This window comes from Tiliqua scincoides, chromosome 15 (genome assembly GCF_035046505.1).
Source record: "Tiliqua scincoides isolate rTilSci1 chromosome 15, rTilSci1.hap2, whole genome shotgun sequence".
Taxonomy (NCBI): Eukaryota; Metazoa; Chordata; class Lepidosauria; order Squamata; family Scincidae; genus Tiliqua; species Tiliqua scincoides.
This window is the reverse complement of record NC_089835.1, coordinates 4,976,413-5,098,272: the sequence shown is the minus strand read 5'-3', so window position 1 is coordinate 5,098,272 and position 121,860 is coordinate 4,976,413. Positions and strand designations below refer to the sequence as shown.

At 52.9% G+C, this 121,860-nt stretch overlaps 12 protein-coding genes across 13 annotated transcripts in view; 6 read left to right on the top strand and 6 right to left on the bottom strand.

Annotated features, from left to right (window-relative positions):
- Positions 1-1,315: 1,315 nt before the first annotated feature.
- DEDD (death effector domain containing) lies at positions 1,316-9,494 on the bottom strand. Its single transcript, XM_066610219.1, has 5 exons — positions 9,398-9,494; positions 6,231-6,620; positions 5,806-5,913; positions 4,634-4,780; positions 1,316-3,898 (listed from the first exon to the last, which is right to left on the bottom strand). The coding sequence occupies exons 2-5, from the start codon at positions 6,553-6,555 to the stop codon at positions 3,522-3,524; spliced, it is 957 nt and encodes a 318-aa protein (XP_066466316.1). The 5' UTR covers positions 6,556-6,620; positions 9,398-9,494; the 3' UTR covers positions 1,316-3,521.
- A 1,921-nt stretch (positions 9,495-11,415) lies between these two features.
- LOC136635091 (U4/U6.U5 tri-snRNP-associated protein 1-like) lies at positions 11,416-23,472 on the top strand. The gene is made up of 20 exons (XM_066610192.1): positions 11,416-11,674; positions 12,967-13,021; positions 13,258-13,313; positions 14,009-14,135; positions 15,137-15,242; positions 15,744-15,821; positions 16,158-16,257; positions 16,366-16,511; positions 16,770-16,976; positions 17,179-17,300; positions 17,763-17,908; positions 18,749-18,879; positions 19,307-19,480; positions 19,956-20,066; positions 20,309-20,396; positions 20,544-20,634; positions 21,340-21,475; positions 21,990-22,079; positions 22,406-22,527; positions 23,193-23,472. The coding sequence occupies exons 1-20, from the start codon at positions 11,428-11,430 to the stop codon at positions 23,209-23,211; spliced, it is 2,352 nt and encodes a 783-aa protein (XP_066466289.1). The 5' UTR covers positions 11,416-11,427; the 3' UTR covers positions 23,212-23,472.
- A 1,564-nt stretch (positions 23,473-25,036) lies between these two features.
- EIF1AD (eukaryotic translation initiation factor 1A domain containing) lies at positions 25,037-30,002 on the bottom strand. 2 transcript variants are annotated; one of them, XM_066610328.1, is made up of 7 exons: positions 29,937-30,002; positions 28,249-28,340; positions 27,477-27,651; positions 26,788-26,896; positions 26,555-26,663; positions 26,201-26,254; positions 25,037-25,758 (listed from the first exon to the last, which is right to left on the bottom strand). In XM_066610328.1, exons 3-7 carry the CDS (start codon positions 27,561-27,563, stop codon positions 25,608-25,610), a joined length of 510 nt encoding a protein of 169 aa, XP_066466425.1. In that variant the 5' UTR covers positions 27,564-27,651; positions 28,249-28,340; positions 29,937-30,002; the 3' UTR covers positions 25,037-25,607. The 2 variants fall into 2 exon arrangements, with proteins under 2 accessions (XP_066466425.1, XP_066466427.1); XM_066610330.1 differs by having other exon boundaries at positions 25,037-25,755.
- A 2,299-nt stretch (positions 30,003-32,301) lies between these two features.
- CTSF (cathepsin F) lies at positions 32,302-46,866 on the bottom strand. The gene is made up of 15 exons (XM_066610417.1): positions 46,703-46,866; positions 45,970-46,288; positions 43,696-43,815; positions 42,361-42,436; positions 41,622-41,731; positions 40,336-40,411; positions 39,135-39,248; positions 38,199-38,344; positions 37,737-37,833; positions 37,335-37,415; positions 37,068-37,187; positions 36,481-36,545; positions 36,170-36,260; positions 35,568-35,626; positions 32,302-35,153 (listed from the first exon to the last, which is right to left on the bottom strand). Exons 1-15 carry the CDS (start codon positions 46,864-46,866, stop codon positions 35,079-35,081), a joined length of 1,713 nt encoding a protein of 570 aa, XP_066466514.1. The 3' UTR covers positions 32,302-35,078.
- A 300-nt stretch (positions 46,867-47,166) lies between these two features.
- Positions 47,167-51,204, bottom strand: BANF1 (BAF nuclear assembly factor 1). The gene is made up of 3 exons (XM_066610281.1): positions 51,125-51,204; positions 48,801-48,940; positions 47,167-47,809 (listed from the first exon to the last, which is right to left on the bottom strand). Exons 2-3 carry the CDS (start codon positions 48,921-48,923, stop codon positions 47,663-47,665), a joined length of 270 nt encoding a protein of 89 aa, XP_066466378.1. The 5' UTR covers positions 48,924-48,940; positions 51,125-51,204; the 3' UTR covers positions 47,167-47,662.
- Positions 51,205-53,180: 1,976 nt separating this feature from the next.
- On the top strand, positions 53,181-61,066 carry TAF6L (TATA-box binding protein associated factor 6 like). Its single transcript, XM_066610261.1, has 11 exons — positions 53,181-53,261; positions 53,908-54,090; positions 54,547-54,633; positions 54,958-55,108; positions 55,771-55,821; positions 56,051-56,145; positions 57,189-57,263; positions 57,536-57,756; positions 58,214-58,346; positions 58,441-58,569; positions 58,976-61,066. Exons 2-11 carry the CDS (start codon positions 53,944-53,946, stop codon positions 59,765-59,767), a joined length of 1,881 nt encoding a protein of 626 aa, XP_066466358.1. The 5' UTR covers positions 53,181-53,261; positions 53,908-53,943; the 3' UTR covers positions 59,768-61,066.
- Positions 61,067-62,447: 1,381 nt separating this feature from the next.
- Positions 62,448-67,054, top strand: TMEM179B (transmembrane protein 179B). The gene is made up of 5 exons (XM_066610353.1): positions 62,448-62,546; positions 65,192-65,376; positions 65,573-65,707; positions 65,919-65,997; positions 66,601-67,054. Exons 1-5 carry the CDS (start codon positions 62,448-62,450, stop codon positions 66,757-66,759), a joined length of 657 nt encoding a protein of 218 aa, XP_066466450.1. The 3' UTR covers positions 66,760-67,054.
- A 1,372-nt stretch (positions 67,055-68,426) lies between these two features.
- LIX1L (limb and CNS expressed 1 like) lies at positions 68,427-82,728 on the bottom strand. The gene is made up of 6 exons (XM_066610368.1): positions 82,398-82,728; positions 76,506-76,669; positions 74,619-74,759; positions 73,969-74,064; positions 72,737-72,814; positions 68,427-72,232 (listed from the first exon to the last, which is right to left on the bottom strand). The coding sequence occupies exons 1-6, from the start codon at positions 82,687-82,689 to the stop codon at positions 71,990-71,992; spliced, it is 1,014 nt and encodes a 337-aa protein (XP_066466465.1). The 5' UTR covers positions 82,690-82,728; the 3' UTR covers positions 68,427-71,989.
- A 179-nt stretch (positions 82,729-82,907) lies between these two features.
- Positions 82,908-87,902, top strand: PEX11B (peroxisomal biogenesis factor 11 beta). The gene is made up of 4 exons (XM_066610243.1): positions 82,908-83,000; positions 83,553-83,668; positions 84,848-85,049; positions 85,171-87,902. Exons 1-4 carry the CDS (start codon positions 82,945-82,947, stop codon positions 85,541-85,543), a joined length of 747 nt encoding a protein of 248 aa, XP_066466340.1. The 5' UTR covers positions 82,908-82,944; the 3' UTR covers positions 85,544-87,902.
- Positions 87,903-97,801: 9,899 nt separating this feature from the next.
- On the bottom strand, positions 97,802-99,901 carry LOC136635296 (ras-related and estrogen-regulated growth inhibitor-like protein). Its single transcript, XM_066610462.1, has 4 exons — positions 99,787-99,901; positions 99,069-99,122; positions 98,536-98,612; positions 97,802-98,218 (listed from the first exon to the last, which is right to left on the bottom strand). Exons 1-4 carry the CDS (start codon positions 99,899-99,901, stop codon positions 97,802-97,804), a joined length of 663 nt encoding a protein of 220 aa, XP_066466559.1.
- Positions 99,902-104,564: 4,663 nt separating this feature from the next.
- LOC136635142 (toll-like receptor 2) lies at positions 104,565-112,317 on the top strand. Its single transcript, XM_066610264.1, has 2 exons — positions 104,565-104,736; positions 109,023-112,317. Exon 2 carries the CDS (start codon positions 109,055-109,057, stop codon positions 111,596-111,598), a length of 2,544 nt encoding a protein of 847 aa, XP_066466361.1. The 5' UTR covers positions 104,565-104,736; positions 109,023-109,054; the 3' UTR covers positions 111,599-112,317.
- A 3,592-nt stretch (positions 112,318-115,909) lies between these two features.
- The window catches only part of ITGA10 (integrin subunit alpha 10), a 35,894-nt gene continuing 29,943 nt past the window's right edge, over positions 115,910-121,860 (top strand). Inside the window, 2 exon segments of the mRNA XM_066610212.1 lie at positions 115,910-116,064; positions 121,272-121,383. Coding sequence (XP_066466309.1) covers positions 115,956-116,064; positions 121,272-121,383 — 221 coding nt within the window. The 5' untranslated portion in view covers positions 115,910-115,955.

The following is a 121,860-nucleotide window of genomic DNA, read 5'->3' as shown; positions in this document are numbered from 1 at the left end:
GGTGGCCCCAGAGCCCAAGTAGACTCAACAGGGATCTGTCAAAAAAAGGTCTGCCGTAACAGAACAGCAGCACTCAGACCCCAAAACAGCAGGCAGCGAGAGCAAAAAAAAGGCAGATTTTTTTTTATTATTTCAAGGAAAACAAAAGCTACACTGGGGTTATGTCCAGTTACACTGAAAGTTCCTTTTGTTTAGAAAATACAGGAGTCACACATCTTACGCAAATCTGTGCCAAAACTTCCTTGAAATGACAGGGAGAGCAGGTGTGTAGGTGATGTGCACATTGGGTGAGGGAGAGGGGCGATTTTGCACACTTGCCAAAACATGCTTGTGGCACACACAGGCAGACACTTGCACACCAAAGTGGAACATTTTGACGGGGGGGGGGCTGCTAGGAGGTGGCCAACTTTTGCAAACCAGCAAAGTGGTATAGCTTTTCTCGGACTGTACCAATTTCAGGCTAGGGTGGGGTTTTATGTTTGAACGCTTGCCACACCAAAAGAGCAGCTTAACAGGGTGGAGGCTAGACGAGAACGTAGAACCTGCTCCCCTCCCTGTGTCGTATCTCCAGCTTTGCAGAAGCGAGTATAGCGGGCCCTCCTTTCCGCAGGCTCAGGCCCCATGAATTTGACTCAATGCAGGTCCCAACCCACGTCTGGAGGACCTCACTGTGCCTCCCGGATACAACCAGAAGGTGCTTGTGGTTTCGGTTTCATCTGAACATTAGACGCTTCTGGTTGTATCTGGGAGGGTCCTGGATGCCCTACCTGCGGATTCCATTATCCACGGATATTGGTATCCACAGCGGAGTCCAGGAACAGATCCCCCGTGGACACCGAGGGCCGACTAAGAAAAAAGAAAGAGGCAGACCCAGAAACACCAATATATGCAGACCATGTATTAGGAACAGCTAACATCAGTGCCTTCATTTGTTACCTGCAGGGGCTTTTGGAGAGGGGGCAAACGTCCCTCTCATCCCCCTCCCTCGAGATGTTATAGTCCAGGAGAAGGGAACCCCACCAGATTCTATAGACCAGTGTGAATGTTCTGTTGACATGGCCGGTCGGTAGAGTCCTCTTGCCAAAAAGGACAGCTTGGGGTGCAGGAGAGTGAAATTCAACAACAACAACAAAAGCGAGAACCACAAACTGGGAGACCCCCATATGCTCCAACAGAATCAGGACATTTTTCGTGAGCATTTATGATTTTAAGAGACCCTTTCAGCACCCAGGAAGCTACAGGACTCCCTCCACGGCCAAGGGGGTCCCCCCTAGTCTCCCACCCCCTCCTCCCGCAGAACCAGGGGCCAGGCGAATTGAAGTCACACTTTTTTCCTTTAATGAAACAAAAAACAGAAAGCAACATAATACGAGGAAAGCTTTTGACAGGAGAAAAAAATTATCCAGCAGCAAATCCAATTCCTTTTTAAAAACAAAATCCCTTTTTGAAGCGAGGGGGGACTTGAATAGGGACTTTCCTTCCCAAAATGCGTTTATGTCCCACAAGCAAGGCCGTTCCAACCTGGCCCCCCCCTCAGAGTCAACCTTTACTGATCCAAAGCTGGAAGGATATTAGCTTGGGGGGGGCGGGAGAAGAGGGACAACATCACTGCACCACACGTTACCAAAATGTAACAGCATGTTTCAGCCCCCTCCCTCCATGCCACAATAGTTTCCAGGCACCCACCCCCCATTCTCCAGCTTCTCTGCTTTCGTCCCCGTTTCATTTTGACGCATGCTGGAAATCTTAGTTCTGTAGTTCCACAAAACTCTTTCTGCACAGCAGCTTTTTAAATAACAGATCCGCCCTTATGATCCCTGGGGGATCCGTTCCAGGCCCCCCCCCCACCCATGGAGATGCTAATGAGCGGATCTGCAAATTCAGGACACTTCCAGTTTGGTGAGCAAAACCAGAAGAGGCTTTCTGGGGCCTCCAGCAGACCTTCTGCCCAATGAGGCCTTTATGGGCCTTGGAAGGCCTGCCGGAGGCCTCAGAAAGCCTCTTCCAATTGGCTTGTCAACCAGAAGCGGCTTTCCCCCAGCACACCCATGGTGAGTTAAATCCACGCGTGGTGGGGGGGGGGGAACCTGTACAAAGATGAACAGAAGGCAGCAGCTGTGGCACTGGACTCACGGAAATGGAAGCTGGGGAGCTGAGATCTGAACCCCCCCCCCCCACGCAAAAGCCGGCTTTCCGAAAAGAAGGGGTTTCACTCGACAGCCTCTGGGGCAGCAGGCTGAATCTGGGCCTAGGAACCAAAGTACAAACACCTGGAAGATAAATTTCTAGACTGGGGATTCTGTCCTGGATATTACACGACCGTTCACAGATAATGCAAATGTAAGTGCGAACCCAGGCACAAGTGCACACAGTCACCCTTGTCCTTTTGCTCCGGTTACATGGACCCTTCTGTAACGTTCCCATCAGGGTAGGAGAGGAGAAAAGCGACCTCGATGCGTATTCCCTTCCCTGTCTTTGGAGGCAGAGGTTCCCTCTAGCAGCGGCCGAGGGAAAGGCACACACAGTGGATTTTTGAGAAGGGGCTGACAGCTCTCTGCCCAGGAGGGGGTTCCGGGGCAAAGGAGAAGTGCTCAGGCGGGAGAGCTGGATTCAGTTTAGCTTCGCGAATCACGAAGAGGACACCGAGCCAGAGATGAGGGCCGGACTCTCACGCACGTGAATTATCCTTCCCAGAAGCTGATTCAGCAGGAGGAGCAGAGGTCAAAGTCGGGCGTTATTTCAAGGTTTGGACCCTCTGCCTTCAAGGAGGGCCCCCACCCCATCCATCGCCCCAATTGCATAAGATCAGGTCCAAAATCCAACTGAAGAGGATTCGAGCGGCCGCCTTTGAGAACACGGCTCCGTCACGGCAGGTGGTCAGACAGATTTGGTTTCGAGACTTCCCTGCTTCCCGTAGTCCGTTGCACGACCCCAAAGCCCTTCTTCCCGCCCCCAAACTCACAGCTTGAACAAGAAACACCGGCACCAGACGCTCTCCCTGGTAAGAACAGCACCTTCTAGCTCTGGTTTTTTTCCTGTCTTTTTTGTTTTGTTTTAAATCAAGAGACATATCCAAGTCTCGTGGGATGGGCCACCCACTCTGGGCACCAGCTGGGTGCAAAACGTGGGTCGATCTAAGTTGGGAAACAGACAGTACAAAAAGGTAAAGCAGGAGAAAAAGACGGCACAAGAGAAGGACAAACAACCTGGAGGGCGCCTGCTGACATTGCACACCTGACCTACGGAAAGGGGGGCCCCGGGCCGGGAGGGCCCAGCCGAACACCCCCTGCCCCCCCTTTCAATTCCCAACTGGGGGGAAAAAGAAAAGCCAACCGTACCACTTAGGCTCACATGGAAACGTATTCATGAAACGTATTTCATACTCCGTATATGGCAGGAGTTCAGGGCTTCGTTCCTCAAAGAGGTTTTCTTCCTAAGGAAGAACTTCTGCAAAAAAATTCCATCCCAAAGAAGAGCCGGAGGAGAGGGGGGAACAGAAAAGCGCACGCGCACCCCGCGGTTCAAGGCGCCGTCTGCAGCATCAAGTTCCTCAGGAGTTTCTGGCGGCCCACCTCGTAATCCTCCTCGTCCACGTTCACCAGCAGCTTGATGGCCTCGTGGCCCACGGCTTGCTTGAGCGAGTCCGTGATGAAGACGCCCTTGAGGGCCTCCAGCAGCGAGCCGTTGATGTAGTCGCGCCAGAAGGCGTCCAGGTACGTCAGCTCCGAGAACTTGATGTCGCAGATGATGGAGCCCAGGTCCCGCGACTTCAAGATGGTGTTGGCCTGGCTGAAGCGCTCAAACTGGCGCTCCAGCGGGTCCTGCTTGTTGGAGAAGACGTTGCCCTCCAGGGCTGTCTCGTGCTGGCAGTACTCCGCGCGGACTCGGAGGCGGATGTCTGGAGGCAAAGGAAGGCAAAGCGGCATCTGTTTAAAAAACACTCACAGCCTTTCAATATGCCCCAAGATCTCAGAACCGGCTTCTCTGCGACAGGGATGTCGAACATAAGGCCTGTGGGCTGCATGTGGCCCCTGGAAGGGCCTTATCTGGCCTCCGTTATAACTGGACTCTCCCAGAGCCACCCTTTTAGCAGCGTCACTTCTGCTGAAACTCTGGGAGGGAGAGACTGAAGGAGGCCTCAGAAGGCTAATTGAAGCCCCAGAGGAGCCTGGGAGGTAGTCTGAGGCCTGGGGAGCTTCAGGACTCCTTGGAGCACAGCCCGCCAGAGCTTCAGGACTCCTTGGCACCTTGGCACATGCACTCAAAGGGGCAGGCTGGCACCACTTCAAGGCGTAGTACTCAGCGTAATGTACCCCCTGCCTCCCTAGCTATGCCACTGAGGGAAGCCTCAACGAAGCTCTCTACAGACTATCATGGCCTGAGCTGCAGCTTATCCATGGCCCACCTTTGGGCAAATTCAATGGCAACAGGCAATGGAGGAGGGAGAACCAGAGCCAGGAACCACCAGCTGCCAACCTCAAATGAGTGTTGAACAAGGGCCAGGAGGTGAGATAAGCCCCTCCCCCTACTGTGAAGAAGACAAATCCTGGGGGGGGGATTTGGGGGGAGGTATGCTGAGGACGCCAGAAGATGGAGGAGGCGCCGTAAACGCGCCCAGAATTCAGAACTTTACCGCAGGTCTGCTTGTCTTTTGGGTCTGGCGTCACCGACTTCCTTCTTTTCCGCTGGCTCCCGAGGAGGGCTCTGCCCCGGCCAGCTCTCTTGGTGCAGATCTGGGGGCCCGAAGAGGAGCAGCAGACCAGCGGATGGTGTGGAGGCACTGGAAGACACAGAGAACGGCACTCAGACGGAAGGCCCAGAAGCCACCGTTTGTCTGGCCACATATATTCCAGCAGAGAGCCCTGCTCGACCAGGCCAAAGGCCCACCTAGTCCAGCTTCCTGTATCTTCCCAGAATGCCTCTGGGAGCACAGATGTCCCCTTTTACATATAAGTAATAGCTGTGAAAGGCTGGACAACCAATGGGTAAGTATATCTGCGGATACAGGCGGACACCTGTCTAGCGGTACTGAACACGGCCAATCAGTGGTCCAGCCTGATCAACGGCATCTTGGCCTGGCAGCTGGGGTCACACAACCAGGCCTCAAAATCATCAGCCGCAAATGAGGGCAGATTCCAGGGTCACAGGGCAGAGGATTCCCAAGGAGCTCCGTTTCTTTTAGGTAGACAACATAAGAACAGCCCCGCTGGAGCAGGCCACAGGCCCATCTAGTCCAGCTTCCTGTACCTCACAGCGGCCCACCAAATACCCCAGGGAGCATACCAGATAACAAGAGACCTGCAAGGCTTCCTGGGAATTGTAGTTAAGAACATAAGAACAGCCCCACTGGATCAGGCCAAAGGCCCATCTAGTCCAGCTTCCAGTATCTCACAGAGGCCCACCAAATGCCCCAGGGAGCACACCAGATAACAAGAGACCTGCAAGGCTTTCTGGGAATTGTAGTTAAGAACATAAGAACAGCCCCACTGGAGCAGGCCAAAGGCCCATCTAGTCCAGCTTCCTGTATCTTACAGCGGCCCACCAAATGCCCCAGGGAGCACACCAGATAACAAGAGACCTGCAAGGCTTCCTGGGAATTGTAGTTAAGAACATCAGAACAGCCCCACTGGATCAGGCCATAGGCCCATCTAGTCCAGCTTCCTGTATCTCACAGCGGCCCACCAAATGCCCCAAATGCTACAACGAAGGTGTGGGAACAGAGCAGGGCGCCCCACAGTGGAGGGCACGCTGGCCCTTGAGAAGGGGTGCACCCCAGGACTCCCGGCATTCCCGCCAAAGTCTCACCTGCTTTGTGGTGGTGGGTGGGAACATGCTCCATGCGACTGTGCGCCCGTGGAATCACGTAGCGGATGGATGTCTCCTCGAGGTACTTATCAACAAGATCAGGACACACTGCAAAAGAAAAAAGGGTCGGGTGACTGGAAAGTAGAGGACGCTGCCCCTGGAACATCCTGGCTTGTCGCTTGTGAGAGTGGTCTTTTTTCTCCCTCAATCTGTCCACTCCCCTTTCAAGACATCCAGGCTTTCAGGTGCCGTCACCGCATCCCGTGGTAAGGAGTTCCACAGATTAACGGCAAGTTCCACGTATTTTAAGTGACACTTGTTCGCCTTTGGTCCGACAGGGGCACCCTCAGTTCAGGAGAGAGGCCGCTCACAGCTTTGTTTAGGAAACCAGATGGGCTCAGACTGGAGGGGGGGAGGACACCTACCGGGCCTCCTCCTCTTCAACGTGACATACGGTAGCAGGTCATGACGGGTGATTATCCTCAGCAGCTGCAGCACCTGCCGGAAGTTGGTCTCGTCGCAGCGGCCCTGCCGCTCCAGCGCTAGCAGAAAGTCCCGCCCGCTCCGGATCATGCCCCGCTCGTAGTCGTCGATGACGTCCACGAAGAGGAAGGAGAGGACCCGGACATCCCGGTGGGTCAGGTGGGTGCCCACAATGTCGAACATGCGATGCAGGCTGTAGAGGCCGTGATCCCGGTCCCCCTCCTCCTCCGGCCAGGCCTGCTGGCGGCTCCGCTTCAAGGGGGCCATCTGGGCAGGGCTGCCGGGCCCTGTGTGGGCCACCCGGTTTCCTCACTAATCCTGAATCAGGATTGCTGGAAAGAAAAAGGCCTGTTCAGAGCTCTGCAGCCTGCAGTGGGGTGGGGGGACCTGAGACAGGCCACCCCACTTTAGGGGTGGAATCCTAGAGTGGGAAGGGATCCACAAGGTCACCTTGCCCAAGCCCCGTCTATTACAGCAGATCCTCCTAGACCAGGGGTGTCACACACAAGGCCCACAGACTGACTGCGACCCCCCAAGAGCTCTTTATCACCCTTGGACTCCCCGAGGACCTCCGTCAGCTGAGCTGTCCCTGCTAAAAGGGGGGTCCGTGTGACACTTGGGCCCTCCCCTGAAAATATCATCAAGGTTTGCATATCTTCTCTTCTACCATTTGCAGGGAAGTGAGAAAAAAGTGCTTAGTTCTGGTTGTGAGCTGCGCAGCCTCTTCTTGCTGCCTTGCCCCGCAACTCCTAAGGCACAGGCAGCAACTTCACAGGGTTTTGTGAAGACACAAGAAGTAGGGGGAAATGGGGCAGGCAGATCAGATCTCAGGAGGGGAGGCAGAATCAGCTCTGGGGCCTCATACTTTTTAGGGGGCTTGTGGCAAGAAAAAGGTTGAAGACCATCACGCTACACCATCCAGCTGGGCAGAAGGGTGAAGCAAGCAGTCTGACACAAGGGATCTGGTGCGTGAGCCCCGGGATCTACAGCCGCCTCCCCCTCTGCCCTCCCGCCCTCCACCCTCTGCCCCGTTTCTGAATTCTGCCCTACTTTGCTTCTCGAGTCTGACCCTGATCCCAGATTATCCCCGTTTGCCGCCACCAGCTCTCCGCCCGTGACCCAGCAAGGCGACTGACCTAGTCTGCGACCCAGTTCGCTGCTTCTCCTCCACCCACGGGACTCAGGCAGCCAGGCAGCTTCTCCATCAAAACCCCAATATGAATGCCACTCAAGCAGTCAGACACACACACACGTTTTTGGGGAAGCAGACTCGTACTACACAATCGCAGAAGGGCAAACCAACACGTAGCACTCTCGTTCCTGTGGGTTTGAGCTCCACTTTTTTAAAACGCTGTCCTGAAATTCTCACTCCCATAATATCAATGATAAAAGCGTGTTTCTCTGCTATGAATAATGCTAGCTCAAGTTTTTTGTGATGGCAAGAGAGAGAGAGCATTTCTATCTGAAGCAGACAACGGTAGAGCTGCTGAAGGTTAGAACATCCACCTCATCCAGGGGAGACCCACTAAAATTGAGGGTCGGGAGTTAGAACAGACAAAAGAAAGTATCTCTTGACCCAGTGAGTAACTGGTACGTGGCACTCCTTGCCACAGGATGTGGGGATGGCATCTGGTCTAGATGCCTTGAAAACGGGCTTGGACAGAAACACTGGGGATTGGACAGATTGGACAGGGGGGAAAGCCCATCACAGGTTACAAACCATGATGGATGTACGCGAACTCCTGGTTCTAGAAGGAGGCCGTCCTTGAATGCCTGGTGCAAGAGAGTGGCACCAGGATGCAGGTCTCTTATGGCCTCGTGTGGCTGCTGGAGGCACCTGGGGGGCCGCTGTGAGATACAGGAACCCGGACTAGGTGGGCCCTGGGCCTGATCCAGCAGGGCTCTTCTGATGTTCTTATGAAAAGAGAACCCCAAGCCACAGAAAGCACTTGCTTGCTGGTTTTGAACAAGCCTTTAGAGTCCTACACACACACAACCCCATTTGCTGCCAAATACACACCTGACAGGGAGCCACTGCTGATCCCTGACGAGCCTGTCCCAAGTCTGCAAACACACATTCACAAGCTGCAGCTTAACACCTGGACACAACACAACTCCCCCAAACACAGCCTGGCTGTGCGGTTCAGAATCTCTGCTTGGGTTTAAAGGTTGGGGCTGCAGTTACTCCATCCCATAAAGCTTCCGGAACTCTCCCTTATTGCTCATGATTCCAAACGGAAAACCCCCAGCTTAACAGATGGGGACGGGAAACCGCAGGACCAAAAGGGGTTGTCAAAAAGCCACCAGCGAGTCCATAGCTGGGCCGCAAACGCACCAGAATAATTTCCCACTGACCCGTCTGGATTCTGCGCAGAAGACCCAGAAACAACCCATCCAGTCTTCCCACCCTGAAACTAAGGGCGCAATCCTAACCCCTTCTTGTCAGTGCTTTCCAGCCAATGGAACATGTGCTGCATCCTGCAGTTGGGTGTCACTCACAGAGGCCTCCTCAAAGGAAGGGAATGTTTGTTCCCTTACCTCGGAGCTGCATTGCCCTTATGTCAGTGCTGGAAAGCACTGACATAAGGGGTTAGGATTGCGCCCTCAGAAGGGTGGGTCGCGCCCTGCCGCTTTTTCTGATGCAATCAAAGACACTTCCTACAATCGGGCAACAGGCAGCTCTGCTCCCTTTGCCATTACCAAGTTTTCCCACCCTGATCAGAGCCAACAGTGAAGTGGTGCCAAGAACCAGCTCCAGAAAGGAAGTGCCCTCCCAGCCACTTGCCCCAGAAACCTGGTTGTGCCCTACACAGCAAGGCAGGTCCAGCCACAATCTTGCTCTATTTATGCTCATAAGCAATGGAAAGGAATGAGTCACCCTGACCTGCTACTTTCAGATTCAGCGGCAACAACACTCAGGGCCCAATTTTCCAGTGCTGGTACAACTGTGCCAATGGGGCATGCACTGCATCTTGCAGTGGGGCAGCAGTCACAGAGGCCTCCTTAAGGTAGGGGAACATTTGTTCCCTTATCACGGGGCTGCATTGTAGTTGCACTGGGGCTGGAAAATTGGAAAGGATTGGGCCCTCAACCATCAGGGTGCACTCACCCGAGGTCAGTCGTCTTGTCCAGCGCTTCTTTCCCCACGTTCAGACCCTTGTGCGGCCAGGTGGCCAAAGGCGAAGTAGCCTCTAGTCCGCTTTGCTTTTACTTTTCAAATTAAACAAAAAGAAAAGAGCAAAAAAAAGTCTTAGCAAAATATAGTTCAGGTGTTGAGATATCCATTTAATTTACTATGTAAACCACTTTGTGACCTACTCTTGTTGAAAAGCAACACATAAATATTATTTTTATCAACACCTTCCCATCTAAACAAACAACTCCAGCACCGAGAGCAGTCCATGCCCCAAGCAGCTGCCCTTGCAGCTGGGCGAATGGGGAGATACCAGGAACTACCTAGGAAAGGTCCAGGACACTGACAGCCCCATCTTAGGCGTGTCTACTCGTAAGTAAGTCCCACTGGTGTCAATGGGGCTTACTTCCAGGAAAGTGTGGCTAGGATTGGGTTGTGACTTAACTGTCCTCTTTATGTTTGTTCCGTACCTCGGAGCTGCACTGCCCTTATGTCGGTGCTGGAAAATAGGTTAGGATTGTGCCTTTAGGCACAGGCCTAAGCAGGTCTACTCAGAAGTAAGTCCAGCTGTGTTCAGTGGGATGTACTCCCAGGGAAGGGAGGTGAGGATTGCAGCCTGAGGCTCAGAAACTTGGATACTGAAACACAAAGGGGCTGAGATCTGGTCATGGATCAAGCTGGGCTTGGGTGGGGGAGGAAAAGGAGGGAGAACACCTGGCACTGAAGGTGCAATCCTGACCCCTTCCCAGCACTGACTTAAGGGCAATGCAGCTCTGAGGGGAAGGAACAAACACTCCCGGACTTTGAGGAGGCCTCCACGAGTGCCCCCCAACTGCACACGTCCATTGGCACCGCTGTGCCAGCGCTGGAAAGCAGGACGGAAGGGTGAGGATGGCGCCCGGAGGCTGCAGTCCTGTCCATGCTTTCCTGGGCATCACTGCTGAGCTGGCAAAAGGCCAAGCAGAGCTGAGCAGCCTCAAGAAGTGTCCAGACTCCAGGAGGGACCCAGGGCTCCTCCAGGGCTGGCCTGCCACCCCCCCCATGCAGCCAGGCTGAGAGCAGGGGGGTCTCCCCACCCCCTTCCCAGAGAGCTACACTGGCCACACGCAGGGGGCCTGTGAAGCAAGAGGGCCTGGGGCCGCACTGGGGCCCGCCTGCCCCAATGTCTACAGCAAGGGGGCCTCTCCGCTCCGAGCCCCTTCCCAGAAGACTGGCAGAGAAACTGGCTGGCAGGCCAGCTGTCACCTGCCAGGCCCACCGCGGGGGGGGGGGGCTGCAGTCCTCCACGCCAGCTCTGCCTGCCCCACATTCTCAGCCCCGGCCCCTTCCAGGGGGACTGGCAGGTGAACTCACTGGGCAAGGCTGGGGGGGTCTCCCCCCCACCAAAGACTGTCAGGCGGGGAAGGGGAGGGCCTGGGGGGTCTCTCCCCCTCCCCCCCAGACTGACAGGTGAGTGACAGGCAGGGAAGGGGAGGGTCTGTCCCCCTCCCACTGACAGGTGAGTGACAGGCGGGGGAAGGGGAGGCTGGGGGGGTCTCTCCCCCTCCCCCCCAGACTGACAGGCGAGTGACAGGCGGGGAAGGGGAGGGCCTAGGATTCCCTCCCCCTCCCCCCAAATGACAGGCGAGTGACAGGCGGGGAAGGGGAGGGCTTGGGGGTCTCTCCCCCTCCCCCCCAGACCGACAGGCGCCTGCCGGGCGGACACGTGTGGCGGCCCCGTGCCCGCGGCCAGGGCCTCCCCGAGACGCGTGTCAGGCGGGCGCGCTCCCACGAGCAGGAGGACACGTGTCGGCAGAAGGGCGGGCGCACCTGCGGGCGACGCGTGTCGGCGGCGCGCGGGGCCTTCCGGAAGGGCGGCGCTCCCTCCGCCGGTGCCGTCCGCGCGCGCCGCCAGAGCAGCATCCGGGCACCGGCGCCCGCCCCGCCCCTCCCCGCAGGCCGCGTCCGGCGCGTCACTTCCGGGCGGAAGGGCGGGCAGGCAGGCGGGCGCAGGCGCAGGCGCAGCCATGGGCGCGTCGAAGCGGCACCGCGAGCGCGGCGCGGAGCCCCCCGAGGACCCTCCGCCCGCGTCGCGCCACCGCGAGCACAAGAAGCACAAGCACCGCGCGGGCGAGCGCAGCCGCGGGAGGGCCGAGCGCGGCGCCAGGGACGGCAGGGGCGGCCCCGCCGCGGGCGCGGAGGCCTCCGGCTCGGGCTCGGCCGCAGCAGGGCGCAGGGGCAGGCGCGACAGGCGCGACGACGCCGACGCCGCAGGTGGGCCGCGCCGAGCCAAGCCCAGCCCCCCTCGGGGACCGGGCCCCGCCCCCTCTGAGGAGGCCCCGCCCCTTGGCGCCAGGCCCCGCCCCCCTCTGCGGAGGCCCCGCCCATTTGCACCAGGCCCCCCCTCTGAGGAGGCCCCCACCCCTTGGGACCAGGCCCCGCCTTCTCACTACTGGCCCCTGGCTGCTTGGGGGCCAAACTGCCCCCTCTTCTTCTGAGGGACCAGGCCCTGCCCCCTCTGCGGAGCCCCACCCATTGGCACCAGGCCCCGCCTTCTCACTACTGGCCCTGGCTGCTTAGGGGCCAAACTGCCCCCTCTTCTTCTGAGGGGCCAGGCCCTGCCCCCTCTGCAGAGGCCCTGCCCATTGGCACCAGGCCCCGCCTTCTCACTAGTGGCCCCTGGCTGCTTGGGGGCCAAACTGCCCCCTCTTCTTCTGAGGGACCAGGCCCCGCCCCTCTGCGGAGGCCCCGCCCATTTGCACCAGGCCCCGCCTTCTCACTAGTGGCTCCTGGCTGCTTGGGGGCCAAACTGCCCCCTTTTCTTCTGAGGGACCAGGCCCTGCCTCCTCTGTGGAGGCCCATTGGGACCAGACCCCGCCTTCTCACTAGTGGCCCCCTCTCTTCTTCTGAGGCCCAAGCTCCGCCCCTCACTCCTTGGGGAGGGGTCTAGTGGGGGTGGCGTGTCAGCAGTTCCCCCAGGGTCCAGGGCTGTTGGGGTCCCTCCCTGCGCCCTGAATGCCTCCACTCCCCACTCCACACCCCCCCCACCCCAGGCTCCAGGGCAGGGTGCCTCGTCGGCCCCTCCCCCAGTTTCCCCCACACTCCCCCAGAAGGCACTGGGCCCCAGGCAGTGCTGTGTGGAGGGGCACCCAGAACCCTTCCCTGCACCCTGCTGGAAACACTGCGCAAAGGGCAGGCTGCACAACACACACACACACAACACACAGGTGTGCACAAACATAAAGGAATCACCACCTGAGGCTCTATGATGCAGTCTCACGTGGTCAGTGGCAGCCTTTCGGAAGGAGGGTCCTGACGGGGTGGGGGGAGACGAAACTTCCACCCGAATCTCCTCTGACTCCAGGGCTCCTGACACAGGGGCGGAAGCCACTCAGGTGCAGGGAGAGGCCTTCTGCTCCATCTCCGCAGCCCTGTGAACGAGGAGCTCTCGCCAAGTTGGGGCACAAACACACACACGCACAAGGAGGGCTTCCGTTCACCAGAGCGCCCCACTTCAGCACTCTCTCCCTGCCTCCACTAACGGGTGTCTCCTTCTCCCCAAGCAGCTGCCAGCACAAAGTCCAGCTCAGGAGATGCGTCGCTCAGCATTGAGGAGACAAAGTGAGTGTGACTCGGGCTTGGAGGCAGTTGCCGCTCTGCATCCCTGCAGCTTTGAAGACTCCCGTCCTGCCCTGCAGGCAGGCTAGCTTGAGACGGAAGCAACCGGCCCAAGAACTCCTTGGCTGAAGAGGGGTTTGAGCCTTGGTCTCCCCAGTTAGTCAGAGGCTGGGAGCAGCCGGGGGGTTTGGTTTCCCTGCCCCAGGTAACAACATGCCTCTTCCTTCTGTCGTCCTCAGCAAGCTTCGGGCGAAACTCGGGCTGAAGCCTCTGGAATTAAATTCCATCAAGAAGGGTAAGTGTATCGATGGTGGAACGTCTGTGCTCATTGTGAAAACTCAGGCCTGGAACACCTGGGTGGGGTGGTTTGCCCAGTAGATTGTGTTGGACGGGGGGGGGGGTGCTCTCTTCCATCCTCATTTATTTTATTTAGCGTATGGCATATAATACACGGACTTATATATCAGTTAGACTAGATCAGATCTTAATGTCCAGTTCATGCAGCCATTCAAGGACAGAGTTACCTTCATAGAAAAAGTCAGGCCAAGGGCTAGTGTATGCCCTCCGTTTGCAGACAGACACAATGTGGTACGTGGTTTGGTGGGAGAACCCGCAGTCACACTGAGGGGTAGATACTAGCCCCCATTTGAATATTCTGACAAACACCACGTGGGGTATGGATCCTGTTCAAAGTTTTCCAGTGCTGAGTCTTCCACGCTCATTCAGTTTTTTAAAGCAAAAATGCATAGTGCCTGAGCTCTGGGTTTTCAGAGGGCCTTGCTTGCTTGCTTTCTTAATGCCGGGGAGTTCCGCCTTCTTCCTAGAAGCCAAGCCCCCCTATCTGTGACTGCCGGACCGCACCACCTGCTGCGATGACCCACGGGATGGGACTTTGGCACTCCTGCTTTCTGCCCTTGCCTCGTTAGCCCTCTGTCTCCCTCCCCTTCTAGAGGTGCTTTCGTAACCTCAAATCTTCTTCCCCCTCTTCAGAATCCGGGAGCAAAGAGGACCCCGTGGCGGCTGACGTCATCAACCCGATATTGCTGAAGCAACGCGAGGAGATCCGGGAGAAGCTAGCAGCTGCCAAGGAGAAGAGGCTACTTAACCAGAAACTTGGGTATTTTTTTCCAGCTGCTTCATCTGTCCCAACCCCTGGTGCTCTCACAAACTCACCCGCTTCAGGGAGGGATCTTGCTTTGGTAAAGGGCAGAGGTTTCGCTACGTTAGCCGAAGCTCCTCTCCGATCCTTGGCAGTTCAGGGTTCCACCTCAGCTGGTTTCTTACACTAGCAGGGAACCGTCTAAGTCAGTGTTTCTCAAACTGTGGGTTGGGACCCACTAGGTGGGTCGTGAGCCAATTTCAGGTGGGTCCCCATTCATTTCAATATTTTGTTAATATATTAGGCTTGATTCTACCATGGTATGTGACTGCGTTTGGGGAAATGTGGCAGACTTGTACTTTTAACAAGCTACTGTGTGTATTTTTTTAACAATGCTAGTCAATGGGACTTACTCCTGGGTAAGTGTGGGTAGAATTGCAACCTGGGATTGTTAACAATTTTGCTGCTTGATGATGTCACTTCTGGTCACGACATCACTTCAGGTGGGTCCCGGCAGATTCTCATTCTAAAAAGTGGGTCCCAGTGCTAAATGTGTGAGAACCACTGATCTAAGTGCCTTCTCTTGAGTACCTTCTACAGGCCCCCCATATCTGTGGATCCCATATCTATGGTTTCAAATATTCACGGTTCAAAAAATTTCCCCCCTCGTTGCTCAAATGAGTCATTTGCCGGTGATTGTAGCCTTCTTGTCTCTGTCTCCTGTATCTCTCTGGCTCTTTGCTGTCTATAAATGCTAACAGGAAGTGAGTAGGAGAGCTGAAAATAACACAAAGCTGTACTCTATGATAAGCATTGTGTTATTTTTCTGCTCTCCAACTCACTTCCTGTTAGCTGTTCTTGCTTTCTGTTAGCATTTACAGACAGCTAAGAGGGTTATCCCTCTGTGAGCTGATTCTCCAGCCGCCATCTCCGTGCCTTGACCTCGCTTCCTGTTCCTGGGGTGAGCGTCTCAGAAGCCAAAGCACTTGCTGTAACCCCCTCTGGCTTTCTGCCTGCAGGAAAATCAAGTCACTTGGTGAAGATGACCCCTGGCTGGATGACACGGCCGCCTGGATTGAGAAGACTCGGAAGCTCCAGATGGAGAAGGAGCTGGCCGAGAAGAGGGTCGGTACTGGGGAAGGGGCAGTCTGACTTGGGGCAGGGGACTCCACAAGCCAACCATCCTCTTGATGGAATTGGCTGGTGCTGTCTGTTTTAGTTGTCCTTGATGTTCTGCTCTGTACTCTGGGCAGGGAAAGGGCAAGAGTTCCCCCCACCTGTGAAGCTCCCTCCCTCTACCCCAGCCTTTTTCAACCATTGTCCCATGGCACACTGGTGTGCCGCGAGTAGTCCACAGGTGTGCCACAGGAATTTGAGGGAAAGTCGTTTATTAGTAGGGCCAATAGGGATGTGAGGCCCCCACTGGCAGCATGGTGTGCCTTGTCAATTGTCAAAAACCGTACGGCGTACCTTGATAATTTTAGTGCCTTGTCAGTGTGCCATGAGATGAAAAAGGTTGAAAATTGCTGCTGCACCCTGTATTTTCCCCATCCAAACACACGTTCCCTTTCTCATCTTATTTAGCTGCAATTCATGTTTTGTTTGCTTGTTTCCCTTCCCCATCAGGCCAAGCTCTTGGAGGAGATGGACCAGGAATTTGGGGTCAGCACCCTTGTGGAGGAGGAATTTGGGCAAAAGAAAAAGGTGAGGCTCTCTGAGGGCACAGCTGTGATAACCTCAGCAGTCACTGTTTCTGTTGCGCGCCAACGTTGGCCTTTGTTGCAAATAAACTTAAATAGAACAGTTCCATCGTAAGTATGAAGGATCAGTTGAACTTTAAGGATTGGGAGCAGAGATCTTCCACTCTGCTAGCTGTGAATTAACAGCTGGGGGAGACAGGCAGCGTAAGCACCTGCTTATGCATGCAGAAGGTCCCAGTTTCAACCCCTGGCAGCCTCACAAGGCGCAGAGAAAGACCCCTTCCTGGAGAGTTCTCAGTTTGGGCTATCCTGACATCTGTTCTGAATGTTTTTCTGGCAGGTCGGCTACAGCTCTCGAGACCTGAAGGGTCTGACGGTGGAACACACCATAGATTCCTTCCAGGAGGGGGAGACGGTCGTTCTGACGCTCAAAGACAAAGGTAGGGGCTTGGCTGGGCTTGTCCTGTTGTCGACCCGTTTGTTGTTGGGCAGCGTAAGAGTTTTGTGGGTTTGCTGGCCTCCTACCGACCGCGGTTCTGCTGCCCTAGGTGTCCTGGAGGAGGAGGGCGGCGACGTCCTCGTGAACGTCAACATGGTGGACAGAGAGAAGGCCAAGAAGAACGTGGAGCTGCGGAAGAAGAAGCCGGAATACAAGCCCTACGAGGAAGAGGAGAGCGTGGACGACATGGTGGTTGTAAGGAAGCGCCCTTGTTTTGACTCTTCGGAGGCAGCCTGTGCAGAGTGTCCTGGTGTCATTGTCATCCCCCTGTCCCTTCCAGACAGTCCCTTGGCACTTGGCTGCTGCTCCACAGCCATTTTCTACCACCCTCCCAGTTGGCCTCATCAGCCCCTTAGAATTCCAGCCCCCCTCCTCCCTTATTTGCTTCCCCGTCCTGCGCTGCGCCCCGACTCCGCTGACCAAGCTTCCTTTCCTGTCTCTCTTGGGCCCCAGAGCAAGCACAAGAACATCCTGTCGAAGTATGACGAGGAGATCGAGGGGGAGAAGAAGAAGTCCTTCAAGCTGGACGCGGTGGGGATGGCCGACGGGTCCTGGGAGCGGGAGCTGCAGCAGATCCGCGACAACCTCCGTGAGCAGGCCCAGACCCTGGACACGCCGGGCCTCCGCCTGGCCTCGGAGTACTTCACCCCGGAAGAGATGGTAGGCGAGGGAGCCGAAACCTCCTCGTATCGGGAGTGTGGTGGGGAAGGGGCCGGAAGGTCTCCTGTGAACGTGTGCCTCCTTGAGGGCTCAGGTCTAGCGCTGTGGGACACCAAGAGGCCGTGACCTTGGTCAGGGTGGGAGCCGCTGGTCTTAGGCAGCTTCTGGTGCAGACCCCTGACGCTTCCCCTTCTGACCGCAGAACGCAACTTTCAAGAAGACAAAACGACGGGTGAAGAAGATCCGCAAGAAGGAGAAGCCAGTGAAGGCCGACCATCTCCTTCCGCTGCCTGGCGAGGGCAGCCACCGGGACTTCGGCTCCAGGTAACAGGGCTGCAGTTTGTGCAGCTCTCCTGAGCATGTCAAGAGCATTGGGTGCATCTGCCTCGTGGGGTCCTCGCAAGACTCCTTGGCAGCTCCAAGGAGTGTGGCGCTTCTTGCCTCCAATCCCTGCCTCCAGGGAGGGCTAGAAAAGGCTCCTGCCTGGAGAGTCGTTGAGCTAGACAGCCCGTGGCTCTGTGGCTCTCCCTGTGTTGCAGCCGAGGCTGGGCGTCTTGCCTGCGGAGCTCACGTCAGAGGGAGGATCCTGGTTTTCAACTCATTTTCCCAGCTGAGCTCTGAGGAGGGAAAGCGTGGAAGGGTCTGTCGATGCCCATCTGAGTGCAGGGAGTGCCCAGCCTGCTGCCTGGCTCCTCTCGCCCTCTCGGGGGCAGAAGGGGGAGAAGCACTGTTCCTGCCTGCCTTCTTCACTGCTCCTGTTTCCCGTTTCTCTGTGTGGCTTCCCAGGTCCCGTGGCCGGGGGAGGAGGGTTCCTGTAGAGGAGGACGAGGATGAAGATGGGTACGCCGAACATGGCTCCAACGGAGCCTCAGAGCCAGTGCCGCAGTCGGACGACCTCCGGGTGGAGAGGATGGAGATCAGCAGTGAGGATGGTGAGTTCGTAGGATGTGTGAGCTGGAAGGCACCTCCTGAGGGCATCTGGTCCAACTTCCCTGCTCTCCAACCAGGGAGCCCACGACTGCGCAAGGTAGACTGGTCCACTGTCCTTGTACGGAGGAAATTCTTCTTTGTGTCTAGTCTGAATTGACTTCCCTGTACAGCAAGTCTTTACTTGGTTGGCAACCTTCTGTCTCGAAAGACTATGGTATAAGCCTACAGCACCCGGTATTCCCAGGCGGTCTCCCATCCAAGCACTAACCAGGCCTGACCCTGCTTAGCTTCCGAGATCATGGTATAAGCCTACAGCGCCCGGTATTCCCAGGCGGTCTCCCATCCAAGTACTAACCAGGCCTGACCCTGCTTAGCTTCCGAGATCATGGTAGAAGCCTACAGCACCCGGTATTCCCAGGCGGTCTCCCATCCAAGTACTAACCAGGCCTGACCCTGCTTAGCTTCCGAGATCATGGTATAAGCCTACAGCACCCGGTATTCCCAGGCGGTCTCCCATCCAAGTACTAACCAGGCCTGACCCTGCTTAGCTTCCGAGATCATGGTAGAAGCCTACAGCACCCGGTATTCCCAGGCGGTCTCCCATCCAAGTACTAACCAGGCCTGACTCTGCTTAGCTTCCGAGATCAGACAAGATCAGCCATGTGCAGGGTAACAGTTGTTTAAGTAAAGTCCTTTAACTTTAAGTTAATGAGAAAAAAAATTGCTTCCCAGCTGGGGCCACAGTCCGTGTGGAGTCTGCGCACTCTCCCCAGGTCTGCCTGGTTTCTCAGAGTAGTTCTGCATGCCAGTGGTGGACCAACCTATTTCTCTTCTCTCGACAGAGGATGCTGTACAGGGCCTGGACTCACCCCCTGCCCTGGAGGAGGACGAGGCTGAGTTGGAGCTGCAGAAACAGCTGGAGAAAGGCCGGAAGCTGAGGCAGATCCAGCAGCTGAAGGACAGTGGGGAGAAGGTGGGTTCCCTGGGGAGAGAATCTCACAGAAGGGCCGGAGGCCTGTTCCACAGTCACTGTGTAGGGAGGGGGACAGATGGAGGGTGGCTGAGGTGCTTCTCTGGGAAGGGAGTCAGCAGGGAATTGAGTAGGAAAAAGTGTGGTGGGGAGAGAGCTTTGGTCTGCCACTCTCCTCCATAGTTCCTTTGCAAGCCCAGAAAGTGGGGGGAGCAGCAGCAGTGGGGCTGCCTCGAGCATGCTGGGCAAGATAGGATGATTTGGGGTGCGTTCTTCGGTTTGCAGGTCATGGGGGGAGCAATCAGATCAGCCTCTGCAGGGACTCTTTGGGCAGTCTCTGGGCTGGGGTGGGGGCTCCACCCTCCACGCTTTGCTCTGTGTCGTTGACCACGACCTCCCCTGTTCCACCCCCCACCCCCCCACTTCTCAGGTCATAGAAATAGCGAAGAAGCTGGAGACCAGCCGAAAAAGCCAGGAGGACGACGAGGAGCTGGAGAGGAAGGGGGCCATTGTCTTCAACGCCACCTCGGAGTTCTGTCGCACGCTGGGCGAGATCCCCACCTACGGGCTGGCTGGCAACCGCGAGGACCAGGAAGAGCTGATGGTAGGACCCTCCTCCTTGGCCGGAGCTTGACAGGGCCGTGCCGGTTCCTGAGAGGCGACGGCAGCACCCCGACACCCTTCCTCCCAGGGGCTGGGGGTGGTGTGCGTCGTCCCTCCCCTCCTGTCGTCCCCACAACCCAAACTGCACGCGGGCCAGCCGCATCTGCCCAAAAATCCAGGCGCAAAGCCCAGAGGCAGCAGGCCGGCACGCGGTTTGGGGGAGCTCAACAGCACGGTAAGGAGGTTCCCCAGCAGAGCAGATGTTCCACTCACCCAGGGTGCGGATTCGGCCACACGCTGGATCTGGCCCTCGGAACACAGTATGGAGAGCCCCGGAGAAGTGCAGGGAGGTCAGCCTGGCGTGAGAAGGAAAACTCTGGGAGTTGTTGGGCTCGGCCGTCAGGCCCGTGGGAGGACGCGGCAGCACCTCAAGTGTAACGTGTCTCTTTGTCCTCCCCCCCCCCCAAATAAACCAGGACTTTGAGCGAGACGACGAGAGATCTGCGAACGGAGGCTCCGACTCGGACGGCGAGGAGAACCTCGGCTGGAGCACCGTCAACCTGGATGAGGAGAAGCAGCAGCAAGACGTGAGTCTGCTGGGGATTCCGCCAGGAAGGGGCTGTGCAGGGCTGCCACCTCTCTGTGCTGCCGCAGCAGCCACCCCAAAGCAGGAGTGGGGGGGGGAGTGGCTGCTGGGCACCCTAAAGTCCCAGGGAAAGCCCCTGGAAAGGTCCCAGGGAAAGCCCCAGGGAAAGACCTCGCCCTTTTCGGCTTGAACAGGGCAGTGTGTGCTGACCTCACGCTCTCGCTGCCCCCTTCTGGTCCCTAGTTCTCAGCGTCCTCCACCACCATCTTGGACGAGGAGCCCATCGTCAACAGGGGACTGGCGGCCGCCCTGATGCTGTGCCAGAACAAAGGTACGTAGGAGGAGCCTGTGGGGTGGAGGCGGGTCCCCTGGGTCTTGCCGCAAGGGTCTTGCCTGGGTCTTGTTCTCGTTTCTGCACAAGCCTGCCTTTCCCTGGCCTGCTGGTCCCACCTCTGCTGCTTCCCTCTCTCTCTGACAGGCTTGCTGGAGACGACGGTGCAGAAGGTGGCGAGAGTGAAGGCGCCCAACAAGTCACTGCCGTCTGCGGTCTACTGCATCGAGGACAAGATGTGAGTGGGGTAGGGAAGGGGGCGCAGGCTGCTTCGGTGCCACAAGGGCAGTTCTGTGCATCTCAGTTTGGAGAGCTTTAGGCAGAGTCAAAACCAGCATGGACTCCCCTGCCTGACAGAATTGGGGACCTTCTGCACCTGCTCTGCCTTCCTGCTGGGTCCAGGCCATTAACGTGGAAGGCCCAGTCTTCCCTTCCTAGGCCTGCGGCCCTGGCTTCCTTCTCCAGCGAAGACAGGATGTGCTCTGCCGTGGCTGGATGGATTCATCTTGTCCCTGTAGAGATGTAGTAGTCTTGTGCCATCAGTGCACGTAGAGCAGCGATTTTCAATGCTTTTCTGCTCATGGCACACTGACCTCTGTGGTCTTCCCGAGGGTCTTTGCCTCTTGTGATGTCACTTCCGGCTTCCAGGAGGCTCTTCTTGGGTTCTGCGGCTCTGTTTGTAGGGCAACTGGCTGCGGTCACAAATTTTCTTGCCTGGTAGAGAAAGAGGAACAAACCATTTGTCACGACAGAGAGTTGCCCTAGAAACAGAGCTGTAGAACCCAGAAGTTTTTCAGCTGTTTTCAACCACTGTGCTCCAAAGTCCTGTGGCACACCTGGGGACCTTTTGCGGCACACCAGTTGAAAATTGCATTTGTAGAGTGTGATGAGTAATGAAAAGAATAAGAGCAAAAAAAAACAACGGATGTTCTCTCTTCTCCAGGGCTATCGACGACAAGTACAGTAGACGGGAAGAGTACCGGGGCTTCACACAGGACTTCAAGGAGAAAGATGGCTACAAGCCAGATGTCAAGATAGAATACGTGGATGAGACGGGCCGCAAACTGACACCCAAGGAGGTACTATGGAACTGCCTGCCACAGTATGTGATGATGGCACCTGGGTGCCTTGAAAAGGGGGTTGGACAGAGTTATGGAGGAAGAGTCCACCACGGGCTACAAGTCACAGTGGGTGAATGCAACCTGGTTTTATAAGTGGGCTGTCTCTGAGTGCCAGTGGCAACAGGATATATGGACTCTTGTGTGCTTGTCGAGGCATCTGGTGGGCCACTGTGAGACGTAGGAAGCTGGACTAGGCGGGCTCTTGACCTTATCCACCAGGGCTGATGTTCTCATGTACTGGCAATGCTCACCAATCACGTTCCCAGAGTTTAGTAGTACACATTCCCACTCTGGTGAGATAATGCGCTCTCCAGTAGATCAGCTGCCTGCTGGAAAGGAATTTTAGTCAAATTGTGTCTATATACATGAGAGGGAAAAATAGTTCTAAAGGCATTTGGGGCTTGGTGGGTGGCCTGGAAGAAGCCATCCACCTCCTTTGCTTTCTTTTTCCCCTCCTGTGCTCTTACTCCAGGCATTCCGGCAGCTCTCCCACCGCTTCCATGGCAAGGGGTCTGGCAAGATGAAGACAGAACGGCGCATGAAGAAGCTGGATGAAGAGGCGGTGAGTGAGGGGGTGCATTGGCCAGTCCCAGTGTCCTTTTTCCCTTTTCCACAAGCCTGTGGATGTCAGAGGCAGGGCTCAAGAGCACTTGAGAGCAGCTGAAGGGCTAGTTGGGGCTGGTTCCCACCATTGATCCCTCGCCCCAAAAGTTGCCACGCTGCCCTCCTGTTCAGTGCCAGTTCTGTTTCACGAAGCTCTCGGAAAGAGTGTGTCTTTTTGGGGGGTGCCTCTCGTTTTGGGCAGTCTTGAACTGCACATCTTGCTGGTTAAGGAGGAAAAATACTGACTCATTTTGCCTTCTGTTCCTCCCCCCCCCCCCCCCACAGCTCCTGAAGAAGATGAGCTCCAGCGACACCCCCTTGGGCACTGTAGCCTTGCTGCAGGAGAAGCAGAAGGCTCAGAAAACACCCTACATTGTCCTCAGTGGTAGCGGAAAGAGCATGAATGCGTAAGGATTGGGGGGTGCCTCTGGGTTGGTGGGGGTAGATGGATATGGCTGCCCCACAAGTAGCGGGATCTCACCACAAGAACAAATTACTCCTAGGATGGAGAGAGCGGATAGAGGGATGTTCTTTTCCCTCACCTAGCACCAAAACCAGGAGATGGCCACTTAAATTGAGTGGCGGGAGAGTGAAGACCAAGTATTTCTTGATCCAGTGTGTAATTAATCTGTGAACACCCTGCCACAGGATATGGTGAGGGCACCTTAAGGCTTAGGTACCTTTGATGGAGAAGTCCATCGCAGGTTATAGGCTGTGATGGCTACGCGCAACCTCCTGGTTCTGGCGTGGGCTATCTCAGAATGCCAGGTGCGAGGGAGCTGGAACAGGTTGCAAAGGTCTCGTGTGCTCCTGGAGGCATCTGGTGGGCCACTGTGACATGCAGGAAGCTTTGCCTGATCCACCTAAGCTCTTCTCATGTAAATACAGGAGTGTGGGCAAGTAGTCGCTGAACAGCTGAGGTTTGATGCAGTCATCTTCCTGGCCTTTGTAGTTCGTTCTCTTCCCTTTTCCACTCACTCTTGGCAGTGATTGGACAAGGGAGCAGTTGTTCTGGGCGGGTGGTCTGTCCTGAAATTGGGTCCTCTCATTAACCTCTCCCCTTCCCCCACAGAAACACCATCACCAAATGAAGCTGTCACCTGCCTTGGACAGAAGTGTTTACTCCCAGGAGCCTCGCGTCCTGCTCGGTCGTGATGGGGGTCACATCTTACAGAGCGCCTGTATCCTCTGCTCCCGACGGACCTCTGCCATTGAGCTGTTTCACCCCACACTTCGACAGAGGGGAGCATCTTGTATGTGTATATAGTTGTGAAATGGAGTTTGTAAGAACTTTTTTTTTTTGTATCTATACTTGCAACTAAATAGCTGGAATAAAAGTGGCCGCCTTGTCACTTGTGTTCAGGCATCTTTCTTCTGTTCCCCACAAACAGTAAGACTTCAAAGTGTGCTTTCTGGCAGGTATTCAAGGAGGAAACTTAGTAAGGCTGCCCTTGGAGCCGGGGGGGAAGAGCTGCAACTCTTCTCCTTGAAGTCAGTTATTCATAAAGTTACTCCTCCATAAAGAAAATCCTGCCCTCTTTTGGAGAAAGGGCTGGGACAGTGGTGGTCTTCATGACCCCAATGGGGTCACAAAGCCTTAGTTGTGGGGTCGCGGCAACACAGGAACAAAAAAGGTTGAAGGCACTGGACAAGAGCACCACCAGGTAAAAGGGGAGGCATCTGGTGTGGCCCTTCAGGAGGTACCAGGAGCTTGTGCTCCAGCCCGGCTCAGGTTCTTTGCAATTGTGCCAGCTTTCACTAGTGCCAGGCTTCCTAGCATGCTAGCACTTTTCCTGCTCTCTCTAATAATTACAGTGATTTAATTTCAGCTCCCACAGAGCCTCCAGTGAAAACATGGGGGATGGAAAGCTCAGTCAAAAATCTGACAGCTGCTAACTGTCCTGCAAAGAGCTGAGCTCCTGCAGTTGGCAAGCTTGTGTACAAATAGGGAGATCAATGTTTCAGCGTCTCCTTTCTCATATGGTTTTTTTCCCCAGTCCATCAACTGACAGGTAGGGGGGGCAGGTGAAGGTTGGGTCACATCACTAAGCCCCTCATGTTGTTGGCAACATTCAGTCTCAGAAGACTATGGTATTGCGCTCTGAAAGGTGGTTCTGGAACAGCGTCTAGTGTGGCTGCAAAGGCCGATTCGGGAGTGACAATCCCTTCCACACCGGGAGCAAGTGCAGTCTGTCCCTGGTCTGTCTCCCTGGCTGTGGGCCTTCCTTCTTTGCCTCTTTGCCTCAGACTGTTGGCAAAGTGTCTCTTCAAACTGGGAAAGGCCATGCTGCACAGCCTGCCTCCCAGCGGGCCGCTCAGAGGCCAGGGTTTCCCACCGGTTGAGGTCCACTCCTAAGGCCTTCAGATCCCTCTTGCAGATGTCCTTGTATCGCAGCTGTGGTCTACCTGTAGGGCGCTTTCCTTGCACAAGTTCTCCATAGAGGAGATCCTTTGGGATCTGGTCATCATCCATTCTCACGACATGACCGAGCCAACGCAGGCGTCTCTGTTTCAGCAGTGCATACATGCTGGGGATTCCAGCTTGTTCCAGGACTGTGTTGTTTGGAACTTTGTCCTGCCAGGTGATGCCGAGGGTGCGTCGGAGGCAGCGCATGTGGAATGTGTTCAGTTTCCTCTCCTGTTGTGAGCGAAGAGTCCATGACTTGCTGCGGTACAGAAGTGTACTCGGCTGCCTCCTTACGTGAAATGGATCAAGCTTTTGCAAATAAGTAAATAAAATAATTGTAAACAAAATATTTTAGATCGCTTTTTTTTTTTTAAAGTCTCATAAAGCTAGGCAGCTCTTGATAGGTTCATTTTAAAAAGTGGATCCTAGTGCTAAAAAGCTTTCGAACCGCCCGGGTTAGGAAATCCCCTGAATTACAGCTTCCTCCCACCACTTTCTAGCACTTGAAGTTGATTGAAACGTTTTTTTTTTATTGGAATACAAAACAAAATCTACAACAGTAGACAGGAACCAGCCATGCCAGCACAAGAGGGGGGGCTGCAAGCACATCAGAAACGCAGGCGGGGGGAGAGAAAGCAAGAGACAAAGACCTCTAAGAATTCAGAGCAGCTTCACACGTTACATGTTAGCCTTTCAGGTTTTGCTGTGCAGCCGCATATCAGTCAAACTCCCCCAAGAACTGCTTGAGAGAGGTCTCAAAATCATCCCTGCTTGTTCTCTCTCAAATGGGCAACTGCTGCTAGTCTCTTAAGCCCACCCGCCAAGGCAGCCGGTTTGCAGTCTGGTTTATTAAATAAGGCAAAAAGAGGTTTGGGTGTTACGTCAAGCTTGAGGTCCGCGCACTGTCGGAAAAGCAGCCCTGGCCGACTGCAAGTGTCTCTGAACGTGGCCTCCCTGCAAAAATTGCCATGGGGGACAGCAACTGGTCCACGCTAACAAAAAGAGGCTGGATAGCGTAGCAGACACTCCCTTCCCTGCTGCTGGACAAACGCTCCAGGCTGGCTCAGGCTCTGTTCCCTGTTACTTGTCCTCTTCCTCCTCTTCTTCCGACTCGCTGCTGTCCTCGCTCTCCGTGTAGCCGTAATTTGCCCGGTTTGTGTTCACAAACAGGTCGGCATCGTCGTCTTCGGAGTCTTCCTCCCCTGCAGAACGGGGCGGGCTTTGCACCCTTCTGGAACAAAAACACAGGCATGAAGTATTTGGGCAGCTTCTAGTTGGCTTCCTGGCTTCGTCTAAGACTGAGAGGTCCATCTGTTAGCTTCTTGAAGCATCAGTACTATCCAACAGGTTTACAACACTAGGCAGATCTCCCGGAAGCAAGGCCCACTGTGTTCAATGGTGCCTACTATGTAGACCACACTCTGAGCTCCTTGGAGGAGTATGAAAATGTGAAATAAACATCCCAGCTGCGGCAAGGCCTGAACACTTGTTATTCCAGCTTCCAACATCCCCTCAGCCAAAGGGGCTGGAGGTCACCACTCACTCCCCAGTTATTGGAAGTTGCCCATGTAAAACCATACGCTCCTGCACCTTCTTGGAGGTACTAAGACCATACCCTGAGAGCTGCCTTCTCTCCTCCCCGCCCACTCCAGGAGTCTGACGCCAACAGTTACCTGTCCTTAGCACAGCTCTGAGTTTCTGCAGCATTGCTCAAGAAGGCCTCTGGCCTGTGGAAGGAAAACAACATGGGTGAGATCTATCCCAGCTAGAAACCGGAATGGAAAGAAGATATTTTTATCTATTAAAAAAAAACAAACTTATATCCCATCTTTCTAAAATGAAAGCCAGGATGGTGTGGTGGTTTGGGAGTTGGACTTGGAAGATCTAGGTTCAAATCCCAGCTTAGCCAGGTAGCTTCCTGGGCTAGAGATTTCCACAGATAGTCAAATCTGTGGGGAGGGCCTCACAGGACGGGGAGGGGGGAGAACTCCATAGCTCCAGAGCCAGCCTTGCACAGTGACATTTACCAGTATCCTTCCTTCTTCAAGTAACGAACATGGTCCTTGTATAGGACAAAACTGATCTCTGCTTTGACTTTCTCCCCTTCTTCTATGGGATCCACCAGCAGAAAATCACCTGGAAAGGAAAAGGGAGACTGACTGAAGCAGAAGATTGGGGGGGGGGGGGAGAGAGAATTGGATGAGAGGTGGAGAAATGTGTGCACTTGCAGTAGAGAAGGCAGCCCCCCCCTCCCACTAACCTCTCTTGATCCAAATATTCTTGCGGAATTTGGTCGGCATGCTGACGAGGAATCGTGCCCCCTCTGGCGTCTCCACCTCATGGAGGTTGTTGCCGGGTGTTCCCAAAACCTGGAGGGGAAAGGAGAGATTGCCCCCTATAAATATCCACAGAGGGTTCCAAGCATTTGGCAAAAGCCAGTCATTACATTTGGGGGACAGTTAGTGAGCCCTCCCCACGTGCTCAAGACGGAAAGCAAATCTCTTTGTAACTCTGGCTGCGGCCAAATTGGGGGTCACTCTAGAACCACAAGGGGATCAAATGGGCCCTTCTTATCCACAGGATTGGTATCCACGGATTTCAGTAGGGGATCTGTTCCAAGACCCCTTGTGGATACCAATTTCTGTGGTTAATAGAGTCTGTGGGGAGGGCCTCACAGGACCTCCAGGACATGACTAGAACACACTTCTGGTCCAGCCATGCGATGGATCCTGGAACAGATCCCAAGTGGATATCAAGGACCTATACAGAGCAAGAAACCCCAAACCCAGAAGCCACAGCTGGTCCAGGCACAAGATACGCACAGGGTAGGCCTCTTAGGAAAACGTCAGAGCCCATGAAATTTCCAGCTTTGGCTCCTAGGCCCTCTTTTCTACCCCAGACCCAGATACAATTTACTCCTGTGCCCTGCAGGCCCTGCTCTTATCTTACCCGGACAATTTGCTGTCGCTCCGAAGGCACCACGTACTCTTCTAGAACTTCCTTTACCACGTGCTTGCGCTTTGTGGCCTGCGACATGCTGGTTCGTTAACCCTGGGGAACCGTCTCTCTGCTGGGGGGAGTGAGGTGAGAATCTGCTTGCAGGGTGTGCCCAGTCTCTGGCAGGCTGCAAGAAGAAAGGGCAGAAATGAGGGGCATGGCAGGGCAGCCTGAGACAAGCCCAGCTAGCAACAGAAGCGGGCGCGATGCTGTACGGGGGTCAAATGACAGCAGGGGCCAGGCCTGTTCCTTGTGTTCTTCAAAGACTTCACCCAGGGACCGGCTGGCAGAAAATACAAAGGTCTAGCCCAGGGGTGTCAAACCCATTTCATATAGTGGGCTGAATAGCATTGATTTCACCTCCAGACAGCAGGAAGTGATGTCATTACACAGAAAAAACCTTTTATTCTCATGTAGGAACATCAGAAGAGCCCCGCTGGATTAGGCCAAAGGCCCATCCAGCTTTCTCTGTCTCATAATGGCCCACCAGATGCCTCAGGAGCACACAAGACAACAAGAGACTTGTGCCCTGTTGTCGCTCCCTGGCAAGCCATCTCCTAAAACCAGGTTGCATTCAGGGATGAGATGGAGCACTCAGAACACCCCCCCCCCCCACATGCAGATTTGTGGATAATGAATTCAGCCATCCTGATCTGCCCCCCCCCCCCCCCCGCTCAAGAAACAGGCAGAATCCCCACCCCCTGCACCCCAGTCAGGCACAGACCTGCTTCCGGAACCAGCCGACGTCGTCCAAGTTCAGGGGCTGAGGATCCAGAGCTGATTTCACTCCCTGGGACATTCACAGTTCTGAAAGAGCTGGAAAGGGGGTGGGTGTGGGGCGACATTAGTCTGTCATCACACACAGCATCTAAACAGAGTTCAACCATCACAACCTTATCGTTGCCAAAGTTATTTGTGCCGGGCTTGTCTGCTTCTCAGATCAGAGCAAAGGCTCATTCCGTTTGGCATCCTAGCAGCTCAGGAAAGACCACAGCCCTGATAGGGAAGCAAGCCCGCCCCCACATACTACAACTACACCTTGACTTTCATCCACTTGACCTTCATCGCTCTGCTGTTTCAACTGGTTTAAATTATAACCACATTTCAAATTTCACCCACTTGCTTTGCTCTGCTCATGTGACCTCCCGTGACGCTTGTCAACGTTCTTCTGTTTGTTTTTCTTGCACTTCTGTTTATTTGGGTTTTATTTTTCTTTCCTTTCTGTTTATTTGGGTTTTGCAGCATTCACATGTGTCATGTTTTTGCTGGACAAATGAACCTGCAAGCTAAGCCAGGCTCTGCTTGGACAGTCACCCATTTTTGACTTTCATCATGCTCCTGAATCGACAAAAGTGCAAGGGTTGGTGTGTTTGTCTCCCAGCACCTGGTACTTACAGCTCAACTGGGGGTGGGGGGGTGATGTTAATCTGTCACCACACACAGACACAGAGTTCAACCATCACAACTTTTGTTGCCAAAGTTATTTGTGCCAGGTTTGTCTGCTTCTCTGTAAGGTCTTGTTGCATCAGAACAAAGACCGATTTGGTTTGGCATCCTAACAGCAGCAAGTCAGAGGATCAGGAAAGCCCACAGGAAGCCACCCCCCCAACACACACACACACTCAATTTGTCTCTCAGCACCTGGTGCTGAGAACTCAACCTGCTATATTCAGAGGTAGGCTGCCTCTGAAGCTGGGGGCTCCATTCCAGCTTGTAGGGCGGAGACCCCACTGCCAGACCTCTCCCCCCTGAATCTGGCTCTGAAAGGCATCCAGATGAGGCCACACCCTGGGGCAGGGAGAACCACCAGCCACTGGTTGGTTCTCAGAAGCAGAGACCCTGCGGCTGAGACTTCTCCTGAGGGGGCCTGGCTTTGAATCTGAGCATGCCTTGTGGCAGGGAGTTCCGCAGGCCACTGGCTCTCAAAGGCGGAGGCCCCGCTGCACTCCTGTGTGGGCCAGTCTCCGAATCGGACCCCCATCTTGTGGCAGGGAGTTCCATGAGCTCTCAAAAGGTGGAGAACCCACTGCCCAGACTAACCTCTCCTGTGTGGGCCTGGCTACAAATCTGACACCCCCCATCTTGTGGCAGGGCGTTCCACGAGCCACTGGTCCGCAGAGGCCCCACTGCTCTCCTGCATGGGCCAGGCTCCGAAACAGACCCCCATCTTGTGGCAGGGAGGTCCACAAGCTGGTGGCCCTCAGAGGCAGAGGCCCTGCGCCCAGTCCTCTCCCGCATGAACCAGGCACCGAAAGGAGCTGAGAAGACCAGGCCTCGTGGCGGGGAGTCCCGCAGGCCAGGTCGCACAACAGCCCTGCGAGGCAGGCCTGCCACCAACCTCCCCCGTCTCCCAGAGTAGAAGGAGAGCCGCAGTTCAACCCCCCGGGGCTCTTCCTCCCGCTCCCCCCGCACCTGCTCGGGAACAGGCGCCTTCCCTCCGCTCCGGAGCAGGAGAAATGGTGCACTTCCGGTTTCCGGAGCGTCCGACTTCCGGCGCAGCTGCTGGGCGCGTCGGCCAAAGGGGTCCCCCCGGGCGCCACCGCTGCGCACCAACGTTCCCCCTCTGAGCCGTTCCGCCCTCTGGGGAAAGGGGGCTGCAAACCCCCAACCGGCTGATGATGAAGATGATGATCTTCTTCTTCCTCATCTTCTTCATGATGATGATGATGATGATGATATCCGCTTCCCACCCAAAGCAGCTGTCCTGTGAAACTGGTATAACCAGAATTTTTCAAGACTGCCCTGTTAATTTCTGGGGAGTGAGACAGACACAGCCCAGGTTTCAACCTGCTTATAGGACACACACCTTGGAACACCTCCCTTGTGGGGGAGGGAGCAGCCCACTGGAAAAAGGCATGCCTTTGGTGGATCCTCTGGGCTCTTGTGTTCCCTGCATTACTGATCCACAGAGGAAAAAGGGTTTGAAACCCTTTTTGTTTCTTTCCACTTTTCCCTCCCTTCTCGGGATGCAGTTCTGGTGTTGTTTTTTTTAAAACTGATGGCGTTCTTTCCTCTTGATATGTGCAGAACTTGGGCTCAGTTGACTGCTGCAAATTGGCCTGAGGGCATCGTAGCCTGCGCCTTTCATGAGCCAATAGACAGTCAGGCTGAGTTTGTCTGAGCCAAACATTATAAAGTTTTGTTTGAGCCAATGGGCCCACTGTTGAGGAAGGTGAACTGAGTACCTTGCAACAAGCCCTTGAGAGTTGGAGGACCAAATGGAAAACTGCTGCAGGAGAGAAGGCTGCAGTACCACTGGAGGAATGGTAGAGGCTGCTGCGTGCAGAGCCACTGAGGCTATAAAAGGGGCTGCACCAGCACAAAGCTCAGAGACCATCAGGAAAGAGCTGGCCAGAGGAGCTTCAAGCTGCAGGATGAGAGACCACCAGGGAAGAGCTGCAGAGAGCTGGACCCTGAGCTCTGCAGGAAAGCTGAGAGAGCCTCTTGCTGGAGCTGAGAACCAGAAGGGAACTTCCATCAAGCCTCCAGCCCTTGGCCTGCCTCAAGTCCTGCTGCCTCCTGCCTGCCTGAGGTCTTCTCTCAATTGGGAGAATCTGAAATAAGATCTTTCCATTTGTTTGGTTCAGGTTCCATTCCTCCTAATAAAAAGCCTTAAACTTAGCTTGGTGTCAGTGGTCTCTTTCCATCCCGCATAACACTCTTTACCTTTTATTCAGTTGTCTTGATGCTTGCATTTATTTATTTAGGTCATCATTGCAATTTTATTGTGAGCCATTATTTGCAAGTCATGCTTAGGCAAGATATAAATAATCAGAGTCCCACAGTATAATTCAGGCAAGATCACACCATTTTATTAGTAGTGTACAAATACTTAAAACGTCGGTGTTAGTGTAACAGCCATGAACCCCAGCAAACTGAGCAGGGAACCTTTCAAAGGGGGAGCTCTCTGCTCTAACAACCCCAGGCCCTTCAGCTCAAACAAGGTACTGACTTTAAGTTTTCTTGGGCATCAGTGGAGGACGCTGTCCCAGTAGATGCCCAACCCTAGCAAAGAAACATATTTCCTCCACCTGTTGCAACACTTAACTTGGTATCTATTTTTCAAGTGCTGTTCCTACATTATGTTTAACATTTGTTCAAGCACTCAAAAGCACTTCCCATCTCATGATGTACAGATTATAACCCTACGCGACCATAATCCCAATTCTGCAGATGGGATGGTGAGGAGGGAGGCTTGCCTCTTCCGCAGATGCAAGACTTACTTCTTTGGCCTCTTAAGAGCAGAAAATTCTCTCACCACCGAAAGACTCCCTCTGCAAACCTTCCACCCCTTCTTTCCCACAACAAAATGTTAGTAGGCAACACAATACTTTTTTTGTGGGTTACAGGAGAAGGCGCTCAGGGCAGTAACACAAACACAGGGTTAAGACTGAAATTATTCCACTCCTGAGCATGACAACTGGGAAGGGGCACCTCTACATAGGATGTACAGGCAGTTCTCAGTATCTGCTGGGATTAGGTTCCTGGAAAACCCAGTGGATACTGAATCCCAGGGTAGGGAACCATTGATCCTAGGGAATTAGCAGGGTTAGTGGGAGGGATAGCTAACCTGGTCAGGAATTCCTGACTGTATTTTTATTGCTGTGCTAGGAGCCTCTGTGACTCCCAGAACTTCTTCCTCTTCAAGTCATCCAGGAGCAGACCAAGGTTTGACCTAACGGAATTGGGAGCCCCTAATAGCAGCTTGGGGGGGGGGCCCTGTTTCAGTGCTAAAATCTAAACGGGAGGGGGGAACAGGGCAGTGCAAAAAGGAGAGGAAGAGATGGGATCCCTTGCTGTTCTGGGAGAGTCACATTCCTTGCAGAGTAATAAAAGGCTTTTAGAACCTACCTCCTCCTTCCTCACCCCCGTAAAGAAAAGAAAATTTACATATGGGCACACACAGGCCTATCCAGTTAATAAGCCACTAACAGAGGGGGTCAGAGCAGCGTCTCTACCCATCCCACTTAAATACTAGCTGTTTTGTCCCAGCTGCGCATGAAGCTTATGCATCCTATAGGAGGGGCTGAAGGGTCTGACAGCAGGCCCTCTGGGGGTGTGTGCAGGGAGTACATTGTAAAACAGAGCCCAGGAGCCAAAGGAGGGGGTTGGAAAACTGCCTGAGATCTTACAGTTTCCAGTCTCACCAGGGTCCATGAAATGCAGGTGCACCGTACCCGAGTCTAGGCTCAAAAAGGAGCCGAAGGCGATGTGACAGAGTTAAGTTTGGCTAAGTTAGTAAAAGCCTCTGCTGAAGCCATGTTGATCCCTGTCTGATCTCTGGGCAGGAAGTCTGGCTCAGTGCTAGAGCTGCAGCCTCGTATGCCTGAAGATCTGGGGATGCCAGTTCGAAACAGCCAGAAGAATCCAAGAACTGTCAACACCAATCTTTTGTTCAGTTTGTTCTGAATCACAGTTCTGATTTTTAGAAATGGGCCATGTCAGATGCAAGGGAGGGCACCAGGATGCAGGTCTCTCGTTACCTGGTGTGCTCCCTGAACATTTGGTGGGCCGCTGTGAGATACAGGAAGCTGGACTAGATGGGCCTATGGCCTGATCCACCGGGGCTGTTCTTATGTTCTTAACACGCTGATATGAAGAGCTGACCCTCAGAAACAGATGGAAGTATCAGAGAACTGTCGACCTTCTGATATGCTGATGAGCTGAGCCTCGGTGGGGGGTTGCTGGCATGGATCCAGTAGCCCCATAGGGGTTTGGGGGGGCTGAAGGGCATCTTCTGTTCTGCAATGTACAGCATACAGGGGCTCTCCACTCACCACTGCAACCAATGAGCAAGTGCATGACAATATGGTGGTTATAGGAGCTACCACCACAGTTCACTTGGAGATGAGCACGCAGGGACTGCTTCTCAATGTGAAAGATCAACTGCACAACCAGAGGAAACCTAAAGTGTAGCGTGTTGGAACGCAACGTGGAAGATTAGAACTATCCTATGGCAAAAATCCCTACAGGGGTTTAGGAAGCCTGCCTATGGAAGCCGCCTTGGAGCAGAGTCTGAGGAGAAATCCGATGACCAAGAAAGGTGGTATACAAATACCTGTATTATTCCCACCTCCCCTGGTTACATGCAGGAGAGCTGCTACTGTCACAGCAGGAATTCAGCTACTCGCACCTGAACGGAGCCCCAGTGGGACTGGCTGCCAAGGGCAGGAGAGGACATGAGGGATGTTGGGGCCAATTTCAACTTACGAGTGACAGTTGAGGGAGAGCTTCTCAGTACGAAAAGCCGACTGCAGCGTCCCCTCCGTGCAAAAATGCAGACAGAAGCTTCAAGAATGGAAATAGGCAGGATCTCCTTGCCTGAGCAAGATTCGAAGTGGCAGCAAGATTGCAAGGTGAACCAATCAGGCAAAAGAAAGATGAAAGAGGAACATGGATGCCGAGGACAGAACAGAACGCAGCGCACTGCGAACTGGGGGCGCCAGTTCGAAACAACCCAAAGTACCCAAGAACTGTCGACATGCTGCTATACTGACGAGCTGACCCTCGGTGGGGGTTGCTGGCAGACCCAGGAACCCTAAGGGATGCTGTGTAGGATTGCCTCGCCCGTGCAAGATCCCAGTAGAAGCAAGGCTGCAGTGAGAGATGGAAGAAAATACCAAACCATCTCTGGACAAGAAACTACTCTCTGCCAAGGACAGGCTCCAGCAGGGCGCCAGTTCAACCGGAAGTACCCGAGAACCGTCGACATGCGAGCAGCGCATGGTGTTGCTAATTGATTTAGTAAAGGTTGTTCCGGAGCATACGATTTCCTGATGTTGTAAGTAATCCGTGCGCCCAAGTGCCTGGAAAGTAGACAGAGGTTCGCCTGGGAGCGCTTATGGTTAACGGGTCTTTGACCCGACTAACTTCAGGGAGACTTTTACAGGTGGGGAGTCAGAAATTTCCTGGGATCAAAACGGGCATCGCAGAGAGCAAGAAGATGGATGACAGACCAGGTCTACCCGGCAGATCTGGGCTCCACTTCAAAAAGCATGGCAGACCTGGGCTCCAAAGATTTTTGTGGCTGTTGCCACCCTTTCTCTTGTCCCATTTTGCCTGCCCCTGCTCCCTCCTGCCGTGATTCACCCCTCCCCATTGGGAAGGGGTTCAAAACAAACTTTGGACCCCCTGATAATTCCTCTCAGAGGCCCTTTCTGGAACGGTGTCAGGGGTCTGGCACTGGCTGAGAGTCACACCTGTGGTCCAGGCCAATCCCTGAACTCTGTGGACTGTGGGTAGTGACAGCACTCAAATCACCGCTTGGGGGGTAGGCAAAACAAGCCAGAGGGGGCCTGGAGCAGGGCTCTGCCCGAGGGCCCCTAGTACTAACACTAACTACATTTCTGCCTAGGTGACGGTGCACACAACCCCCTGTGGCATTGCAAGGAAGCACGAGCCTGATCTCTCCCAACAAGCACCGGGTCAGACTAGGGCCATTTGGGAAGACGGCGAGAACTACATGGTCTGGGGAGCTGAGTCAGGATTGCGTGCAGGGAGGGACGCCCAGGAGCCTCGCTGAGTGCCGAAGGGACGGCCCTTGTGGGAATGCCTCTAATCCACCACGGCAGAGCTGCACATGGTGTTCATCCCACAGGCGTGGCTGCCCCGGTGCAGGTAGTAGTAGCCCTGGAAGAGACAGACAAGACAACAGTCAGCAAGTGGCAAAGGCTCTTTGCCTCTGGCCAGTGATTTTCAGCCGGTGCGCCGCAGCACACTGGAGCGTCGAAACAGGTGCGCAGGTGTGCCACAGGAGAACAACGGTTAAAAAAATCTGACCCCAAAAGCCTGTTTTCTCCTCAACCCCTTTTTCTTTTAATTGCTACAAGCAAAAATGTTTGAGAAGAAAAACATCAAAAACAGCCTGTTCTACACCCAGGCCTCAGACTGGACCTGCTCCGCCCAGCCAATCAAGGAGACCTATGTGGGTTCCAGCTCTCTCTCTCCTCCTCCTCCTCACCCCATCTCTACTTACAAAGGGAACTGGGGCTGACAGAGGGGCACAGCAAACTTTGGAGGCAAAAGTGGGGTGCTCAGACTCACCTTCTCTCCCCAGTCTTCACCCCAACTGTTCTTAATAGCCCAGAACGGAACATTGTCACCTGGGAGACACAAACAGGAACCAGAGGTGGGCCAGCAGTTCAGAGATACTCGCTGGGTAAGCGCTAGGAGGGGTCTCGCACCCACCCTCTCCAACCCCCCTGGCCGAAAGGCAAGAGCACCCTAGAACACCCGTCAGCCACCTTCCCTGCCTGCCAGACATCTCCTGTTTGTCGCCCACCCACCCACCCCCCGGGAACTGTCTGTGTTCCCCACTGGGCTGTTCCTAAGAGGTTGGGCCCAAAACAATGACCTCAGCAAGCTGCACCTGCCCGGTTAGAAGAATAAGGTGGTGGAGACGCAGTCCTGCAGGTTTACCCCCCAAAAAACTTTGGACTGGACTTGCTTCTTCCACAGAACCCAAAAGAACCTCTAGCCCACAGCCAGCGCTGGGACCCACCACACACCCCTCAATCAGCCTCTGCAGATGTGTCACAGAATGCAGTGAGACACAAGCAGGTGGCCCGGGAGAGACAGAGCAAACTGCTGGTGGTGATCTCCAATTGAGTGCACCGACACGGGGCTTTCAAGGAGTCTGTACTTACGTGTGCCGTAGCCCACCAGAAGGACGGCGTGGTCAATCATCCACGGATTGCAAAGCAGGAAGAAGGGGTGGGAGATTCCCCTCTTGTAGAACTGGAAAGGCGGAGGAAGCAAGACTGAGCAAGCTGCAGGCTTCAAGCAGATTCGCACTCGTGTTAGCAGCAATTAACAATACAGTAATAAGAAGAACTCCACAGCAGGAGTTATCCTACAGCCCAGTCTGAGGGCTGCTCAGCGAGGTGGAGCTGTTCCATGATGGGCACGTCAAGAGGAGGACCTCCACTCCTTGGGTGCACCCCCAGGGCTCCCTCACCTGCATGGCGAAGGCATTCAGCGCAATGGAGACGGGGCCGTTCTTCGCCAGCCAGGCAGCAATCTCTGCAAGAGACAGGCAGGCAGGTATGCACAAGGCTGTCGCGGTCCTTGGGCTGTGGGAGGCACCCTTCTCCCTCCCCCCAAGATGGCGCTGCAACCCACGTTCCCATCCATTCCATGCAATGCCCCTAAGAAGCTGGTTGTCTCTCCCAGTCACAGCGTTTCACGGGCGGGGACGAGTCAGCATTTGTTTCAGAGACCGAGGCAGAGTTTTTTCGGAGAAAAGATTCCGGCAGGACATCAGGAATAGTCTTGAAGGCCAGGGCAGCTTTGCAGTGAATGGACTGCAGAGGGAAAGGGGGGGTTCTCCCTCACTGGATATCTTCAGGCAGAGGTTTGACAGATACCTGCTGGAGATGCTAGGGGGGGATTTCCTGCCGCACACAGGGGATTGGGCAAAATGACCTTGTGGATCCCTTCCAACTCTATGATTCTGTCCAGTACTGACATGACTGAGTCTCACGCACAGGGGTCACCCCCTGCCCTGTGACAGGCTTGTGTGCTAACCGAGACCCTAAGACTCACCCCTCTCGTCCGTGGAGATGGCCACAGAGCTGTTGATGTACACGGTCGCTTTATCCCTGGAGAAGCCACACTTCTGCTTGAACCCCTCGTAGCTGTAGTCCCGCTCCGTCTCGAGGCCGCCTTCAGGGAGAAAAGAAACGGCAAAACCGTGAGGTTGATTTCGCGCTCCAGAAGGACACGGGAGAGGCTTGGCGCACCTCTAGTCACGGAGACAAGGGACTGAGGAGTGACAAACATGCTGCAAATGGGGGCCATGGCCAGACTCACCCAGCTGCTCGATGGCTTCGTACGCGCTGGAGGGCAGCCCCCCGCGGCAGGCTTTGTCGACAGAGTCGCAGTCCAGCAGCTCTGTGGTGGGGGAAGAAGAAGACAGAGAAGCACTCAGCCGTGCTCGCCTTGGTCAGAGCCCACCTGGCTCCAAGCTGTGTGTGGTACAGAGGAAACAGTGTTCTTAGCCATTCCCTTTAAAAGAAAGAGCTCTTCGGGTGGAGACTGAGAGAAGGACTTGCTGAGACTGGCCTGCAGGAGCAGCGAGCCCCACGCACAGTCCCAAGGAACCCCTAGAAACTGGAAGGGTAGAGGGGCCACCATCCAAGCTCTCGAGCTGCATGAAGCTTCTAAGCCCCTGCAACGACCCAACCCCATTCTGAGAGCCTGGTGCTTCCCTACCTTGCTCAGAGAGAGAGACCAGGGAGCCCTTGTGGAGAAACCACTGTCCTTCCACGTTGCCGGTCACGGAGAAGGCCCAGCAGGAACCACAGGCACCCTGCAGTTGTCAGAAAAAGAGGGGCCCTGATATTTCTTTACCCAGGATGTGATTGACCTGCGGAACTCCTTGCAAGAAGGTGTGGTGACGGCACCAAAAGGCCTGTTGGGCAGCCTGATCACTCACTTGTGGGATGCCCTGAGATCCGTTCCGTCTATTTACCATCTACATGAAATCGTTCATGTCCCGGGGACATTTCCCAGCCTTGCTCCTCAACCAGGGGACATCCACTAAAATTAACTGGCAGGAGAGCCAGAAAAAGAAAAAGCGCAAACGCCCATCTAGTCCAACTTCTCTGCTTGGGGACTCAAAAGTGTCATCCCCCCCCCCCCAGCATCTCAAACCACAGATTGAGAGACGCAGACCTGGTTCTTGACCCCCGTGACAGCTCCGTGGTCCCGCCAATCCCATTCGTCGGGGGCGCGGCTGCTGGGGACGGTGGCTAGTTTCATGGGGCGGCCAGGCAGCTTGGCCAGCAACGGGTTCAAGTAGGTGGCGCGGAACTCCTCCTCTGCAAGGAGACGAAACAGAACATGCATCAGGTTAGGACTTCGCCCCATTTAAAGATGTCCCTGGCAGGACAAAGTTCCAAACAACACAGTCCTGGAACGTGCTGGAATCCCTAGCATGTATGCACTGCAGAAACAGAGACGCCTGCGTTGGCTCGGTCATGTCGTGAGAATGGATGATGGCCGGATCCCAAAGGATCTCCTCTATGGAGAACTCGTGCAAGGAAAGCGCCCTACAGGTAGACCACAGCTGCGATACCAGGACATCTGCAAGAGGGATCTGAAGGCCTTAGGAGTGGACCTCAACAGGTGGGAAACCCTGGCCTTTGAGTGGCCCGCTTGGAGGCAGGCTGTGCAGCATGGCCTTTCCCAGTTTGAAGAGACACTTGGCCAACAGTCTGAGGCTAAGAGGCAAAGAAGGAAGGCCCATAGCCAGGGAGACAGACCAGGGACATACTGCACTTGCTCCCAGTGTGGAAGGGATTGTCACTCCCGGATTGGCCTTTCAGCCACACTAGACGCTGTTCCAGAACCACCTTTCAGAGCGCGATACCAGAGTCTTTCGAGACTGAAGGTTGCCAACAGGTTGCCAACAGTGTGGACCACTGGTGCCCACATCTAGAAACCCAGGAACCTGGGGAAAGGAGGCAGTTCACTCAGCAGAGACCTGCTAAAGAACCAAGTCTGCTGGCTAAACTCAGACGCTCCCTGAATCTGGAAAAACAGGAGGGAAGCATTTGGGGTCAAGTGGAAAACCAGGAAATAGGGGTCTTCCCTCCCCCCCTTGCCTACCTGTCAGATCACTAAATTTGGTGACCCCATATTCGGCTGTGCCCTGATCCAGCTCCTGAACCATCCGGGCTTTCTCCAGGTTCTCAGCAAAGATCCGGAAACGCTTCTCTGTTTCTGTGCAGAAAGGACAACCGTCACCAGTTAGCATTATCGACCACTGATAGTAAAAGTGACTATTCCTGCAGCGGGGGTTCAGCATGATTAGAGTCCTGGGGTCCCTCAGACTTGGTTACCCCATACTCATAAGAAGAGCTTTGCAAGATCAGGTCCATCCTGCATTTCACAGTGGCTCACAAGATGCCTCAGGAAGAATACAAGGTAAGATCTCCGCAACCTGTAGCCACTCTCTTGCATATAGCATGACAGAGATGGCCTATTTCTAAAAAAAAGCAGGTTGCACACAGTCATCATGACGCATAAACAGTGATGGAGTTTTCCTCCAGAAATCTGTCCAATCCCCTATGGAAGACATCTAGGCCAGGTGCCATCATCACATTCTTTCACAAGGAGTTCCCCTAATTAATTACATGCTGGGTAAAGAAACCCTTAGGAGCATAAGAGCCCTGCTGGATCAGGACAGAGGCCTATCTAGTCCAGTTCATGCATATCATCCCCTTGCACCTGGCATTCATAGACAGCCCACTTCTAGAATCAGGAGGTTGTGTATACCTATCATGGCTTGTAATCTATAATGGACATCCCTCACATGCCTGATCTCGCCTAATCTTGTAAACTAAGCAGGGTCAGGCCTGGTTAGTACTTGGATGGGAGACCGCCTGGGAATACCGGGTGCTGTAGGCTTATACCATGATCTGGGAAGCTAAGCAGGGTCAGGCCTGGTTAGTACTTGGATGGGAGACCGCCTGGGAATACCGGGTGCTGTAGGCTTGTACTATGATCTCAGAAGCTAAGCAGGGTCAGGCCTGGTTAGTACTGGGATGGGAGACCGCCTGGGAATACCAGGTGCTGTAGGCTTATACCATGATCTGGGAAGCTAAGCAGGGTCAGGCCTGGTTAGTACTTGGATGGGAGACCGCCTGGGAATACCGGGTGTTGTAGGCTTATACCATAGTCTTTCGAGACTGAAGGTTGCCAACCATGTCCATCCCTCCATCAATCTGTCCAATCCCCTTTTCAAGGCATCCAGGCCTTTAGGTGCCATCAATTACACACTGTGAAAAGAAATGCTTCCTTCACTCACCTCCCTTATCTGCGTAGCTCTTCTTATAAGTGGACACAAAGTCTTTGAAGAGGAATACCAGGTGACTGGAGGCATTCTAGGGGAAGAAAAGCACCAGAACAGAGGGACTGAAGACAAGGGTGAGCAATTTCAGGGGTTGGCAAGAATTCAACAGCTCTGATGTAGGGAGACCTCCAACTGCAGCAGGCAACTTCCCAAAGAAGCTGTAGGAAAATCAAGGCTCTAAGGGCTGAAAAACTGTCCCCTTCCCCTTTCCTGAGAAAGAAACTGTTACTTAACCTCCATATTTAAGGGCTGTGGTGACCTGACCTGCAGTAACAAGGTAAGCGAAGCACTAAAGCAAATGACTCACTGCTCAAGAGCACAAATCACTCATCATCCCACCAAAGTGCCTACAGCAATCTGACCCATCACAAGAAACTTTTTTTTTTTTAAGTTGAGGAGCCAGGCAAGTTCTTTGGCTCACAGGCCAGACACAGGAATCTTTCCATAAAAGCTTGGCTGGCAAAATAAAGGTGAAACCAGAAGTGAGTGGCTGATCGAAGCACCTAGAAACCTGCAATGGTCTGATCTGAATATGACCTGAATATGCTGAGAGCCAGGATGGTATCCGGGACTTGGACTAAGATCTGGAAGCTCCAGGCTCAAAGTTTGGGTGACCTCGCTCCCTCTCAGCCTGGAGACAGCAATTTTGAAAAACCCATCCCGGTTCTGAGGCTCTGTTTCTAGGGCACGTATCTGCACCCTCTTATATTTAGCAACAGCCCCTCTTCAACCCAGCAAGGCGTCTTTTCCAGTGGCTGTTGCTGGGGTTTCTTTTAAGATTTTAAGCACTTTGGGGCAAGGAAACATTTATTGATTTATTTTACTATTGTAAACCACTTTGCGATATGCTGTAGAAAAGCGGTGTATAAATATTCATCACCCTGGCGAATTGCCTTGCTACAATTCGAGAGCCAGTGAAGGGAAAACAATTCATTACTGCAGAACTGCCCTAGAAACAGAATTGCCCTAGAAGAGGGCCACAGAACCCGGAAGAGCCTCCTGGAAGTGAAGCCACAAGAGGTGAAGACCGCAGAGGTCAGTGTGCCACGAGAAGGAAGTCGTTGAAAATCGCTGTGCCGACTGATGGAGCATTCACAGACTTTTGGGGTAAAGGAGGCCAGCAAGAGAGGGGAGAGAGAGCTGAGTATATCACCTCAAACATCTGAGCCTCCTTTACCCTACTACGAAAGGAGCTGCGCCCCAGTGCCAGAAGGAAAGCTCTACAGAGCTGCATCACTCACCTGCAGAGGCCTGTCCTCCCATGATGACTCTTCGACTCCCACACTGGGTCCCTTGGAGTGAAGCACCTCCCACGGCCCGAGCTGCAATGCCTGGGCGATCTCCGACGGCTCTGCGGGGACAGAAGAGAGAGTGGGCAGCGCTGAGTAATTTCTCCAGCAGCCACACAAGTTCCAGCAAGTCAGGGCTGAAGCTTCCGGCGCTCCCACTTCCCACCACTAGATGCAAGAAGGAGATTCCAGCTGGACATCCGGAAGAAAGTCTGGACAATCAGGGCAGTTAAGGAGGAGACTGTTGAGGGAGGGGCCAAGTACAGTGCGCCCTCCTTATCCATGGGCAGCTGAGGGCCTCTTGTGACCAGAAGCCATGTCCAGTTCACACCTGTGGCTTCCCGTCAGAACCTGGAGATGTTCTGAGGAGTCGAGGAAGCCAGCACAACCTCTGGAGGACTGGGTGCAGCCTCCAGGGGCAAAACTGTGGCACTGCACCCCGTACCCCACCTATTCCAATATCCCTGGATTTCTGTGTTCACAGCAGATCCCTGGCAGGTGTCAAGGGCTCACTGCACGAGGCCTCTTCCCTCTTTGTCGTCTGGCACCTGTCCATTTGCAAGGTCAACCTCCTCAAGTTTTGGCCCACAACATCTCCACAGATGTTGGCAGCCCGTCAAGGGGCGGGACTGGGGCCTTGTCTTCCTAACTGTGTTTATGCTTCGGATAGACATACCCAGACCTGACCTACCGGCAGGGCGGCAATCCTGCTTCACCAGTTTTTTCCGGTTTGCCCAGGGCTGGCTCCAGACTTCAAAGTAGCAGGACTAGAGCGAGAGGACGGAGACGAGTCACACAACCATGCATAAGGCGTATAGGAAACAAGCAGTTAACAGCGTGGCAGGAGGAGGCAAGGCTGCTAGCCGGAAACTGTGGCCGATCATTTTGGTAGGTGAGGCAGAGAGTATCTGGCTCAAGGTCACCCAGAAAGCTTTGTGACCAAGCACAGACTTGAACACGGATCTTCCAGGTCTCAGTCTGACTTCCAAACTACTATACCATCCTGGCTGATACAAAGCTCTTCCCTGCAAGCTCCGGCAGGGATTATTTGTCAGCTGACAGCCTGGTCAGCTGCTGCTAAGCTGTCCTGGTTGGAGGGGGAAGTGAGCACAAATTGATTCAGTGGCAGCCAGGTCACAAGATAACACATGAGGACTGACGGGCTCCGACTCCCAGTCAGACTGGCGATATTCAGTGGGAAACGCTGGCCTTGTGCATTAAGAGCTGAAGTCAGCGAAATTGTTGTTTACCGTTGAATGAGACAGTGGCAGATTTGCCGTGGTTGGCATAAAACGGCCTGTCGATTTCAGATTCTCCAGCTACACACTGCTAGAGTAAGTCTGAGGAGACTCACTGTGGGTCAGGAGGCTTACAGAGGTGTAAGGGAATTTAACTCCCCTTCCACCTCTGAAGATTCCTAATCCGTTTCCTCCACCCCTACTGCTGGATACAGAGCACCTGTTTTTTGTCACAACTGCACTACCGGGAGGGAGGGGAGGATAGGACTGGGCTCTAAAATGAAGAACGTACTTCAAAAATATCCAGAACATCAGCACCTTCAAACTGCTAACAGGCAAATCATATTACAGTGGAAGAATCTCAATTCCCAACTGACCAACTAGAGTGGTATCCCTGCGGGATCCGGTCCGGGACCCGCCCACCCCCGCAGATACTGAATTCCACAGATAATGACGTCCGTGGCTGAAGGGTCTCAAAAAACCTCCTGGATGCGACTTCCAGTCGTGCCTGGGGAGTGTTCTGAGGCCCTCCAGCCAGGGGCTCGGCATTCAACGGATACTGAAATCCGTGGAATGCCAAGTCCACGATTAAGGAGGGCCCACTGTCAATCTGGTGCCTGGGATTCTTCCAACCTCAGTGTTTTCTGGGCTCTTTTCTGGTTAAAGCCCCAGGAACCATGTTAAATTCAGAATACTCTGAGACACAGTCAGTGGCCACACGGCCCCCTCTGAAACCAGCCACAAGCTCAAGCCAAAATAAAATGGACAAGCGTAATGCAGATTCTTACAGTGTGCTCCGGCTTTCCTGGAGTAGTGCAGGCAGAAGCCTCTTGGCCCAGAGCCGGGGTCCCCTTGCAAGGATTCCTCAGCACTGTCACATCTAGGTAGTATTTGATCCCGTTCACCACCTGAAGGAGGAAAGGGCTGTCAGAACGGGGCAGTCTACGGGACAGCACTGTCAGAGTACTGACGGCCCTGTCAGAGCCAAGGAGCTCTTCAAAATCTGGAAGAGGCGAAGGCCGGCCTTGAAGGAGATGGTTATTGTGGTGGAAAGAAGGGAAGGAGATGGTTATTGTGGTGGAAAGAAAAACCCAACTGTGGTTAGAAAAGAGGAAGCTTAAAATTCTGGATCTAAAGCTGAGGTGCACGTCCTGTAATGCAAGCTAAAGCAGAACCACAGCCAGCTGGCACGCTGCCAATAGGAGGCAATATTTCTTGACTCAGCATGCTATTCATCTGTGGAATTCCTTGCCACAAGATGTGGGGATGGCACCTGGAGGTCTAGATGCCTTGAAAAGAAGACTGATTGACGGAGGAAAGTCTATCACGGGCTATAAACCATGATGGGCATTCACAACCTCCTGGTTTTAGAAGTAGGCTGTCACTTGACAGGTGCAAAGGAGCAGCAACAGGACTCAGGTCTCTTGTGTGCTCCCTGGGGCATTTGGTGGGCCACTGTGAGAGGCAAGAAACTGGACTAGATGGGCCCTGGGCCTGATTCAGCTGGGCACTTCTGATGTGCTTGAGCCATTTCTGCCCAACACTGCATATACGCAACAGGGGCCAAATGGGTACTCCTGTGGGTAGCGCAAAAACGGGTTAACTAGGAGCAGAAAGGAAGAGAAGGAGGCTGAACTGGGTACAATCCCTGAAGGGAAAGAAGGGACCTCATCAATCCTGGCTCCTGTTACTCCATAAAGCGTCTGAGAATCCCAAGGGTTGAGATTTTGCCAGCATGGGCTTGTGAACACCAAGGCGTGGAATAAACCACGGGCAAACCACACGTGCCACAGAGCTAACCTTGCACGATCGTCAGGGTTGTGGGGCAACGCCCTGGGCAGGGCACAGACAGGCACTGCCAAACCAGCCGTAAAACGAAAGATTAGGCACCACACATTGTCTCTGCGAACTGGCAGGGCATTCCGGATCTCCAGGGCATTCCAGATCTCCACCGTGCCGCTCTTAATAGGTGCAACAACTGAATCCAGGCCAGTGTGCAATCTCAGGGAGGTGCGCCAAGGGCCAATCTCTTCTCCGTTGCTGTTGTTGGGGTGGAGGATGAAGGCCTGCCAACGGCTTTCCCCTCCGAGGCACTGACCCAGTTCTCTGGCACACCAGGAGTTTGAGCAGAATTAGCGCCACAATTGTCCTCCAGGCTTGTGGCTGGCAAGTCTGCCTCAGATATCCAGAAACTGGCTCTTGAGAACCGGGGTGCCGGCTCAGTCAGACCCGTGGGACAGAAGCAGGGAGCCTCCAGAGAGGACCGTGTGCCCCCCCCACCCCACATACCTTGAAGTCTTCGTTTCTGGTGAGATAGCTTTACAGCCCACATCTTATTGAACACAATGGGCTTGCTTCCGAGTCAAGTCAGCACCGTTTTCCAAACACCTCTATGCACACCTTTGGAAGCAGCCTGCCTTGGAGGGAAAGGTGCCTGGAGCTATACTGGACTGAAGAAGACTGGAAACCTAAGACACTGGGAGACCCTCTGGGCAGGGGCAATGCACGCTGAACAGCAAGTGGGGGGGGGAGGAAGATGATCCCCCTGGCAGGGTGGAAGGGGGCTACTGCATCCCTTCTGGGTGCACAAGTTGCACTGCACCAGAGCACTGCACACTGGTCATGCTTTTCCTCTCCCCCCAAATTGCACCCCGCTTGCACCACTAGGCAAGACCCCCAGACCTGGTCCCTCCTGTGCATACCGGGGCAATGCACACAGCAAGTGGGGGGGGGGGAAGATGGTCCCCCTGGGAGGATGGAAGGGGGGCTACTGCATCCCTCCTGGGTGCACAAGAGGCAGCGCAGCAGAGCACTGCACACCAGTCAGACTTCCCTCTCCCCCCAAACTGCAGCCCCCTCCCTGCACCACTAGGCAAGACCCCCAGCCCTGGCCCCACCTGGGCACACAGGGGGAGGGGCAGTGCTGACAGCAAGTGGTGGGGGAGGGGCTCCTGCCCCCCTGCCGGTGCACAAGTGGGCACCAGAGGCGTGGCAGTGCATTGCACCAGAGCACGGCCTTGCACACCAGTCACCCCCCATGCAAGACCCCCAGGCGTGCCCACCTGGGTCTTCGCCTCCCGCAGGGCCCACGCCAGGCCCCCCGCAGCCCCGGAGCCGGCCTCGGCCAGGGCGAAGCGCGCCGCCTCCCGCGCCCAGGCGCCCCGCACGTCCGCCTCCGCCACGGCCCCCGGCGCGGGCAGCGGGGCGGCCGGGCTCAGCCACAGCAGCAGCAGCAGCGGCAGCAGCACAGGCGTGACCGTCGCCGCCCGCATCCCGACGCCGTCTGAGGAGCCGCTGCGCGGGGGGGCGTGGCCTGCAGGGAAGCCCCGCCCACGGCTGAACCGCCCCCAACGCCTTCTCTCCAAGCCCCGCCCACGATACCTTGGAAGAGGGGCGGGGCCAGGTCAGTCCGGCAGCGGTGGCGTCACGCGCCAGAGCAGAGCTTTGGACACGTGTGCGTGTGAACGCAGGGCTGATGCGTGCAGAGTGCCTGTGCATGCAAATCCTTCCCCCCAGGGCCTCTCTGAGGCTGCCCTCCTGCACACACTTTCCTGGGAGTAAGCCCCAATGGACACAATGGGCCTTACTTCTGAGTAGGCCTATGGAGGACTGTCGGCCGGGGCAGGGAAACCTCTGCCAGTGGCGCCAGCCTGAAAGCCTTTCGGGGGAAGGGGCAGGGCTCTTATGCTCCCCCCATGCTCTGGGGAAGCCAGACCGTCCTTTAAGTGCAAAGCCCAGCTGGAGGGGGCTGGACCCCCCAGAAGTGCTGGGTGCAAACAATCCCCCTTCACCTACCGTGACCCGTTCTGTGCCTGGGAGGTCAGGCCAGAGCAGACACCGCCTGCTGGCTCTTCGCTCACAGCAACACACTTGTACCCAGACAGACACTTGACCGCTGCATGAACACGGGGCCCTTGCTTCGCCCCCTGCACGCAGCACTGTGTCAAGGGTGAAGCCATGCACCGGTGCCCACACAGGCACTTGAGCTGCAGTGCTCAGTCTGCCTTCACGTCAGACCCACCAGCAGCACAGCTGGGAATTTGCCTCCAAAATGCAGACTTCAGGAATTCCAGAGCAACCGCAGTTTCTTCAGGAAGTGCTGCATCCCTATTGCATGTGCTTCATCCCCAGGTCAGGATTCTCCCATTCCACCCCCCACCCCCACCCCACACACACTTCAAACCTCACCCGAGCTCCTACTCGGTGGGTCTCCTACCCCCAGGACACCTCCCCACTCAGGTCCAAGAAACACGGAAATATTTATTAACACAGCCGATTTTATTGTTTAAAAACTTTGCACTGATTTTTAAAATTCTCCCTGCCATGAAACCAAGCGGCAGAAGAGGGTGAAAAAACACTTTTAATACATATTTTGTTTTTGAAAACCAAGAATTAAACTTCAAGCCAACTGGAGCCCAACCAAGGAAGGGGAAATCACCTTCCTTGTGTCAAGCAAGGATGTGACGGAATCGGGCCCAGCAGAGAAGGGGGACCTATCAAAACTTCCTCTGCAGAGCTAAATCAGAGCATTCCTCTCTCTCCCCTTCTCCTCCCTGGGGGAAAAGAGGGTCAGTTACATTTAAAAGGTAGTTGCAATGAACTTTTTTTTCCTGGTGTAGCTGCGCTGATCTGAAGACCCTCTGTGGTTGCCAGCAGGGTTCACTGGGAGTAACACTTAGCTAGAAGGAGCAGGATGAATCTGTACCTAACTACAAAATGCCCCAGTAGCACCCACAGCGATCAAATCAACAGTGTTTACAAGAAGGCGTCACACCACTCCCGCAGGCAGCCATAGCAGTCCCTGGACTGCTTTGCGTTGGCCCCGCAGGTGTCCTTCAGCCACTCGCGGAAGAGATCCTCATCTTTCTTCAGCACCAAGAACTGCCCCAGCACCACGTACGCCTGGGGGGAGGAAGGGGGAGAGAGAGGCACTGGGTTAGCAACCAGCAACATCCGGTGGAGCAGGACATTTGGTCATCTCACGAGAAGGGAGGACTCTTTAGAAAAGACCCTGATGCTGGGAAAAACTGAAGGCAAAAGGAGAAGGGGATGAGACGGTTAGATAGTGTCACAGAGGCAGTGAACATGAATTTGGAAACGCTCCGGAAGTTAGTGGTAGACGGGGGGCCTGGAGTGCTGTGGTCCATGGGGTCATGAAGAGTTGGATACAGCTTAATGACTGAACAACAACAATAAAAGCTGGAGACTGTGTATACCCAATTTGAGCCAGCAAACTGGGCTACTGGGCAGGAGGTCTGGTCTAGAGGGTAGAGCCTCCATTTGCCTGAAGATAACATCCGCAGGTCGCCAGTGCAAGGCCACCGGCACCGTGAATGGCGAGACCTTGAAGCAGCTGACAAGCCCAGCCGAATTATTCCACCTGCTCTTTGGTGGAACGAAGAAGCGTCTTGGCTGCCCTCCATGTGAGAGATGAAGGAGCTGCTTGTCAGCTTGCGTGGGAGGAAACTGGAGGCCAGAATGTAATACCAGATCAGAAAGATCCATCTGAAATGTTGTGGCTCTTGAAAGATAGAACCTTCCTTCGATTGTGAAAATCCCTACGGGGATTTAGAACAGCCTGCCTTTGTAAACCGCCTTGAATAAAGTCTGAAGAGAAATCTGACAACCAAGAAAGGCGGTAGATAAATACCTGTATTATTATTATTATTACTGTGCTGTTAGAGCTTAAGCTGGGAAGACTGAAGTAGTTTTGTCCCTTGCTCCTAAAGTTGGGCCACCTTAAATCATAGTGAGGCTAACCTAGGCACTGCCATTGTGACACTGATAGAAAGAGCAAACATTTTCTGCGAAGCCTGAAAAAAGCACCCCAGAAGGTTCACCCCCCCACTCCACCAGCAGACCCCCCACTCAGACCCAGCTGCCCAGAAGAGACCTTGTCAAAGCCTTTTTCTTCCAGCTTCCTGCCAAGTACATCACCGATACCAGCCAGAGTGCTTACGGTCTTCTCGCCCATGGGCTCTGCCACAAAATCCCGGTGCTTCTGGCTGGTGGTCATTGTGGCTGCGGCTTGACCTGCAAAGAAAGCCAGAGATAAGGCAGATGGTGTGACTAAGTGTGAACAAAAAGACTGTTCAGCAACCAGCAAGCGCAACAGGGCACTCACGGCACACACCTCCCGCAGCCTAATCATTTTGTTTTGAAATATTGCCACCTTGCTTTTTATGCCCATTGCTTACAGAACAAACCAAACCACCAGTAAAACAATGGAAGGTTTATGAAGTGCTTTCCCAAAGCTCAAAACTCAGGGGTCCCCAATGTCAGCAGGGGGATACATTTATGTTTCCCCTTCCCCATGGATACTGGAAACAGCAGATAAGGGGGAACCTTATAACCATGGTTCCCAACACCCATTACTTACACAATTACCTATAAGCAGAAAGCGTATAGCAAGAGACAAACAGTCAGGCAGCCTGAAGTCAGAAGGCAGAGTGAGAGCAATCCTGGGGAGGAAGTTAAATGTTCGCTTTTAATCTAGCCTGCAGGCTGCCTACCTGCTTGTCCCTTGCTATAGGCTTTCTGCTTATAGTGTGTGGTTAAAAGAAGATACGTTCGCACAAAGCACTGATATGATGAAGATAAACAAAGGTAATGGGTATGGGGATTGCACGAGGAACCGAACCTGTGGATACCAGGGGATGCCTGTATAACAGGGGTGTCCAAAGTTTTTGGCAGGAGAGCCACATCATCTCTCTGACACTGTGTCAGAGGCCAGGGAAAAAAATTGATTTACATTTAAAATTTGAATAAATTTACATAAGTTTACATAAACGAATATATTAAAGATGAACTTATATGAATGAATAAAGGTCTTGCAATAGCTCAAGGCCCATAAAAGGCCTTGCACAAAGCAAGGCCGGCCTTTCCTTTGCTGCCACTGCTGCATCACAGACGTGAAACAACAAGCCGTGGAGGGAGCCCTCGTCCCACAGCTCACGCGAGAGGTCAAACAGTTGCCCTCATGCTGAGAGCAGTTGTGTCGGGCCAGTGTGGGCTCCAACAAATCTCCGGAGGGCCAGAGGCTCATTGGAGACTGGGAGCTCCCTGAGGGCTGCACTGGGAGGCCTTGAGGGCTGCAAGTGGCCCCAGGGCCGGGGTTTGGGCACCCCTGCTGTATAATCAAAAGCTGACTGAAGTGACAAAAACACTGCACAACAATCCTTTTGTTGTCACGTATCCTGACTGTCCAGAAGCTGGACAGAGGTCTTGATACATGATGCAAAGGAGCACAGGGCAGGGGGCAATCAGAACAGGCAAGGGGTACACGCCCGTGGACAGCCCTGCCAGGAGAGCGCACTGCACGTCTGGGATTGACGATAGTGCCCTGGGCCCGTCATGCACAGCAACATTTTCAGTCTCCAGATAAGGGAATGGGCGGCAGGGAGGCAGCTGCTGGCAGGACTCCCAGCACAGCGAAATAAGGCCACCAGGACAGCTCAACACGGCAACAGCACCCTCTGTTAATTCACCAGGAGCCACAGAAGAGGTTCAAGGCGCCCACTCAACACGCCAGGAACTTTCTCGTTCTTGTCTTGCCCATTTAATCCCTGGCAGCCTCTGCACTTCGCATGATGACACCCGCCCGGCTGAGGCGGAACCTCAAGCCAGCCCCAGGCACCCCATGCGCACACTTCACACGCAGACCCTGGACGAGTCTGGGCACGAGCTCTTTATGCCGGGGGGGGCTGCGGTTCTGCTGCTGCACACGCTTTCCGGGGAGTCAGTTCCACCGCACTCTGCGGGGCCTGCACACGCCCAGGACTGGGCTGTGGGACGGCGCTAAGCGGCTGCAGTTTGCAAAGCAAGAACTGTTTATTGAAAAGCAACTGGGGGTCTCAGAAGAGCCTCAGAAGCAGGCAGGGCCACGTCATGTGGCAGGGGGTTCCACAGAAGAGAAGCTCTGCTGTGGCTGCCTCCTCGGAGGGCTGGCAGGGAGAAGAGATGACCACGTCTTGTGGCAGGCAGTCCCGCAGGCGCACAGGAGAAGAGAAGGTCTGCTGTAGCTGCCTCCCTGGGGGGGAGGGGGAGTGGAAGCAGTCAGGGCCACGTCTTGTGGCAGGGAGTTCCGCAGGCCTGCAGGAGACGAGGCTCTGCCGCAGCTGCCTCCAAGGAAGGCGGGGGGCGGGGCAGGCACCTTCCCCCCACCTGAGCCCCCTCCTGGACTCCCCCCCCACCCCCGGCCGGCGGCCCCCCACTCACCGCCTCTCTCCAACCGTCGCTCCCGCCCGATGACCAGCCTCCCCACTGCGCCTGCGCCAAGGCCGCCCAGCACTTCCGGGTCGCTTACAGCCTTAAGCCCGGGCGCGCCCCTGACGCCTCTAGTCGCCCAGAAGCATAGAGATGGGAGACGCTCTAGGCACCCGGGAGGCTCTCTATGGTCCCCTGAACAGCTCTGCTTGGACTATATAGTATACAGTAGTTATAGTTATAGTATATAGTAGTATAGTATAATTATTCATTATTGGCATTAATTATATAATCACCATCGTGTTGTTATTATGTCAATAGTTATATGATTGTTGTAATTAATTCATTACATAATTACTACTATGTTGCTATTATCAACATATCAATAGCAACAGTATAATAGTGATTATATAATGAATTGAAATCAATAATTAATAATTCTGCTATCCAGTTATGCAGTCCCGACACACCTAATTGTGCCCACCCATCACAGCTCTCGTGTCTCAGGCTCTTCAGCCCCGGAGTCTGCCTTCAGGGGCTGCTTGGGGATCCTGGTTCTGATGCTGCCCAATCATCCATTAGCCCCACCCCTGCTTCCTCTCTCTCTCTGCAATAGTCCAATAGCCCCATCCCTGCTTCCACAATCTTCCTTTCTGCCCCTCCACTTCTGCGTCACCCCCCCCAGGGGCCGGGGATAAGAACAGGCCCTCAGTTTGGCTGTACGTGCCGTAAGAGGCGACTAAACAGCCACCATGTAGATGGGACTGGTCAGCCTGGGAAGGCAGCTCATCTGAGAGAAGGAAAACTCTGATCCCAAACCTCCACTGCCTTGTGGCTACATCTAGTTATGGAAAAGGCTTCAGGAGTCAACCTCGAGGCAAAACCCGGAGCCGGAGTCCCTGAGGCAGTTCGTGGCTGAACACAGTCACGTTCTGGCAACTCCTGCGACGCCGCTGGAACCAACCGTATTGGCCTCTGCCGTTCCATTGGACCATTCCAGCGACATGGAGAGGGGGGATTTGCTGCATGGGTAACAGCATATCCTGCATACCTTCTTTACCCAGGCTTCGCGCACTGGAGAGGACACTCCAACTTCGCCATACGGCGTCGGCACAACACGGGAAGCAGCAGTTTACCGGTTATAAGTCTTTGCTCGATTGGCGTAGAGCGTGACGCCGGGGGCTGCTTCCGATGGTGGGAGAGATCATTGCATCTCATTGGGCAGCTACCGCCCGCCTTAAGCTTGGCAGTCCCCAGCCAGTAAGGTGTTGCCTCGCCACGGTCCGTTAACCTCATGGGGTGCATGGGGTTTAGGGTGAAAACCGACAAGCGGGTCGACAACTCTGCACCATGCAACAGAAAACAGAAAACTCCTGCCCTAAAACTGGGCACCTGGAACGTACAGGTAGACCACAGCTGCGATACAAGGACATCTGCAAGAGGGATCTGAAGGACTTAGGGGTGGACCTCAACAGGTGGGAAACCTTGGCCTCTGAGCGGCCCGCTTGGAGGCAGGCTGTGGAGCATGGCCTTTCCCAGTTTGAAGAGGCACTTGGGCAAAGAGGCAAAGAAGGAAGGCCCACAGCCAGGGAGACAGGCCAGGGACAGACTGCACTTGCTCCCGGTGTGGAAGGGATTGTCACTTTTCAGCCACACTAGACGCTGTTCCAGAACCACCATTCAGAGCGCGATACCAGAGTCTTTCCAGACTGAAGGTTGCCAACATGACATGCTGCCCAAGGGCTGTTCTGAGCGTGGAGCAGCGGCGCCACCCAGTGGCCAAAGCCGCCCATTGCAGCCCTTCACCTGCCAGCCCCCCACTGCTCTCTGGCCTCCCACGGCTTTTAATTGCTCAGCATGCAGCCTGAAGGGAGGCTGGAAGCATTCGAATTCCATCTGATGACTCAGCAGGACCAGCCCAGGAGGGGCAAAGAAGTCTTGCTGTGCAAGAGCCTGTCCCTTTAAGAAGCAGCCCTCTGGGGCACGTGACCAGGTGCTGGCAGAGGGGTGGCTTCAGCCCTTACATGGGTACCTCTGACGCCATCCCAGTGGACCAATCAGAGCCTAGAACGGGAAAGGGATCATCCTGCTGGTGATGCTGATTTGTTGAGTCATGAAAGAAGGCGGGTGACTCTGGAGGATTTGCTGGGTGAGTTTCCCCTTTCACTTCTCCCCCCCCCCCCATGCTATGAATTTGGGGTCCCTGCAAGGATCCCCTGGTGTTGACCCCATGCACTCGCCATGCAATGGGTGCAGGGGTCCCATCACCCCCTGCACCAGTTCTTTCCATTGTGCAATTAGCTGAGACCTCATTGTGCTCCCCAACATGCTGGGGTGGGTGCAGAGGCTCCTGGGGGAGGGTGAGCATAGAGGTGGGGGGGTTGCAAAGAGGAGGTTGCAAATGCGGCAGCGGGCACCGGCCACAGAGCATGCACAGAGGGCTTTTGCAAAACCCGCACGGACCACGCTTGCAGGAAGAGAGGCAGGACGGCGCAATGGTTCAGATGTACTTATATGAAAGCAGACCCTGCACCAGCCATTTTCAACCACTGTGCCGTGGCACACTGGTGTGCCACCAGTGGTCCACAGGTGTGCCACAGGAATTTGGGGGAAGGTCATTTATTAACAGTGCCAACGGGAGATGTGAGCCCTCACTGGCAGCATGGTGTGCCTTGTCAATTGTCAAAAGACTGGTGGTTGCCTTGGCAATTTTAGTGCCTTGTCAGTGTGCCACGAGATGTAAAAGGTTGAAAATCACTGCCCTACACTGACTTATGCTCTTGCGTGTGTGGCAGCTGCAAAGCCTCCCCTCGTATCCCACGGCTGACACCATGTCGGAGCGGGAGGAACGGCGCTTCGTGGAGATCCCGCGAGAGTCGGTGCGGCTGATGGCGGAGAGCGCTGGGGTGGAGCTGACAGACGAGGTGGCCGCCCTGCTGGCTGAAGATGTCTGCTACCGCCTCAGAGAAGCGACTCAGGTGAGGGAGACCTTGGGGGGCACAGCCACAGGACAACAGGAATTAGAGAAGTGGTTTTCAGCCAGCGCTCAGTGGCACATTGGTGTGCCGTGCATGGTCTGCAGGTGTGCCGCGGGAGTTTGGGGGAGAGTCGTTTATTCGTAGGGCCATTGGGGGATGTGAGCCCCCACCGGCTCACATAGCCAGCTCACCGGCTCACCCCACCAGCTCACACAAGGCAAGGTGTGCCCTGTCTATTGTCAAAAACTGCTGGTGTGCCTTGACAATTTTAGCGCCTTGTTAGTGCTCTAGGAGGTGAGAAAGGTTGAACATGGCTAAATTAAAGGAACCGGCTTCATGCCCACATCCCACTGGCTGTGGCAAGGTGGCAAAACCGAATTGCCAACGGAAGGGTTTGGGCTGCGAGGCCTGCCATACTCTCTGTGTGTTGTGACTTCTCTCTCCGCTCACCTTCAGAACAGTTCCCAGTTCATGAAGCACACCAAACGCCGGAAACTGACCGTGGAAGACTTCAACCGGGCTCTGCGCTGGAGCAATGTGGAGGTGAGACCAAAGCCGCAGGTTAGTCCTCCCTGTTCTCCTTGGATGCAACTGGATGAAGAGTCTTCAGATTGCATCTGCAAGATATAGGAAGGCCCTCCTGACCCACATTGAGTCAAATACATGGGTCCTGAACTGGTGGATAAGGGGGGGCTGATCTGTATCTTTGTTGGCTGTCTTTACGCTAAAGCAGGGTAAAAAAGTCTGAAGAAATCAGACGCCCCTCCAGTTGCTGAGTTCAGCAGGCAACTGCATGCGGAGGCGAGTGGCCTGCTTTCTCAGGGACGGCGGCTGCTTCAAGGGGCTGAGGGCACCTTGTTTTTGCAGGCGGTGTGCGGCTACGGGTCACAGGATGCCCTCCCGTTCCGTGCCATCAAAGAAGGGGAACTCTACTTCCAGGAAGACCGTGAGGTCAACTTGGTGGAGCTGGCACTGGCCACCAACATCCCCAAGGGCTGCGCGGAGACAGCGGTGAGAGGTGGGCATTGTGAAGGGGGTTGGGCAAACAGGGCAGCTGAGGGCACACCCGATCCTATTTGGATGCCATGCCAATGGTGCACTAGTGCTGGTGCACTTCTGGAGCCCCCATAAATGGGAAGGAGAAATGCCAGAGGCTAAGAAAAGTCACCCTGGCGTAGGCCCTCCCAGGAATAGCCCTGGCATTCATGGCAACGCCAGCGTAGCCCACCATCCACAGAGTGGCATCCGGATGCCCAAGGGGCTGACCTCTGCATCTGCTCAGCCCCAACACTGGCAACCAGAAGAGCACTGCCAGGGTAAACCAGGCTGGAGCTGGGGGCGGGCACAAGGGCAATGAGTGGGAGTGTTGCCCCCGATAGTCCTCAGGAATGAGCAAGAGTCTCCCCCAGTAACCACAGGGAGATACCACAAGGCAGGGCGCTTAGAAGACTTTTATCAGGGGGTGCAAAGTTTCTTTCATGCCTCTTCCCGAAGGGGCAGGGGATAAAACAGGGTGGGGGAGAACAGCAACAGGGGCCATTCTTAATATCAATAATAGTAATAATTTCATGCTACAGGCAGGGGGTTGGACTAGATGACCTCTTTGGTAACTCTGTGATTCTGCAAGCGGACAGCTGAGTTGTGCAGCTAACTGCTGACTCTCCCCCTTCCTGTTTGTAGTTCACGTCTCCTACCTGGACGGGAAAGGAAACCTGGAGCCACAGGGATCTGGTAAGAACCACGCAAGCCCTTGCTGCAGCTTCCTCCTGTGTCGTTTTGTGCTTCTTGGACATACGTGTGCCCTGCCTTCCCAACACGTGACACCGTGACCCAGGAATTGCTGCCCCCTCCTCGAGATGTGATGCTTGTCAGTCTCCTGTCCCTCTAAGACCCCCCCCTCCAATTTCCCTGTCCTCCCGATCACCCACAAATCTCTCTTCCTTCTGCTGCCTCTCCCCAGTGCCCAGCGTTGTCTCATCACTGACTGACGACCTGCTGAAATATTACCAACACGTGACTCGAGCGGTGCTGGGGGATGACCCTCAGTTGATGAAGGTTGGTTTGGGGGAGGGTGGTGAAGGGAGGGGGGATTCTTCAGTGAGTGCACAGGGGTTGGGGTGTTTTGGGAGCTGCATGCAATGGCCCCTGGAAGGGATCAAGGTCTCCTCCAAATTTGGCACTGATTTTCAACATTTTTCATCTCATGGCATGCTGACTTATATGGTCTTCTCTTGTGATGTCACGTCTGGCTGCTGGGAGACTCTTCTGGGTCTTCGTTGTTGGCAACCTTCAGTCTCGAAAGACTCTGATATCGCGCTCTGAATGGTGGTTCTGGCACAGCGTCTAGTATGGCTGAAAAGGCCAATCCGGGAGTGACAATCCCTTCCACACTGGGAGCAAGTGCAGTCTGTCCCTGGTCTGTCTCCCTGGCTATGGGCCTTCCTTCTTTGCCTCAGTCTGCTGGCCAAGTGTCTCATTAAACTGGGAAAGGCCATGCTGCACAGCCTGCCTCCAAGCGGGCCGCTCAGAGGCCAGGGTTTCCCACTTGTTGAGGTCCACTCCTAAGGCCTTCAGATCCCTCTTGCAGATGTCCTTGTATCGCAGCTGTGGTCTACCTGTAGGGCGCTTTCCCTGCACAAGTTCTCCATAGAGGAGATCCTTTGGGATCCGGCCATCATCCATTCTCACGACATGACCGAGCCAACACAGGCGTCTCTGTTTCAGCAGTGCATACATGCTAGGGATTCCAGCACGTTCCAGGACTGTGTTGTTTGGAACGTTGTCCTGTGTCTTGCAGCTCTGTTTTCAGAGCAACTATCCGTATTCAACAATCGTGTGTCCTTCTTCCTCCACTGGCTCTGCCGTGACTACAGTTTCCCTAGAAACAGAGCCACAGAACCCAGAAGACGTTTCAGCAATTTTCAACCGCTGTGCTCCAAGCTCCCACGGCACCCCTGTGGACCTCTCACGGCACCCCAGAGTGCCACGGCACAGAGGTTGAATATTGCTGGTGTAGAGTCGCAACAAAGGCTGCGGCTGAGGTTTTCTCCATGGGGTGGCAGCCACCCTGCCTGACCCTCCGCTTCCGACCCGCACAGGTGGCCCTGCAGGACCTGCAGACCAACTCCAGGATTGCAGCTCTCCTTCCCTACTTTGTCTACGTCGTGAGTGGGGTGAGTTGAGCGGCCTCGGAACCCTCCACGTGCCCCTTTCGATCCTGCCCTGCTGTTCCTGCAAGACGCTCAGGGCAGCGTGCAATAAAAAGCCAGTTGGCCAGAGAGTGACACGCCCCAAATCCTCAACACCAAGATCTCTCTTGTCCCAGTCGAGCAGAGGCCTGCCCCATGGGGAGGGAAGGGAAGGGGAGCCCAAACAGCAGGCTTGGCTTCCTTCTGGCCCCTTCCTCCCCCCTATGCTTTACTTCATGCACCCCCCCCCCCCACAGGTCAAATCAGTGAGCCACGACCTGGGGCAGCTGAATCGCCTCCTGCACGTTGCCAAGGCCCTCATGCAGAACCCCTACGTCTGCCTGGGCTCCTACGTCAAGAGCCTCATCGCCAGCGTCATGTACTGCGTGCTGGAGCCCCTGGCCGCCTCCATCAACCCACTCAACGACCACTGGACCCTGCGCGACTACGCAGCCATGCTCCTAGGTCACATCTTCTGGTATGCGCCCCCCATTGCCCCTAGCTTTGGCAGGGAGATTTCCTCCCACTGGAACCTCTTGGGGCCGTGGGGGGCCGTGGGGAGCCCTGAGCCACAGTGAAGGGCTAAGAGGGGCACGAAGATCTCTCTCTCTCTCCCCCTCCCTAAGGGGGACAGATTATTATTATTATTATTATTATTATTATTATTATTATTATTATTATTATTAATAAACTTTATTTATATGCCGCCCTTCTCCCCACTGGGGAGAAATCCCAGGATTTCTCACTGGGATTGGATTATCCAGCAGAATGAAAAGCTGTAGCCTCAGGACAGACCTGTTCATATAACTGGGGCTGGAAGGGACTAGTCACTTGTAGCCTGGACACTTCCTATGGGGCCTTGTAAACGGTTCATGTAGGGTGATTGGGGGCTGGGTGGGAGCTTGCTCCTGATGCAAATGCGTCCCTTTCTGCAGGACCCACGGTGACCTGGTGAGCGGCCTCTATCACCAGATCCTGCTGTCCCTCCAGAAGGTGCTGGCCGACCCCGTCCGCCCCCTCTGCTCTCACTACGGGGCGGTGGTGGGGCTGCATGCCTTGGGGTGGAAGGTAAGTGTCGCTTCCCCCTCTGCTGGGCTGCCTTTCTCCCCCCACTGGACCTAAATGGGTGGCTCATCCTTGGCCCTCCCTTCCTCTCCCCCAGGCTGTGGAGCGGGTGCTGTACCCCCACCTCGCCACCTACTGGTCGAACCTGCAGGCCGTGCTGGACGACTACTCTGTGTCCAATGCCCAGGTGAAGGCAGACGGGCACAAGGTCTACGGTGCCATCCTGGTGAGTCTTTCCTCAGGGAGGGGGGAAGGCCCCTTCGTTGCTTGGGGGCTCTGACCCTCAAGGCTGGAGAGTTCCACCTTTCTGTCTGTGAGGTCAACAGATTCAAACGTTTTAATCAGGCTCGTTTCTCAGTCAATCAGTTTTCAGTGATTAATCAATGGGGCAGCCCCCTTTTTATTTTACTCATTACTATTTTCGGCCCTTCCCCCAAGGAGCTCAGGTCGTGTACGTGGTTCCTCCCCTCCTTTTTGTCCTCACAACCGCCGCTTTCTTTCCAGATGAGGAGACTTCTCTACCTGCTCACCTGGCAGCAGTTCTTGCTCGCCACAGGCGATCAGGCAGTTTAGCTAGCCCAGGTTTGCAATCTGGCAACGATACCCTCTTCAATCTGCTTTCCTTCACTTAGGTGGCAGTGGAGCGACTCCTGAAAATGAAGGCACAGTCTGTTTTGGCGCCGGTCCAGGCGGAGGGCTGCGGCGGGGAAGGCCGCGCAAGGGAGGGCTGCCCTTGGCTCAGCCCCCTGCAGGACCCCCAGGTGGAGTTTGGTTTTGGCATTGCCAGCCACCTGCTGCAGCTGGGCAGCGGTGGCCCCCAGGCAGGAGTGGGCATTTCAGCCAACCCCCCCGCCGTCCCCTTGAACAAAATCTACCAGGAGCTGTATTATTTCTTCGGGGACAGCCTCGCCACCCGCTTCGGCACAGGCTCTGGGCTGTCCCCGACCGAACCGATGCTGGCCAGCGCTCCCCGGGTGGCGGACGCCAAAAAGGAGCAGCCGGCCTTCGGGGCCGGGGACGCGGTACGCAAGATGCCCCAGCTGACCGCCAACGCCACCGTGAGCCCCCGGGAGGAGGAGAGTCCGCGCGGGGAGTTCTCGGCCAGCCGCGCCCCTCTGCACCGCTCGGCCAGCCTGCCTCGTTCCCGCAGTGCCTCCCGCCAGCAGGGGCACCGCCCCGGCATCCGAGACGTCTTCCAGAAGTGCCGCTTCTCCCCGCAGGGGGCTCCCCGCTTCAGCTTTGTGATTGCCGGGCGGCAGGTGGAGCGGCGGTGCCAGGGCCGCCTCTTCCAGACCTGTTTCCTGCAGCACCACGGCCCCAGCCCTGTCTCCCGCTATGCCCAGAAATTGCCCATGATCGGAAGGACCAGCAAGCCTGTCAACAAATGGGCCCACTCTGAATATTCTCTCTACCTGCCTCTTTGAGGCGCCTGCGTCCTGGAGGAGCGCTCAGTGGGGTCTGATTGCCATCGCGGTGCTTCTCTGATTCCCCACAACCTCTGAGGATTTGGGTCTCATGCTGCGATGTCCAGGCCAAGCATCTGAAATGACATTGTGACCTCTTTGCGGAAAGTCTGGGTGCCCCTCCTCCTTTTGCGGGACCTGGGCTCGTTCAAGGAATCTGTGCCCTCCTGCCCAGAACAAAACCATAACTCCCCTCCTCAGAACAGAACAAATAAAAACACTTGGGTCCTGTTTTTTTTTGGGGGGGGAGCAATTCAAAACCGATTACACTGCCCAACATATATTTTGCTGTCTTAAAAGTTAAACCTTTCCTTGGATATATTGAAGGTGCCGATTCAAAAAATGGCATCAGTTTTGCCCCATCAGCTCTAGTTTTGGAGCTACAGTCCAGCCACATAGTGATGTGCAAAAATATAGTGTCATATTGTTATTTTAGGAGTATTATTAACTAGAGCTGACGGCCAAACCCGATGCCACTTTTGGAAGCAGCAGATATACTCCAGAATAGGTCTAACTTCTGAAGCACCAGAACAATTTTTGTTGTTGTTGAGCAGTGTTGCCACCCCTTCCCCAACTGTCAGCAACCGTTGCCCAGAATTCGGTTTTTCCTCACACCGGTTGCACAATCTGGCTGGTGTCCAATGTCTCTTTGAGTTAAGTCACTCTGCACCCCTCTTGCAGCTTGTCAACGGCATTTGGTGTGTGTGTGTGGGGGGGGAAGCTGTTCAGCCTTTGTTGTTTCGGAGCCTGGGGTAGAGATGCCAGTTTCGCCTCTGAGACCTGGACAGCCCCGCAGAGAGAAATTCAACAGGCAGCGCTTCCCTTAGCATAGAGAGGAGGAAGGGTGGGGTGTATGTGCAAACAGCTTTCACTATGTGTTGGTATGCTCAGATGCTGTCGAAAAGCAGGGTAGCAGAGCTGGGACAAAAATATGGCAACCCTGGAGCCAACAGCGGAAAGGCCCTGTGTTTCCTGTTGGGGGCTGGATGGGCAGAATATCCACAGATGCCCTGGCTGGAGGCTATCGGAAAGCTTCCCACATGTTCCTGAAAGGCTCTTCCTGTTTACTGGTGCCCCCTTTTGTTTGTAGAGTTTGGTACAGACACCTGAGGGCTGGCTGTACTGAATATTAAGCACTGTTTACCCAGACATGTCCTTGGAGTAGCAAGCCAACCACAGCCAGTTTTGCAAATGAGATTAAGGCTTTGTTTGGGGGAAATGTTGGGATTCTTTGGAAGGCTACCAAGAGTGGAGCCTGGGGGTGGGATCCTAAGAGCATCTGTGGGCTTGGGTGGGGGTGGGGGGTCACACCTGCAAGGACCACAAAGAAGGGGCTTGTACTAAATTTTTTGCTGACAAAAGTGTGTCCCCAGTTCTTTTTGGGGGGGAGGGGCAAGGAAATATTATGTGTTTGTAAGGAAAGTATTAAGTATTTTATACTTCTTTTAGTCTATGTATTTTTTTTCCTCATTTTGTGTTTTGATTTTGTTTTCATTTACTAATAAAGGAGGAAAAAAGTACCAGTGCTATTTTTATTTATTTATCACTTTTTAAATACATATATATGTAGCACTGCCCTTCCCCCAAGGAGCTCAGGGCAGTATCTATGCTTCCTCCCCTTCCAGCAACCCTGCAAAGTAGGCAAGGCTGAGAGAGAGAGAGAGACTGGCCCAGGAAGCTTCGTGGCTGAGCTGGGATTTGAACCTGGAGCTTCCAAACCATAAACAGGCACGTTGTTAAGGCAGAGCTGTTAGACTTCATGCTGGCAGGAACCCCAAGAAACTGCCATCAAGGGCAGCCCCATGCAGAGTAGTAGCTGGAGCTGGAACCAGTTGCCTCCTGCACTCCGTGAGCCACTGAATTGCATCAACAAAGGGCACCCAGCAACCCATCCTTGGGGTAGACTGCCCCTGCAGTGGGAGGCTCCAGTGAGCCCAGAGCCATGGCTCCCACTCTTTGTGGGCACCCAGCACCCATCCTTGGGGTAGACTGCCCCTGCAGAGGGAGGCTCCAATGATCCCAGAGCCGTGGCCCCCACTCTTCCTCCGTGGGCACCCAGCACCCATCCTTGGGGTAGACTGCCCCTGCAGAGGGAGGCTCCACTGAGCCCAGAGCCGTGGCTCTCACTCTTCCTCCGTGGGCACCCAGCACCCATCCTTGGGTAGACTGCCCCTGCAGAGGGAGGCTCCAGTGAGCCCAGAGCCGTGGCTCCCACTCTTCGTGGGCACCCAGCACCCATCCTTGGGGTAGACTCCCTGCAGAGGGAGGCTCCACTGAGCCCAGAGCCGTGGCTCCCACTCTTCCTCCGTGGGCACCCAGCACCCATCCTTGGGTAGACTGCCCCTACAGAGGGAGGCTCCAGTGAGCCCAGAGCCGTGGCTCCCACTCTTCTTCCGTGGGCACCCAGCACCCATCCTTGGGGTAGACTGTCCCTGCAGAGGGAGGCTCCACTGAGCCCAGAGCCATGGCTCCCACTCAGTCCTCCACGGGCGTCCAGCAACCAGCTTCCCTGCAGGGGTAGACTGCCCCTGCAGAGCGAGGCTCCACCGTGCTGCAGCCTTGCCGCGCCCCAGGAGCAGCCGGCCGGGCGCCCCCCCTCCGGGGCGGGGACGGGCGGGCTGCAGCCCTGCCCAGCTGGAAGATGGCGCGTCCGTCGGCGCTGCTGCTGCTGGAGCTGGCCGTGCAGGCTGCAGCCTTCCTGTGCGGGGTCATCTCCGCCTCCGCCCTCACCGTCACCCAGGTAAGGCCCCCTGGCCAGCCCCCTCCCCAGAAACGCAGCCCGGCGAGAGTGCCCCTGAGCATACGCCGAGTGTCTTCAGGAGAGTGCGCCCAGTGCGCTTCCCCTGAAGCCCGTGCGCGCCAGGGGACGGCTGGAGTCGCTGGAGAGGGCTCCTGAGCACGTGCAGAGGGCAGCTGTGCCCCACTATAGGCGCGGGCCTCTCACTCACTCCCACTCACTCACTTTGGGGGCGCCCGTCTTTGCAAAACGGGGTGCTTTTCTTCATGAACTCTCAACATGGAGAGAAGGACTTCCAGCACGGAGGGTGTGGCTCGCCCCTGCTGGCTCCTCCAGGGTAAACATTCACACGCGACTCCTCACTGCTGGCCCCAGCAGCTCCCCTTCCAACCCTCCTCACTCAGGGGCTGGTGCCCAGCAGTTTTGTGCTGGCCCACCAAGGCTCTAGTCCTCATGACTGCATTGCAGAATGGAAGCAAGGAACCAGGCACAGCTATCATTCCAGCACCTGGAACAGACAGTGGCCCGCCACAACTTTGGAACCAGCTGTGCCGCAGGGGCTGCAGCCTTTTTGAGAGCACCTCCCCCAGTCTAAACTAGGGGGTCCAGAATCCCCCCCCCCCTTAGGCTGACATATCCAGCCTTTCATTGCCTGGGAAGCTGGAAAGTTCCAGCTGAGCATGGCCACCAATGGGCAGAGCTTGGCACCTCTCACAGTCCAAACCCCCTAGCAGGTCTACTGAGAAGTGAGACCCTCGAGGCTTCCTCCCAGGTAAGAGCGGCTCGGATTGCAGCCTTCAAGCAGGGCAACAGCAGAACTTGTGATGAGTTTGTTGCGGCCGTTTGTTGCGGTTTCCCTTCCAAGATGGCTTGCTGTGCTACGCGCAGAAATAAAACGAGCCCTTTGGGCTGCAGGGCATTTTAGTAGTCTTAAAAACCATGTCAGAAAAGCAGGCATGCAAGACACTCCCTGCCGCCGCTTGGCCGCTCCAGGCTTCTTCTGAGCGCATGGCTGTGTCATGTGAGCATCAGGGCTGCGCATGATGTTCGTCAGCAGCCGTTGACATTTCCTTCACTGCAGAACCACACAGAGACTTCCTTCCCCTTTGTGTGGGAGCACTTTCTCCCCGGACTGTGTGTCTAACTGTGCGTGAAGAGTCCCGAGGGGACACCCCCTTCTTTTCCTCCTGTGGGAAGTCCATCAGGGCCGACCTTAGGAGCTGCGAGGCCCTATTGGAAACATTTTTTGTAGGGCGCACCATGTTCACAGCCAAGGTCTATGAAACCTTAGAGAAATAGTCTCGAACAAATTCCAGCACAATCCTAGACACATCTACTTAGAAGTAAATCCCATTGTGTTCAATCAGGCTTACTCCCAGGAAAAAGTGCATAGGATCACAGTCTGTCTGTGGAAAGCAATCAAAACATACACTTAAAAGTTAATAGTTAACTTTTGAGTTAACTAATAGTGAGTTAATGGACTGCATGGATCTAAGCACATTTTAATATAGAATTGTATACAAGACAATTGTAGATGACCAGGGCACAGGTATGGAACTCAGTTGGAAGCAACTGGTCTACAGACAGCCCTGCAGCCCATTGCAGTAGAATCAGGTCTTCCTGAGTGCAACCTCCAGATTTTAGTGTTGGGGCTGGGAAGAGCATAGGTAATTTGCAGCCCTGGTCTACTGGGATCTCTTTGGGGTTAAATTGGAGAGGTGTCGCTCCCCTCCCCCCCCATTAAGAAACAGCACTTTCTCATTGCTGGCCCAGGCAAGGAGATGAAACTGCCATATTTTGATCTTGTGCCAGAGATATTTTTTCTCCTGACACCAAAATTATCACCAGGAACGATCTCCCATTTTTTTTTTTTTTTAAAAAAGGCCAACTGACTTTTCTAACACTAGGCTGGGTGTGTTTGTGTGTTTCCAACAATGCCCTTGCAAACTCTGAATTGATTAAATCAGAAAGGGCAGGGCAGAGAATTAAAGGGAAAAACGGGGATGGGCTTCTGACTGAGAGGAAAAAAAAAGATTTGACCAATTGACTATGTTGATGAGACAATTGTCCTTTTTTTAGTGTTTGTTTTTCTAGAATGACAACAAAAAGATACTTTCAACATCCAATATTTCATTTTTTCCCCACTTTTTATACTGTGATGGAGGGGAAGTAATGGGCACAAGGACATCTTGGCACTGGGAGATTTTCTACACCCTCCTAGGGGCCCTTGGAGCGCCTTGCCCTTCTACTCTATCCCAGAGGCCCTTCTACCCCATATGAACTCCGAGTGCCCCTGGCAGACCCCTGCCTTTCTTTCTTCCAAAATGGCTTGCTGTGCCATCAACAAAATAGAACCAACCAGTTGATGAGCTTGAAGCCGTAGGGCGTTTTAGAAGCCTAGAAGACACCATAACATCCTAGAGGTGTATATGAAATCGCTACACACCAACCTTGAAAGGTGGGCTTACTTGGAACAGCACAAACATCACGACAGTATCTGTGGATATCCTTCAGAAGGCCCTGATATTCAACAGACCAAATCCAACCACTGACATCTGGTGGGCTGCATATATATAAATGTATTATATATACATAATATGGTTGGTCTTGGCAGACGTGCAGCCTCACTCACCCTCTCTCTTTCCCAGGGGAAGTTTGGGGGGCACTGCATCCTATACGGGGCAGTGCTTTACAACGGGACGCTGAGTTTCAGCAGCACCAGCCACGTCTCCACCTGCTACTTCGTTTCAGCCATCTCTATGCTGGCCGCCGTCCTCTCTTTCTCAGCCCTGCTCTACGGAATCTACAGTTGTTGTGTTGGCGAAGGACAGTCGTGAGTTGGGACGCTGGAGGCCAGACTGGAGGGAGGGTATCAGTGGGGGGTGGGTGGCATTAGTTGCAGGGCCCAGTTGGAAACATGCTTGGTGGGATCCCAAGTTCACACTTTTACCTTAGGCAAGGGGCTCAGTTGGCTTTAAGCCGGCCCTGCTGGATGGCTTCTTCTTGATGGCTTCTGCCTCCCCCTACAGGGAACGCATGTGGCTCAAAGGATCCTTGGCTCTCTCTGGCAGCGTCCTCTTCTTCTTGCTCATCTCGGCTTGCATCCTTCGGGTTGGGATGGATGCGCTCTGTTCCTCCATCCTGAAAGCCGTAGCCGCCATCAGGTAGGTGGTTGCCATAAGGAGATGGGTTGGGTTGGCCAGATCGAGCCCTGGCTGAATGCCCACCTGACAAGGTTGACTGCTGTGCTCTCACTACCAGTGCAGCAGTAATGTCCAGTGTGGCAGGGGGGGGAGGCAGGCGTCATGGTGTTTGCACTGAGTAGCAAACAGGGAGGTTTAGCCGATTAACTCGTCTCACTTGCCTCTTGTGCAGCTGTCAAGAAGCTCAGCACCGATCCTGGGTCCGTCCGTATGACGCCAAGAAATTCTACGACAACCTGTACACTGCAGAGGTGAGTAACGGTTACATTTGGGTTGAGTGAGTCCATTCTGCTTGCACCCAGTTCTTTGGCATCCCTGAACTGGGCCAGCCATGAAAAGGCTGCAGGGCCTCCCCCAGCCCTGTTGAAAAGCGATGATGTATGGAGGGATAGAGTGGATAGAGGGATGCTCTTTTCCCTCTCACACAACACCAGAACCGGGGGACAGCCGCCAAAATTATGCGGCAGGAGAGCTCAGAGAAAAGAATTTTTTGACCCAGCGTGTCATTAATCTGTGGAACTCCAGGCCACAGGACATGTTGATGGCATCTGAAGGCCTAAATGCCTTGAAAAGAGGATTCCAGGCAGGTCAGAAAGGGGATGGAGAAGAATCCATCACAGATGATAAGCCACATGGGCAAATGCAACTCCTGGTTTTGGAAGTAGGTCATCTCTGAATGGCAGGTGCAATGGAGTGGCACCAGGGTGCTGAGATCTTGTGGTCCTGTGTGCTCCCTGAGGCATCTGGTCGGGCCACTGTGAGATACAGGAAGCTGGAATAGATGACCCCTGGGCCTGATCCAGCAGGGCTCTTCTGATGTTCTTACGTTAACTCTTCTTGCTTTCCTCTTCCAGGCAGCTGCTTGGGTGAATTTTTTCTTCTGGTGCTTGATTTTGCTCCTCCTGGTCAGAGAGTGTGTTGGTGGAGTCCCCTCCCAACCTCTCTGGGGTAGCGGTTCTGCACGGACTAATGAGACAACGCCTATTTTGGGGGATGGAAGACCAGAGCCTTGATGAGGTGGAGAAAAACACCCCAGCCCAGTGCACTCTGCTTCCATACGAGGGGCAGTTCTGGAGCCTTCCAGTCCCAGCAGCAACACGAGGAAAGGGGCTCCTTCTCCATGAGGACCAAATCTTCCAAGAGCCATTTGCCTTGGACAAACACTTTTGCAAAGGAGGATCCTGTAGTTGTTGGAATGATCTCCCATGGTGCCTTGGGAGGTAGCCGCCCCTCCAACCCCATTTGTAGTCAGCGATGCGAAGTCTGGGAAACATTCCCAAATTTGGGGGATTTTCTCAATAGTTTTGGGGGAAAAAAAGTGAGAACTTGGGATTTTTTTTTCATACAAAATCGGAATTTTTCTATGAAGCCTCAGTGCAGCAATTCTCAGCTGATGTACCGTGGCACACTGGTGTGCCATGAGAGGTCCACAGGTGTGTCGCGGGAATTTGGAGCGCAGTAGTTGAAAATAGCTGAAAAACTACTCTGGGTTCTGTGGCTCTGTTTCTAGGGCACCTCTTCGTAGAGGCGAATTGTCTGTCCCTGTTCCTCTTCCAGCAGAGTCAGAGGAAGAAGAGGTACAGACAACTCATTGCTACAGACAGTGCCCTAAAAACAGAGCCGCAGAACTGGGATGTGACAGCGCAAGAGGAGAAAACCATAGAAGTCAGTGTGCCTTGAGAAGAAAAACACTGAAAATGGCTGCCTTGGAGCCCAATCCTGTGCCTGTCTACTCAGAAGTAAGTCCCATTATGGTCAATGAAACTTACTCCCAGGAAAGTGTGGATAGGATTGCAGCCTCAGTGTATCATTTTTTACACTAAATGATTAGATGACCAGCACGTAACTGGTGCTGATAATCTGCAGTTTTGTCAGCCCTTGCCTGGGAAATAGATACTATCTGAAGCAAATTGCAGGTTCTTATGAGATTTTTCCTCTGATGTTCTGACCGCATTATTTTGTTCATTGGATATTGTTTGTGTTTGTGAACTGCTCCACCTGTGTCTTTTTTGCTTACCGTTTGTTCATGTTCTAAAGATCAAACCAAACAATGTATTTTGACGTGGAATAAATTTTGAAAGATATTGAAAGATGTATTTAGAAGTCTTGCGTGTCTAAATATGCATGCAAGTTATATATTAATACACACAATTTCATGCCCTCCCCCCCAAATTTCTAGTGCCTTTGGCAGAAGTTCGCAAACTGTGTGTGTTGTGGCACACTCACGGAGGTGCTGGCACCACAATCTTGACTGGGCCGAGATCTCACGAGATTTTGTGCAATCTCAGGGGAATGCTGACGGCTGTCTTGTTCTGCTGTGACGGATGTCAGCTGACCCCCAAGAATCACTTTCACCCTGCTTCAGCCCCAAGTGTTACTCATAGAAATAATTTCAACCAATTTAATTCTGACAGAGTGCTTTTGATTCAGGGGGGAAAAAAAAAAACCCAAACCTGCTGCTAGTGCAGTGGGAGGAGCACTTGGTGAACATACCCTGAAAGCAGTCCAGAGACCCCACTGTAGGCAGGCAACCAACTCCCTTTTATCCACCCTTCTCTTGCACTTCTGTTTATCAAGCTTTAAACGTGGCACAGGGAAGACAGCCCATGGGCCTAACACACTGACCTTGGGCGCTCCACTCCTGTTACAGGACCTCTCCACTGGAAACAAAGGAGACAGCTGTCAAAAAAGCTATTTTATTATATAAAATTATACATTACAAAATAAGTACTGGACTTTATAGCACTCAGTGGAAGAGAAGGCTGCCAAATGTATGAAACTCATTTAGGTAACCTCTGGGCTGGGAAACCAGCCTTGCAAACCTGGAGAGGACAGCTCCCAGAGGAGGAAGTCAACCAGGACAGGATGCTCCGAAAACCAGCACGGGGAGACGGGGGTCATCCCATCCAGGCCCACAGATGGGTCTTTTCAGGGCTAGCTCGAACCGAAGGAGCTTCCACCCTGTTTTCCCTTTTCTAGAAAGCAGCTGTTAAGTCTAGCGAGCAAGAACGGAACTTGAGACACTGGCATACAAAAACTTCATTAATACTATTGCGTAAACAAGGATGTGTGTGTGTGTGTATCTTATATATAATTTTTAAGACCAGACCAACTTCGTATTTCAGGTATCCAAAGGGCAAGGCACCAAGACTGAAGGATCACTGCCTTTGCTTGAGCTTTGAGACAAAAGACAAAGCTAGTTTCCACCTGTCTTCTGCTACCCTGTTTCCCAAGGGGGAGGGAGAATGGGGCTCCCATGACAGGAGGCCTCCGTAAATGGGACAGGGTCTCTCATTCTGGTCTTTCAAAGCAGAATTCGAGGACCGACAAGATGACTGAGAACCAGTCGACTTGGGTCACTGGAGAGTCAGTTCTCAACTTCAGAACTGACATCCCAGACTGATGTAAAATCCTGGACGCAAGGAGCATATTAGCTGTCATGGACTAAGAACAGTGGGTGCCCAGTATTGATGGGAGATCTGTTTCACGACACCACATGGATACTGAAATCGCAGGGAGGGGCAATCAGCAAACCCGAAATGCCTTTCAGACGTGTCCAGAGGTCTTCTGAGGCACAGAGAGGTCACACACAGCCTCCTTGTCCCTCAGAAGACCTCCCAGACACGACAGGACAGCACACCCTGTTATACCCAGAGGTCCTCTGCAGATATTCAAAGCCGTGGATGCTGATCCCATGGTCCACTGTACCAAGAAGATTTAGAGTCCACCCCTAGGGACGGAGGGGCCACCTTAGCTCAAGAGCTGAAGAACTAGCCTTGAGCTCCTCTCAGTTCTGCCAGTAAAGTCCTACTGCCACAGCCACCAGCCCATGACTATGAGGAAAAATAATCTCTCTGTTGCTGCTGTTGGGTCAGGAGAGCACTCCTGCTTTGCACCCACATCCAAATTGGGGGGGGGGGCAACATCTGAAAGCAGTGTGCGTGTCAGCCTACACAAAAAAGTGGAGCTCCTCCATGCAGCCGCACATGTTGCCATATACACTGAGTTGAGCGCCCATCTGACCAGGTGGACCCCTCAAAACTCAGCACCAGTGGCACCCAGAGGGGCAGGTGGGAGTCCAGTGCAGGGTTTTGTCCCAGGGCCTTCAACAACCTGGCACTGACACAACCATCCTCCCAGCGCAGCACCCCTTAGCTCTCAGGCTGCCGGACACAAATCTTCTCTTTCAGGCTTTATTTGCTCATCCTCCCTTGATCACTTGCAACTTCCTGTATATATATATTTATACACACACACATACACACAGTCAATATTGCTACTTAAGAGTCCTGCTCCTGTTTTCAGCCTCTTTTTATAAAAAGTGCATATGAAAGTATGGACCCTAAGAATCACTGTGTTCCTACAACCCACCCACCCCCAAAGCTGCTTTTCCCCTCCAGCTGCACAATTATAAACACTCCCTTTAGTGTTGCTGTCCTGTACTGACATTATTTGTGACAGGAAAGTGTGTTTTGCTACAGGGGCTCTGCCAAGGCCGTTCCCAAGACACAGTTGGTCAGCAAGGCTGAAGGTAATGCTAGATGTGTGTTCAGAACCGTGGTCTGTGGTGGGTTTATGGACACGGTGGCTAATGCAAACCACGCGAGCAGAAGCTGGGATCCGGGTGTGAGCCCTTCAACATCACCAGTTCTACAGTGTGCTCCATCCCAGCGCTCTTAGGAAAAATCAAACACAATTCTAACAATAAAATACTCTGCAGTAGTCTCGCGTCCCTCTTTAGTGCTTAAGGCACCTTCAAACTAAAAAAACGTTCAAGACTAGTTTCCAAACCTTTTAGCATTGGAACCTACCTAAAATTAGGTCTCGCTTTACCAGCTGCTCAAGCCTCTGTGGCTATAACGGTGATTGGGCAGCAATTGTCTCCCCAAGTAGCAGCTTATTTAACCCTTGATGCACAGAGCCTAACCTGCCCTGTCAGTTTCGCAACCTGTGGGCCAGGGACCCACAATTTGGGAACCACTGTTCTAGACTCATCGGGAAGACAGGGCTGGCACAGGGAAGAGGAAAACACAATGCAGAGGTTTGTCGGCCACCGAACACCTTTGAAATGTGTCAGTTCCTAGCTACCCATTCATCCTGTGTTTACAAGAGGTGAGGCAGGCCAGAATGCAAGAGGCAAGGAGCCTGCCATTAAACTCAACTGCAAAAAAGAATTGCATCCTCTCTAGAGCCAGATCTCCCTTAAACACCCTTGCCTGGAAGTTTGGGCCCAGAGATGCCCTCTAAACACAAGTCACCAGTGAGCGAACAGGGTAGGCTGTAGGAGAGAAGCAGCAAAGCGGTGGCATCATGTAACGGAACACCTCCGCTTCTGTAGCTTGAAGGTATCAGGTATCCTCAAGCTTAGTTCTCACACTGAGGGGAATTTTGTAGACACACCTGGTGGAACAAAATGACACGAACACCACAGCCGTAACAGACTAAATCAGAGTGCTAGGAAAATGCAGAGGATGATAGAAAGGAGTGTTCTAAGTGCTGTGCTTTTCAGGTGAACTAAGGAAGAGGAACAATACCAAACCATGTGCATTACAAAAATACATCTCTCCAACATTATGCTATGCACGGTATATATGGCAAAAACTGGCATTCTAAAAAGACTACATGTCCACTTAATACTGTCCGCTGTACAGGACCTGGATAGAAATGAGGTCTAACCCAGAGTCTATTAAACACTGAAAAAGCTACGTTAAAATGTGCTCTGTAACAAGTCATCTCTAGCCAAGAGAGAAAGAGAGAGAGAGATAAGAGATCAAGTATAAAATCTCTACAGAAGCTTTTACATGAAGATGCTTTTAAAATGTGCAAAAACGGGCCACGATCCCTAAAAAGACCACGACAGCTGCGCACTCTTAACGTAACGCTTTTGGATTAGAGCCGGAACGAAATTCGGAACTCGCAGGGAATCTGGCAAAACTTCAAAATCCCGATTTTGAAATGCTTGCTTTGCTGCCTGGCTGGAAAAGCAACCAATTTATTATTACTATTATTATTTTTAATCCGAGACAACGAAAGTTGTTTCGCTTGCCAGACCGAATCGCTACCTACGACTGAACAAATGAAATTCAACTGCAAGTGGGAACAGAATGCCAGAAACGGCTGAAATTTGGGAAGAGAACTGGGAGAATTTGGCTCTTACGCCCCCTTAAAATCTGTACGCTCTAAATTTGATCTTTTGAGTAGGATAGCTGTGGGGGGAGGGAGAAGGCAGGCAGAAGAGCCCCCTTAGCAGTTGGAAGAGTGCATGTTCCCCAGTTGGCCGGCAGCTAACATCAAGATGTCTTTCTTCTCCTTGTGGAATCGCAGCTCCTTTCCCGCCAGCCGGGCTTCATCCAGCTCCCGGTCAGTGGAGGCCAGTTCCCTGGAGAGGGCACCTGGAATGTTCTGCTCCCGGCTAACCCAGTCCATGGCCATCTGGTTCCGGATGTCGTCGTCCAGGGCACGGTGAGAGTAGTGAGCCAACACCTCCTGGCAGAGGACGGAGAGAGACCTGCAGGTGAGCCTTTGGGCAACAAGGTCAGTGCCTTGCAAATGCCAAGGCAGCGGAGCAGAGCGAACCAGCTGATGAAAAACGCCTCGTGGCAAATGGGAAAACCAGGGCATGTCTTAAGAAACCAAGCAAGGTCGGGAGGGACATATATGGACATACCTAGACAACAGCAAGTTGGGAATGCAGCTATACAGGTGCGCCCCCCCCGTGGATTCAGGAGAACCCCCCCCAGACACGATTCTGTTTACAGACACATAGGTTTATATAGGATAGCACCTATATAAATTACAATCCCCTGCGCCCAGTACCTCTGTTTTTCTTTACTAGCAGAGGAAGAGCAGATTTTCTTTCTTAACCGTGCTGACAAGCGAGAGATGCTCCTGTGCATTTCCCTGCCAGGTCTCAGCTCCATGTCAGTCTGGCAGGACCCATTGTGGGCTACTCCCTACGCACACAGGAAAGGCCTGAAGGTCACATCTTACCTGTCGCGAGCACTGCCTCTCACGCATGGCCTTGAGGCTGCCGTTCCAGTGCAGCAGCTGGAAGACGGTCATCAGCTCCTGCCAAAGAAAAGCATGCGTTTATTATTTCATTTTCCACATTTTTATATCGTCCTTTCTCCAAGGAGCTCAGAGCGGGGCATGCGGTTCCTCTCCTCCTTTTGTCCTAACACACCCTGCAGGGTAGGCAAGTCTGAGAAAGCGTGACTGGCCAGTCTTGGGAAATGCGCAGGCACCTGTGAATGGGCTGGAAAGGCAATCGGACTGCTTTGCTTTCTGTTGCTGTGTGTGCCTCAGTGCTACACCCGAGCCTCGAGTTGCTCAAGCACCCGAAGGTTAAGCATCAGCAAAGCCACACAGCGCAGTGTGGTTTGTGCCAAGAACAGCCGGTAAAAACCCATAAAACAAAAGTGCAGGCCGTGGAGCCACTCTGTATAAACAGGGCTGCTTAATGTAAATGCTGCCCTGCCAAGCTACTGGACTGCGATCACTGGTGGGAGACAAACCAAAGGAGCACCAGGGAAGCCTCTTGGCAGCAGACAAAGAGACTGCCGGTGAAAAGCAACCTGGCTCTGTTCCAGGCCCTGACAGTGGAACGGGGCCCTGTTCCCTCATCCAAATTCTTCTCTAGTCAATGGGTTGCCAGCGCAGCATCACCAGCGAAGACCTCCCACTCGCAACCATCTGAGAAGCAACCTTCCCATCCTGTGTGCAGGGGTTTTAACTGCTCTACAGGTCTGAAAGATCTGAGAGGCACAGGAGATGGCAGGAACCACCCCTGCAGCATTTCAGCAAAGCTCTAAACAAGAGTCTCTGCTGAGCCAGAGGAAATAAATACCAAGCATAAACCCTTGAATTTGTCACGCACAGAGTTTGCAGCCGGCCAGAACCCCTCCAAGATCTCTCTTCAGGCCGCTGCTAGTTGAATCCAACATGTTTCAAGTTTTAACTCTTCACATGCCTATTTTATAAGGGCTGCATCATAGAGACAGAGATGTGGAGTTTAACTCAGCCTAACCCTCTGCTGATGTGGAAAAACAATGCTGCGGTTTTAAACAGCTTGCTTGTCTTCCCCCTCGACCCTGCAATTTGTCCCAATAAAGAACTTTTCGCTCCGCAAAACAAAGCAGCCCGATTATGCTGGGATGTCTCAACAAAAGTGGCAGACTACACCAGGACAAGGCTAAAACACTTCATCAAATTAGGAAAAGTACCTGGAATTCCAACATCGACTTCCCTTTGTTGGACTCCAGCATGAAGCGGAAAGCACCAATTCCCGTGCTTGGATTGTCAGCTTCTTCTCTGTTGCCCTACAGGAAAGACAAGTGTCGATGATGGGCACACGCAGCCTCTGGTTCTAGAGTAGGCTGTCTCTCAATGCCAGGTGCAAGGGAGTGGTACCAGGGTATAGGGATCATGTGGTCTTGAGTGCTCCCTGAGGCAACTGTTGGGCCACTGTACAATACAGGAAGCTGGATGGGCCTTTGGCCTGGTCCAGTGGACCTATTCCAACGCTCTTATGGGCATTCTGCCTTCTCCTAAGAGTGCCTCTGCTTCTGAAGTGCTGCAGTCCCAAAACACACACTGCTGTGGGCTTGCAACTCTACAGGCCTTCCACGCAGATTGCCGAAAGTACAAACGGCAGACTAACCAAAACGTAAAGAGGAAAAGATGTGGGCTCTGCAGGACTGGGTTGTGGAGAAGGGAGCACAGCAAGGGAGTCTAACTATTTTCATTCCAAGAGTTGCTAGAAAACCTTCTATAAGGGCTTCCAGATGCAGAGGATGCCCTTTCCAAAGGCCCAGAGGGCCTTCCAACCACTTGGCCGTACCAACTCCAGCCACAGGACTTCAGAGGCACTTACATTGAAAGACGCCAACGCCTCCGAGACACTTTTCTCAATAAACTCATCGGTGATTCTCCGGGACGGGTGCTCATTAAAGACTGAATTCATCAGTGCAATTTTGGCCGCGCTCCTTCTGGCTTCGGCTTTGGTGGGGCAAAACTGGGGAGGGGAAAAGAGGCCAGGCGTTAGCACAGAAATCCGAGGGCCGAGATCAGTTGAATCCCAGATATTCTCCGGTTACCCCTCACCCAATAACTGTGACGCTAAGTGAGCACCGCTTAATTGCCCCTCTGACATCCGGAAGTCATTAGGAATGGGTTTTTAAACACTAGTGACTTCAACCATCCAGAATGCAAGACTTTCACAGGCAGCTAAAGTCAGCACATGTGCCTGAGAGGAGGAAATGCCACAGCTGGAACTGTCAACAAAATTCATGAGGCTAAAACCAAGATCTCACCATTCTATCCTAAACACCCAACGCTGCAGGGGATGGACAGAGTGGATAGGGAGATGCTCTTTACACTCTCACATAATACCAGAACCAGGGGACAGCCACTAAAATTGAGTGTTGGGAGAGTTAGAACAGACAACAGAAAATATTTCTTTACTCAGCGTGTGGTCGGTCTGTGGAACTCCTTGCCACAGGATGTGGTGACGGCAACTGGCCTGGACGCCTTTAAAAGGGGATTGGACAAGTTTCTAGAGGAAAAATCCATTAAGGGGTAAAAGCCATGAGGTGTATGCGCAACCTCCTGATTTTAGAAATGGGCTATGTCAGAAGGCCAGATGCAAGGGAGGGCAGCAGGATGAGATCTCTTGTTATCTGGTGTTCCCTGGGGCATTTGGTGGGCCGCTGTGAGATACAGGAAGCTGGACTAGATGGGCCTATGGCCTGATCCAGTGGGGTGTTCTTATGTTCTTAACTACAATTCCCAGGAAGCCTTGCAGGTCTCTTGTTATCTGGTGTGCTCCCTGGGGCATTTGGTGGGCCGCTGTGAGATGCAGGAAGCTGGACTAGATGGGCCTATGGCCTGATCCAGTGGGGCTGTTCTTATGTTCTTCCGATGGGAAGTGGTTCAGAAACTAGGGCTGCTTCTCTGGAACAGCGTTAAGCCAGCACCCTGCAGGACTTACAAAGGTCTTTATCCTTTTGATGTGCAGAATGAAGGCTCTTAAGTCAGACTTCCAAGCAAAACTACCAGTGCGGCTGAGCCTCGTGACAAGACACCACTAAACTTGGGCACCTCGCCCCTGGCACCTACAACATTTCCCTTAAGCCAGAACCATCTTGAGAAATAAAATTATATTTATCCTGGGTGAAAGCTGAGGTGCGTTTGTACTATCTGCCTCCAATTTATAGCCTCAACAGGCTCTAGAAGCAGCTTCCAAAGATTCCTGTTGCAAAGTCAGAACAGAAATAACCATGTCCACAAAGTTCCTTGCTTCTACACCCCTGAGCTTCTTTGGTGCTCCCTCCCACCTTTGGCAAGATGTGCTAGGCAAAATCTCCCACTGAGGACCTCCAAGAGTGGGGCTGAGCAGCTAAAATTAACTCAGTCTGATTATCCACATCTTTGCTCGTACAGCCATTACAAAAAATTACCAAAATTATTCCATGTTATTAATTTGGGTGGGATGAAAGGAAGTAACTGTGATTTGGGATAGTGAGCCAATAGGGTTGTCTCCCATGTCTGGTTACATTTACAAGGTTATCTAGGTACCAGCTGTCGAATAGGGGCTACGTCTGCGGTCACAGGACAAAGGAAAGCATGCTATTGTCATGGCTGCTTCACAGAAGACACCTGAATACAACTTAAGCGTCTTTTCATCCACTCTACCAGATGACAGAGCTATAAAGGGATTAAGGCAAAAGGTAATCCCAATGTCTAGCCAAGAATTTCTGACCTGAAAACTGCCAAAGCAGCTCCCCCCAGGCAGGGTGACGTAGCAGATGTAAGGGGGGCTGTTGGACGGGACCATCTCATACACCACTAGAGCACCGTTCTTCAAGTCCGCGCCGCGCGACTGCTTCATCTGCCAGAACTCCTGAAGAGCTTCCACAACATTGACTGAAAACAGAGAAGGAGAGGCAGTTGCATGTCAGAATACTGAGAAGGAGCCAAGTTTTTATTTTCAGACCAGAAGCAGCAATGATCCGCTTGTAATTTCTTCCCCCTAGATACAAGTGGAACTGTACAGGTTCAATCAGTTGCCAGCAGGTTCCCCTCCACACAGCCAGCAAGCCCAAATCTAGGGTCCCAGGAGCTCAGCACCCTCAGGACACAAGCCCAGAGTTGGAAGAAAACAAAGCCTAGCTGGACAAATGTTGAATATTGAGCATTTCAAGCTGACACATAGTCTCTGAAAAAACTAACCTTGAGGCACAAAGAAATTCAGGCTATGCCAACAGCACCCATTCCCCCCTAAAATGAGTCACCAACATCAGCAAAACACAAGGATTTTTTAATTTTGAGCACCATTCTGAAGCATGGCTGCTGAACGTGGGTGGGCGAAGATAATGGTAGCCTATATGACCTGCCCTGGAATTCCAGCAAGGAGCAACGTTACACAAGCCTCAGTAAACAATCCGAGATGAAAAACCTGAACTAAAATGTACACAAACATACATTAGAGACAGCAGAAGACTTATTCAAGGATGTCTCAGAAACTTCACAGAAGATTTATCTGGGCTAGCAAGTGAAAAGATAATTTTTAGAAGCTTTTTACAAATTAGGACCATGTATGTATTGGGGGATTTGGACAAACTCTGGAAGTTAGTTGCGGGGGGGGACTGGCGTCATGAGGACTCGGACACGACTTGAACAACAATATATGGGAGAAGTTTCATACACAAACTTCGAGACTCTGGGACAGATGTCATAAACAAGATGGAAACGTCTTTCTATAATGTCAGATAGTTAAACATCTAAAACGAGGCTCAGGGTGGCCACAGAACAAGATGCTGACTTTTGAGGGGTAACCATTTTAGTCTGCAGTAGGAGCCACAGGGCCCCTTCAAGATCAACACATTTATTGATGCTTCTGTTTATGTGACAATAAATGGCTTCTGTGCCTTAATAGTACCACGAGACTCGGTTCCGATAAGACAGGGCAGTTATACGACTTACTAAAATTCTTTCAGAGATTTCCAAGGCAAGCTGTTATCAGAGAGTTGCTAGCTGGGCTGTTTTCCATCTTTGTGGCTTCCTTCTCCTGCTTCACCCAGCGACCGCCCCGGCTGCAATTCAAGATTCACAGGGAACCACAGAAAATCTATGTGGTTCTTCAATCAGGCTGTATGGTACACCCATAAATGCATGGAATGTGAATACGGGCAAGCAAAATTCCCTCGTGTTAATGCAAAACATGCATGGTGTGCTGAAAGGGGTGTAGACCCAGAGCCTACGGTCGCTAATCACAAAGCATCTGAACCCCTGTAGCACAATCATGCACAGGTATGCCAACTGCATGTTAATCCCACACAAGACACTGGCATCACAGAATAGTATGTACAGGGCTACAACCAAACAAGATGACAGTCTCCCCAAGGCCTGCAAATGCCTGTTTGTTCAGACCCGGCCATTATTTGCTTCTAGGTAACAGCTCCACATTCCTCCCCCCCCCCCCTTGATAAACAGTTACTTTATTTACCAAAAAGCTAGAGCCTTCAAAAGTCACAACAAGATTAGCTCACTGTCAAAAAAGTAGCCAACGTGGGCCGGTTTCATGTCTGAAAGCAGCCAAAAGGACACTCTGCAGCCCTCAAAGTGGGCAACGGCATTCCATTTTCAGCCCAGACCTGTTTATACACACTGCCCCCTTTGTGCAGCCAGGCCCTGTGTGTGCAGAAGCAGCACCAGGTCAGGTGGTAGCCAAGCATTCTTACACAGCCACGCTCCTCAACTGAAATTAGGACTTTCCAAGAAAACGGAAAATCTGCATCAGTGGCCCAAGAAAAACAAACTGATCATTTTGGCTAAAATATTTTTTAAAAGAGCTTAAGGCAAATGTGCTATATTGAAATTGCAACAATGCCTGTTCTTAGGAAAAACAAGGACTCCAGTGCATTTTGATTTAAAATTCAAGTTCTAACCAACACTTTTTGTTTTAGAACCAAATTACTCTCATAATACACAAGACCCAATACTTAGGATTTTGCAATAAACAGAGCATCAGTATTTAAGGTGACAAGCATATTGTCAGCATCCTTCAGTCTCGGAAGACTATGGTATCACGCTCTGAATGGTGGTTCTGGAACAGAGTGTCCTCTCCAGTGCGCGAAGCCTGGGTAAAGTAGGTAAGGAGGATAGGCTGTTACCCATGCAGCAAATCCCCCCTCTCCACGTCGCTGAAATGGTCCAATGGAAAGGCAGAGGCCAATACGGTTGGTTCCAGCGGCGTCGCAGGAGTTGCAGAACGTGACTGTGTTCAGCCATGAACTGCCTCAGGGACTCCGGCTCCGGATTTTGCCTCGAGGTTGACTCCTGAAGCCTTTTCCATAACTGGATGTAGCCACAAGGCAGTGGAGGTTTGGGGTCAGAGTTTTCCTTCTCTCAGATGAGCTGCCTTCCCAGGCTGACGAGTTCCATTTACCCGGTGGCTGTTTAGTCGCCTCTTACGACAAGTACAGCCAAACTGAGGGCCTATTCTTATCCCCAGCCCCCAGGGGAAACAAGCATATAGTAAACAATTCCCCCCCCCCAAGCTATCCATTCATGAATCCACTAGCTCAGAGGGTTTGGGGACAGGAAAAAGGACTCAACCTTGTGCTTGCTAAGGGTCAGAATTTCTGTACTTCTTGAGAACAGGCTGTGTTTACGTGACAGCTTGAAAGAAAAGACAGGCAAGACCATGTGTAGGGCTGCTTTGCTGCCCTCTAAAATCAACCTGTCATCTTGTCTGTTAAGAAAAGGCAGACCAGAACTTCTGCCCTACAAAAGGAAGCGGAAAAGGCAGCCTCAACGTCCCAAGCAAAAATAAAGTGATTATTTTGGCCCAGAAGCACCTCAGAATGCAAGCAAAGAGGCGTGCCGTGTCCAGGTTTCCATGAGGAGTTGGCCAAGCCTCACCTCCAAGTATGCGGACGCTGCACACGAGATAAAAGGTTTTAATGAAGAACAGCTTTCTAGAGGCCCCTGACTGGCCTTTGCAACACGATGGAAAAGCAGAGCTGGCCAAGGCCCTATGGAACTGAAGCAAGCTCAGTTACAGTGAGAGGATGGCAGTGATGCCTTGGGCAGGTAGGTCACTGCCACTGGGTCGCAGCCAGCTCTGGCAAAAGCGGGCTTTTGGTTATGCCATAACCGGTTATGGTTATGGCATGCTGAGAGTTTTCTGCCTGGAACACAGATGGCCTACCTCACTTTTACACACTTATACAAGGCTGTGTGCTGCCATGTTTTAAAAACTGAGAACCAGGCAGGCCTTCAGAATGGGGGGGGGGGTACCCATGTGCAGTATTTGCGGCAGCCGATTGTAGGAGAGGGGCTGAAACCGATTCAACAACAACAGGACAACCACAAAGGCAGAGAGAGCCAAACACACACTCCAACCTCAGGAAACCGAGTCGCTTTTCTCCACCAAACCAAACATTCCCAGTCCATCTCCTAACAGGACCAAACATTTATAAAACCCAGTTTCCTGCTTGGGGGGGGGGGAGGAAAAGAGAGCATCACAAATAACCTTCTCCACTGTTTGTAAAGCCTCCCCCCCCCCACATTTTTTAGACCAAAGGCTTCCTCACAAAGTGGTCCATCTATGAAAAGTCTCCAGGCCCTGCTGGATCTGTAGGAATGGCTAAAGCTGCCAGAGCTCAATCCCCCCCCCCCCCACAACCCCCTAGCTGTTCCCCCACAGCAGCAGTTGTGGAGGCACAACCCAGCCAAGAGCTTCCTTACAGAGGAGGGCCTGGTTGGGGCAGCCAGATCAGAAATCACAGTAGTCTTAAGGCTGAAAGCTACAGCACAGCTATATAAGAATCTCACTTGGAGAATGTGAATGCTTTAACCCCTTTTTTGCCCGGCCCAAACGTGCACAAGTTTGATCCCTGTTGTGTATATGCAACGTTGGGCAACAGTGCTTTAAACCAGCATTTCCCAAACTGTGGGTCTGGACCCACTAGTGGGTTGCGACCCGATTGTTGGTAGGTCACGAAACTGACAAGCTGATAGCTGACAAGGAAAATGTATTGAGTCTTATGGAAAGTGAAATCGAGCTGCACATTAAGTGTTTACTCACAAGCAGGCAAAAGTGCCTTGGCTCTTACTGAAGTCCAGGTGAAGGGCCATCAGAATGGTCCCGATCCAATGTATGTGGTGCAAAACAAATGCTCTATCAGTCGTCGTCCCCTCCATAGGATAAAAACAACCTTGAGCAGCTGGTAAGGTGACCCGTTTTTTAGTCTCGTAAAGCAAGGCGGGTCGTGATAGAGTGTTGTTTCAGAAAGTGGGTCTCGGTGCTAGAAAGTTTGGGAACCACTACTTTAAAAGCATGAAGGGAGGAAAGAAATTACCATCCAGCCTTAACCAGTCAGAGCGACAGGCAGGCTCAGGTTCCAACCCAAGGTTGGAGACGTCTGCAGCCGGAGGCCACCGGCTGTGGTTGATCTCCATTGTTTATGGCCGCAGAGCACAAACTGCGCTCCCTACTTGTGCACGACAAGCGCATCTGACTTGCATATTAACGAGGAGAGCGCAAAGTGCTTCCACATGGCCTCAAAGGCTCCCAGAGAGACAACGCAGCCTGGTGCTCCGGTCCCACACTGCCTGCCAAGCCCCACCGCTCTGGGTGCGCCAGGCGGCGCTGGCAGGGCCCTGCCACCCTCTCCGGACTCCACCCGCCCCAGGGGGGGGGCGCCCTCTGCACATGCTCAGAGGATACAGGGTCCTGCCAGCATCCAACATCCCTGCCCCCAGGGAAGGCAATCTCTGCAGGAGTTCAGAGCCTGTTGACATTCCGCACCCCCTCTTCTCTAGCACGGGAGAGGCGGCCTCTGCACATGCCCAGAGGCCTGCCAAGATCCAACAGCCTCACTGCCAAGGAAGGCGCCCTCTGCACATGTTCAGAGGCCTGACATTCCACACACCCCTCTTCCCCAGCACAGGACCCCCTGTCCCTCTGCACATGCTCAGAGGCCTGCAGGTGCCTTACGCCTCCCTCCTCCCCAGCGCGGCAGGCGCCCTCTGCACACGCTCAGAGACCTGCAGGTGCCTTACACCCCCCCTGCTCCCCAGCACGGCAGGCGGCCTCTGCACATGCCCAGAGGCCTGCCAAGATCCAACAGCCTCACTGCCAAGGAAGGCGCCCTCTGCACATGTTCAGAGGCCTGACATTCCACACACCCCTCTTCCCCAGCACAGGACCCCCTGTCCCTCTGCACATGCTCAGAGGCCTGCAGGTGCCTTACGCCCCCCTCCTCCCCAGCACGGCAGGTGCCCTCTGCACACGCTCAGAGACCTGCAGGTGCCTTACACCCCCCCTGCTCCCCAGCACGGCAGGCGGCCTCTGCACATGCCCAGAGGCCTGCCAAGATCCAACAGCCTCACTGCCAAGGAAGGCGCCCTCTGCACATGTTCAGAGGCCTGACATTCCACACACCCCTCTTCCCCAGCACAGGACCCCCTGTCCCTCTGCACATGCTCAGAGGCCTGCAGGTGCCTTACGCCCCCCTCCTCCCCAGCACGGCAGGTGCCCTCTGCACACGCTCAGAGACCTGCAGGTGCCTTACACCCCCCTCCTCCCCAGCACGGCAGGCGCCCTCTGCACACGCTCAGAGGCCCGCAGGTGCCCGGGGCTCACCGCGGCCGTAGCCCTGCGTGTGCCGGGCGAAGCTCCTGACGACGGCTTCCACGGCCTCCCGCAGCACGGCGGGCGGCCCCCCCGCGGCCTGGGCCTGGGCGCCCCCCGCGGCGGGCAGCAGCAGGGGCGGCGGGGGGGGCGGGGGCGGGCCCAGGCCCAGGCCCAGCGGCAGGGGGGGCGGCGGGGGGGGCGGCGGCGGCGCCCCCGCGGTGACTCCGGGCCGCAGCGAGCGCAGCGTCCCCCCCGCGAGGCCCACGCCCGGCTGCAGCCGCTGCACGCGCAGCGCCTCCATCCTCCGCGCCGGCGGCGCCCGCACCACTGGCAGCCCGGCCCGGCCCGCGCCCGCCTGTCAGTCACCGCGCGGGGCGGCCCACGACCCGCCTCCCACACCCTCCAATCGGCGGCGCCGGCGCCGGCGCCTGCGCGGGGGCGGGCCTCCGGGCCCCGGCCAATGGGCTTCTCTCGGCTGAGGGGGCGTGGCGTGTCCCTCGGCGGCCGCCGTAGAGCTCCCGGAAGTGGCGGCTGGTGGAGGAGACGGGCAGCCGCGATGGACTCCTGGGTGCAGTTCAGCGCCCAGAGCCAGGCCAAGGAGCGGCTCTTCAGGTGCGTCCCGGGGGGGAGCAGTGGAGCCCGGCTGCCTAGAGCGGCCCTGGGGCTCCAGCCCGCCTCCTCAGCTCCACTTCCGGTCTGTCCCCTGGTCCTCCTCCACACTCCCAGTTTGCCCCCCATTCCCTCCCAGGCCAGGGGGTTCTCAGACTCCTTTAGCACCGGGACGCCCTTTGTGGAGTGACTGTTGGGAACCCACTTCGAGTGATGACATGAGCCTGGGAGTGAGGTCATGACCCTGAGTGATGTCATGAACCTGAGAGTGATGTCATGTTCAGAAGTGATGTCATGAGCCTGGCAGTGATGTCATGACCAGAAGTGAGGTCATGAGTGATGTCATAAACCTGGGTGCACACACTGCAGAGCTTTCTCCTGCCTTCTCTGTGTCAAAACCGGACCACATGTTTTGGGACTCTGAAAAGGGGCCCTCTTTCTTTGGCCTCCCGGTGCATCCGGGCGAGGCTACTTTAGGCTCCTCAGGGAGGCTGCGCTCCCCGCCTGTCGCCCGCCGGCCCTTGCTTGTGATGCTCCTCTTCCCTTTGTTCCCAGGGCTGCCCAGTACGCCTGCACCCTGCTGGGCTACGCGCTGCAGAAGAACGGGGCCGGCCCTGATTTCATCGCCAGGATCAAGCAGCTGGAGGCTCACCTGAGTCTGGGGCGCAAATGTGAGTGCCGGGGGTTGGGTGGGGAGAAGGAGGGTCTGGTGGCGTGAGAGAGACACGCAAGTTTCATTGGTTTCCTTTAGGGCACAGGCTTAACCAAGTCTGCTCAGAAGTAAGTCCTGTTTTGTTCAATGGGGCTTACTCTCAGGAAAGTGTGTTTAGAATTGCAGCCTTAAACTGGCTTTTGTACTCCTTGCTGCCCTTTTGACTTTGCAAAATGCTTAATAGTGTCATTTATTGAAAACACTTTCATCGCAACTTTCCATGAAGTGGCCTCCCAGCTAAGCTTGTGTGAAACTGTTTAAAGCAACACAAGGATAAAATGCCGAACCCACATTTGGAAAGCGAGACAAGCTAAAATGAAAAGAGCAGCGAGATAAACAACAACTCAAAATAATTATATGCAGTTTCCGTTGTGAAATCCCAGGCAAGATGGGAGAATAGGACCGGTTTAACAAGATGCTGAGCAGATCTCCACACAGGTGCCAGGTGTTGGGGAAGGCTGCACAGAAAAGGCAGCCTTGTGGCTACCTGCCTCTCCACCAGAGACACCCAGGTTAGGTCGTCTGGTGGCAGCCTCTGCAAGCCAACAGGTTCACACTGTGAGAGAAGACAGTCCTTGTGTTTGTGGACCACGTGCACATCGAATCCGCAGCTCAGTTGCCATCAGCTGCACTCCTTCTCTTACTGTATTCCTTGCATGCTGCTGTGAAACCTGGAAGTGTTTCCAGTCTCAGTCTCATTTAGGGCAATGCAAAGTCTCATTTGGGGCAACGCAAAGCAGCTTGTGTTGGTGGCAGGTTGGGGAGAGGTGGTGGCGGCAGCAGACATGGGGTGAAAAGCAGCCTGGGTCTGTCGCCGTCATCCCTAGACCCCTCACAGTCTTCCACAGCCCACGTCAGCTGTCTGCATGGATGGGCCCACAGTGGCTTCAGCTATTGAAGCACCCCATACAGCCACCTAAATCTGCCTGGCCCCAGTATTGTCAATACAGCCTCAATGTAGTCCGCACAAGTTGGCAGCTTTTCAAGGCTCTTTTCCCATCCCTACAAAGAGATGCTGCTGGAGGTCAAACCAGGGACCTTTGACAGGCAAAGCTGGGTGGTCCCCCACCGAGTTAGAGCTCCATCCTTTCAGGGTGGGGTGGGTGACTTATCTGTCTTGCCCGGGCTCTCTTTCCAGTGTTCCGGCTGGGGAACTCAGCAGATGCCCTAGAAGCAGCCAAGCGGGCCATCCACCTCTCAGACAGGGTCCTCCGCTTATGTGTCACCGTGAGCCACCTGAATAGGGCCATGTACTTTGCCTGCGACAATGTCCTGTGGGCAGGGAAGTCGGGCCTCATCCCCCACATGGACCAGGAGAAGTGGAGCCAGCGGTCGTTCAGGTAAGTGCGCGCCCTGTGCTGGTCTCACGCCTCCTCACTCCAGGGTGTAGCAGTCGGCAGACTACTTTTGCTTCCTCCTTGGGTGAATTAAGGGGCCTTCTTTTCCCTTCGTGCTCTGTAGGTATTACCTCTTTGCACTGATCATGAACCTGACTCGGGACGCCTACGAGGTCCGGCTCCTGATGGAGCGCGAGGGCAGCGGGAAGTGCCAGAAAGGTGGCGGCGGAGACGACGGACGCACACTGTGGAAGGACGCCCGGCGCCAACAGCTGGCCCTGAGGCTGAAGCTGCAGCTGCACCTGTTGGGGCGCGTGCTGTGGAGCAACCCGCCTCTGCTCCTGGACCTGGTGAAAAACGCCTGTGACATTTTCATCCCCTTGGACAAGCTGGGCCTGTACAAGACCGGCCCGGGATTTGTGGGGCTCTGTGGCCTGACGTCCTCGGTCCTCTCCATCCTGGCCATTGTCTACCCCTGGCTGAAGCTGAAGCCTTGAGAGGCCAGCAAGTCGGAGTGGCCGGTTTTGGCAAAGGACTGCGTGGTCCGGTGCGGTACTTCCCCCTTCAGAATCTTCCACTGTGGGAGTCGGTATAGAGAACTAGTGGCTTGGTGGCCGGCCCGTAGCTGTTTGGGTGACTCCGCCTCCTGGGAATGCTGGTCTTTTGGCCTTTGTGAACCGCTCTGACATGGAGACAACCTGATCAAAATTCTTCTGACCATCTGAGCTGCAGTACCTTAACCCTTCTATTTACAGGTCCTGGAAATTTAAACTGTTCCCTGTGTATCTTTTTTTCCTTTCCATCCCACTAAACACAACCCTGTACCTGCTCATCTGCCTTGAAGTTGCCGTGGGCTGCTACCAGGGACCAGGCTTTCAACCACAGTGGGCACCACCTCTGTCGAAGAAGCTGGGGAGACGGTCAGAGCTAACCCTTGCCACGCCCAGCTCCTTCCCGGTTGGCCAGGAGAGCAAAGACAAGCGCTGTACTTGTCTGAAATCTTGCAGGCTGCTGGTGGCCAACCTCATTGCCCCAGCCGCCAAACAGGAAATGGTTGTCGAGCAGGCCCCTGTTACGTTCGGAGGCCTCCCTGACAGCCTGACCCTTAGTAAAAGATGCACATGTGTTCTGCTGGCGCACGTTTTGTGGCAGCGTTAGTACCCGGCATGCCAGCAGGAAAGCCGGAGTCTTCATCCATGCACCTGTAGCCATTGGGACTCTAACCAGACCAGGTAAGTCCAGTGCAGGGGTAGGGAAGGGGTGGAACAGGGAGGAGATGGGGCAGGAAGTGGGTGAATTGGGTCCAGGAAGATGATGGGATTGGTGGTGCCAGCATGTGCCATATCCTAACCCCCTTCCCAGGCCTGATTCGCCTGCACAGATCAACTCGGTCTTGTTCCAGCAATATCGGTGGTGCAAGTCTGAGTTGACCCATTGCAGCTGTTGGGGCTTACCCTGGTGCAAGGGAACAAATGTCCCCTTACCCCATGGGGACCTCCAGCAGCCAAAACTCCCCCTGTCAGCATAGCTGCAATCCCACATGGGAGTTCAGGTAGGATTGGGCTGTGAGTCTGGTTTAGAGAGGGGCAAATGGCCACAGAGTTGAGGGGGTGGACTTAAAGAATCGGCACTGGGACTCCACTGCTTCCTATTCACTGTGGTGGGAAGGGCCACCCTCTCCACCCCTAGTGTTCACAAGATACCGGGAGCTTCCTGACTATGCTTTGACCTACGCCATACGCTTGACTGTAAAAGTTCTGTCTGCCCATCACCCTTTTCTTTATTGACGGTAACCTTTGAAATCCCTCTGAGCCGACCTTCTGGAACGAAATCGAGTCAGTCCAGTAGATTTTTCTCTAATGATTGACTTGGGGAGGGGGAGCTGTTTGTGTTGCTTCTAAGCAGGGTTGCTGGTTTTTCTCAAGAGACAGTCGGCCTTGCAGCCCTGGGCCGGGGGAGTGGAGCGTTCCTCAGGTGCGTGGGAAAATCTGCATTCCCCCCCCCCCAATAAAGCTTTGTCCGTCTTTGCTTCCTGGTAAGGGCTGGGGAGGCCCAGTCCCTGAGAAGAGCTTCCTGGCGGAAGGGAGAATTTTGCAGTGCAGCTTCTCACCACCGCAGTGGAGGGGGCAGTGGTACCCGCAGCTGGTGGAATTCCCCATTCCACATAACCCTTCTACAGAAAAGTTTGGACTTCGCAGCTCCATACCTGTTTTTACCCTCGCAGAAGCTCTGTGCCTTAACAGTTACGCAACAGGCAGAAACTCAGCCTGTATATCGGTGCACCTGCCGCCTGGGGGAAAACTACACCAGTTGAATTCTGCCTGCTGCACCATTGCTAAAGGCTTAGGGCCTCGTGGCTGGTTTTTGCTGAGTTAGTCTAGACCCCATGCCTGAACGCTCCTCTGTACAAACAATCCATGCACCTAGAAAGCATGGCCAGGGGGGGAGAAGGCTGGGTTAGGACCTAACGTGCTAGCTTTCTGTGTGGAGCGAATGCAGGTGTTGACAGCTAGAGTGCTTAGCCTACGTTCAGGGGAGCTTCCTCACTGAGAGCCTGGTGGGGGAAGCTGCCACCTCTTGTCTGCATTTAACCTGCTGCTGTTCTCTCCCCCTTTCCTCTGTTGCTGTCGGACCACAGCACTCAGCCGCTTGAGGAGGGGGCTTCTGGCTCCTTGCAGCTGCCCATCTCTCCTCTGCAAGCTTTCATTCCCCCACCCCTCATTACTTGCCCAACCATCCACTGCTCATCTCTTAACCCGTCTTGGTCATTGCAACAACCTGAAGCCCTCCTTCACTTCTGAACAGGATCTGAGCCCCCTTAAGTCTTTGTAAATCTTCTCCAATAAACACGGTTTAAATAACACCAGCACGACCTGTGTCTTTCTTTCTTTCTTACTTTCTTTTTTGCCTGGGGTTATCTTGGAGTTGGTGGGACTTGAAAACACCCTTGCAAATAACACTGTTAACACAAAAATTGTTTGTTGAGTGTTTAATGCTTCTTATGCCAGTGGTCTTCAACATTTTTTGTGCCATGTTCTGGAGGAGGCAGGAGGTCTGGTCTAGAGGGTAGAGCCTCCATTTGCCTGAAGATAACATCCACAAGGTTGCCAGTTCGAGGCCACCGGCACCGTGCGGCCTTGAAGCAGCTGACAAGCTGAGCTGAGCGATTTCCATCTGCTCTGAGCGTGGGAGGATGGGGGCCAGATCAGAATGAAACATCTGAATTGTTGTGGCTCTTGAAAGATAGAGCCTTCTTTCAATGTAAAAATCCCTACGGGGATTTAAATTAGCCTGTCTATGTAAACCGCCTTGAATAAAGACCAAGAAAGGCGGTATATAAATACCTGTATTATTATTATTATTCTCCATTCATTTGCTCATCTTTCTTCCATTCTTCTAAAGGTGAAGAAATGGTCCCAATTCCTTTTTTTGGAGGGGAGGGCGGTCCAGTTTGTCACTTGGGTACTGACCCAGAGACTAGTACAGCTCACCAATGTATTTTTCACATTTTTGTACCGCCCCTCCTCCAAGAAGCTCAGGGTGGTGACAGTTCTTCCCCTCCTTTTGTTCTTGCAACAACCCTACAGGGTAGGTTAGACTAGCTCAGGGTCACCCAGGAAGCTTCAGGGCCCAGTAGGGATTTGAACCTGGTTCTTCCAAGTCTTAAGTCCAATTCCTCAACCATTACACCATCCTGGATAACCTCTGGCAACCAACAGATGTCAGAACTGAGCTAAAACATGATGTTTTGACCTTCCTGAATGACTCACGGTTCCATTTTTTCTTTTCTTTTAAAGGAATCTTGTTGATCCTTGTGGCTGCAGTAGGACTGGGGGCTCACAAGGCCGAGAGACACTCCAGAAGGGAGCACTTCTGCGCATGCCCCCAAACGTTCTGGAAGAAGTGCAGGGTGTAAACACAGCAGAGATCTTAGGCAGCACTTGGTGCATGCTCAGAGGACAAACAGCCTTTAGAGCAGCAGTGCATGCTGGCTAACACCCAAGTTGTTTTCTTCCGAAGCCCTCGCCAGCTGTATGGAAGCAATTATCGGGGCGAAAAAATAAGACTGAATTAATTTCACCAAATAAATTTAGCTCACAGCCCGGTTAATGGAAACGCAACACCTCTTAAATTAGGCTAGCAGAACATTGTCACCTATTTCTCGGACCTTGGATGCGTTTTGGCTGCACGCAGAGAAGCTCAGCCCTGCTGCTGTTAAATTTCCATTTCCTTTGGGCCAAACTGGGCACCCCCCCCTCTCCCTCCATTATAGTATGAAATTGCATGCATGTCGGCCTACAAGGCAACAAATGATTTGATGACCCTTGAAAGGGACACAGTGATAATGCCACTGGTTTTAGCAACTGTGAAGCGATTTAGTAAAAAAATACTGACTTTATTTTTTTGCTTTTGCCCTAGTGTGGGGGACCCTTAGCGCAAGGCCCAACTGGCTTCAAGGTGGCCAGCGGAAAAGTCTTCAGCGCAGCGATGATGGTTCGTTCAGGCCCTTTGTAAAACAGAGAGAGTAATCCTGCTCTGTTCTTTTCCAGCTTTGGAATGGGTTGCTATGCTCTGACCCAGGCGCGGAGGGACACCTGCAGAGAGCAGAACAAATGTTCTTAAACGTGTCAAGTGTTTGGCTGCCTCTCCCCGCCCTCCAACCGCCCACCAGATGTTTTGTTTTGCTGAACCTTTAAGCCTCTTAAGTGCTGTTCTCTCCACCGAACATGCCTCCCCCCCTCCGCAGGCTCTTTTCATCTTCCCCTGGGAGGGGGTCACCTGAGTCACTCACGCCCCTGCAAGTTCCATTCATCAGGTCACTTTTAAGCACCGATGCTGAATTTTAGGGAGAAGGTGAGAGCCACAATAACTTCGAGGGTTGTAATCGTTTGCTGTTTGTCAAAATGAGGGGGAAGCAGAATCAGGCAACTTTTCCGTAGAATATTAGGAACTGAAATCATTCTAGGGCCTCTGGATTTGAAAAGGAAGAAGGGGTGGGGGAGAGGAGGAGATGCAAAGGTACAGAAATCAAAGGCAGAGATAGAATCATAGAGTTCTATTTATACTTTATTATTATACTTTATTTTTACCCCTCCTTTCTCCCCGAAGGGACTCAAGGCGGCTTACAAAACAAGGTTAAAACACATTAAAAACATAATTTAAAAACAGATAAAAAAAATGTAACTATGTTCTATGTGGTCTTGTGGTCATGATCCACAAGGCCTTGTAGTCCACTCCCCCTGTCTATCAGGAAACCTTCCCAGCTCATCTCCAGCAGGTGCCTGACGAGGTCTCCAGTGTGGAAAATTCCACCCCCTCTCCACTGCCAAACTGCTCCACTGCCCAACCACCCCAACTGACAAGAATTCCTGATGTCCAGCCGGAATCTCCTCTCTTGCAGCCCATCCAGTCCAGCTTCCTATATCTCACAGTGGCCCACCAAATGCCCCAGGGAGCACACAGGGAGTCCCATTGCCTAGAGACCCTCCACGCAGGCCTGGGGGGGAGCAGGGGGACAAAACCCCCAGGGTCTGGGTCTCCAGGGGGCCCAGCCCACGACAAAACAAACTGGAGAGTACAAAACAAATTTGTTCAGGGTGACATTTCCACTCCCGGGCATTTCTCTTTCCCCAAAAGCATCCTGGAGACTGTGGTTGGTTGAGGGCAGTAGCCCTGACAGCTCTCAGAAACCTTAACAAACTGCAGTCCCACCAGAATGCATTAGCCAGCGGGTTAGGAGAGAGGTCCAGGCTTCAGGCAGTGACCGGCAACTGTCAATCAACACCGGACCTGAGTGAAGACTACGTTTCTCAGGTCCAGCAGGAAGACTTTGCAAAGCCTATAAAAGGCCCTCAGGAACAGCCTGGGGGGCAGTCAAGTGGCAGATGCTGAGCAGAGCAGAGCCCACATCTTTGGGCTGAGATGCTTCCCATCTCCAGGCAAAGCCCCAGAGCCAGCCTTGGACCAGCCTGACTGAAGACTGAGGGCCCAAACTGAGGCCTTGTGGAGGTGAAATGCTTTCAATCCTGAGGTCCATCTAGTCCAGGAGTTCCACAGATTAATGACAAACCAGGCCAGTGTTTCTCAACCTGTGGGTCGGGACCCACTAGGTGGGTCGTGACCCCCTTTCAGGTGGGTCCCCATTCATTTCAATATTTTATTTTTAATCTATTAGACTTGATGCCGCCATGGTACATGACTGCATTTGGGGAAATGTTACACATCTGTACTTTGAACAGGCTGCTGTGTATATTCTTTTAGCAATGATAGTCAGTGGGACTTACTCCCGGGTAAGTGCGGGTAGGATTGCAGCCTAGAATTGTTAAAAATGTTCCTGCTTGATGATGTCACTTCTGGCCATGGCATCACCTCCAGCGGGTCCTGACAGATTCTCATTTTAAAAAGTGGGTCCCGGTGTTGAATGTGCAAGAACCACTGCACTAGGTAAAGAACTATTTTCACAGTTTTGCCCTGCCCTTCCTCCAAAGACCTCAGGGCGTTGTCCATAGCTCCTCCCCTTCTTTTGTCATCACAACAACCCTGCAAAGTAGGCGAGGTTGAGAGAGTGGCTGGCCCCAGGTCACCCAGGAAGCTTTGTGGCTGAGCACCCGAACCAGCTTTGTGGCCGAGCTCCCGAACCATCACACCATCCTGGTGTTATTTGTTAAAGGCAAATAAAGTACAAGCAACCTGTCAGTGCTCTTGGGTAGGGAACTGGTGTTGAGGCCAATTTGGTACAGAACCAAATTGGTTCCAATTAGCAGGCAAGATCTCCAGGGTCTTTTGCCCTGCCTTTGGTGCACTCCTCCTGTGGGGTGTTAGGAACTTAATCCCATAACCAGTCCCGTCCATCAAAGCATAATTGACTTGGCCTGCATCCTGGCAAGAAAGGTCAGAAGCTTGTTTCTGGACTTACAGAACAAACTGTAATTTGCACTCGGCCTTTTCTTTCTCTCCCCCCGTAATGAGACACATCATTAATGGTGACATGGGGTTCTCTCTTTCCCCCACAGAAACACCTTCTCCAAGTGGACTTGTCAGAAGGATTTGCTTCCATGAGCCTGGCCTTTTGCTTGGTCCTTGGTCACACTGCACAGCAGCCATTCTCTACCACTTTGCCGTGTGCCACGGGAATTTGGGGGAAGGTCCTTTATTAATAGGGCCAATGGGAGATGTGAGCCCCCACTGGCAGCATGGTGTGCCTTGTGAATTGTCAACAACCTGGTGGTGAGCCTTGACCATTTTAGTGCCTTGTCAGTGTGCCGTGAGATGAAAAAGGTTGAAAATCACTGCTGTACAGAGTGCCTGTATCCCCTGCTCCGGATGGACATCTTGTCTTGAGCTGTTTCGTCCCACGCTTTGACAGAGGGGAGCATCTTGTGTATATAGTGGTGAAATGAAGTTTGTAAGCACCAGGTTCTTACCTAGGTATTAAAAGTTTTGAGGGCCGTTTTGGGATTTTTAATACAATATTCTGGTTTTGGATGTTTGTGTTGCTTCTTGCCACGCAAACAGCTTTGATTATTTTTTATGAAAATCGGGGACATGCGTCCTGTCGTTCGTAAGGACAATAAGACCCCATGTGCAGAACACATGGGCCACGCCGGCGGTGAATGGACGCAGCATCTCTCATTCGCGGTCAGCCAGCTGTTGTCACACACTGTGCAACGTGCCGGCTGCCGACAGACGCTCTGAGGTCGGCACCCTCATTTGTTCGCGGGGAGAGCAATTTCCTTTGGAGAAAGGTCCCCCGGGGCGCCCCAATTGTGTGAGCGCACAGGCTGAGCCGGGGAAGAAGCATTTCTGCCTGGAGGGTGAAAGAAGGAATGGGAACATGGCCTTGGGATTGATTTAGCCGTGGCCAGTAATGCAATCAGGAAGGCACTGGAGGAGAAAATCCAAGCCCGTGTTCTGTACGTGGGTCGGTGTGTCACCTGCCCGGAGTTCACTGCACCTGGTAGCACCTCAGGGAGGAATTTGATCAGAGGGTACAAAGTTTCTGTACATAAGAACATAAGAACAGCCCCACTGGATCAGGCCATAGGCCCATCTAGTCCAGCTTCCTGTATCTCACAGCGGCCCACCAAATGCCCCAAGGAGCACACCAGATAACAAGAGACCTCATCCTGGTGCCCTCCCTTGCATCTGGTATTCTGACATAACCCACTTCTAAAATCAGGAGGCTGCGCATGCACATCATGGCTTGTACCCCATAATGGATTTTTCCTCCCTTCCCTTCCCTTCCCTTCCCTTCTCCACTGGAGCATCATTTCTACGAATCACGATATATAAAGCTGCATAGGCTTCCTCTAAATGTGAGTGCCAGTTTTCACACAAAATTTGCAAATGTTTTCTGAGATCCCAGCACACTTCCGGCTCCTCTCCTTTGACTCCTGGGTCCCTTTTTGACCCCAGGCTTGTGTATGATGGTCCCCCCCCCCGCACCTCCCTCATGTGCCCTGGCATGTGGCTTCAGGCCTGCAAAGCTTCTCCAGAGTCAAATCATTGATCTATCAGTCTTGTCCAACACTGATTGACGGCGACTCTGATGGAAATTTTTCTCCCCCCGCAAGAAACTGCAAGAGAGGATATTCCAGCTGGACATCGGGAAGAGACTCTTGATGGTCAGGGCACTTTGGCAGTAGAAAGGATGGGAAGCTCCCAGCCCTGGAAACATCCTCTTGGACCCAAAGCCTTCCTTGCTCAGACACAACCCACGAAATGGGGCTGTGCGCTGAGCATGAGTTGAATCAGCTTGTCCCCAGAATGGAAGTACGTTTGCACCTCCGACAGGCAGATCCTGGAGGACTAATTAAGCTCCGAGGCTTGGCCTGAGCCTCCTTTTAGACCCCGTCAGCCCAGTGTTGCTTCCCATCACCCTCCTTAATTAAGCCCACTGTCCTGCTCAGGTGCCAAGATGCCCGCCTCTTCCCTTCCGGCTCGCTTTCTGTGTTACGTAAGACAAAATATTCCACCATCAACTGGCTCAACTCGAACGGCTTCATCGCCACCAACCTATTAAAAAAATAGCCATGCGATCCCCACTGAGACACTGTTTTGCCTTGCCATCTGACAGCCCAATCCTAGGCATGTCTACTCAGAAGTAAGTCCTATTAGAGTCAAAGGGTCTTACTCCCAGGAAAGTGGGGATAGGATCGGGCTGTGAGACCCTTGAGATGGAGAACCTTCCACTGACTAAGCCCACACCAGTCTTGCAGCAAAACAATTCTCCAGAGGCTGTCATTACAAATAATATACCTTTATTATTTGGCCAAATAAGTACAGAGAGAGAGAGAGAGAGGAGAGAGAGAGAGAGAGTCTTCTACCAGTCTCTTTTCCAGCAGGACAAATAGCAAAATATATCAACATGTCAACAACAATCTCCCAAAGCAATTTTTTTATTCAGCTTTAAAACAGTTTCCCATCATTGTACACAGGTAGACCACAGCTGCGATACAAGGACATCTGCAAGAGGGATCTGAAGGCCTTAGGAGTGGACCTCAACAGGTGGGAAACCCTGGCCTCTGAGCGGCCCGCTTGGAGGCAGGCTGTGCAGCATGGCCTTTCCCAGTTTGAAGAGACACTTGGCCAACAGACTGGGGCAAAGAAGGAAGGCCCATAGCCAGGGAGACAGACCAGGGACAGACTGCACTTGCTCCCGGTGTGGAAGGGATTGTCACTCCCGAATCGGCCTTTTCAGCCACACTAGACGCTGTTCCAGAACCACCATTCAGAGCACGATACCAGAGTCTTTCGAGACTGAAGGTTGCCAACACAGTGTACAATGTTATCTTGTTATCTTTCAAAACATCTCAGCTGGGGGATGATGGAGCTCAGAATGGGGGCTCTGTGATCCAAAATAAAGTTTCCTGGGGGTAAGCCCCTTGGAATGCAAATTGACTTACTTCTAAGTAGACGTAGCTCGGATTGTGCAGTTAGTCTTAAGAGTGAAAGACAGTACACGTCCCTGAATTTGTCGAGCTCAGGGAAACGAGTTCTGCTTCAGAAATGTTCTCCAATTAGGGACCCCAAGGGTTTGGTTTTCTTTTGTTTTAAAATATTATATCCATAAAGGTTGCTAATTGAGGCTGCCCCTAGAGGTACATAATTACTAACGGAAATCCTCACCCCGCCCCAAAGCAATCATCAATATGAGTTTATTCTGCTTTAGAAAAAAAATAAAGGAGGAGGTAGAATATTTTACTTAATAAATAAACATTAAAAACAAATTTAGTTTGGCATCCTTCAGTCTCGGAAGACTATGGCATCGCGCTCTGAATAGTGGTTCTGGAACAGAGTGTCCTCTCCAGTGCGCGAAGCCTGGGTAAAGTAGGTATGGAGGATAGACTGTTTCCCATGCAGCAAATCCCCCCTCTCCATGTCGTTGAAATGGTCCAATGGAAAGGCAGAGGCCAATACAGTTGGTTCCAGTGGCGTCGCAGTAGTTGCCAGAACGTGACTGTGTTCAGCCATGAACTGCCTCAGGGACTCCGGCTCCGGATTTTGCCTCGAGGTTGACTCCTGAAGCCTTTTCCATAACTGGATGTAGCCACAAGGCAGTGGAGGTTTGGGGTCAGAGTTTTCCTTCTCTCAGATGAGCTGCCTTCCCAGGCTGACGAGTCCCGTCTACCCGGCTGTTTATTCACCTCTTACGACAAGTACAGCCAAACTGAGGGCCTATTCTTATCCCCGGCCCCCAGGGGAAGCTCAAATAGGGGAAAAACAAACAGCAGCTCACCAAAAGGAGCCATCTGAACTGCTGAATGCGTGCTTAGGTCTTTGGTTTGTGTGCCTATCAAATATATTTCAAAGGCAGGTGAGGGAAATATGTCTTTCCCCCTGCGTATGATTAGCCTATGAAACTCCTGGCCACAGGATGTGGTCATCTCACCTGCCCTAGAGGTCTTAAAACATGGATTGGACAGGTTGTTGGAGGAAAAGTTCATCACAGGTGTCAAGACATGATGGGCATATGCAGCCTCCTGGTTTTAAAGGTAGGCTATCTTTGAGTACCAGGTGCAAGGGAGGGCACCAGGATGCTGGTCTCTTGTGGTCTTGCGTGCTCCCCGAGGCCACTGTGAGATTCAGGAAGCTGGACTAGGTGGCCTTTGGCCTGATCCAGCTGACCTCTTCAGATGTTCTTATGAACTGGTGTGGAGAAAAGGGAACTGACCCACCTTTCAGGACCCTTCAGGCTGGGTGTCTCAATGAACGTGAGATTCCAAAGAATCTGGTCATGTTACAGAGCTGCCAACAATTCAAATGGAAAAGCTGTCTGGGGTGGGGAGGTAGAGCTCTGCAGTGCCCCCCCATAAATGGCTGGATCTTTACCACCTGAGAGAAAAGGACAACAGCTGAAGAAAAAGGGCCATTTGTGGGCAGACTGAGCTACTCTGGAGACATGAAAGAAGACTGGTTTTTTTTGTGGTTATACAAGTAAAAAGACAGCTGATTGGCAGGTGCTTATGCAAGGCCAGAATCCAAAGATTTATCAGCGCACTCTTATGCGCCTACTCAGAAGTATGTCTCTTTGCGTTCAATAGGGCTTACTCCCAGGAAAGTGTGCAGCCGAAGTTATGTGCACACAAAGTGCTGGCCAGACCTTATGGAATGTTTAGCTTTCCTTTGCTTTGAAGAGCAAATCCACAGAAGTGTTTTGAGGCTGCAATCCTAGACACACTGCCCCCGGGAGTAAGCCCCATTGAGCACAGTGGGACTTACTTCCGAGCAGACACGCCTCTGCTCCTGCTCAGCTTCAGGCGCAAAGAACGTGTTGCACACGGGTCTCGGGATACTCGCAAATTCTACTTGCAAATTCGGTTGATTGCCCATTTTGCTTCAAACCCCCCCCCCCCAAATGACGCTGGCCAAATTGAATGAGGACAAACGAGCACACAACAGCATACAGTTCTGTTTTCTTTCTTGTTCTCCCTTAGCATGACTTAAAGAATTCTGGGTATTTGCTCTTGAGCTCTTCCACAAAAGAACTGTGCCCTACACAACTGAGCTCAAATGCCTCTCAAGGCCTTTCAGCATACGCTGTGCATAAAATCGCAGCAACACAACCACCAAGCCCACAATTAATGTGGAAGTTCTGTGCACCGTTTGCCATCGCCCGCTGTCCAGACCAGCGGGAATCCTGCACCAGACTCCCACGAGATCAGCCGAACCCTGTTATTTTCATCCCGATCAACTCAATCACTTCTCCAACCCCTACAAGGTCTCCGGAACAATCCACAGCACCACTGAGTGCTTCAGAAACCTGGCTTGATAGTTCTACTCTTCAAACCGCTGAGCTGCAGAGGGAATTAACCGATGAAAAGGGTTTGCAGAGTCCCCTCCAGGCACGCCTCTGACCTGGAAAAACCACCTTGTAGTTTCAGAGATAATGGGGGCTGCTTGAGCTCGCTTGCCGGTGCGGGAATGATACTCTGCACATGCCCCAAAGCGTCTTTGCTCTGCTTTTTGTCCATGCCCCAAGTCTGACCACATAGTCTTTTGGAAATCTGCAGATTCCCAGCAATGCAAGATTGGCCGGCCAGAGAAAATGGCTTGCTCAGAGTTGCTCTTCACAGCTGTTTGTAGCTGTCGTACCTCCTCGGACTGCAAATACAGTCTTTCCACGCGGTCATTTCATCCGATGGTCGCTCCTTGAGGAACGTGGTGCATCCGGCTGAAAGGCACCACTGGGACCCTTGTTCCCCACTTCTCTAAGATTCCTTCTATCCTCCTGGCTGTCCCCAACCGCAGGCTCTTCATTCAGTCCGTCTCCGGCCAAAAACGGCCGACATACTCCGCATGATTCCGCGGATGCCAATGGCCTTTTTGGTGGCGCTTCGAGAGTCCCGCACCATGTCAAGGAGTTCGTGGAAGACCACCAAAGCCCCGTGGTAGGTGTCGGCGGTGGAGATCTCAAAGAAGCCCGAGCCGGTGGAAAGGGCCAACAGTCGGCCTTCCTCGCTGGAGACCGTACGCCAGTGCTGCAAGTCCCGCTTGTTCCCCACCAGAATAAGAGGCACCTTTTCGGCCCCGCTTCTTTTCAGCTGCTGGATTCGCTGGAGCAGTTGGTGGGCAACGTGGAAGCTGCCCCGGTCGCAGATGCTGTACACGACGACGAAACCGTCAGCCCAGCGGACCTGCTTCTCGTCCATGCGGCGCTGGAAGTTGGTCACCTGCAGAGATTGGAGCAAGACTCGGTCAGGCACCCAGAGTCTCGTTTGAAAGGCCGCTTCTCGGTTCTAAGGCAGCCACGCTTGTCTGAACTTGCCAAAATGGTCTGGCGATGGGAGAGTCCCATCAAAGCAGAGTCCCGGGGAGGAGGACAATCATCTAACAGCCCAGTGCTAACCAATGCTCAGGCCGTGGTGCAGTGGCACCGAAATGGACACCGCTGTATCCTGCAGGGTCAGAGAGGCAGGCAAGGGACCAGAAAGTTCTCTGTGGGCACTTGCCTGGAAAATTTGACTCAGAAGGTCATGTGGAATCTTACCTGTGGGCAGGTGGAGTCCCAGATGCTGAAAGAAACCTCCCGGCTCCCCATCTTCACATTGTGGGTATAAATGGACTCTGGAAGGGGAATCGACAAATAAAATACGTTAAGAAAGACCTCTAGACACTCAAGCTGGGATGCCAAATGCTGACCCCCCCTCCCCGATGCTGAGCCAGCCTCAGCTCCCCCCACTCTCCAATACTGTCTGTCCTCCACACTTCCTCTCTATCCCTCTTCCTTTTCCAATCCAGGCAGTGGAAGGAGTAAGAAGAGCAGTGGATACAGGCAGAGATGGGCACCCTGCCCCACCAATTTGCTACCTGCCTCAGTTGGCCTCACGGATGGGCCAGCCCTGCCCGGAAGGAAACCGACACAGAAGGGAAAACAGAGAAAGTGGAGAGAGAAAGGAGCTTAACTCAAAAAGCAAAGGATCGGAAATGTTAAAAAGGGGAAGGAAGAGGAAACAAAAGGGTGGGAGCAAGAAGGAGAAGGGAGGCGGGACACGAGAAGTAGAATTCTCCAGGCTCACTCACCAATATTCCCGTATTCGCCAATAAACCGTCGCGTCAGGTAGCGAACTGTCAAAGCTAAGGAGGAGGGAGGAAATGGCAGAGTGAGAGCTGATCGGTCTGGGCTGTGCCAGAAAAAAGCCCTTGCTACCAAAGCAGACCCAGTGGAGGATGTGCGTGGACTGTCGTCGTCCCCCATGCATTGGATGTGACGGCACTGGGGCTCACCCCCTCCCAAGGAGACCCATGCAGCGCTGTGGCTTTCAAAAGCTTCACACTAACCCAGTGGTCTTCAACCTGCGAGGTAGGCAAGGCTGACCGTCCCCAGGTCACCCAGGAAACTTTGTGACTTAGCAGGGATTTGAACCTGGATCTTCCAGGTCTCCTGAACCATCCTGGTTCCTCCCCTCCTTTTGTCTTCACAGCAAACCTGTGAGGTAGGCAAGGCTGAGAGAGAGTGCCTGGCCCGACGTCACCCAGAAAGCTTCATGCCTGAGAAGGGATTTGAGCCTGGATCTTCCACGTCTGACTCCTGAATCATGTCGTCAGAATTGGGCTACCGAGCTATGGATGTTTGAGCTCAACAAGACGGCACCAGGTGCACAAAGGGACACACACAACAACTCCCAAACTGCAGGACACTGCAGGACACTCGGTCATCTTTGGGGTGCCACAGATCTCTGGGTCGTGGCTTCGGACGCAAGGCCCTGCTTAGTAGAATTGGCAGCCAGGCAAAACTCACCAGACTTGCCCACTTTCTCGGCTCCGATGACCAGGATGTTGGCTTCCAGTTTGGGCAGGGAGCCTTCAGTCATCTTCCCAGCTTGCTGGAGAGCCGTCCTCAATTGCACCAACATCTGGAGCAAACCCCCAGAAAATCCAGAGAGCCAAGGAAAAGAAGTAGCTGGCAGAGTCTCTCCGGAGTGAGGGCTTCTGCAAATCCCTTTCACGAATGAATCAGTTCTCCCTCTCTCTCTCCCTCTCTCTCTCTGTCTCTCTCTCTCCTACTGGCAGTTTATAACAGAGAGGTGGAGCAGCCAGTTGAGTGATAGGCACACATGGCATGAACTCATGCTGAGACTTCTCTGTCTGACACGCAACCCCAGCACACGGAGCACATGAAAGGCAAACATGCGGCTTGTGCCCTTCGCCTCCCCGACAGGTGGGCCCAGGGAGATGACCCGCCCAAGGCAAAAGAAATCTTTCTTTTTCAAAAAGAGGAATGCAAAATCTGCTACAAAATTACATGTTGGCAACCTTCAGTCTCGAAAGACTCTGGTATCGCGCTCTGAAAGGTGGTTCTGGCACAGCGTCTAGTGTGGCTGAAAAGGCCAATCCGGGAGTGACAATCCCTTCCACACTGGGAGCAAGTGCAGTCTGTCCCTGGTCTGTCTCCCTGGCTATGGGCCTTCCTTCTTTGCCTCTTAGCCTCAGACTGTTGACCAAGTGTCTCTTCAAACTGGGAAAGGCCATGCTGCACAGCCTGCCTCCAAGCGGGCCGCTCAGAGGCCAGGGTTTCCCACTTGTTGAGGTCCATCCCTAAGGCCTTCAGATCCCTCTTGCAGATGTCCTTGTATCGCAGCTGTGGTCTACCTGTAGGGCGCTTTCCTTGCATGAGTTATCCATAGAGGAGATCCTTTGGGATCCGGCCATCATCCATTCTCACAACACAATCGAGCCAACGCAGGCGTCTCTTTTTCAGCAGTGCATACATGCTAGGGATTCCAGCTCGTTCCAGGACTGTGTTGTTAGGAACTTTGTCCTGCCAGGTGATGCCAAGGATGCGTCAGAGGCAGCGCATGTGGAAAGCGTTCAGTTTGCTCTCCTGTTGTGAGCGGAGAGTCCATGACTCGCTGCAGTACAGAAGTGTACTCAGGACGCAAGCTCTGTAGACCTGGATCTTGGTATGTTCCGTCAGCTTCTTGTTGGACCAGACTCTCTTTGTGCGTCTGGAAAATGTGGTACACATATGTACCACGTATGGTACAAAATATGGATGCAAAATCTGGTACACCATATAACGGGTGACTAAACATGCTCAGTGTAAGAGCCACAGAAGATAAACTTGTTTGCAATATTTAAAAAGCATTTGCATTCTTAAGTATGGTTACCACGAACATTAAATTTTACATTTTAATCCAGTGGACTCTCCGTTCATATCCGGTAAACAAATCTAAAGCTTTTTTACCTTTCCTATTCATTGGGATGCAAAAAGGAGCTCAGCTGACACATCTCTGAGTGTTGCGCAATGTGTTACATCAGTGTGGCTGGTGAGCAATGGTTTGGCCGCCCCGGTGTATAAGCTGATGTGTGTGCAAAGATGGAGGGGACTCTGAAGCGCACATTGCATGTTGCATCAAAGCAACCTGGGAGAAGGAAACCGGCCGGGGAAGCCGGACAAGGGTGAGACAACCACTCTCCAACGTTCTAGCTCAGCGCTCTCTTCTGTCCCTCCGGTTCTTTCCAATCCAGGGAGTGGAGGAAGGAGTGGGAGCAGTGGAGGCAAGCAGGCAGAGATGGGCACCCCCCACAAAACTGCTGCCCCTGAGGCAACTGCCTCAGTTGGCCTCGCAGACGGGCCAGCCCTGCCTTCCTGCAATAGGAAGAAATCAAGTCTGAGGGTTGGAGTTCCTTTGAGGGTTTGCAGCTTCAGGCTTGGAGAAGAGAAGAAGGGGCGAGTCTGCCACCTTCTGGCTGGAAAAATAAGGCACCCAAATGTGAAACCCACCAAAATAGTATTTTTCTCCAGGGCGGTCATTGACCCCCAAGAAATCGAGCAGCCCCTCGTGGGAGGTGGGGATAGCGCAAGAGCATCTCATGGAGAATTCCTGATGGTGGGTGTTTGACACAGGGAAGCTTGTGGGGAATTGTAGTCAATGAAGCTTTCTCCAGGGTAAGTGTGGATAGGAGTGCAGCCCTAATCTCCTCTGGTGTTGTCAAATACACACCTCAACACATCGCAACAGACACCTCACTCCCCATTGCAGATTGTATGGAGAACATTGACAATTTTAGTTCTGAATTCTTAAGAAGTCCATAGTAGCGTTTGTTTGTTTAGATTTCGAAATGTTCTTCCCGCCCTTGAATTGCATAATAATAATTTTGCCAGATCTTTTCGCCGTCGCTAAAACAAGCGGCTTGGCGACTATTCACTTTTCAAGGAAACATTTTGTTTCCTCGCAGGCTTTTTCAGCGCACCTTTGGGTGGCTTTCCATTCTACCAGAGAGATATAAAGTCTTCACCAAATGTTATGTGTATCTCCAAAAGTTCTACGGGCCTTGGCTGTGAACCTGGGACGCCACCAAAAATGTTCCCGGCTCCTCAGGTTGGCCCTGTTTGGGGTGGGGGTGGGGGGCAGTGGGATGAACAGATGCAAGGGAGGGCACCAGGATGCAGGTCTCTTGTTATCTGGTGTGCTCCCTGGGGCATTTGGTGGGCCGCTGTGAGCCACAGGAAGCTGGATTAGATGGGCCTATGGCCTGATCCAGTGGGGCTGTTCTTATGTTCTTAACCACAATTCCCAGGAAGCCTTGCAGGTCTCTTGTTATCTGGTGCACTCCCTGGGGCATTTGGTGGGCCGCTGTGAGATACAGGAAGCTGGACTAGATGAGCCTGTGGCCTGATCCACTGGGGCTGTTCTGATGTTCTTATGTAACAGTAAGTTCCTTATTCTGGAAGCTTTTGAAACAGGAATCAGGCACCTGCTGCAACCCTGTCACCTTCCCTCCAACCGGGCATCTATGCTCCCATGCAAGGCCACCGTTCCCAAGGCTCTTTGGGAACAGCCGTGGCTGTGAAACTGGTTTCAAATCGCCTTAAAAAAAATGGAGATGTGCCGGTTGTGTGCTGAAGTGAGAGTTCCTCAAATTCTTTTGGCAGGCAGACGGGTGCCAGGCTCCCGGGGCGAAGGAATGCGCGGCTTGGCCGTCTTCCCCTCGACACTCCCTCTGCGGAACGCAGAAGCTGCCAAACTAGTTTTGCTCATCGAGAGCTGTCGTCCTGGGATTCAGTTCGGCAGGTGCTGCTGCTGGCAGAGTCTGCCTGTCCAGCGAGCTCAGCAGTGCCCATCACGGACTGGCAGCAGCGGGCAACCATTTCTTCCCCATGGTGGGAGATTGCACTTGGTGTTCCGATCTCCTGGGTTACCTAAGATCATCAGAACAGCCCCACTGGATCAGGCCAAAAGCCCACCTAGTCCAGCTTCCTGCGTCTCACAGTGGCCCACCAGGTGCTCAGGGAGTAGACAACAAGAGACCTGCACCCTGGTGCCACTCCCTTGTGCCTGGCACACTGAGACAGCACACTTCTAGAACCAGGAGTTCGGGTATTCCCTTGTCACATGTGGTGGACGTTCGCTCCCTCAATCTGTCCAATTCCCTTTTCAAGGCAGGTTCCGTCACCACATCCTGTGGCAGAGAGTTCCATAGATTAACGGCATGCTGGGTAAAGAAATATTGCAGAGTCTTGAGCAACCTGTTGTTGGGACTGTGGTGGTGGTGGGGAAATACCTCTTCTAAAGCGTCACCTCCCAGCTGAAGTTCCGAGAAGTGCTTGGATTAAACACAATCCTTTTTTAATGCATCTCTGCGTCAGTGATCAGAGGCGGCTTCCCAGTTCACTGACATCTCCTGGCTCTGTTTGTTTTGCAGCGAGAGCCGAGACTGAGGCGGCCGGGGGGGAACAAGGAACCGTTTTGCGACTGATGAATCAGTCCACAACCCCAGCTTTATTTGTTTCTTAGGCCGCCCTGAAGGCCGATGCCACAATGTGCCCTTCAGAATGGAGACTCTTGCCCCAGAGGTCCTTCACTGGCCTTCTCTTGGAGGCAAGCGGGCAGCAGACATGGGTCTGCTCTCCATGGGTTGTCCTCACCAACCTGCTGCCTGAGGCAACTGCCTAAGTTGGCCTCAGGGCTGGGCCGTCCCTGCTGACCACCTCTTTGGTGATCGAACCGGAGGCCTGTTCTGGGCCAACCTCGAGGAGCAGAGATCTCAGGTAGGGAGATGAGGGTGAGACAGGGAGCTACTGGGTTCTTTGGGCCTGTTCCCGTCCAACTTTCCAGCACCAGTGCAACCCCTGGTCAGGGAACCTTGAGGAGGCCTCTTCGACTGCTGCCCCATTGGCACAGCTGCGTCAGCGCTGGAAAGCTGGCTGTTTGTAAACCGCTTTGTGGACTTGTTGGTTGAAAAGACTTCTATAAATGCTGTTTATTTTTTTTAATATAAATAAAATATTGTCACGTCCTGCTCAGGATATAACCTGGAGACGGCGCTGGCCCCCAACTTCCTGGAGCCTGAGCACCAAGGCCTCTGAGAGGGATTTTATCAGAGGGTACAAAGTTTCTTTTGGGCCCTTTTTGGGGGTACAAAGTTTCTTCTGGGCCCTTCCCCTCTCCACTGGATCATCATTTCTGTCACTTTAAGAAGAAGCCGCGCCCCCTTTTTTACTAGCACTAGCTTTGCAGGAGACAGCTCAGCCTTGTATGTTTTTGCTGGGTCTGCAGCTGTTGGGAAGAGGAGGAGGAGGGATGGGGGTCCCATTGGAGAACGGGGCCAGAGGCAGGCACAGAGGTGATCACAGAGGACTAGAAGCCTGAGAGCTCCTTTTGCACCTGGGGTCTGCAGCTGCGCAACCCAGGGGGATTGCTCTCTGTCTCTCCCCCCCAGCTGTGTCCAAGCCAGGCTATTGAAGGTAAAAGGATCTCTTTGCTCATCCCCAGTTTCAAAGACTCTTTGTGTGCTTGTGTGTGCAAGAGCAAAAAGTGTGCTTGGTTTTGTAATTATTGTTAGCCTTTGCTTTTGTGTGCACATATAAATGTGCTTGGGTGTTTTTTTTTTGAGTGGGTGTAGCGCACTATATAATTTGCAGCCACAAGTTTTAATTTATTCTGTTCTTGCCATGACTTCATGTGCGTTAATGGAAACAGATGTGCCATAATTTGCCCGCCCTTGTCAATCTTTTTCAGCTTTCTCCTAGCCCCCCCCCAAAAAAAATCTGCACAGGACTCCATCCGCTAAAGCAGTGGTTCCCAAACTTTTTTGTACCGGGACCCACTTTTTAAAATGACACTCTGTCAGGACCCACCTAGCTTTATGAGACTTTTAAAAAACAGGTGATCTAGAAAGAAACATTTGTTTATGAGCAATATTTTATTTATTTGTTTGCAAAAAAACTCGATCTGTTTCTTGTAATGCGGCAGCCCTCACCCGCAACTGCATGATGAAAGTGGCCTACCTTATAGGGTTGTTGGAAGGGTTTGCTTCCAATCTAACCGTTTTATCATTCGTGTATTACCAGGTCTTAACAATGGCATCTTGTAGGCTGATGTGAGGTGCAGGAAGCCGGACTCAGTGGGCTTTGGGCCTGATCCAGTAAGGCTCTTATGCAAGTTCCTAGAGGAACTTGCCACTTCTCCTTCTTGTGCATAAAACTAATCAAAAAGTACAAGTTTGTGTCTTGTTTTCTGCTATCCCTTGCACTTCTTGCCTGATATGTGTGTCTGCAAGCACACTTTAAAAATAAAATTACCACTCACTGTATTTCCAAAATTTAAAATTGAGGAACTCCCCCCCCCCAGGGACTTGGCTACAGGAGCTCTTTGCAATAAGAGCGTCCCCACTGGATCAGGTCATAGGCCCATCTAGTCCAGCTTCCTGTATCTCACAGTGGCCCACCAAATGCCCCAGGGAGCACACAAGACCACAAGAGACCTGCATCCTGGCGCCCTCCCTTGCATCTGGCATTCTGACATAACCCATTTCTAAAATCAGGAGGTTGCGCATACACATCATGGCTTGTGCCCCATAATGGATTTTTCCTCCAGAAACTTGTCCAATCCCCTTTTAAAGGCGTCCAGGCCAGTCGCCATCACCACATCCTGTGGCAAAGAGTTCCACAGACCAACCACATGCTGAGTAAAGAAATATTTTCTTTTGTCTGTTCTAACCCTCCCAATACTCAATTTGAGTGGATGTCCCCTGGTTCCGGTGTTATGTGAGAGTGCAAAGAGCATTTCTCTATCCACTCTGTCCATCCCCTGCATAATTTTGTATGCCTCAACCAGGTCCCCCCTCAGGCGTCTCTTTTCTAGGCTGAAGAGGCCCAAACACCGTAGCCTTTCCTCATAAGGAAGGTGCCCCAGCCCAGCAATCATCTTAGTCGCTCTCTTTGGCACCTTTTCCATTTCCACTATGTCTTTTTTGAGATGCGGCGACCAGAACTGGACACAATACTCCAGGTGTGGCCTTACCCAATGCCTGGCCCCTAGAATTTGCAAAGTGGCATAATATAGACAAGAGTCCTTCAAAATGTACTAAGAATGTGCGTCCCCCTACAACTAGGGGGCTACTACTGCCATCTGAGATTAAGCTGTACCACCTGCGAGTGAGGGGTATACAGCCTCACTGACACCCTATCCTTTCTCCCAGCAGCTCAAGCAACGCTGACCATTTGTCAGCCTTGCGCTTTTTGAGCACTGTTTATCTTGATGCAGTCCTTACAAGAAACACCCAAGTGTTGGTAGCCCCATTTTACAGATGGGGAAGACTGAGACCAAGAGGGCCCTGCACTCCTTGAGGCCACCTAGAGAGAACGAATGACAGAGGTGAGATACTGCAACTGTGGGAGCCCCCGATTCACCGCTCAGCTCGCTTCTAAAACCCAGAGGTTGCATGTACACAACATGGCTTGTCACCTGCGATGGACTGTTCCTCTATCAACCTGTCCAATCCCCTTTTCAAGGCCTTCAGGTGCCGTCGCCACATCCTGTGGCCAGGAGTTTCACAGACTCAACACTTGTTGGGTCACGACACATTTCCTTTTGCCTGTCGGGACTCTCCCGACCCTCAATTTTAGTGACTGTCCCCTGATTCTGGTGCTGTGAGAGAGGACAACATAGGCTTGAACTGGTCTGATTTTAATTCACAACAGCCGTGCGCAGGGCAGGAGGTGGACAGTTGTGTGCCTGCCAAGGCCACACATGCTTCACGCATCAGCTCTGCATAATGCACAAGACTAGATGGGCCTATGGCCTGATCCAGTGGGGCTGTTCTTATGTTCAGTACCTGTGTGGAGTTTGCGCTCTCAGGTAAGCACCCTCCATAATCTGAACTCTTTGCTTCCCAAACGTCCTCTGTTTTGCATCCTGTTTAGAGTGTTCCAGCGCTCAGTAGGAACCTCGAAACTGGTCTCTGGTGTGCTCTCCGGTGAGCAAACAGAAGAAGGATGATTTTGGACGCCAAAGTTTAACATCTGGGAAAGCAAATATTGGCAGGGACCCCATTGCAGCTTCCAGTGTTCCTTTGTAAAAATAACACCCTTTGCAGGCACGTCCTGCTGGTTTTGTTTGGGTAAAAATAACACACATTGCAGTAGAGATTAAGGTTGACTCCATTTTTATGGGCCTCGACCTTAGCCTTGCCTTCCTGTTGCCTCTGGGGCAAAATTAGCAAGAGGGACCTGCATGTCCACTCCTGCTGTACCCTGGATTTTTGGAAAGAACCAGGAGAATGGGGCAATGTGGGGAAAAGAATCTCTTGCAACTTAAACAAGCCCACTTCCAAGATGCACATAACATGTGTGCACAGGGCCGGCTTTAAGCCAGTTGGTCCCCAGGCCTAAGGTTCCCCCCCTCCCCCGTGCTAGGAAAATCTACTCCAGTCTTGTATGCAATTTTATATTAAAATGATGCATTTGATCCATTTGGGCCATTCACTCATGTGCACTTTTTCAGCTCTCGGTGGCCCTGCGTAGCTCGCACAAATGTTGCCTCTCTTCCTGTCACCACCCACCAAATTTACGAGCAATCTGTCCATATCGCACGGCAATAAATAAAAAAAAGATCTTATCTGCTGTGTTTGGTCATCTCTCTGTTGGTTGCTGAAATTTTGCAAACAGTTCTTGGCTCTACCCTCTGCAAACAAGTTTCCACTGAGGATCAGGTCCTTATCTCGATCGCTAAGCAAATAGGTACAGTGAAACTGTGCGAGGTGTTTCGTCCAGACAGGTGTTCCCAAGGGCCTCTTTTGGGGATCTGTATGGACGTGGCTGGGTGATGTGTACCACCACTAGAGGGCATCTGGGGACATTATGAGGAAAGACTACAGCAGGGGTGCCCAAACCCTGGCCCGGGGGCCACTTGCGGCCCTCAGGGGCTCCCAATCCGGCCCGCGGGAAGCCCCCAGTCTCCAATGAGCCTCTGGCCCTCCAGAGACTTACTGGAGCCCATGTTGGCCGACGCAACTGCTCTCAGGGTGAAGATGACTGCTCAACCTCTCACCTGCGCTGTGGGACGAGGGCTCCCTCCACTACTTGCTATTTCACGTCTGTGATGCAGCAGCGGCAGCAAAGGAAAGGCCGGCCTTGCTTTGTGCAAGGCCTTTTATAGGCCTCGAGCTACTACAAAACCTTCATTCATTCATATAAGTTGCATCTCTAATATATTCATTTATGTAAATTTATTCAAATTTTAAATGTAATTTAATTCTTTTTTTCCCGGCCTCCAACGCAGTGTCAGAAAGATTATGTGGCCCTCCTGCCAAAATGTTTGGACACCCCTGGACTACAGTGTTTGGGGCTCTTCAGTCTAAAAGGGCACCTGAGGGGGGACATGATTGAGATGTACAAAATTATGCAGGGGGTGGATAGTGTGGGGAAAGGGATGTTCTTTCCCACACAACATGAGAACCAGGGACAACCACTGAAATTGAGCAGCTGGAGAGTTAGACAAAAGGAAGCATTTCTTTACCCAGTGTGTAACTGGTCTATGGAACTTCTTGCACGTGAAGCGCGTTTCGCACTCGGAAAGTGTACAAGTGTTAAGTACCGGGGCGTGGAGAAGGGAAGGGGCCCAACTTTGCGCCCCCCAAAAGGCCCCAAACAAACGTTGGACCCCCTTGATCCAATTCCTCACAGACTCAGGGAGGAATTCCTCAAGCAAGCTGACTCTCCTGTTCTTGTGTTTTTCTTTCTCCACTAAGGTTGTCGGGAAATATGTGACGTGGGATGGGACATGCCCCGCCTTGCTGTCGTGGGGTTGGCTCTGCATTTGGCGGTCCTCCTTCTGGCCGAAGAGGCCCGGCTTTGCCGTCTTGCCAACCACAATCGGACGGGCCTTTGCCGCGGCCTGAAACTGCTCCAAGTCCCTCGGGACCTCCCGCCCGCGCTGCAGCTGCTCGACCTCTCGTACAATAAGATCCAGCAGATCGGGGCTGGGGATTTCGCGGCGTTGACACAGCTGAGGGGTCTGGACCTGGGGTTCAATGCCATCTCGACCATCTCCGCTGACTCGTTCCTCTCCAACGTCTTCTTGGAGAGGCTCAGCCTCTTCAACAACTCATTGGAGGAGATTCCCTCGCAGGTGTTGAGGCCGCTGAGGAATCTGAGGGAGTTGTCCATGTCAAACAACTTTTACCCCCACTCCACACTGGACGAGGTCTTCAGCACCCTAAAGAACCTTGAGGAGCTCTCCATGGGAGGGCCTAATGTCCGCACTGTGCAAAGTTGGGACTTTCTCCCTCTGCAAGGGATTCCCTTGAAGAAGTTTGCCCTGAAAACCGCCTCCGATTCGTTGGAATATCAACCTGGGGCCTTCTCCAGACTCAACACCACAGCCTTGTGGTGCGACATCTCGCTGGACAAGAACACAGGGGCCTTGCCCCTGATGCTCCGGGACTTGTGGGGTAAGCCGATCCGCTACCTCCGTTTCCGTAACCTCTTCCAGTTCACGTATTACGTGGACTCCGCAGACCTCTTCTCTGGCTTGGGCAACCTGGAGGCCGAAGAGCTGGTCTTCTTCAGAGGGAAGTTCAACGAGAACCTGCTACGCTTAGCGCTGCTGAACGTTCAGAAGTCGCGTATCCGGGACCTCTCCTTCATCGCGATCGATTTTGCGCGGTCTCCCCAGTGGAAGCCCCCCGAAACCGGCATAGCCAACCTGACCCTCCAGAGCTTGCTGTTGAAGGACATCAGCAACCCCGACATCCTGCGTTTTGACTGGACCTTCACGTGGTTTGCGGGCGTCACGTACCTCTCCATCCTCAACGTCAACTTCAACATGGTTCCTTGTGACGCTTGGGGCGAGATGAGGAACGTGGTGGTCTTGAACATCTCCAACAACCGCCTGATGGACGCCTACATCTACAACGAAGCCTGCCTCGGCCAGGATTTCTTGCCCAAGCTGAAGGTTTTCGACCTTTCCTACAACGTGCTGACCAGCTTGAAGACGGTGGCCATGTTGACTTCTGGCTGGCCCCAACTGACCAAATTGGATCTGGGCCACAACCGTATCGGGGGCACGGACGAGCTGCCCTGTCCGTGGAGCCCCAGCCTTGTTTGGCTGGCCTTGCCGAAAAATGAAGTCACCACTGAGATCTTTAAGTGCCTTCCCACCACGCTCCAATACCTGGACTTGTCCTACTGTCAGCTGGAGCGTCTAGACACGGGCTACTTCGAGGTAGCCACCCATCTCCGAGAGCTGCTTCTCAGCGGGAACAAGATCAAGTTCATCCCCGTCGAGTGGCGGTGTCCGAACCTGAGAGTCTTGGAAGTGGACGGCAACTCCTTTGGGGTAATCGGCAAAGGTTCCTTTGCCAACATGCCGCATCTTACGCATCTGAAGGCCGGGAACAATCCCTATCACTGCGTCTGCGACCTCTACGCTTTCCTCCAAGAGACCTTGCAGAACAACAAACTGAGGCTGACGGACTGGCCCGACGGCTGGACCTGCTACCACCCAGAGCCGCTGCTGGACACGGCGGTGGCCGCCTACTCCCCAAAGGTGACGGAGTGCGACATCACAATAGTGGTGGCCATTGCGGTTTCCGTCACAGCCACCATTGTGATGGTCTCCATGTTCCTGTGTTGGCGGTTTGACGTTCCGTGGTACCTCCAGGCCACCTTCCACATCGTCCGCTCCAAGTACCGCGCCCGTCGCTCCCAGCCGCCGCGGCCCTTCGCCTTCCACGCCTTCATCTCCTACAGCTCTTCGGACGCCGAGTGGGTGCGTCAGGAGCTCCTCCAGCGCCTGGAGGCCTCGTCCCCGCCTTACCGTGTCTGCATTCATGAACGCGACTTCACCCCGGGGCGCTGGATCATCGACAACATCATCGATAACATAGAGAACAGCCGCAAGATCATCTTTGTCCTCTCGCGCAGCTTCGTGGACAGCGAGTGGTGCAATTACGAGCTCTATTTTGCCCACCAGAGGGCTGTGGGCCTGAGCTTTGAGGACGTGGTCTTGGTGCTCAAGGAAGCCATCGACCCTGAAGCATTGCCCAACAAGTTCTGCAGGCTCCGGAAGATGCTGAGCACCAAGACTTACCTGGAGTGGCCCACAGAACCCAGTCGGCAGGCCTTCTTCTGGATTCAGTTGAAATCCGTACTGGGCAAGGCAGAGATGGTCATTCCCAACCCACATGAGACCCTTCCAGTGGAGGCTGCTCAGATGCCAGGGGGGAAGACTCTGGAGATGGGCAGTCTGTCTCCAGAAAACACTGTCGTGGGGGGGCATTCATCTCCAGTGAGTGAGGCGGGACTTGTTGTTGGTCTGGGATGAACTCCTGGACTTGGGTCTTCAACTCCTGTTGAGCACTAAGAAGGAAGTGTGGAGGAGTGTCTCCAAAGCTTTAACCCAGCCCTCCTCTCCTGTGTGCATCCTCTTCCCCTCTGTTTCCCTCTTCCTTTTCCAGCCCAGGGGGCAAGAGAAGGATGCGCAGAAGTGGGTGGGTGTGTGGAGGTGCCCTCACAAACCCTTTGCCTTAGGCACTAACCCCAGTCGGCCATCTGTGTGCATTCTTCATGGAAAACCCCACACCCTTAGTGTAGATCGGGGGTGCCCAAACCCCGGCCCTGGGGCCACTTGCAGCCCTTGAGGCCTCAATGTGGCCCTCAGGGAGCCCACAGTCTCCAATGAGCCTCTGGCCCTCCAGAGATTTGTTGGAGCCCACACTGGCCCGATGCAACTGCTCTCAGTGTGAGTGTTTGACCTCTCACTTGAGCTGTGGGATGAGGGCTCCCTCCACTGCTTCTTGTTTCACTTCTGTGATGCAGCAGTGGCAGCAAAGGAAAGGCCAGTCTTGCTTTGTGCAAGGCCTTTTATAGGCCTTGAGCTATTGCGAGACCTTCATTCATTAATATAAGTTCATCTTTAATATATTCATGAGCGTCCTGCTTGGAGGCAGGCTGTGCAGCATGGCCTTTCCCAGTTTGAAGAGACACTTGGCCAACAGTCTGAGGCAAAGAGGCAAAGAAGGAAGGCCCATAGCCAGGGAGACAGACCAGGGACAGACTGCACTTGCTCCCGGTGTGGAAGGGATTGTCACTCCCAAATCGGCCTTTTCAGCCACACTAGACGCTGTTCCAGAACCACCATTCAGAGCGCGATACCAGAGTCTTTCGAGACTGAAGGTTGCCAACGTGTATGTAAACTTATGTAAATTTATTCAAATTTTAAATGTAAATTAATTCTTTTTTCCCCCGGCCCCCGACACAGTGTCAGAGAGATGATGTGGCCCTCCTGCCAAAAACTTTGGACACCCCTGGTGTAAATTAAATTGCAGTTGGCACGTCATTACAAACCTTTCCAGAGCGGATTTATCTTCCTCCGAAGAAGGGCGGCTTGCTCTCTGTTCTTACACTCTTTCCATTCTCTAATGGCACAGCTCCGTAGGGAAATAAATGTACAGTATATTGCTGATTTGTATCATTTTTGAATTAAAAGAAGCATTTTAAGGCTCACGTTCCCTTATCTGGTTGTCTCTGAAGGAGGGTGTTCTTGGGCACCAGGATGCAGGTCTCTTGTTGCCTTGTGTGCTCCCTGGGGCATTTGGTGGGCCACTGTGAGATACAGGAAGCTGGACTAGATGGGCCTATGGCCTGATTCAGCGGGGCTGTTCTTATGTTCCTACGGGAGTTTGGCACGTCTCTGAACACCAATGAAGAAAGTGAACACACTTTTTTTTTTTGCTGTGCTATATAGAAGAGGCAGACGATGCTCTGGGGGGGTGGGAGGTGAGCTCGAGACATCAATTTTTGCACAGCGCATCACAGTGCATGGAATTATTGGAGGTTTTTACAGATATTTCATTTTGGGGATAAAGTGGCAATATTGGTGCAATACCCCGAAACAGTCAGAAGATGGCAGTGCTGGATAATGTGGAGGATTTGGTTACTGGGAATCTTTTTAATGCCCATAGTGGTCTTTAACTATAGGGTTCACTCCGGGAGACGAGCATCTGTATCTGAACGACACGCGCACATGAATTGGGGAGGAGGAGAAATTTCCCCAATGTGGAAGAATCCTCCGACCCTGTTCCATATCATTGAGTTTTGCAAAGTGCAGCCTTGCCTGGAGAGGAGCGTGGGCGAAAATGAGATGCTGTGAGATAGGAAAAGGACACTGTAACAGTCATACAATGATCAGGACAAAAGCGGGGAGCCCTGAGGATCGCCCAAGCGGTTCAGTGTTCTCTAGGAGGGTTTCCTGCTACAGGGGATTGGACTAGATGACCTTGTAGGTCCCTCCGAACTCTCTGGGTCTATGATTTTGGAGTTTTCACCTTTGGCTGGAGAGAAGTACCTGAGGGTGTGTTGTCTATGCTTACAAGGCGCTCTTTGTGAGCACAGAATACTTGAGATGGTATTATGATTTGCGTGCTGTGTTGGGTTTTGGAGAAATCAGGGTAGAAAAAAACCCCATAGCTACGCCACTGGAATCAATAGGCCAGGGATTCCAGCAACCTGAGAACCTCTGCTTTTGTCTGAAAGCCAACCAAGTTTCTAGTCCTTAAGCTTGAAAAGGTGGAGGTGACTGCCTGCGCCAAGTCAAGATGGTGCCTGAAACAGGAAGAAGGGGGGTGCATAAGTGATGGCAAACATATGTGCAGGCTTCCTTGACTTGCGGACTTTAGTCAGGCTGCGGTTTGCAATTTTGGGTGACAGAGAATCGGATGACGATGGTGACAGCGCGCTTGCTCATAACTGAGTCCTGGAAGGTTCCTGCTTATTTAGGGCAGGCGGGAGTGAATCACGGCCAGGCGTTTTGGGTGATGGTCTGTTGCCAAGAGCTATGGCAAGGCCTCTCAGAGCTGAGCCTGCCAGGGCTGGTTTCTAAGTAGCCCACTAATGGCTGTGGTCCAGATGTCTGCCCCCTCTTGAAAGATGCTGCTGCAAGATTCCTGCCCCCTGGATGGGGCAGCTGTGATTGAAGGCCCCTCTTAAAACTTACCTTGGCCCTGGGGGCTTCAGTCTAACACTGTCATCCTGCTCTGACCCCCAACCCCACCCCGAAACAAAGCCCCCAAACTTGCAATTACTTTGAGTCACGTTCCTCCTGAAGGCCTTCTGAAGCCCTCCAGCCATGGACTGGACGATCCGGGATTCAAATCCCTGCTCAGCCACGAAGCTTCCTGGGTGACCTTGGGCCAGTCACTCTCAGCCTCACCTACCTTACAGAAGAAAGGGAGGAACTATGTACACCACCCTGAGCTCCTTGGAGAAAGGGTGGTATAAATAAATAATATAGTATCCAGGTCTACAGAGCTTGCGTCCTGATTACACTTCTGTACTGCAGCGAGTCGTGGACTCTTCGCTCACAACAGGCGAGGAAACTGAACGCTTTCCACATGCGCTGCCTCCTACGCATCTTTGGCATCACCTGGCAGGACAAAGTTCCTGGAATGAGCTGGAATCCCCAGCGTGCATGCACTGCTGAAACAGAGACGCCTGCGTTGGCTCGGTCATGTCGTGAGAATGGATGATGGCCGGATCCCAAAGGATCTCCTCTATGGAGAACTCGTGCAAGGAAAGCGCCCTACAGGTAGACCACAGCTGCGATACAAGGACATCTGCAAGAGGGATCTGAAGGCCTTAGGAGTGGACCTCAACAGGTGGGAAACCCTGGCCTCTGAGCGGCCCGCTTGGAGGCAGGCTGTGCAACATGGCCTCTTCCAGTTTGAAGAGACACTTGGCCAACAGTTTGAGGCTAAGAGACAAAGAAGGAAGGCCCATAGCCAGGGAGACAGGCCAGGGACAGACTGCACTTGCTCCCGGTGTGGAAGGGATTGCCACTCCCGAATTGGCCTTTTCAGCCCCACTAGACGCTGTTCCAGAACCACCTTTCAGAGCACGATACCAGAGTCTTTCGAGACTGAAGGTTGCCAACAACAAAAACAACATAGTATTAATTTATATAGTGATAAATAAATAGTATTAATTAAGCCTCTGGCCATGCATGGAGTGACTTTCGTTCACTACACTGCAATAATAAATGAATGAATGAATGAGGGGTATCACCGGAGCTTACAGCTACCAGCAAGTCATGTTTCCTGCCTCGGAGTTCCAAATATATAAGAACTGGCTGTGATTATTCAGCCTGGTGACTGCAAGCCACTCTGTGCATGACCAGAGGCTAACTCTCAATTATCCTCCAACAGGAAGCAAGCCTATTCTCTACACTACAGAGCTAAGCCTTGGGACGGCAATGGAAATCCTGAGGGTTAAACATCCTGTAGTTAATCATGCACTCCAGTTCTTCAAGTCTTGTATCACCGCAACCCTCTTGAGCTTCCCCCCCCCAAAATATGAACACTTTCCTCCTCTATTGGCTGTTTCCAAATTGGCTTTGCTGCCCTGTCCCCCCTTGTTTGCTGGCATCCTCAAAATATATATATATATATTTTTTTTTCCCCTGGTTGCATCTGTGGGATGGGAGAAGGAGGGCTTGGAGAAGAGAAGAAAAAAAAAAAGGAGGCTAAACTTTTCATGTATTTTTAGCAGCCAATGAAACTTTTTTCCAGGATGAAGGAGGGGAAAAAAAAAACCCAGTTTGGTGTTGTAAGAGGGCAGCAGTAGACAGTGGAACCTTTCAGGCTGCCGGAGGTGCTGTACAGCTACGGGGTCTCTGCCATGCCTGGATGGCCTCTGGTCACTTCCAGGGTGTCCTGGTGCTGCAGAGTCCCACTGGCGTGATGGATCTCAACCACCTCTTCTGTCGCCTGGGCCTCCTGCTGTTTCTTCTACCAGGTATGGCCATTTCTGGATTTGGGGTCTGTTTAAAAACTGAGGGATTCAGCCAACCCTTGTTCTAGAATGGAACAATCTAGAGGGCCCAATCCTATCCAACTTTCCAGCACAATGCAGCCCCAAGGTAAGGGAATAAATGTTCCCATACTTTGAGGATGCCTCTGTGACTGTCTCCCCACTACAGGATGCAGTGCATGCCCCTTTGGCACGGTTACACCGGCACTGAAAAATTGGATAGGATTGGGCCCTTAATTGGATGCCAGCAGGGCACCAGAATGGGAGCATCTGTTCTGCTCCAAACCGGTGGCTTTGTTTTGGCAAAGGAAGCTTGCAAAATATTTTGGTGGCAAGCAGACGTCCTCTTGTGACTCCAAAACCAACTTGAGCCTTCCCTCTGCTGCTTTCGCCATCAGTGCCTTAATAAACCGGCACCCCTGCCTTTTGGCCTTGTGAGCTTACCTTTCTGCAAACAGGGATCATCGCAGCCGGGCACCATATTTTATCACGATTGCTGCTCTTAATGCACTGCTGCCTTGAAGAAGAATTCTGCTGCATAAATTAAAAGGTACTAAGTAATTTTCCAAGTTTTATTTTTTTTAAGAGCTGTAGTTTCCGAGATCTCTTGGTTAGGAACCTCACAGCCCAATCCTATGCATGGCTACTCAGAAGTAAGTCCCAATAGAGTCAATGGGGCTTACTCCCAGGCGAGTGTGGATAGGATTGGGCTGTCAGTGGTTCTGGTCTGACTCTGGTTTAGTCATGCATCTCTTCTTTGACCCTTAAATTCAGGCTTTGGACAAATGTCTTAGTGATCTCTCTTAACGCTTTACGGGACTTTCAGGACCATTACTTTTGTATTCACATCTATCACCCTGGTATTCTTTGCAAGATAGGCCTTTCACTGTATTCCTACGTTGCGTGTGTCAAGGCGGGGAAACTGAGGCCCACAGATGGTGTGGTTTGCCACATGTGATGCTGAAAAATGTGGCTTGCCACCTACCTAGTGAGTTCAAGTCGGAGGCAGGATCTGAACCCAAGACACTGAATTTGTGGTACAGTCTTGTAGCTTTGTACCTGCTCTCCAACCATTTTGTGTCCTCTGGATCTTCTTTGTATTCCTCCTTCTCTCTTTTTTTTTTTTTAAAAAAGCATCATAACCAGACCCTTGATGGGTCCAAAGTCCCCCGTAAAAAGTCACCAATTAAGGCTGACATCTAAATAAGATTTACTTTTGGGGAAACATTTTTAGACTTGTGCTGTTAATCTTGAATTAATTTGTTGGGGGGGGGGAATTCACCTCCCCCCAGAAAGGTTATTAGTGAGCAGAGAGGCAACACCACTCTGACATATATATATATATATATATATATATATATATATATATATATATATATATATATATATATATATATATATATATATGTATGTATGTATGTATATGTATATGTATATGTATATGTGTGTGTGTGTGTGTGTGTGTGTGTGTGTGTGTGTGTGTGTGAAGAATATATATATTCTTCCTCCCCCCAGAAATAAAACTGCCCTCATGTAGAAAGCTAGCATGTCAAGACAAAGACAAGGCTCAAGGACCCTCCCCCTCCCTAATTTTCTAAATGCAGGGAATTATTTTATGTACAGAGCCTAAACTGTGGAGAATCATTCAAACGTGTGACTCTTGCCTGCTCTTCTTCCTACAGCAAAATGGTATAGTCCAACCCAAGATACAGACTTAAAACCTCAGAGGGAACCAGACTTTGGCCCCAAAATCTCAAATTTTTTCATCCTGATTCCTTCCTTGCTCATATCTGTTTTTCCTGTCTCCTTCCCACGCCTTTCTCTTTCTCTGGATTGGTCATTACCCCATTTTTGATCTGGCTTGTTCCACACCCTGGGGAAATATGGGTTGGTTTTATGGATGGGTATTCCAGGCTTTTGGAGAATGGATCATCAAGATTTTTATTTTTTTTTGCTGATGTTTTCTATGCGTGGGGTGGCTCTCATGTTATATCCCCCCCCACTCATCTGAACACTTTAGCACACTAGATAAGAGGCCCCAAATCTTCTTTTCAGTGCCAGGTTTGAGATCTGGGGTGCATGAAGTACGAAAAGCATGCACAGAGATATTTTTTTTGTCACCACCGACGCCGATTGGACAAGTACCACTGCAAGAGTGGAGTAGGCAGATCTGCTGCTTGAAAAACCTGAGCAGGTTTGCAGTGTGGCGGAGCTTGGGGTGACTGCAGCCTCAGTATAGCAGGGGTTACGCTCTGTCTCTCAGGTAGCTGTTGGCAGGTGCAAGGCAGTGGCAACAGGTTGCGGGGATCTTGTTGTCCTTGAGGTGTCTGGTGGGCCACTGTGAGATTCAGGAAGCTGGAATAGATGACCCCTGGGCCTGATCCATCAGGGCTCTTCTGAGGTTCTTAGGCTTGTGCTGCAAATGTGGATTTCATTTCTTTCTTGGTCGGCACAAAGTCTGGGCCGGGGTGGGGAAGAAGCTGGAAGTCAATAAAAATAGAAAAGAAAATCAGGTTTAAGGGTAGTGCCATGTGCCTTGGAGCAGTGGATGTTTCCCAGCTTCTTGGTGCTTGAGAATTCTTGCAGCATTTCAAGACAAAGGGACAGAGCCTTTGATTTGGTCTCGCTTAATTGCCGTTTCCTAAAATACACACTTGCGGGCTTGATTCCTGCTTTTCTGGGCTTGGCCTGGCATTTGGGTCACCCGCTGGGAGGAAGGGAAACAGTTTTGCCTGGGCGCGTGTGTGTAAATCGGCAAGGGAGGAGAGATCTTGCACATGGTCCCAACTGTGTTGCTCTCTTTGAGCTTTGAAGGGGATATTTTCCAAAAGTGTGGGTTGGAGTGGGGGGTGGGATAGAGACCCAGATGTGCATTTTGAGAGCCCGGATGGTGTTGTGGTTCCGGAGCTGTATTTAAACCTGCAAGATCCAGGCTCAAATCCCCGATCAGCCACGAAGCTTCCTGGGTGACCTGGGGCCAGTTGTGCTCTCTCGACCTCACCTGTCTCACAGAGTTGTGGGGACAAAAGGAGTTCACCACACACGAGCCCGGCAGGATCAGGGCAAAGGCCCGTCTAGTCCAGCTTCCTGCATCTCACAGTGGCCCACCGGATGCCTCAAGGAGCCCACGAAACAGCAGTTCCCTGCATCCTGAATGCCCCTGGCATTCAGAGACAGCCCGCTTCTAAAATCAGGAGGTCGCACATAACGCATCGTGGCTTGTAAAAGGCTGACATCACTAAAAGGTCGAGAAGGAAGTTCGTTAAAAGGAGCCACCCGTTTTGTGCACGAGAGACGAATTTCAACCAACACCCCTCCACAGTTGCCTTCCTCATTTTCCACCCGCTCTTGGAATCTGGGGCACCCGCGGACAGAGGACGTATTGTGCAAGGGGCACGGCACCGCCCTTTCCTTACAGATCCGCGTGCGAGCCAGCAGGGAGAGTTTTGCTCTGCCAGCCTTGGAGCTGTCACTGGGACTGTTTATGATCTCAGTTTGGAAAGGGTCCTCTCCCGGACACCGCTCGCGCTCCCTGTTTTGCGGCATTCTGAACAAGGAGTGCCAACTCCTTTCCTGTCCCCACAGACCCGGCTCTCTTCGCTTCCCCAAGTCCTCTTTAGTTTTACGTTCCTCCAAAATTCAGCATCTTATAAAAGAGATAAACGCAGGTTTCCAGTTTCACTAGGAAGTGGGAAATGATGAAACCTTTTGCTCTGAACCTCCAACTGGCCTGTGGTTATTTGTCGTGAAAAGCGGGAGGCCAGAGATGTGTCATTAATCTGTGCAACTCCTTGCCACAGGATGTGGTGACGGCGCCTGGACTAGATGCTTTGAAAAGATTTTTAGGCAGATTGATGGAGGAAAAGCCATCACAGGTTACAAGCCTCTCTCTGACTGGCAAGTGCAAGGGAGTTGCAACAGGATATAAGTACCTTGTGGTCTTATGTGCCCTGTGAGGCATCTGGTGGGCCACTGAGAGATCCAGGAACTAGGTGGATCTTTGGCCTGATCCAGCAGGACTTATGATGCTCGGGGCACTGTTGCAATTGTTCCTGCAGAGCTGGGATCTGACTTCAGATTTGGAAGCTGAGACAAGGCCTAGTGTCATCCTTCTCATAAATACTTGCAGGAGGAAATGGAACAGAGAAGGCATTTTGCGGCCACCAGATGGGCAAATGGTGTTTTCTTGGTGCCAAGATAAACCCTCCATCCAGGGTTAAAAACACGGCCCACGTTTGTTCAAGGCTTCCTGTTCCCTCCCTCAAGGCTATGTTGGCTGAGTGGACGAGGGCTTCTGGTAATCCGAAACAGTCCGGATCTCAGGAAATGGCAACCAGAAAAATTGCATTGCAAGTTCAACTTGGCTTGGTCTCTTACGTGGCCGGGGGGGGGGGGGGAAGAGCTTGGGGTCGATGAATTTTCCTTCTTGGCCAATGCCTTAGTTTTGCCTTAGGCTATTGTCTTTGCCTCTAGTGATGTCGCTTCCAGGAGATTCTTCTGGGTTCTTCAGCTCTGTTCCTCGGGCAACTTTCTGTGGCTCTGCCGGTGGAGGAAAAGGGTTGGGCAATTCGTGACTACAGATGGTTCCCCTAAAAACAGAGCCGCCGACCCTAGAAGTGTTTTTCAGCCATTTTGAACCACTGTGGTCCAAACGTGAGGTTCATCCCACTATTGCACATCTAGCGTTGGCTCGGTCATGTCGTGAGAATGGATGATGGCTGGATCCCCAAGGATCTCCTCTATGGAGAACTCGTGCAAGGAAAGCGCCCTACAGGTAGACCACAGCTGCGATACAAGGACATCTGCAAGAGGGGTCTGAAGGCCTTAGGAGTGGACCTCAACAGGTGGGAAACCCTGGCCTCTGAGCGGCCCGCTTGGAGGCAGGCTGTGCAGCATGGCCTTTCCCAGTTTGAAGAGACACTTGGCCAACAGTCTGAGGCTAAGAGGCAAAGAAGGAAGGCCCACAGCCAGGGAGACAGACCAGGGACAGACTGCACTTGCTCCCAGTGTGGAAGGGATTGTCACTCCCGAATCGGCCTTTTCAGCCACACTAGACGCTGTTCCAGAACCACCATCAGAGCGCGATACCAGAGTCTTTCGAGACTGAAGGTTGCCAACAGTGCACATCTAGACATTTCGGGGTGCTTTATAAATGAACCATCATCCTACAAATCAGCCCTCTGTCTTTCCAGGGTTTGGCACCTCGTTTAACATTGATGTGAAAAGACCTCAGATCTTCCGTGGCCCGCCTGAAGCCCAGTTTGGATACAAAGTCCTCCAGTACACGGCTGGAGGGCAGAAGCTGTAAGTATTGCTGCACCCTAGTATTGATTGCTATTTTGGGGGTGCTTACACTGACATTGTCTTTACACCTTTCTCATGGGTTGTCATCAAAACAAAAAAGGGGGGAGTCATTGCCGCTGTGACTGTCTCTCCATGGATCCGTCGATGTTCTAGAAAATTCCAGGTCAAGAAGGAGCTGTTGACAAGCGTGTTCTGGGTATAGTCCATTAGCCAGCCACAGATCCATCCGACAGTGGCATCTTCTAGCCCAGTGATTTTCAACCGGTGCGCCAGGGCACACTGGTGTGCCATGAATGGTTTGCAGGTGTGCCACAGGAGTTTGGGGATGATAATTTATTAGTGGGGCCATTGGGGGATGTGAACCCCCCACTGGGAGTGTGGGGTGCCTTGTTCAGAAACTGGTAGCGTGCCTTGACAATTTTAGCTCCTTGTCAGTGTGCCATGAGATGAAAAGGTTATAAACCACGGCGCTGGCCT

Coding starts and splice junctions, on each gene's coding strand:
- DEDD (XM_066610219.1), bottom strand. CDS start 6,555: ATGGCCCCCTTGAAGCGGAGCCGCCAGCAGGCCTGGCCGGAGGAGGAG. Junction 5,914..6,230: donor GTTGAAGAGGAGGAGGCCCG/GTAGGTGTCCTC, acceptor TTTCTTTTGCAG/TGTGTCCTGATCTTGTTGAT. Junction 4,781..5,805: donor CACCCACCACCACAAAGCAG/GTGAGACTTTGG, acceptor TGTGTCTTCCAG/TGCCTCCACACCATCCGCTG.
- LOC136635091 (XM_066610192.1), top strand. CDS start 11,428: ATGGGCGCGTCGAAGCGGCACCGCGAGCGCGGCGCGGAGCCCCCCGAG. Junction 11,675..12,966: donor CGACGACGCCGACGCCGCAG/GTGGGCCGCGCC, acceptor CTCCCCAAGCAG/CTGCCAGCACAAAGTCCAGC. Junction 21,476..21,989: donor GCAAACTGACACCCAAGGAG/GTACTATGGAAC, acceptor CTCTTACTCCAG/GCATTCCGGCAGCTCTCCCA.
- EIF1AD (XM_066610328.1), bottom strand. CDS start 27,563: ATGTCGCAGGCCACAAAGCGCAAGCACGTGGTAAAGGAAGTTCTAGAA. Junction 26,255..26,554: donor TTGAAGAAGGAAGGATACTG/GTAAATGTCACT, acceptor TTCCTTCCACAG/GCCAGAGGCCTTCTTGAGCA. Junction 25,759..26,200: donor CAGAGCTGTGCTAAGGACAG/GTAACTGTTGGC, acceptor TTTTTGTTCCAG/AAGGGTGCAAAGCCCGCCCC.
- CTSF (XM_066610417.1), bottom strand. CDS start 46,866: ATGGCTTCACCCTTGACACAGTGCTGCGTGCAGGGGGCGAAGCAAGGG. Junction 37,188..37,334: donor CGAAGCCATCGAGCAGCTGG/GTGAGTCTGGCC, acceptor TTCTCCCTGAAG/GCGGCCTCGAGACGGAGCGG. Junction 35,627..36,169: donor TCTGGTGGGCTACGGCACAC/GTAAGTACAGAC, acceptor TGTGTCTCCCAG/GTGACAATGTTCCGTTCTGG.
- BANF1 (XM_066610281.1), bottom strand. CDS start 48,923: ATGACCACCAGCCAGAAGCACCGGGATTTTGTGGCAGAGCCCATGGGC. Junction 47,810..48,800: donor AAGAAAAAGGCTTTGACAAG/GTCTCTTCTGGG, acceptor TCCTCCCCCCAG/GCGTACGTGGTGCTGGGGCA.
- TAF6L (XM_066610261.1), top strand. CDS start 53,944: ATGTCGGAGCGGGAGGAACGGCGCTTCGTGGAGATCCCGCGAGAGTCG. Junction 54,634..54,957: donor TGCGCTGGAGCAATGTGGAG/GTGAGACCAAAG, acceptor TTGTTTTTGCAG/GCGGTGTGCGGCTACGGGTC. Junction 57,757..58,213: donor CTCCTAGGTCACATCTTCTG/GTATGCGCCCCC, acceptor CCCTTTCTGCAG/GACCCACGGTGACCTGGTGA.
- TMEM179B (XM_066610353.1), top strand. CDS start 62,448: ATGGCGCGTCCGTCGGCGCTGCTGCTGCTGGAGCTGGCCGTGCAGGCT. Junction 65,708..65,918: donor AAAGCCGTAGCCGCCATCAG/GTAGGTGGTTGC, acceptor CCTCTTGTGCAG/CTGTCAAGAAGCTCAGCACC. Junction 65,998..66,600: donor ACAACCTGTACACTGCAGAG/GTGAGTAACGGT, acceptor TTCCTCTTCCAG/GCAGCTGCTTGGGTGAATTT.
- LIX1L (XM_066610368.1), bottom strand. CDS start 82,689: ATGGAGGCGCTGCGCGTGCAGCGGCTGCAGCCGGGCGTGGGCCTCGCG. Junction 76,670..82,397: donor CACGCAGGGCTACGGCCGCG/GTGAGCCCCGGG, acceptor CTCTGTTTTCAG/TCAATGTTGTGGAAGCTCTT. Junction 72,815..73,968: donor AGTCGATGTTGGAATTCCAG/GTACTTTTCCTA, acceptor TTTCTTTGGCAG/GAGCTGATGACCGTCTTCCA.
- PEX11B (XM_066610243.1), top strand. CDS start 82,945: ATGGACTCCTGGGTGCAGTTCAGCGCCCAGAGCCAGGCCAAGGAGCGG. Junction 83,001..83,552: donor GCCAAGGAGCGGCTCTTCAG/GTGCGTCCCGGG, acceptor CTTTGTTCCCAG/GGCTGCCCAGTACGCCTGCA. Junction 83,669..84,847: donor CCTGAGTCTGGGGCGCAAAT/GTGAGTGCCGGG, acceptor CTCTCTTTCCAG/TGTTCCGGCTGGGGAACTCA.
- LOC136635296 (XM_066610462.1), bottom strand. CDS start 99,901: ATGTTGGTGCAATTGAGGACGGCTCTCCAGCAAGCTGGGAAGATGACT. Junction 99,123..99,786: donor CGAGAAAGTGGGCAAGTCTG/GTGAGTTTTGCC, acceptor CCTCCTCCTTAG/CTTTGACAGTTCGCTACCTG. Junction 98,219..98,535: donor GGGACTCCACCTGCCCACAG/GTAAGATTCCAC, acceptor CAATCTCTGCAG/GTGACCAACTTCCAGCGCCG.
- LOC136635142 (XM_066610264.1), top strand. CDS start 109,055: ATGCCCCGCCTTGCTGTCGTGGGGTTGGCTCTGCATTTGGCGGTCCTC.